Here is a 118,020-nt window from a genome sequence, read left to right on the forward strand (position 1 = left end):
CAGTGATTAGTGGGGACACCCCAGGAAAATGGCAAAGAGACCAGATGAGAATGGAAAATGGAAGATTTCCAATTTACTTTCAACTTAATCATTAATTGGCTTTCGATTCTTCCTCTCCTCTTCAGGAACAGGATGATTGAGCAGTATCATAATCACAGCGACCACTACTGCCTGAACCTGGATAGCGGGATGGTGATCGACAGTTACCGCATGGGGAATGAGGCCCGATTCATCAACCACAGCTGCGATCCCAACTGTGAGATGCAGAAATGGTAAGAGAGCAGGGGCTGGTGAAGCCAAGAGTCCAGCAGCGCGGAAGACACGAGGGTATCACTAGAGGGATCTTGCCGCAGCGTGGGTCAGCCGGCACGAGACCTCCGGCGATCCCGTTACACCGTCTCCTCGCGGCAGAGAGTAAGCTGCTGCTGTTCCCTCACTTCAACCTAACTGCCCCCAGGAAACCACAACAGTACATACGATGCTACAACGGTAATACCCGACACATACTGACTGCTCACTGTGTGCCGGGCGCTGTGTCACATGGTTCTCCTGTGAGTTTGCTCAGCATATTTATTACAAGCCCACTGGATTTGTCACAGTGAGAAACAAAAATTAGTAAAATAGACTAGAATCTAACTGAAAAGGAAAAAAATTACCTCTTAGATAATTACACGGGCAGAATATGTCTAACATAATAATTTTGGAACCCTGGAGCCTGTTGAAAGCTTGCAGCTACTAGGGGAAGGCTGAGATGGCAAGCTGTGGTTCCTTTTGGTCAGTTTCAACTTAGAACAGTAGCAACCACCCATCCTCTACCCCCAGCCACACGGCAGGCGGCTACGTAGGCATTGCTGGAACAGCTTGCTCACAGGTGGCAGAAGCCAGGCTGGGTAAAGAGGACCCTGTCGTCCAAACGCCGGGGATCCCTGTCCTCCACCATTGTCGTAAGCCCCTCTTCCTCCACCTGAAGTGACTACCAAGAGACTTGAAGGGCCCTATTTTCTTCCCCTTCATTTTTCACTTTTCTTCCGCTTGGGAGCTAGAAATTAAAGGTCAGGATATGTAAACACTGGGAAAGGAGGGAGAATCTTATTTCCAGATGTACCACATTATTACGTTCAAACTTGCAGTGTTCAAGGAAAAATCACAAGGAATACAAAGAAACAGAAAACCGTGGCCCATTCAAAGGAAAAAAAATAATTCAAAATAATTTTTCCCTAAAAAAGACTCAATTGAGAATACATTAGACGATGACCTCAAAACAAATGCCCAAAGATGCTCAAAGAACTAAGGGATGATGTGGACAAATTTGTGAAAATGATGTGTGAACAAAATGGAAATACCAAAGAGATAGAAAGCCTAAAGGACCATAATTGAAATGAAAAATCCACTAGAGGGATTCAAAGGCAGATTTGAGCAGACTAAAGAAAGAATCCGTGAACTTCAAGATATGACAATGGAAATTCTCCAAGCCTGAAGAACAGAAAGAGAAAAGATAGAAGGAAAGAGAACAGACCCTAGGCGACCTCTGGGACACCATCCAGCAGACCAGCCTGTGCATCGTGGGTGTCCCAGAAGTAGCAAAGAGAAAGAGGCGGAGAGAATATTTGAAAAAAATAATGCTTGTAAACTTCCTACATTTGATGGAGGGCGTGAACACAGACAACCACAAAGCTCACCGAGCTCCAAGTAAGAAGAACTTAAAAGAGACTCACAGCAAGAAACATAATCAGACTTTGAAAAGATAAAGAGCACATCATGAAAGCAGCATTAGACAAGCACATCATTGCATACAAGGGATCCTCAATAAGATGATAGGCAGGTTTCTTATCAGAAATTTTGGAGGCCTAGGGCCCCTGGTTGGTTCACCTGGTGGAGTATACAACTCTTCATTTCAGAGTTATGGGTTTGAGCCCCATGTTGGGTATAGAGATTACTTAAAACCTTAAAGAAAAAAAAAAAAAAGCGGATGGCTTACACTCTCCAATCAAGTGACAGAGTGGAATTCAACATCCATTTATGATTAAAACTTTAAACAAAGTGGGGATGAGGGGCACCTGGGTGGCCGTTGGTTAAGCATCTGACTTTGGCTCAGGTCATGATCTCACAGCTCATGAGTTCCAGCCCCACATCGGGCTCTGTGCTGACAGCTCAGAGCCTGGAGCCTGCTTTGGATTCTGTACCTCCCTCTTTGAACAAAGTGGGCATGAGAGAACATATGTCAACATAATAAAGGCTACATACAACAAGCCCACGGCTAATTTCATACTCAGTGGTGAAAGTCGGAAAGCTTTTACTCTTAAGATCAGAAAACACTCGGGGTGCTTGGGTGGCTCCGTTGGTTAAGCATCTGACTTTGGGTCAGGTCGTGATCTCACGGTTCATGAGTTTGAGCCCCACATCACTCTCTCTGCTGTCAGCTCAGAGCCCACTTCAGGTCCACTGTCTCCCTCTCTCTCTTTGCGCCCCCCCCCACCTCAAAAATAAACAAACATTAAACAAAAACAGATCAGAAAACACTCTTACCACCTTTATTCAACATAGTACTGGAAGTACTAGCCAGAGCAGTTAGGCAAGAAAAAGAAATAAAATACATACAAATTGGGAAGGAAGAAGTAGAACTGTCTCCATCTGTAGATGACATGACGTTGTATACAGAAAACCTGAAAAAAGTGTTAGAACTGATCGATGAAGTTTAAGTTGCAGAATTCAGAATCAAAATATGCAATTCAGTTGAATTTCCATACTCTAATAATGACCTATCAGAGAAATTAAGAAAACAATCCTCCCATTTTCAACAGTGGCATAAAAAATGAAATACCTAAGTAAATTTAATCAAGGAAGTAAAAAGCATGTACACTGAAACCCTTAATAATTCAGTAATGAAAAAATTGTAGAAGGCACAAATAAGTGGACGATATCATATGCTCATGGAATGGAAGAATTAATGTTAAAATGTCCACACTGCCAAAAGCAGTCTACAAACTCAGTGCAATAAAAATCAAAACTTCAGTGGCAAATTTCGGGGAAATAGAACAAAGAATCCCAATACCCCAAATAGTGAAACGAATCGAGAAAGAAGAATAAGGCTGGAGGCTTCCCACTTCATGATTCCCAACTGTTACAATGCTATAATAATCAAAAGAGTATGGTATTGGCATAAAACAGAAATGGATGTAGTACAACAGAGCGCTCAGAGATAAAGCTGCATTCATATGATCAATTTAAGGCAAAGGTAGGGAGCAGGCAGTCTGTTCAGTAAGTTGTGTGGGGAAAACCGGACAGCCACGTATGAAAGAATGAAACCGGATGCCTGTCTTACACCATACACAAAAGTCCAGTCGGGATGTCTTGAGAACTTAAAGGTAATACCTGAAACTATAAAATTCCCAGAAGTAATCAGGGGATGAGCTCCTCGACATCAGTCTCAGGGAGGACTTTTTGGGTTTGACACCAGAAGCAAAGGGCAACAAAAGCAGAAATGAGCAAGTGGGACCACGAGGAACTCTATACAAGGGAAACCATCAACAAAATAAAGCAAAATAAAGCACCCCACAGAGTGGGGGAAAGTAGCGCAATTCATATATCTGGCAGGTGGTTAATATCTAAAATACATACAGAGAACTCTTACGCCTCGGTAGCAACGAAGCAGTCCAGTTGAAAAAGGGCAAATGGTCTGAATGGACATCTTTCCAAAGAAGACATGCAGATGTCCAACAGGTGCATGAAAAAGGGGCTCAACATCCTTAATCGTCAGGGAAACGCAAATCAGAACCACAAGGAGATAGCACCTCATGCCTGTTAGAACAGCCATCGTGAAAAAGACAAGAAATAGCAAGTGTTGGTGAGGAGGAGGAGTAAAGTGACCCCCGTGCACTGTAGGTGGGAATGTGAGTTGGCCCAGCCACTGTGGAAAACAGTATGGTGGGCGCCTGGGTGGCTCAGGGTAAGTGTCCAGCTCTTGATCTCAGCTCAGGTCATGGTCTCACATTTTGTGGGCTCGAGCCCCACCTCATCGGGCCCTGTGTTGGCAGCATGGAGCCTTGCCTGGGACTCTCTCTCTTTCCCTCGCTCTCTGCCCCTCCCTCTCTCTCAAAATAAATAAAACCTTTAAAAAAAAAAAACAGTATAAACTTTTCTCAAAAAATTAAAAATCCGGCTGCCTGGCTGGTTCAGTTGGTACACAGCATGTGACTCTTGATCTCGGGACCATGAATTCTAGCCCCACGTTGGACGTGGAGCCTGCTTAAGAAAAAATAAATAAAAAATAGAACTACCATATGATCCCACATTCCACTTCTGGGTATTTATCCGAAGGAAACAAAAACACAGACTCAAAAAGATACTTGCACCCCCATGTTCATAGGAGCCTTATTTACATAGTAGAGACATTGAAATAACCCCAGTGTTCACTGATGGATTAATGGAAGCTTGCTAGCAGAATAGAGCTTGAGCACAAGAAAACACTTTGTAATTGAGTGTGGGGATGGATGTGAAATAGAATTACTGTGGTGATCAGTTTGCAATGTGGACCTTTATTGAATCGTGTTGTACACCTGAAACTAATATGTGTGTCAGGTTTTTCTCAATTGGTTTAAAAACGATCAGAATAGGTAACACATGATCCAGCTACATGCTGTCTACAGGAGACTCAACTTTAGATCCAAAAACAAACAGGCTGGACGTGAAAAGATCAAAAAAGGTATTTCATACAAATAGTAACCCAAACAGCGCAACAGCAGCTGCACAAAATGGACTTGAAACCGAAAATGGTTACAAGAGACAGAGAAACACATGGTGTACTAATAAAAGATTTTGTGCAACAAGAAGATAAAACCGTTACAAAGATTTACACACCTGGGACACCTGGGTGCCTTAATTGCTTAAGGGTCTTACTTGGTTTCAGCTCAGGTCATGATCTCAGGGGCGTAAGATCGAGCCCCTCCCTCTCCCGCCAGCTCTGCAGTGGGCGTGCAGACTGCTTAAGATTCTGTGTCTCCCTCTCTCTCTTCCTCTGCGTGGGTGTCTCCCCCCACCCTCTCTGTTAGAAAGATGGAAGGAAGGAAGGAAGGAAGTACAGTAAAACCTTGGATTGCAAATGTGCGAGTGGTCCACAGGATGAGCAGATTTTTTTTAATGTTTATTTTTGAGATCAAGAGGGGGACAGAGGATCTGAGGCGGGCTCTGTGCCGAGAGCAGAGAGCCCGACACTGGGCTTGAACCCACAAACTGAGATCGTGACCTGAGCCGAAGTTGGACACTTAACCAACCAAGCCACCCAGTCACCCTGATGAGCAAACGTGTCTAATGCATTTTATCTTGATAAACAAGCGACGTCTTGCAATACGAGTACTACGTGATGCCCAATGTCACATGATCACAACTGAGCCAGTGGTTCTGGAAATTCGCTTGATACATGAGTGCTTTGGATTACAAGCATGTTTCCAGAACAAATTATGCTTGCAAACCAAGGTTTTACTGTACTTGGAGATGAATTAAAATAACACGGCACACCTAAACTTACAGGGCACAGCAGAGGCAATGCTGAGTGGAAAGTTTGTAGGCATGAATGTTCACATTACAAATAAAAAAGATCTCACGTCAACAACCCAACTTTACCACTTAAGGAACGAGAAAAAGAACAAACTAAACCCAAAGCTAGCAGAAGGAAGGAAATCATGAACATCAGAGTAGAGAGAAATAGAGTATAGGAAAAACAGAAAGGAAAATCAGTAAAACCAAAAATTGGTTCTTCAAAAAGATAAAGTCAACAAGCGTTTGCTGGATGGACTCAGAATAAAAGAGGACTCACGAAATTCAGGAATGGAAGTGGGGTCACCACCAATTCTACAGAGATACTAAGGATTGTAAGAGAACACTATGAACAGTTGTATGCCAAAAAATTGGATTACCTCATTGAAATGGACAGATTTCTTGAAACACAAAACCTACCAAGACTAAAATCATGAAGAGACAAAAAAATCTGAACAAACCTGTAACTGGTAATCCGTAATGTTATGCGTAATCAAATCCGTAATCAAAAATCTCTCAACAAAGAAAAGCCCTAGAACTGATGGTTTCACTGATGAATGCTTCCAGACTAATGCCAATCCTCAAACTTTTCCAAAAAATTGAAGAGAAGGAAACACTTCCTGACTCACTCTGTGAGGCCAGCATAGTCCTGATACCAAAGCCAGACAAAGACCCCAAAAGAGAACTACAAACCAAGCCAGTATGCTTTGTGAACATTGATGCACGAGTCCTCAACAAAATGCTGGCAAGCAGGATTTAGCAGCATATTAAAAGGATTGTATGCCCTGACCAAGTGGGATCTATTCTTGGAATGCAAGAATGGTTCAACGTAAGAGAATCGTAAGAGTTCAATGTAAGAGAAAGTGTGATAGGCCACATCAATAAAATGAGAGGAGGAAAAAAAACCTTTCAATTGGTGCAAAAAAAGCATTTGACAGAATTCAACACCCTATAATAATAAAAGCACTAAAAGGGCGCCTGGACGGCTCAGTCAGTTAAGCCTCCGTCTCTTGATTTCAGCTCAGGTCATGATCTCACGGTTTGTGGCTTCAAACCCCACGTCAGGCTCTTCACTGACAGCATGGAGCCTGCACGGGATTCTCTCGCCACCTTGCTCTGTGCCCTTCCCCTGCTTGCACTCTCTCTCGAAATAAACATTGTTTAAAAAAACAAAATAGGCATAGAAGAAAGCTACCTGAACACAATACAGTAGTCCCTCCTTATCCGCAGTTTCACTTTGCTTAGTGTCAGTCACCGGTGGTCAGCCTTGGTCTAGATGCGGGTGACCCTCCCTCTGACATACGGCCAGAAGGTCAGGAGTAACCTAACACTATGTCACGACGCCTCCATCATCCACCTCACGTTATCTCATCACGTAAGCATTTCATCATCTCACATCATCACAAGGGAAGGAAGAATAAAATAAGATAGAGGGAGAAAGAGACCACATTCAGTTAACTTTCATTACAGTATATTGCTACAATTGTATTTTGTTATTACTTATTTGTTACTCATCTTTTACTGTGCTAATTTATAAGTTAAGTTTTATCATAGGTATATATGTTTAAGAAAAGACATAGTATATTTAGGGTTTGGGTTTTGTTTTTGTTTTTTTTTTAATATGAAATTTATTGTCAAATTGGTTTCCATACAACACCCAGTGCTCATCCCAACAGGTGCCCTCCTCCATGCCCATCACCCACTTTCCCCTCCCTCCCACCCCCCCACAGGGTTTGGTGCTGTCCACAGTTTGAGATATCCACTGGGGGTCTTGGAATGTATCCCTCATAAAGTCATGAGCCACATGAGGGTGCTTGGCTTCTGCGCTTCCGCTTCCGTTGAACACAGTTTTGAAGTTCTAGCCAGAACAATTAGACAAGAGAGAGAGAAAAGACATTCGAATCGGAAAGGAAGATGTAAATTTAACTTTATTTGCATATGCTATGATCTTATGTAGAAAATGCTAAAGGCTTCACAAAGAAGCTGTTAGATCTCATAAACAAATTCAGCAAAATAACAGTACAAAGTCAACACACAAAAATCAGGTGCATTTCCATACACAGTGAACCTGCAAAGGAAATTACAAAAGCAATTTCATTTACAATTGCACATAAAAAGAATAAAATACTTAGGAATTAATCAATGAGGTGAAAGAATTGTACCATGAAAAAACTGTAAAACATTGCTGAAAGAAAATTAAAGAAGACATAAATTGAGGCGCCTGGGTGGCTCAGTCGGTTAAGCATCCGACCTCAGCTCAGGTCATGATCTCACAGTTCATGGGTTCGAGCCCTGCGTCGGCTCTGTGCTGACACCTCAAAGCCTGGAGCCTGCTTCGGATTCTGTGTCTCCCTCTCTCTCTGTTCCTCCCTCCCCTTCCCCTCTCTCCAAAAAAGCTTTAAAAAAACCAACTTTTTTAAAAGACATAATTAATGGAAACACATAAGACTTAATATTGTTAAAATATCGGTATTGCCCAAAGCCATCTACAGATTCAGTACAACCCCATCAAAACCCCTATGACTTTTTTTTACAGAAATAGAAAAACCCATCCTAAAATTCACATGGAATCTTGAGACCTGAACAACCAAACCATTCTTTAAAAGGACAAAACTTGAAGGACTTCACACTTCCTGATTTCAAAACTTAACCTCAAAGTTACAGTCATCAAAGCAGCATTTTATTGGCCTAAGGACAGACCAATAGACCCATGAAAGAGAAAAGAGAACTCAGAAATAGTCTCTCGCATACACAGTCAAAAGAGTTTTGACAAGTGTGCCACAATCATTCAGTGGAAAAAGGATAGTCTTCAACAAATGTTGCTGGGAAAACTGGATATCCATATGCAAAAAAATGAAGCTGGACCCTTACCTAACACCATATACAAAAATTAAATACATCAAGGACCTAAACTAAGACCTAAGACAACCAAACTTCTAGAAGAAAACTTGAGGCATGGGGCGCCTGGGTGGCTCAGTCGGTAAGCCCCTGACTTCAGCTTGGGCCATGATCTCGCGGTTTGTGAGTTCGAGCCCCTCATCGGGCTCTGTGCTGACAGCTCAGAGCCTGGAGCCTGCTTTGGATTCTGGGTCTCCCTCTCTCTCTGCTCCTCCCCCACTCACACTGTCTCTCTCTCTCTCTCTCAAAAAATAAACCAAACATTAAACAAATATATTTAAAAACAGGATAGAAGCTCACACAGGTAACCAGTGAAAATAGACAAATTGGATTTCATGAAAATTTTTAAATTTGCGCATCAAAAGACACAGAGTAAAGCGGCAACCCACAAAATGGGAGAAGATAAACATCCTGATTCAAAAGTGGGCAGGGGCGCCTAGGTGGCTCAGTCGGTTAAGCGTCCACCCCTTGATTTCTGCTCAGGTCAGGCTCATGATTGTGAGTTTGAGCCCTGCACCAGGCTCCACGCTGACAGCACTGACAATATGGACCCTGCTTCGGATCGTCTCTCCGCCCTTCTCTCTGCCCCTCCGTTGCTCATGCCTGCTCGCAGGCGCTAGTGCGCGCTCTCTCTCTCTCTCTCTCAAAATGAGTAAACTAACTTAAAAACTAATAATTAAAAAAAAGGCAAAGGACTTGAAGAGACATTCCTCCAAAGAAAAGAAACAAACGGTCAATAACCATAGGAAAAGGTGTCCGAGAGCACTAATCCTTAAGAGCGCCACCTGACGCCTATCGTGTGGCTGCGTCAGAATAACAGAAAACAAGTGTTGATGAGGATGTAGATCAGTTGGTATCCTTTCGCAGCCTGTGGGGATAGAAGTGGTATTTCCACTTGGGGAAACTCAAACAATTAAAAACAGAATTACCCTATGGCCCAGCAGTTCCACCTCCGGCTGCCTCCGGCTGTTTACGCAGGATTGGAAGCCGTGTTTGGAAGATGTGTCTGCACCTTCGTATCCACAGCAGCATTGTTCATAGGAGCTAAACTGTGGAAGCAGCCCAAGTGTCCCTCGGGGGATGCTGGGCCGGCAAAATGTGGTGCATACGTGTGACGGAATTACCATTCAGCTTTACGAAGGAAGGAAAATGCACAATATCCTACATCGTGGATACGGACCTTGATGTCATTATGCCGAGTTAAAAAAGCCAGGCACAAGAGACAAACACTGTACAATTCCACCCGCATGAGGCGCTCAGAGTCGTCAGCATCGCAGATAGTGCGGTAGTGGTGAGCGGTGGGAGGGTAGCAGGTTGTCACACGTGGGGTGTTCAGTTTTACAAGATGAAAAGAGCCGTGAGCGTGGTTAGTGGTGATGGCTCTACAACAACGCGGATGTACGTAACACCACTTTTTATCTTATGTGTGTTTTAACACAACTTTTTAAAAGAGGAGAGTTTCAACAGCTTTCTATTTTTGTCAATTTTTTAAATTTACATATTACATAGAGACAGATTTTTTTTTTAGTATTTATTTTTGAGAGAGTGTGAGTGGGGTAGGGCCAGAGAGAGAGGGAGACACAGAATCTGACGCAGGCTCCAGGCTCTGAGCTGCCAGCACAGAACCTGACACGGGGCTCGACACCATGAGCCGTGAAATCATGATCTGGGCTGAAGTCTGACACTTAACCGACTGAGCCACCCAGGCGCCACCGAGACACAATCTTAAATGTAAATCACCACCCGTTTTTACAGACGTGGACACCCACACAAGCCACATCCTTACCGACATATAGAACATTTCCATTGTTTCAGAAAGTTCCTTTCTGCCTCCTTAGAATCTCGCCATCTCAGAGGCAAACAGTGATGTGGTTTCTGTCACCAGATTCATCTTGCCTAGAGCCTGTTGCGGAACTGCATATATACGTAGCCTGTGTCTGGCTTCTTTCAGTTAGAATAGTGTTTTTACAGGGTACCTGTGTTCGGTACATCAGTGTTCTGTTGATTTTTATTCTGGACTAATGTTCCTATATATAAGTATACCACAGTCAGTTTATCCATTTTCCCGAACAGTTTTTTTCTATTGGGAAAGTTAAATGAACAAATTCCTTGAAAAAGCACACCTTACCAAAAACGATACCAGGATAGATAAAAAGTCTGAATGTCTATGAGAAATTGGGTATATAATTAACAGTTGCTGACAAAAGAGCTTCAGGCTCAAATATCTTCATTGATGATTCTTATATATTCTTTTTTTTTTTTTTTAACATTTATTTATTTTTGAGAGCTAGAGACAGAGCACAAGTGGGGGAGGGGCAGAGAGAAAGAGGGAGACACAGAATCTGAAGCAGGCTCCAGGCTCAGGGCTGCCAACACAGAGCCTGACGCGGGGCTTGAACTCACGGACCATGAGATCATGACCTGGACCGAAGTCGGATGCTTAACCGACCGAGCCACCCAGGTGCCCCTGATTCTTATATATTCTTAAAGAAGAAATAATGTCTCTACTACCGATATCCTATAAACTCTTGTATTTCATAAGGCTAGTATAACCTTCATCCAAAACCTAACAACAATGTTAAAAGAGAAAAAATATAGGCCAGTATCTCCCATGAACACAGACACAAAAATCCTGATTTAAATGTTAGCAAAAAAAAATAAAATTTTAGCAAATCAGCTCTAGCAGTATATAAGAAGGTTAATACATCATGACTGTGTGAGGTTTACTCCAGGAATGAGAGGTTGATTGGCTGGTTGAACATTCACAATCAGTGTAACTTAACTACATTAACAGAATAAAGGCAAAAAATCACGTATCGTCCCAACAGGAGCAACAGAAAAAACATTTGATAAAATTCAGCAGTATTTATAGGGGCATCTGGCTGGCTCAGTCAGAAGAGCCACATGTGTGTGTTGATCTTGGGGTTGTGAGTTCAAGTCCCATGTCAGGTATAGAAATTACTTTTAAAAAAATTTTGGGGGTGCCTGGGTCGCTCAGTCAGTTAAGCATCCGATTTCAGCTCAGATTATAATCTCGAAGTTCATGAATTCGAGCCTCACATCGGACTCTGTGCTGACAGCTCAGAGCCTGGAGTCTGCTTCAGATTCTGTGTCTCTCTGTCCCTCCCCTGCTCACACTCTGTCCATCTGTCTCTCTCTCTCTCAAAAATAAACATTAAAAAAATTATTTTTGAAAATAATAAAAATTAAAAAATAAACTTTCGGGATACCTGGGTGGCCAATTGGTTAAGCATCCAACTTCAGCTCAGGTCAAGATCTCGAGGTTCGTGAGTTTGAGCCCCGCATCTGGCTCCACGTTGACAGTGCAGAGCCTGCTTGGGATTCTCTCTCTCCCTGTCTGTCTCTGCTCCTCCCCTGTTTGTGTTCCTCTCTCTAAATAAATAAATAACTTAAAAAAAAAAAAACAATTCAATTCCCTCGGTTATTAGCTGTGTGACTTCCGATAAGTTACTTAACCTCTCTGCCTCAGCTTCCTCATTTAGAAAATGGGGGCCATAATACTGTCTAATAATAGTATCTTTTAAAAAAAATTTTTTTTAATGTTTATTTAGTTTTGAGAGAGACAGAGACAGAGCGTGAGTGGGGAAGGGGCAGAGAGAGAGGGAGACACAGAATCGGAACCAGGCTCCAGGCTCTGCGTTGTCAGCACAGAGCCCGACGCAGGGCTCGAACTCACGAACCGTGAGACCATGACCTGAGCTGAAGTCGGACGCCCAACCGACCGAGCCACCCAGGCGCCCCTAATAATAGTGCGTTTTTAATACTGTTGTTGGGAGGATTAAATAAGTACAGCAAGATGTTGTAATTAATTTAACAATCACTCAAGTGATAGCTATAATTATTACACAAAGCATCTAGAATAGTGCATGGTAGATCATTAGTAAGTTACATAGAACGGAACCAAAGAGCGACTCCTGTACAGGTGAGAAAGCTGGAGACCAGTAGGAACTAGAAGTTTTACAGATTAACCATAAGAAATAATTTACTTAATAAGTAGACCTACACCATGTTTTAGAGGGACTTTGAATATCAAGCAGGAAACGTTAAGACCTATTCTCACTGACAGCATGGTCCGTGTTTTCCAGAAAGCTGATTGAGGACTGTTAATCTGGCAGTGTTACACAGGCTGGACAGAATGGAAGAGAGATACTATACTGCAGAGTCTGGCCAGGAAACCTGGGTAATTGGACACAGAAACAAAGGCACATTTGAAATCAGCATACCCGTTTTTCTAGGGTTTAGGCAAGGTATTAAGAATCTCTACCTTCATGGGCACCTGGGTGGCTCAGTCCGTTAAGTGTCCCAACTCTTGGTTCCGGCTCAGGTCACGATCTTGCAGCTTTGTGGGGTTCGAGCCCCCACGGTAGGCTCTGCGCTGACCCAGCAGAGCCCGCTTGGGCTTCTCTCTCTCTGCCACTCCCCCACTCCACTGTCTTTCTCTCGAAATAAAGAAATAAACTCTAAAAAAGAAAACAAAGGCTCTCTGCCTTTAACCCTGTCCTTTTCTCTAGGTCTGTCAATGGAGTGTACCGGATCGGACTGTATGCTCTTAAAGACATGCCAGCTGGTACCGAGCTCACCTACGATTACAACTTCCATTCCTTTAACGTTGAAAAGCAGGTGAGCATCACGAGTCCGTCAAGAGGGAGGTTGAGCGTCCTCACAGCGCCGTCCCCAGCACCGCCTTCTGTAGACGCGTTGACGTACGGCCGCTGTGAAGTGAATCGGAGACGGTGGTTCTCACCCCGCTCGCCGACCCCCTTGCCAGCTCTCCCTGGTCTCGGAACTAGAAAGAGACTGCCCGGTCGTGTTTGGTCCTCGGTCAGTTCTTAGCTTGCCTAGTGAAGAAGTTTTCCCGAATTTTAATCTTTCCTTTCCATGGAAACACATGAAGTTTCTCCTCAGTTATTTTCCTCTGTATGAAAATGTCCTGATTCACACTGTTGGGTGCCCAGGTGCTCGGGACTTCTGTTTGAACTTGTAAGTGAACTAGCAGCCGAGAGTTCTCTTCTCTTTCCTTTCAAAGCAACTGTGCAAGTGTGGCTTTGAGAAGTGTCGAGGGATCATCGGGGGCAAGAGTCAGCGCATGAACGGGCTCCCCAGCAGCAAAAGCAGCCAGCCTGTGGCCACTCACAAGAAGTCTGGACGGTCAAAGGAGAAGAGGAAGTCTAAGCACAAGCTGAAGAAAAGGGTGAGTCGTGATCTCCTGGCTCTTTCCCCGAACAACTGCTTAGAGGCGCTTACTGGCGGGAAGAGGGGACGGCAGAGGGGCAGCCTCTTGCGGCGGCTCTAACGTTCTGCGAGGGGATTTCTCATCGGTCCTTCCCTTCCCTTCCCGCATCTGATCCACTTTCAGAGAGGCCACCTCTCCGAAGAGCCCAGTGAAAACATCAACGCTCCCACAAGGTTGACCCCCCAGTTACAAATGAAGCCGATGTCTAATCGAGAAAGGTAAAAAGGAGCTTTTCTTACCTTGGTGTGATTTGCTCGTCGATTTAGAAAGTTAAGAAACATCTGTGTGGTTGAATCATTTCTCTTGTGCACGAGGTCTCCAGCCAGGAGTCAGGATATATAAGTTGGGGGGGGGGGGGGGATTGTCTCTGTTTTTCCTAATTTCTCACTGAAATTTAGCATTTCCGTCAAATACGATGGTAGGCAGACAGTGCGTGTAGTAGCTGCAGCTTCCACGACTTAACGTTCGCATTTTCATCGCTTGTAACACAGTTGTCACGGACATGGCAAAGTGTCGTTTACGTGCTCTCTCCCTCGAGGTTGCTGTGCCGGTGAAACCTACCACTGGATCTTGTCATGTGGGGAAAAAGGAACGTTTATTTCTGTATCACAATTTCAGGGTTTTTTTAATATTCTGCAAACTGAATATTTGGTTTCCGTTTAATCCTGTGTGTTACAAAGTAAAAACTGCTTATTAATTTAAAATGTTTAAATACTTTAAGACTTTGTTCAGAGAAGGGTCACATGGGCTTCACCAGCCTGCCAGAGGAACCACGGCACAGAAAAGGTCAAGGTTCCCTGCTTTGTTGATACAGTAATAGAGCAGTGAAAAGGGTCTTTAGGGTCATTTACGCTCTTCCTGTATTCAGGGGAGGTTTGTCCGTGTCAGAAGGAAGCGAAGGAAATATGTATGTCCTGGGTTTCAAATCGTCCTGGGACGTATTCTGCGTCTCCTGTGACCGTACGCTCCAGTATCTTAGAAAGTTCATCCTTGTTTATAACTTTACTGTAATTTTAGCCCCTTTCATCCTGTATCACTTTAAAGTCATAGAAATGTTAAACCTCAGTAAAACAGAGATGATCCAGTCAGGTGGTTTTCTGCTTTGGCCGCATATTAGCCCAGGGAGCTTTTGAGATTCGTGCCGCCCCGGCCACCGTCAGACCACTTAAACCGTAATTTTCAGACGTGGAACCCAGGCATCTACTGATGCCTTCACAAATCTCTTCAGGATACACCTGACTCGTCTAAACTTCGAGGTCTACGTGGAGGCACTTCACCTAACACAGTCTGCCCGGTGTGTCTGTTGTAAATGCCTGCCTTTACCTCCCAGTCCAGTTCTCCCTGTAACAGCGGATCCTGAGCCCATGCTGCATTTTGGCGGCTTCATTTAGAATTTGTGCACGCGCTTTGTAAATCACTGCCTTCCAGTCAGGCTGTCTCAATTGGTAGAAGTTTTGCAGCTCTTCAGTGGTATTTCGCGAGATACTTGTAAATAATACAGGGGAACGTTTTGGGACACCTGGGTGGTTCAGTCGGTTAAGCGTCCAACTCTTGATCTCAGCTCAGGTCTTGATCTCCGTGTCATGAGTTCAAGCCCCGTGTTGGGCACGCACTGGGCGTGAAGCCTACTTTAAAAATGTATATATTTTCTTATATGAATGTTTTATACGGGGAAAAAAAAAAGCCAGGATGCAAAACTGAATTATGTGTCCCCATATATAATTATTTTTATAATAGCTGAATTAGCTGATAATTATTCATTTATATCATCTTAATAGTGGCTCGTGTAGAGTAGACCTGTAATAAATGCTTATTAAATGAATAAAGGAACTTCCTTCCTTGCTTACAGGAATTTTGTGTTAAAGCATCATGTGTTCTTGGTCCGGAACTGGGAGAAGATCCGGCAGAAACAGGAGGAGGTAAAGCCCGCCAGCGAGGATGTTCACTCAGCATCGCTGTGTACGCGCTGGAACAGTGTGTGCCGAGATGACGGGAACATCAAGTCCGGTAAGGCCTGTTCATCCCGTGCCACGGTCGCAAAGGGATCCCTGCAGCTCCTTTCCGGCGTTGTATTCAAAGATTCTTTTCAGTCTACGCCAAAAACGTTAAGACCCCAACATACAAGCATCGGTCCACAATCAGTCGCCCGTCAATCGCAGACACGAGTCTGTGCCCTGGGGGATAGGAAGACTCCCCCTCACCAGCTTCCCAAACACTGCCCGCAGCCTGAGCGTTCCCAGACAAGTGACAGGCAGTGGGTCTTCTGTCTCCCTTCCTGCCCGGAGAATAACTTGCACACGGCACGTAGTGACGCCGAGCGCGGGAGACGGTGACAGCAGTGTGAACTCGGAGACTTTCCCCCACGTTCAGATGAGCGTTCTACACACAGACCTTGAGATTCCTTTATGCTTCTTGAGCGAATAACCTAACAGCACTCCTGAGTTCGGGTCTGTCGTCCAGAACAGACTGAAAACAGAGAAACTGGCCTCTCCAAGCACCCTTCCTAGGTAGAAATACTGTTCAAAAGCTCACGCTCCTCTTTGAGTCTTTCTTTCTGTCCCTCAAAAAGTAGACACATTGTGCATGGTGTGTGGGGGAACGAGACAGATTTAGAAATTTGCCTCCCATCCTGTCAGTAATTTGATTGGCATCAGTTCTCTGAACTTACGTCCCACTCAGGTCAGATCTCCTGATAATAGTAATTACTTCCTGAGTCTTTGTTACGGGTCAAGCCCTGAGCTAAACACACTAAGAGCGCTATCTGAGTCTGCACAGTTCTCTCACGAGGGAAGCCCTACCACTATTCCCACGTTGCAGTCAAGAAGCCGAGACACAGAGTGCGAGTCACTCGCCCAAAATCACACAGCTAGGAGGTAGGGCAGCCAGCGTTCAAACACAGACCCATTTTGAAGCACAGGGTTTGCAGCTGCTGTTCTGTACAGCATTTGGCCACTGAGATCAGGCCCCTCTAACTCGTGTTTCCTGACATTCTTGAAGAAGGGGACAAAGAACTTCGTGATCACTAATCTATCTGACCACTTCAAGGACAATAGAGCAAACAGCAAGAATCTGTGGGGGAACTGATTTTCACTTGACCCTTGCAGATGTCTTCATGACCCAGTTCTCCGCCCTGCAGACAGCACGATCTGTTCGAACGCGACGGCTGGCAGCAGCTGAGGAGAACATTGAGGTGGCGCGGGCAGCCCGCCTCGCCCAGATCTTCAAAGAGATCTGTGACGGCATCATCTCCTACAAAGGTGACCGCGTCCACCCCGAAGGCTTTCTCCTCCTCTTCCTGTACAAATCCTGTCTCTTACCCCCACCCGAGACACCCAAGATCAAGAACAACGGACGTTCAGGGCTAGGGGTTCAGGAGGTGACTTCACTCTTCCTGGTCAGAGTGTAGAATTCATAGGAGTGGCTTTCGTCTTTGGGGAGTGCTGACAGGGTCTCATTCCTTGATCGCCTCTGTCAGTCCTTGGTATTTATTGGAATTCTACCACAGCTAAGGACTACATTCAGGAATCACAGGTCTTAGCTGTAGAACAGAAAGGGCCAGTCTCTGTCTTGGCTGTAATATTCCTGAATGACACAGTGGATTAGCGATTCAAGGGGAAGGGTGTTGTGAACATACAACATTGGTGTTTCTTAACCTTGTTTTTTCAACTTTTTTTTTTTTTTTTAATTTTTTTTTTTTTCAACGTTTTTTTTTTTTTTTAATTTATTTTTGGGACAGAGAGAGACAGAGCATGAACGGGGAGGGGCAGAGAGAGGGAGACACAGAATCGGAAACAGGCTCCAGGCTCCGAGCCATCAGCCCAGAGCCTGACGCGGGGCTCGAACTCACGGACCGCGAGATCGTGACCTGGCTGAAGTCGGACGCTCAACCGACTGCGCCACCCAGGCGCCCCTTAAGTAATCTCTACTTGGGGCTTGAACTCACAGCCCTGAGATCGAGACGCGCAGCTCCACCAACTGAGCCTGCCAGGTGCCCCCTTAAGCTTTTTTGATTGACCAAAAGACCTGTGAGAGTCTAATAAAAGCTGTGGACTCTTTCCCCAGAAAAATGTATAACTTTGCATGTATTTTGGAGAGTTCACAGGCCCTGGCCCCCACATTAAGGAAAAGGACGTAAAGTTGCAAGAAAATTACTTTAAAAGCATTTTCAGGCAAACACTTCTACCACATCTTTCCTCTTTCGAGACCTCTTTTGAGTATGTGTTGGGGGTGACCGTGGGGAAGGAGAGTTAGCTTGGGGAAGGTAGTTTGGTAACATTCGTGACTTTTTCTGACCAGGAAATTTGGAGATGTTTAGAATGAAAGGTTTTAGGGACATCTGGGTGGCTGATTTGGTTAAGCGGCCAACTTGATTTTGGCTCGGGTCATGTTCTCACTGTCATTAGATCGAGCCCCTCGTTGGGCTCTGTGCTAGATGTGGAGCCTGCTTGGGATTCATTCTCTCTCCCTCCCTCCCTCCCTCTCTCTCTCCCTCTCTCTCTCCCTCTCTCCCTCTCTCTCTCCCTCTCTCTCTCCCTCTCTCCCTCTCTCCCTCCCTCCCTCTCTCCCTCCCTCCCTCTCTCTCTCCCTCCCTCCCTCTCTCCCTCCCTCTCTCCCTCCCTCTCTCCCTCTCCCTCTCCCCATCCTTCCCTGTCTCTCCCCTTCTCCCCCTCTCCCTCTCTCCTTCCCTCCCAACTCCCCCCCCGCCCTCCACTCTTGTGAGCAGTCTCCCTCAAAAAAATAAGTAAAAGGAGAGAGTTTGACAAATACTTGCAGCTTTTTGTTATCAGTTTGGGCCTATTTCTCCCTCTGTCTCGCTAGATTCTGAGAAACTTCGCTTTCCCTCTCTTTTCTCAGTCCATTCCTTAGCTCCATGTTTTAGTGGCTCTTTGCAGTTTTGTTAACCTAAGGATATAGAGAAGAAAGGGGGACCAATCTGTCCTAAGATTTAGTTTTGTGGCACCTCTTCTGTTTCCATCCCCAAAAAGTCACACCCCCGTTGCCAGCCAGCCCTGCCTGTTGGGACGTGAGTCTGCAGCCAGCGTGTCTGCATGTCCCCACCTTCTGGGCAGGAGACAACAGGCTTTTTCTCTTTAGTAGTTGCTAGAAAGAAAGGTGGTGAATGAAAGTCCCTCAAAAATTAAAGATGGAAATAGAAAAAGTAAATAGCTAGTAATACCATATGACCCAGTAATCACACTACTGGCATTTACTCCAAACGAAAATTCTAAGTAAAAAAGATAGGTGTGTCCCTGTGTTTTTTGTAGCATTATTTAGAAGGGCCAGGATGTGGGAGCAGCCCAAGCATCCATCCATGAATGAGTGGATAAGGATGATGTCGTAAATACACACGGTGGAATATCACTTGGCCATTAAAAAGAAGGAAATCTTGCTGTTTGTGACAACATAGATGGACTTAACAGGGCATTATGTTTAGTGACATAAGTCAGACAGAGATTTCACTTGTGTGTGGAATCTAAAAAGCAAAACGAGCAAATAAATAGATTCTTAAATACGGAGAACAAACTGGAGGTTGCTGGAGGGAGAGGGTGGGGGAGGATGGGTGAAATAGATAAAAGGGATTAAGATTTGCAGTCGTGAGATAAGTAAGTCCAGGGGCTAAAGACTGCGGCCCAGGGAGGGTCGCCCCCCAGGGAGGGTCGCCCGTAGTCCTGCAATGACGTGTGTGGCCACCTGTGAGCAACAGGTGGCGTGTGGCATCATCAGATCACATGTCGCAGGCCTGGAACCAAGACCTCATTCTGTGGTAACGAGTCTTCAGTAACAAAGTCGAATTTTTAAAAAGAAAGTAGGTGAGGTAGGTAGCAGCCCCACAGGTTGAATTCTGTTTTCATGATCTGGAGAAACCGTGTTATAAGGAAGCTGATTCCAGGAAATATTTACACTACCAAATTATTCACTATCTGGAATTTATTTGAATCCACACCAACAGAGTAATATTAACAGTGGGCCATTGACGGGAACTAGAAAATATTTGGGGGTAAGACGTTCTTTGCGTTAGTAAAACGTGGCGAGCGGGGAGTTGCCCTGAGCAGCTGGCTCTGCTGTGATAATTTCCCATCTCTCACTCCTCATAGAAGGTTGTTCTCCTTATCCAGCTAACAGGTGTGGCATTTCAGGCACATCTCCCTCATCTTCACATCCCAGGTAATCCCGAGGGGATCTTCCCTGCCTCGGTGCCCCCATTCCCGAAATGTCCATGGCCACCCTCAAAACACACTTGGATTTTTTCCCCCTAACTTTTAATTTTGGGGATCCTACGTTTTTGGCCCGCAGTTAGTACTGGCCTCTCTTGCATCATGTAGCCCTGAAACCTTGCCTTCTCTGCAGATCCTTCCCGACAAGTCCTGGCCGCGCCCCTTCTGAGCCTCCCCCCGAAGAAAAAGTAAGTTCACAAATTGGGGAATCATCTGAGTTGTAGACGGGTGCCGAGCGCAGCGGACTGATGCCCTGGCTTTGTGCCCCAGGAACGCTGATTATTACGAGAAGATCTCCGACCCCCTGGACCTGGCCACCGTAGAGAGGCGCATCCTCACCGGCCACTACAAGACCGTGGAGGCTTTTGACGCCGACATGCTCAAGGTCTTTCGGAATGCTGAGGTATTTTCCCGGACTTCAGACGTGCATTCACAGTTTTGAAGAGAACTTTTCCAGAAGTTAAAGATTTTTACCCTCTCTTATCAAACTATATTTCTGGCTACAAATGCAACAATTTTTTTTTTTTTTTTTTTTTTTTTTTTTGAGAGGGAGAGAGAGAGCGTGCACACTCCAGAGCAGGGGAGGGGCAGAGAGACAGAGAGAGAGAGAGAGAGAGAGAGAGAGAGAGAGAATCCCACGCAGGCCTGTCAGCACAGAGCCCAATTTGGGGCTGGATCCCACAACCCCGGGATCACGACCTGATCCAAAATCAAGAGTCGGATGCTCAACCGACTGAGCTACACAGGCGCCCCGAAAGGCAACAGTTTTTATTGAATACCCTCTGGGAAAGGGTTACAGCGTACTCAATATTGTAGAGTCTTGTGTAATAACGACACTGATGTGACCAGAATGGAAGGTTAAATTATATTCCCAAAAAAGAAATTTTTGTAAAAGCCTAATTTAGTATTGAATGTTTGTATCACATAATACGTATTACCTTACCACACTTAGGTTGTCTGTAGTTTCTTTCCTCAAGACACTAAGTGTATGTGAAATACACAGAAATATGTACAGTATATCAAACTAAATCTTACGGATGGGATTGAGGGGTGTTAGACCAATGGTTGTAGAATAGCCGATGCTCATTGAAGAGAAGGTGACCTCGACCTGATTTAAAGGAGAGGATGAAGTATTGTAGGGTACGTAGGGATGAGGAGGATTCTCGGTGATTTTAAAATACCTTGGAAAAAAAAAAAAAAAAAAAAAAAATACCTTGGGAAGGACCAGGAAGAACAAGGGGCTGCGAGGTAAGGGAAGAACCGAGGTGGAAGGCAGAAACGAGAGAAAGACGGGTAGGAGATAAGATAGCTCGGTCTGGAATTACAGCATGCTTTCTGCTGAAACCCATGCATATGCAGAGCTCACGGCTCCGTCCCCGGCACGTGCAGGTGCAGGACAGAGTACGGGCTCTGCCCGCTGCCCCCACGACAGCTGCCGTGTTTGCCCCCTGATGCGCAGTGAGGCCTGTGGCCGAGGCGGGTGGCGGCGGCAGCGTGAATGGGAAACCGTCTTGCAGATTCTGACTTGAGTTCATGTTAGTTGATATGTGATGGTATTGGAAATCTGTTACCCAGAGCGGGAGGATGAAACTCCTCCTGCCTCCTCAGGCTTGTCCGGAGGGAGCTCTTTGCCCACCACGGGGCTCCGCCTCCCGGCCCCGAGGAGAGGACTCGAAGCTGTGCCGACAGCCGGCCAGCCGCCCCCTCCAGGTACACGCTTGAGCCCTGCTGACAAGAGCACGCGCGTTTCTTTCCTCTGCCCCCTTCAGAAGTACTACGGGCGTAAATCCCCCATCGGGAGAGATGTCTGCCGCCTGCGGAAGACCTACTACAACGCCCGGCACGAGGCGTCGGCCCAGATCGACGAGATCGTGGGAGAGACGGCGAGCGAGGCAGACGGCAGCGAGGCCTCCGTCTCCGAGAAGGAGAATGTGCACGAGAAGGACGACGACGTCATCCGCTGTGTGTGCGGCCTGCACAAGGACGAAGGCCTCATGATCCAGTGTGACAAGTGCATGGTGAGCCTCGGGGGACACGGGCCGGGGCCTCGGCCCTCGCTGCTCCCAGATGACCTTTCTCCTGTCTTCTTCCTCTTTCCCGTTATCCTTCCCGCTTTCCCACCTCTCCCACCTCTCCATCCCCCTGCACGGTTCTTGGGGAGGCCGGACCCAGGGATTGTGTGGGAAGGAGCCGTGCAGAGCAGCACTGCCCTCTGTGGCCGACGCAGGCACAGCGAGGCTCCGCACTTGCCACCTTACCAGATGGGAAGGGGGCCACGAGTGACCCACAGGGTGGTCGGGAGCCCGGGATTAGGCCACAGCACGGAGAAACGCTGTGCGGGGCGCCTGGGGGGCTCGGTCCGTCAAACGCCTGACTCTTGACTTCGGCTCAGGTCATGATGTCACGGTCTGTGGGATCGAGCCCCGTGTCGGGCTCTGTGCTGACAGCATGGAGCCTGCTAGGGATATTCTCTCTCTCTCTTTCTCTCTCTCTCTCTCTCTCTCTCTCTCTCTCTCCCTCCCCCCCCCCCCTGCCCTTCTCTCTCTCTCTTTCTCACTCTCTCAAAAATAAATAAAAACTTTAAAAAAAGAAAAAGAAACATTGTGTGACTAAGGCCTCCGCAGCAGCCGGGTCACGGCTGTGTGCTACCCAGTAAGTAGTTTGTTTCTATAACCCTACGTCCCTCTGTTCTCTGTCCAGCTCCACATTTTATTTGCCCGGGTGTGTGTGTGTCCTAAAGCGATCGGTACATGTATGTTCACACACATTCACATCCCTTAGTTCCCGTTTGACCTCACCCTGTCCCACTGTTTCGTTTCGTTATTCTTTGCCCCCGGCCCTTCTCGGTAAGCGGAAGGCCCCCTCCCAACCGCACTTTGTCCCCACAGGTGTGGCAGCACTGCGACTGTATGGGGGTGAACTCAGACGTGGAGCACTACCTCTGTGAGCAGTGTGACCCGAGGCCCGTGGACAGAGTAAGCTGCCCTCTGGTGACAGTCTGATCGACAAGCGGGAGCGTCTGCGCGCGGCCTCCTACCTGCCCTGCTCCTGATGCACTGACTTTCCTTTGATAAGTTACCCAACCTCTCTGGGCCTCAGTTTCTTACAGTTTACCCTGAGGGTAACAGTTCCGCCCTTCCCTTTCTCAAGTGTGTGGTCAAAGGGGAAATAAAACACTTAGAAACCTGCGGAAGGAATGGTGCTCTATAAACACTGTCTGCTCTCCATGAAAAAAGTACTTGTGAAGTCCGAGCTCAGTACTCTAAATACCACTTAGGTTAAGTAGTGTTTAAGTGAAAAGAGCATTGAGTCCGAGTCCACAGGGTTAGTCTCAGTCCACTTTCCGGGGGAGGCGGTGGGTTGAGTGACCCTCCCACGTTACCAGGTGGGTGTTTGTCTTGTTCTGCTCTGTGTGTGCATGCGGTCTCGGGCAGGGCTCCTCTGTAAAGGGAAGTGTTGTGGGCAGAACGTCTTCGCGGCAGTGTCGTCATTTAGAGCGGCATTTCCGTGCTGCGAGGGACGCACTGCAGAATGTCTGGCTTCCCCGGCACGTGGGTTCTAAATGCCAGCAGCTTCCCTGCATCGCTGTGACACTGCGAGTGTCCCCCTCACGCGCTGTCCCGCTCCCGTGGGGCCCAGGGCAGCTGCACAAGCTGTGCTCCGTGCGGTCAGTCGGGAACGCACGGCCTTCGCTTTCCCGGTCCAGTAGGGTTAGGATGGAGACCAGTAGGCGGGACGTGGCGGTCACGGCCCTGACCCGTTGGCTTTTCGTCCTTACCAGGAGGTACCCATGACCCCTCGGCCCCACTACGCCCAGCCCGGCTGTGTCTACTTCATCTGTTTGCTCCGAGATGACCTGTTGCTTCGTCAAGGTGCGTACACGCGAGCTGGCCCCACCTTTCCTCGCAGCAGGACTGTCTGCCGTCCACACAGCACTGTCACCACACAGCCTTGCGTGGCCACAGAATACAGCTGACCCTGGAACACAGCAGGTTTAGGGGCACCAGCCTCCCCCCGCCCCATGCAGTCAAAAATCCACGTATGACCTTTTGTTTGCTTTTTTTTAAGTTACTTTATTTATTTTGAGAGAGAGCGCAAGCTGGGGAGGGGCAGAGTGGGGAGGGGGGGTGGGGAGAGAATCTCAAGCAGGCTCCACACCCAGCACAGAGCCCGACTCAGGGCTCAAACCCGTGAACGATGAGACTGTGACCTGAGCCAAAATCAAGAGTCGGACACTTCATTGACTGAGCCACCCAGGCGCCCCTAAAAAAGCCACATGTAACTTTTGACTCCCCAAGAACTCTACTAATCGCTTTTTGTTGACCAGAGCCTTCCTTACTGATAACATAGCCCACTAACCTATATTTTGTATGTTACATGTATTTATATACTTCGTGCTTACAATAAAGCTAGAGGAAAACAATGTTAAGAAAATCGTAAGGAAGGTTTTTACAGTACATCTACAGTCCTGGACCATATTTATCCAAAAAAAAAAAAAAAAAAAAATCTGCATTAAGTCAGCCCTGTGCCGTTCAAACCATGTTGTTTCAAGGGTCAACAGTATAGGTTTTATTTCCTTTAGTCCTTCAGCTTTATACATTTCCCCTCCACAAAATAAAGTGAATCTGGAGAGACAAGGCTGTCACAAAGCTAGTTTCAGGACTTGGGAAAAACACAACAGGATCCAAGAGCTGGGCACGCTCCCTCGTGGTGTCCTCACGGTCTAGCATGGACGGTCTTCACCGCGAGCCTGCGGCCGTGCTCTCTGTACCCGTTGATTAGATTTTACGTTCTCCTGGGTGGACCTGGGTGGGACCAGTGGACGCCTGACAGAGCTCATGCTGGCCTCGTCTAACTAACCTCTCCTGTGCCTTCCAGGTGACTGTGTGTATTTGATGCGGGACAGCCGGCGCACCCCTGACGGCCACCCGGTCCGCCAGTCCTACCGACTGTTGTCACACATTAATCGAGACAAACTTGACATCTTTCGCATTGAGAAGCTTTGGAAGAATGAAAAGTAGGTGTTGAGGTCTTCACTGTCTCCTTCCAGCAAAGAGCTGAATACTGGCCAGGGTCTTGCCAGTTGACTGACCCTGACCCTCTCTCTGCCCTAGAGAGGAGCGGTTCGCCTTTGGTCACCACTATTTCCGCCCCCACGAGACCCACCACTCCCCCTCTCGCCGCTTCTATCACAACGAGCTGTTTCGGGTGCCGCTGTACGAGATCATTCCCTTGGAGGCCGTGGTGGGGACCTGCTGTGTACTGGACCTTTACACGTATTGCAAAGGTGAGTGACCCGAGCTGCCGAAGAAATGACCTTCTGTCCCCTGTTCCTCGATGTGCAGCTGCCACTCCATTCTTCTTGTCTCCGTGTGATGAAAAGAGTCCTCAGGCTAGCTGTGAAGCTTGAGAGAGCTGAACGTTACATCGTTTCTTTCTTTTACCTAGTGCTTGGTATTCAGTGGCTCTTAATTCCTTGCCACCCCCCCCCCCCCCCCCCCCGCCTTTTACTTATTTAGTTAACATTTCTTCCTTAATATCACATGCTCAGCATCCCATTAGTACTGTCGGAAGGTACGTTCTTTCACCCGCCCACTCCAGAGTCCCCAAGGCCATCAGCAACTCTGGACATTCAACCAACCAACCAGAACAGTGCAACGGTTTTATGAGCTCCATGGCCAACAGTGTAGGCTGTGGAGTCAGTCCATTTTCAAATCCCAGCCCCACCGCTCGTTACTTGTGCGTCCTCGGGCAGTCACTTAGTCTCCCGGAAGTAGGGGCTAGCCCCTGTCACAGCATTCTGTGAAGATGAAGCGAAGTGACACTCTACGAGCACTTGGGCCAGTTGGGCTCCCGGTGTGAGCTCCCACGTGCTCACCTGTCTCTTCCAGGCGCTCGGCTGCCTCACCTTCTTGGTATCACAGCAGCGTTGGCTGCTTGGGGCCCATGGTTCTGGGGACTGTGTCCCCCGGTTGTGAAGTGTTTATTTCCAGGGGCACCCAGCGGGCTCAGTTGGGGTCATGAGTTTAAGCCCCGCATGGGGCATAGAGAGGACTTAACGTAAGTAAATATTTACTAAATAAAATGTTTGTTTCCAGATGTGCTCCCTTCCTTTACACCTTTATACCTGCCCTTCTTCTCTGCTAACGTCCCCACACTCTGCTCTGTCTTCTCCGTCATGCCGGTAGCCGTGCTCCCACATTCCTGCAGCACCTGAATAAGCTGCCCGTCTGGTACCTTCCCGCCCTGTCACACACCCACGCACGCACCCATCTGGGGACTCTCCTTCCTTCTGCAGTCATCAGAGGCCTCTCGGAATTGCCATAGCATCCCCTCTTCACGGTCCCGCTGCCCTCCCAGTGGTGTGGTGTCATCTCTGGGCAGCTCGGGGAGAAGGGAGGGAGACGGGAGGGTTCTTTAGCAGTATTTGAACTCCTAGGGAGACCCAAAGGGGTGAAGGAGCAGGACGTGTACATCTGTGACTATCGGCTCGACAAGTCCGCACACCTGTTTTACAAGATCCACCGGAACCGCTATCCCGTCTGCACCAAGCCCTATGCCTTTGACCACTTCCCCAAGAAGCTCACTCCCAAGAGAGATTTCTCGGTGAGTCTCCGTCCTTCCACCTGTCCGTGTCCAGGCCGCGCAGCTCACGCGTGCCGCTCCGTAGGGTGGGGAGCCTGCTTCCTCATCTTGTTCCTCTGTCCCGGACTGCGGGAACCGGGCAGTTGGGATTTCTAGACAGCATAAATACATTTCTACGTTTCTTCTGCATTTCCTGCCGTGGGCTGTTTCTCGGGAGTTGTCGTCTTCCGTGTCGCAGTCGGGTTTCCCTCTTTTTTCTTTCTCACCTCTTTACAGTCTTAGCCCTTGAGCCCCCATCGTAGTTTTTTGTTGGGTTTTTCACATCCATAATTTTAAGAAGTGGAATTAGCAAACCCAGAGAAAACGTCAGTGAAAACAATTCAGTGGTTTTTCCTTGTATCTTTGCATTGAAAATGTAAGACACCATCATTATATAAAATGTGAAAACTACAGAAGCATTAAGAAAAAGTTGTACATTATCCCACTGCCCAGAAAATAATGGAGTTATTAACATTTTCATTTTCTGCCTTTCTCCTGTGTTTTTTCTTTCACTGTCGTGAACATACTCCTCCATACGGTTATTTTGTGCCATTCATCTTCCCACAGAGGCTTTGGTTGTCCCCCCGTCTACCTACTAAAATGAGACCCAGGACTAAGCTGCTCATCCTTGACCCTGCTTTCTGTGGGCTTGTCCAAAACCGTGGCCATCCTCCTAGAATGGTTAGAAACCGTCTAGCCAGAAAGCAAGCATTCATGCCCCTGCTTTTCCTATTCTTGTTTTTGGATACCTCTGAACAGTATTTTATATTCTGCCCGCCTCTCATCTAGACTTCTTTGGTCTTGCTTGCTCGGGCAACAGCTCACAGGTTAGCTTTGAAGCCCCAACTTTCACTACTTAAACATCAGGATGGGGCAGACAGGACCGGAAGTCCGTCCCTCGTACTGTCGTCGCGGGCTCACGAGACCCCAAAACCACCGTAGCCTACAGACCGATGGAAGTACTGAACTTCAGACCTTACGACCCAGCCGCCCAGCCCTCACCCAGTGAGGGCCTCAGCCCTGTGTTTTCTTCCTGTTTCCTTAGCTGCCCCCCTCCCGCTCCTTGTCCTGAGTTGGCCCCCGGCCGCCTGGTCCAGCTTCGCCAGCCTCTGCCGTAGACTTACCACTTCCCTTTCTTTGCAGCCGCATTACGTCCCAGACAACTACAAGAGGAACGGAGGGCGGTGAGTCCCATGGGGACGTGAGGGGCCTGTAGGAGGCGGCCCACGGCTTGGGCAAGGGGACCGCCATCCACCCGCTCAGCCATACCTGAGGATAGGGACCCTCTGACAGGGTGACCCAGGGGAGGGCCTAGCTGACAGGAGGCACGGTCTCGTCACGGAGCTGGAGGCAGGGCAGGGAGGGAGGCTCACAAGGAACAGGAATAGAGAAGGAGAAGATTTGGGACAGAACTCTAGACAGATTCAGAAAAGTCCCTTTTCAAGGTTTCTGCGAGCTTTTCTCATTACCCGAGGTGTTCGGTTCCTGGGACCTCAGTCAAGGGCGTGCTGTCAAGCCTCTGCAAGTGCAGGGTTTTGCCGAGCACTGTGCGCATGTGGCTCTGATTTGTCCTGGTTTTGTGCACGAGATGCTTGTTCTGGGAGAAGGGGCACCAGAGGCCTTCCTTCAGTTTCCTTTTCTGTTGGATGGGGGCCTGCCGCCCGCTGTACCGACGTCATGGCTTCCCCTGAGGGGGACGTCCTAGACCGCACATGGGGGGGGGTGGGGTACAGGAAAGGAAATGCTCCGTATGAAGTCTTACTGGAGTCAGACTGTGGGCCTCACGGCGCTGGGCCAAACCTCGCTATGCTCACGACGCAGTCAGAACTAGCTAAGCAGTGTTACCAGCTCTGGTACAGTTTGTGGATTCCTTGGATTTCCTGAAAGAAGGAAATTGTATTTTATAAGCAGAAAACAGATTTCAGAGAAAGGTGGTGATTTGTGCAAATAATAATAAAGTCACAGCCAGCGCCAAGACTCCAAGAGCTAGACTCAGGGTCTGAAGCCACCTGAGGTGCCTCCCCACCGCCCCACCCCCGCCTCCCCTCTGCTCCCCTTCCCTCCCCAGTGCCCTCGTCAGCCTTAGTCTAAATTCCCACCTCTGCCTCACAGGTCCTCCTGGAAGTCTGAGCGCCCAAAGCCGCCCCTGAAAGACCTGGGCCAGGAGGACGATGCTCTGCCCTTGATTGAAGAGGTCCTGGCCAGCCAGGAGCAAGCCGCTGAGGAGATGCCCGGCCTGGAGGAGCCGGAGCGGGAGGGGGCCGCCGCAGAAGCGAGCGAGGGCGAGAAGAAGGCGGAGGAGAGCAGTCCGGAGCCGGCGCCTGCCTGTACCCCCGAGCAGCGACGGCACAGCCAGCGGGAACGACTCAACCAGATCTTGCTCAATCTCCTGGACAAAATCCCCGGAAAAAATGGTAAGAAGACTCCGGCTCATGTCTCGGGTTTAAGAGAAAGGGGAAATGAGTGCGGAAAGAATGGAAAAGAACAGCTTACGATTACTTGCCCGGAACGGAAAGTATCCTGTGCAAACCTCGCGGTTCTTTTGCGGGCCCGCATCCTGTTGCATGTCGGGAATGGATCTGCGGGTGCGGAGACGGTCCCCCGGAGAACTTCCCTCCCAGGCAAGGCCCGATGCGTTCACAGGCTGGAAAAGGAGTCCCCGGGCTCCAGTGCCCTCCCTCCAGCTCAGATGCGGAGGGAGGAGTGGGGGGCGGGGATTCGATGAGCCTCCTTGGTTCTGTTTTCAGCCATCGACGTGACCTACCTGCTGGAGGAAGGATCCGGCAGGAAGCTCCGAAGACGCACTTTGTTCATCCCAGAGAGCAGCTTCCGGAAGTGAGCCTCAGAGGAGGAGGTCAGGCATCCGCCGTCGGTGGAGCTAACAGTCCTGCCTCTTGTTCCGAGTGTAGACAGGGGTGGGAAGGGGCCGTGTCATTGGCATCAGGTACTTAATAAACCTTGGAGCTAGTGGAGGGGGAGAGGAAGGCGCCTGTATAAACACTCCCGTTTAACTTGTTTTCCTCTCCATTGCTTCGCCCTGAGGGTTCGAGATGGGAGGAGGACAGCGCACACTGGGGGCGGCCGTGGGGGTGGCCAGAGTCTTGGTACTTTTATAGCACTCGCCTCTCCCTCCAGCTTGGGTCTCTCTGTGTCACCCTCTGACCCCACAGGCACTGCTGCGAAGCTGCTTCCTTGTCCCCACGTGTAACTCCCCGTCGGCGGGAGGGGGTCCCTACCCGCCCCGGGCGTCCGTTCTCTGTGGGCTCCAGGAGCTACCCTAGAGACCTACAACAGAAACAGCTGCTGGGGCCTCTTTCCAGATGGATCCTTGACTGGGAAAGTTTCCTCGTCCAATCAGGTCCAAGTAAAACGTGAATTGACAGGTCAAAGCACTTGTATCTGCGGCCCTTTTCCCTCCCTCTCCCCCCCAGAATGTAACCACGGACTAGGGAAGGCCCCCATGGGGTCAGCAGGGCACAGAACTCATTGTAATGATTTTTGTTTTAACTTCATACCCTGCCCAACCTATCTTTTTCTAACGAGAAGGCCAGGCCCCCCGCCAGCGCCTCACCTGTGCCGTTCACGCGCTGTGGCTCTCGGGCGTCTGCTGTGCCGCGAGCGGACATTCGTCTCAGAATAGCCTCGTCGTAAAACCTCCGTACACGTGGACCCTAAACCGCCCCCCCAAAGTCACTACACAGACTGTTGAGCAGTGTTCGCCTAGCAGAGTATTTGTCGTGAGTGTACATTATCGATTGAAAACACTACTCCTGTTTTCCTCATTGTACAGTTTTCAGTGTCCACCTCTTAGAGACCGTGCTTGCCCACCCGCCGGCCTGGGTCCTCCGCCCTCCTGATGACCGCACAGGGGGGAGGGCACGGGCGTCTGCTTCCTTCCCAATCTCTTGGCCAGAACTTCCCAGACAATACTGTCTCTTTAAAAATGAAATTTAAAAAGCTTTGCTTTGTTATCTTCTCAGACATACATATGCATATACGTTTTAGATGTTCTTATAAGAGAAAAGATGGTTTTTAAATGTGCCAAGTTGTGTGTGTATATATATATGTATGTATGTATGTATATATATATATATATCTGCCGCGTGACTAGGAAGCAATACAGTAGTAACCCCATCCCATTACTTTTCTCCAGTCCCGGACCAACGCTGTCCTAGCTGCACATCTCCCCCGATGACGACGCTCTGACTTGTTTAGGTAGAAACATGGACACCTTCCATTCCATTCAATCTTTTTTTCTTTTTCTCCTTTCTGTGTCAATCTTGAGGAAAAAAAAAAAAACAAAAACAGAAAAAAAAAAAAAACAAAACAAAAGAGACAGGGGAAGCCAAAGATCCCCTTGAGCAGAGAAAAAGCAGAATAAATATTTTATTAAAGAAAACAGAGAATTAAGAAACTAGTTTGGAGTATTTTCTTACCGTAGAGAGGCGCTGTACGTTACGACAAGACCTGGGTGCGAGGTACTCACGTGTGGAGCTGGGAACGCCGCATGTCCAAGGCCCGGCTCAGTGGCTTCCTTTGGTTTTCGTTGCAGGGAGCTGGGTGGGAGGGAGGTGGGAAATAGGGGCACTTTGGGGTGGGGGGTCTCCTTTTAGTCAAAAGCAGGAAAATGACAAGAAAGAGATTAAAATTCAATATTTCCTTGACTAGTGTTAAACACTAAAATTTTAAAAAAGACGAAAAAAGAAAAAAACTTTGTAAAATGTGAGAACAGAAGCAAAAGACACTACGCTCTGTCATTTTATCTTTCTTTTGTTGAAAGACTAAAAACTGAAATGTTTTTTAGACAATCAAATGTTAGGTAAGTGCAAAAACTTGTTTTTTCTTACTGGTGTAGAAATTAATGCCTTTTTTTATTTTTCGGTTATTTTATAATAATGAAATAAAAAGAACCCCCTAGCTGCCAGGCGGGTTTTGGTGTTTGAAACGCGGGGCAACGCACTACATCGCTGCGAATAGATACAGAGTTAGTCTGCATGTCTGTAGGCCGTGTGATTGCGGAAAATATAAATGCTGCTAATATATTTCCTTTTTACAAAAGCATATCTAAATAGATGATTGTTTTGATGTTAATCTTTGTAAATTATGTATTACCAATTTTAACATTGGATGTAATTGCAGAAAAAGCTTGCATCTCAATCCTTGAAAGTCTAGTATTAAATGGAAAAAACTTTTCCTAACAACAGAGTGGTGAGCGTGCCATTCTTTCCCTCTTCCCTATCCTCATCTATCTTCCAGGATCTTCTCCTGCCTGTTTCCAAAGAGGTCTTTTTCACACCGCAGCACCAGCATCCTGGGCCCCCTAGGAGCGCACTCACCAGTGCCAACTCCTAGGTGAAGCCATTTCCTCAACATTGGGATCTTTTCGGTCTGAGCCCAGCCCAACCAATCAACAGAACGATCGTTTCCCCTTCTGTCCTTGCACACATGCACGCGCACACACATGGCCTCGTTTGATACCGCCTCCAAGGCTGGCGACAGTAACTTCAGGCCACCGTGCTAGACCGTGTCATCAGAAGCAGTCGACGTGTACACATTTATTAATCTTCACAATGGCCCTTTCAGGTCGGTACCAAAACCCAACGTCCCACATGAGGGACTTAAAGCAACAGGTTAGCGATAGTAACTTGCCCAGGGCCATCCGGCTAGTTAGACCAATGACCCTCGTGACAGCTCTGTAGTTCCTACTCCCATTTCGTAGACATGAAAACGGAGTCTCAGCAGCTTGCCAGAGATCACCTGGTACCTAGTGTTGGGCTCGGAATTCCAAAATCTTCATGTTTATCTCCAAATAGAAAGGTGTCCAATAGCCGAGTGTGACCCTACTAATGAGGAGGATAAATCCACTCCGGCCAACGACGGAAACACCTGACAAAATGTCATCCCAGACCTAGGTCACCACTGAGGCTCGAAGTCCAGAAGCATCAAGACCTTTGGCTGCATTCCCAGGATGCAAGGGTAGTTCAATATTTGCAAATCAATCAACGTGATACAGTACGTCCACAAGAGAACGTATAAGAACCACGTGATAATTTCCATAGACGCAGAAAAAGCATTTGACAAAGTACCATTTAATCCATTCATGATTAAAAACCCTTAACAAAGTAGGTTTAAAGGCAACATACCTCAACCTAATAAAGGCTGTATGTGAAAAACGCATAGTAGACATCCTACTCGATGGTGAAAAAGTGAGAGCCTTTCCTCTAAAGATCAGGAACAGGATAAGGATGTGCACTCTTTACCACTTTTAGTCAACATAGTACTGGAAGTCCTAGCCACAGCAATCAGACAAGAAAAAGCAATCAAGGCATCCAGGTTGATGAGAAAACAGGAACACACACTATTTGCAGATGACATTATACTATTATATAGAACACCTGAGAGACCACCAAAAAACCACTAGAACCGATAAATGATTTTGGTAAGGTTACAGGATACAAAATCAATGTGCAGAAATACATTGCATTTCTACACACTAATAATAAGGCAGCAGAAAGATTAATAATCCCCCCCCCCCCAAAAAAAAATCCCATCTACAATTGCACCAAAAACAAAAACAAAACCTAGGAATAAACAGAAGGAGATGAAAGACCTGTACTCTGAAAACTACAGAACACTGATGAAAGGAATTGCAGAGGACATGAACAAATGGAAAGATTCCACGCTCATGGGCAGGAAGAATAAATATGGTTGAACTGTCTGGACTACTCAAAGCAATCCATGGATTTACTGCAGTCCCTACCGAAACACCACCAGCATTTGGCACAAAACTAAAATAATCCCAAAATTTGTATGGAACCACAAAAGACTCTGAATGGCCAAAGTAACCTTGAAAAAGAAAAGCAAAACTGGAGGTACCCCAATTTTAGATTTCAAGATGTGCTACAAAGCTATAGGAAAACAATGTGCCCAAAGCAGACACAGATCAGCGGAACAGAGAGCCCAGAAATAAACCTACCATCATATGATCAATTTAATCTTCGACAAAGGAGGCAAGAATATACAATGGGGGGAAAAAGACAGCCTTGGGGCACCTGGGTGGCTCAGTCGTTTAAGCGTCCAACTTTGATTTCCACTCAGGTCATGATCTGTGAGTCTGAACCCCGCATCAGGTTCTGTTCTGACAGCGCAGATCATGCTTGGGATTTTTCTCTCTCTCTCTGCCTCTTCCTTGCTCATGCTCTCTCCCTCTCATTCTCTTTGTCTTTCTCTCAAAGTTAAAAAAAATTAGAGCCCCTTTAACAAAGACGTTGGGAAAGCTGGATAGCCACATGCAAAAAATGAAAACGACCACTTTCTTACAGCATATACAAAAATAAACTCAAAATGGATTAAGGACCTAAATGTGACACCTGAAACCATAAAAATCCTAGAAGAGAGTACAGGCAGTCATTTCTCTGACACTGGCCATAGGAAGGTCTCCTGAGGCAAGGGAGACAAAAGCAAAAGTAAACTATTAAGACTACATCAAAATAAAAAACCTTCTGCATATCAAAGGAAACAACAAAACTGGGGCTCCTGGCTGGCCCAGTTGGGAGAGCATGTGACTCTTGATCTCGGGGGTTCTGAGTCCCACATAGGGTGTAGAGATTACTTAAAATCTTTAGGGACGCCTGGGTGGCTCAGTCGGTTGAGCGTCGCACTTCAGCCTCCCCCCCCCCCCCCCCCCCCCCATGATCTCACGGTTTATAGGTTCGAGCACCATGTCTAGCTTTGCGCTGACAGTGTGGAGCCTGCTTTGGATCTTCTGTCCCCCTCTCTGCCCCTCCCTGACTTGCGCACGCACTTTCTTTCTTTCTCTCTCTTTCTCTCAAAAATAAACATTAAAAATAAATGATTAAAAAAATAAAACTAAGACATTCTCCTGAATGGGAGAAGATACTTGCAAATGATATATCCAATAAAGGGTTAGTATGCAAAATATATAATGAACTTCTACAACTCAACATAAAAAAAAATCAAAAATAGGCGTAAGACATGAATAGACATTTCTCCGAAGAAGACATCCAGATGCCCAACAGACACATGAAAAGACGCTCAACATCACTCATCAGGGAAATGCAAATCAAAACCCCAATGAGGTATCACCTCACACCTGTCAGAGTGGTTAAAATAAAAAACACAAGAAACCGCCATGGAGAAAAAGGAACCCTCATGTACTGTTGGTGGTAATGCAAACTGGTGCAGCCACTGTGGAAGATGGTGGGCACCTGGATGGCTCAGTTGGTTAAGTATCTGACTTCAGCTCAGGCCATAATCTCATGGTTTGTGAGTCTGAGCCCCAAGTCGGGCTCTACACTGTGTTAACGTCACAGAGCCTGCTTCAGAGTCTGGGTCTCCCTCTGCCCCTCCCCCGCTCACTCTCCCAAATATAAATGAATAGACATTAAAAAAAAAAAAAAATAGAATTACCATATGACCCAGTAATTCCTGTACTGGGTATTTACCCAAAGAATACAAACACACTTATTCGAAACGATACATGCACCCCTATGGTTTGGGGGAGCTTAAGATTTTTTTAGGTAATCTCTATATCCAACGTGGGGCTCAAACCCAGAGCTCCGAGATCAAGAGTCACATGCTCCACTGACCCAGCGGGCCAGGGCCCCCCACCCCTATGTTTATTGCAGCATTATTTACAGTAGCCATATTATGGAAGCAGCCCAAGTGTCCCTTGAGAGATGAATGGATAAAGAAGAAGTCGTATACACATACATTGGAACATTACTCAGCCACAAAAAAGAATGAAGTCTTGTCATCTACAACAACATGGATGGGTCTAGAGGGTATTATGCTAATCGAAATAAGCCAGAGAAAGGTAAATACCGTATGGTTTCACTCATATGTGGAATTTAAAAAACAAAGGAAAAGAAAAAAAAGACAAACCTGAAAACAGACTCTTAATTAGAGAGAACACACTGGTGGCCACCAGAAGGGAGGTGGGTGGGGGATGGGTAAATGGGTGACAGGGATTCAGAGTCCACTTAACATGATGAGCCCCGAGTAATGCACAGAATTACTGAATCACTATATTGTACATCTAAAACTAATATAGCAAAGTATGTTACCTGTGTTGGAATTATGACTTTCAACTCATTACTTTTTAAAAAAAAGAGATGATCGCGAAGAGCTCGGCGTCTGTCAGCTCCCAGGAGGACGAGAGGCTGTCCTGTTGTCAGGCAACAGGATGCAGTCTCATCACGATGCAAAGGCAGCACGTTGGCAGTTTTTCTTAAACTTTGTACCCTTCATTACTTTTTAGCCTTTGGTACCTACTACGGCTGTTCTAGGTAATATGGAATAGTGCAGGGGGCGCCTGGGTGGCTCAGTGGGTTAAGCGTCCGACTTCAGCTCAGGTCATGATCTCACGGACCGTGACTTCGAGCCCCGCGTCGGGCTCTGGGCTGATGGCTCAGAGCCTGGAGCCTGCTTCCGGTTCTGTGTCTCCCTCTCTCTCTGCCCCTCCCCCGTTCATGCTCTGTCGCTCTCTGTCTCAAAAATAAATAAACGTTAAAAAAAAAAAAATTTTTTTTTTTAAATGGAATAGTGCAAAGCTGATTCCGTATCAACATTTGGTCTGTTTCATGATGTCCTTCAAGGAGGTCTGTTACTCTTACTGCCTACACAAGCCTGAGACCCATTAGGCTGTGACCACAAATATCACCATATCTCAGCAATATCGTTTGAGGACACTTCCCAGTTGTTAGAGTTACGCACTGTAACACCTAGCACATGGGGACAGGAGTCAGAAGGACAGGGCAGGTGGGGTCCTGGAACATGACAGCTCCGTGGCATACCCAGGAACGGTGTTTCACTGGGCAGACCTCCCTGTGGGAAACACTGGTCACAAAGCCAAAGTCACAGTAGTCTTCCACAAGTACTGCTTAAGTTCAAACGCCAGAGGAGGAGAAAGCAGTTGGAGAGCCTCCGTGAAGGAGCGCTGCCCTAAGGCTGCAGCTGGCGGGTCCCAGCGGCTCTCAGAATCCGGTGTGAGTGAACGCCACGCTAGAGCACACCTGAAATGCAAACTTAGGCCTGAAATTGGGAGGGCAGCGACACTGGGAGGGCAGCCAGACACAAAACGAAATCAGAGCAAGATTAGTGACACAAGCCGGCCAGGAACGGGGAGCAGGAACGGGAGCAGGAAGTCAGGAATGGGAGCAGGAAGTCAGGAACGGGGAGCAGGAAATCAGGAACAGGGAGCAGGAAGTCAGGAATGGGAACAGGAAGTTAGGAATGGGGAGCAGGAACCAGAGCAGGAAGTCAGGAACGGGAGCAGGAAGTCAGGAACGGGGAGCAGGAAATCAGGAATGGGAAGCAGGAAGTCAGGAACGGGAGCAGGAAGTCAGGAACGGGCGCAGGAAGTCAGGAATGGGAACAGGAAGTTAGGAATGGGGAGCAGGAAGTTAGGAACGGGAGCAGGAAGTCAGGAAACAGCAAAAGTGTAAGGCGTCAGGCTCCACGCCACCCTCTCCCTGCGCCAGCCTGTCATCCCCTTGACCTTCCTGCCCCAAGGTAAAGGAAAACGTCAGCATCTTCTCCTCTCCTGGTTCTGTTTCCCCTAGGTGTCCTGTCCTCTGACTTCCTGGTGACGCTCCCCACGGAGTAACAGACGTCCCCTTATTGTGCTGTCTGAACCTCTGTCACCGCAGAGTGGGCACATTACCTGGAAGGGCGTCCCTCCCTGCAACCCGCTAATCCGGCCCAGCACGTCGGTCGGGGTCGTGGGAGCACAGTCGGGAAGCCCAGGCCTCCCCACCCGCCTTGGTCCCTTCGGGCTCCTAAGACACGCAGTCAGGCCTCCACCGAGGAGCACCTGTGAGGTTCTGCACCAATCGGCCGCTTCTCCACGGCGCGGGGAGCAGTGAGGACCCAGGGCCGGCAGGAGGGGGCCTCTCCCCGACCCGCAGCCTCTGCCCTGGAGCCAGTGACACACACACGTTCAGCGCCCACACTTTATTGGGACAAAGGAGGGGCGGGCGGACCGGCACCACGGGCCCACCCGGCAGGGGGGTCGGGAGCACAGAATAAATACAAGCAACGTGGGCGCTGCGGGGTGTCCATGCGCAGGAAGGAGACCAGGCCCTTCCAGTGTGGGGACGGTCCGCTCGCAGACGACGAAGGCAGAGGTGCGGCTGGGAAGGGAAACGGTTCCTTACGCAGGTGGGAAGAGGAGGGAGGTGGAGGGAAATTCCTTTCGTACTTAGAAGACGAGCAGGTTTCAGGGAGGATGGAGAGCGGATCTCACATCGGCAGACACGGACGCGGGGGGGTCGGGGGGGGGCGACAGGTCGTATTGCAGACAGGCCAATGCTTCTGCGGCGCCTGCACAGGTCACCGTTCCCGGGGGGGCGACGCAGCCGGAAAGGCCCTCGGCCTAGAGGACCAGAGACGTGTACCCCACGGGCACCAGCCCCTCGGCGCCATCGCGCCCACAGCGGAGCCAGTCCTCGTCCACGGTGCCCAGGACTCGCAGCACCTCCCCGCGCCGGAAGCTCAGCTGACCGGGTCCCGCGGCCGTGTGGTCACAGAGCGCGCGCACTGCCCTGCGGACCGGAGGGACAGGCCAGGTGAGGCTCCGGGAGAGGCGTGGGGACCGCCTGCCCGGCCTCCCCACCAGTCCCCCCCTCAGGACCAGTTCCTCCTCCTAGGCCCCCTCGGTTGCAAACACACCCCCTTGCTCTCCCCCACCCTGGGCGGGGGGGAGGGGGGGGGTCTCCTGCCAGAATGTGCAGCGTCCTGACCCCACATCCAATCGTCCCCACCCCCCGAAAAACTTGTTTGGCGCCTGTATCTCCTTCACTCCATCTGCCCTCCTCTTGGACGCCACTGCCGTCCTCACTCCTGGGCCCCAGGGCAGGGTCTGCTCACCTCTCCCTGCCCCCGTCCCCCCCAGGCTGCCTCCCAGGGCCTCAAGGATGGAGTCCGGGTTCCTCCCAGCCACTGAGGCCTCAGGCATCTCGCTGCTGCCGTCACCCTGGTACCCCCTACACAGCTGCGCCCCCAGACCTGGCCCCGAGGGACTCAGTCCTCCCCTCCCAGAGCATCCACCACTCGGGACTGCGCGTTCCTGCACCGGGGTCCTCCCTGGGCCACGAGCTCCGTGAGGGCACGGACTCCAGTGCCCGTGCCTTCGCGTTCCCTCCCAGAGCATAACGCCCGGCTCGTAAGAAGGACTTGAAAAGAATCGTTGAGCGAAGGAAAAGCCAAGAAACTGAATTCAGGGGCGCCTAGTGGCGCAGTCGGTAAAGCGGCTGACTCTGGATTTCCGCTTAAGTCACGATCTCACGATTCATGGGTTCAAGCCCCATATGGGGCTCTGTGCTGACGGTGCAGAGCCTGCTTGGGATTGATTCTCTCTCTCTCTCTGTCCCTCCCCTGCACTCGCGCTCGCTCTCCCTCAAAATAAATAAGCTTAAAAAAAGAAAAGAAAAGAAACCTAATTCGGTGCACTGAGACAACCAGGCTGAGGCCAGACTCCGGAGTAGAAGCAGGTCTGAACCTGAAAAACCCTCAGGGAAGCATGACCCCTCAGAGGACAGCAACAAGTGACCTGTCCCAGGCACCCGCGGGGCACCACAGGCCTCACACACTTAGGCTTAGTCTTCCTAAGACCATCGCCAACGGACGAGAGAGAAACGGGCTGAGAGGCAGCAGGGCACACTGGTCACCAGCTGACCTCGTGGCCCCAGGCCTCTGCGCCACGACCCCCGTGACCCCCACTCTCCCCAAGCAGAAGCCGCCCTCCTGACCTGTGGGTCTGCGAGGCGCTCGGGGCTGCGGCCTCAGGCTCCTCGGGGGAAGACAGAGTCTCGGGAGGTGGCGCCCGCCTCACCAGAGCCAACACGCTCACTGTCGGCGGCAGCCAGCTGGACGGTCTCCTGGACGAAGGACACAGGGTCACAGGGGTCACCGGGCATCCAGAAAAAGAACCCAAGAACCCGGGGTTTGGGAGGAGGGAAGACGTGGGGGGGGGGCGCCTGACTCAAAAGAGGTCAGGGACGGGTCACTGCTGGGAGCACGGAGGCAGCTGCGGGACACAGGCACCCTCACGGTGATTGGGGGGGGGGGGGGGGGGGTTGCCCACTAAGGTCACTGATGCCCCGGAAGGGGCCTCTGGGACCAGCGGGCTCAGGGAGGCCCCGAGGCTCACTGGACAGGCCGAGGCCACCGTGGCCAAACCCCAGGGCAAGAGCACGGAGGGCACCTGCGTGCAGGGCGGGCCTAACGGGAACCACCTGCCGCTCGGGCCCTAGGGAAACAAGCCGGCCAACCTCTGGCGCAAGCGGTCTCTATAGTTTCCAACTGGGATGGCTGGGGGCTCTGAGAAGGGGCCAGAGTCCTGGAGGGGCCCGGCTACCCCATTACCTGGACTTCAAGGCTCCACCGTCGGCTTCTGTGACGCCCCCCGGCACCCCAAACAGTCTCCCCAGCCACACGCCTCTGCCTGGTGCCGCTTCCTCCGCGGGCAGGGGCCCGTCCTGGGCGCCTTCGGCGGTGCCGGAGGGACGCCAGGACCTCCACCGGGGGAGAGGGAAGCCCTCGCCGCTCCCGGACGCGTAGACCCGGGAGGCCTGGGTCAGCTGCTCCCACCAGCCGCCGGGTGCGGGGGGGCTCGCGGGAGCTGAAGGGCCTGGAGGCGTCTCCCCGGAAGCCCCCCGAAGGCTCTGGGCCAGCCGCCCCCCCCAGTGCAGCACAGCCCGCACGGTGTGCTGCAGGGCCGGAGGCGAGCCCGGGGCGGGGGCGGCGGGAGGCGGGCCCAGGGGCAGGTGGTGGTGGTGTTCGAAGAGCAGGTCCAGGTGGAAAGTGAGCACGGACAGCGGCTGCAGCAGCAGGAGCAGCTCGGTGGTCAGCGCGGGGCAGCCGCCGCGGGCCAAGGAGAAGAAGCCGGTGGGCAGATACAGGAGGGACAGCAGGCCTGGGGACGTGCAGGCTGCCGTCGGGCCCCGGTCCGGCCTCCGTCCACGCTGGGGGCACAGAGCCCACGCGCCCCTGCCCCAGCGGAACCAGGGCCCACGGAACAAGGGTGGCACATAACTCGCACGAGGGAAAGGGGGCCTTGAAGGCCGAGGGAGCAACCCGGAGCCCCAGGGAAGGAGGACGCGAGGGATGAAGATGAACAGGCCTCCTGGGGTAAAGACGACCCAAGGAGGGCCGTGGGGCAGGAAGGATGGGGAAGAAGACTGCCCCGGGGCCTGGGGAGAGCCCCAGACCTGGAGGCCGGGCAAGAAGGCAGAGGCCTGCTAACCAAGCTTCTGGAGGTGTCGGTGAGGACTTGGGTCTCTCCTGTTATGGGCAACGGGAAGCACTGAAAGCCTGAAGCGGCAGGGTAATCAAAGTCGCGCCTGGGGCCAAAGTCACTCTGACGTCAGTGGGACCGACAGGAGAGGTGCCCGCCCCCCCCCCCCCCCCCCCCCCTGCGGCTCAGGGTCTGACCTGCGTCTTCCTGGAGGCTGGAAAACCACAGCTCCAACTGCTTCGTGCTGGGGGTGGCAGGAAAAACGGAGTTCGGGATGAGAGATGAGCTTCGCAGAGGCGACAGCCCTCTCTGGGAACCAGAGCACCGCTGCGTCCCACCAGTGCACCCGCGAGGTCCCCGCGGCTGGGAGGAGCGCCAGAAAACAGGGCCACTCACTTGAGGAGGCCCAGGATGAAGGCGTGGAAGCGGCTGCGGCTGCTGCTCAGCGGGGCCAGACGGCTGACCTGGCTGTACAGGGTCCCCAGCGAGCGGGTGCCGGAGCCTGCGGACGCCGCGTTATCAGCCGGGCCCAGGCCTGCGCGCGCCCCCGCCCCGCCCCGCCCCGCCCGGGCCCGCCCCACCTGGCTTCACCGACGCCTCCACCACGCTCCAGGGGCTGCTCCGGCGCTGCCCGGTGATGAGGTCCTTCCGGAAAGGCTTCAGCCCGTCGGCCACCAGGGCGTGGAGGGCCGGGCAGAGGGTGGTCAGCACCAGGTGCCCCACGTCTGGGCTCAGCCGGCTGTCCCCCAGCTGCGCCTGGGGGCGGGCACAACGCGGCACGTCGGCCTCCCTGCCAACCGCGCGTGCGGGCCCCAGGGGTCCCCTCTCGCCCCCGCTGCCTCCCCCACAGACACCTTCACCTTCTGAACCAAGTTCCGGGCGGCCCCAAAATGCGAGATGATCTTATCCACCGAGGCGCTGACGGCTATCAGGAGCCCTAAGAGGGCCGGGCAGGGAGGTCGGTGCCCGCGCTCACCCGAGGGCCCCGCAGACCCTCGGTTCGCGCACCGTGACCCCGGGGGCCGGGCGCCCACACCAGCCGCAGCCGACTCGGCAGCCGGGGTCAAGAGTCCGAGCGTCCTACCTTTCTTCTGCTCCTGCAGCTGGCCGGCCCCACCCTGGGTTTCTGCCATCCACCGTCGCTGGGCCCCGGGGGCGCCGGCGAACGACCAGGAGCTCCGGGCTGGGGTGAAGGAAGAACGCGGCGGCGTGACCCGAGGGTGACCCGAGGACGCCGGGCCGGCGCACAGGTCGCCCGCAGGCCGCAAGGGGGCAGGGCCGGGGGCAGGGCCAGGCGCAGCGCCCCCCCCCCCCACCCCGCCCCGTCCCGCGCGCGCCGCCCGCACCCGCGCCCACCTCCGCCCCGAAGGCCCCGGGCGGGACTGCGCGCTCCCCGCCGGCCGGACGCGTGTAGGGAGGGCAGCCCGGGGAGCACGTGGGGGGCCTGGGCCAATGGACGGACAGACAGACCGACCTCCGGGAGTGGGAGGAGACGCAGCGGGAGGGGCGGCCGAGGATCGGGAGGCTGGGAGGCGCGGGCGGGGCCCACCGGGTCCCGAGCCAGCCTCTCTCCCACCCCCCGAGCGAGGCGCGGCCAGCACACCCCCCCCCCCCGCCCCGGTGTGCAGGGGGCGTGACCCGAGGCCCGTCGCCCGGCGCTAGCTGGGACGCCCTCGGCCCGCGCCCCCCACGCCCGGACCTCGAGGCCCAGGGCCCAGCCCCGCGGCGGGCGCGGGGGGCGGGCGGGCCCGGGTCCGTCTTACGTAGCCTGGGCGGAGGCGGCGGGCTCCTGGTCCGGCCGGGGGCCTTCGGCGGGCGCGGCGGCGGTGGCAGCGGGGGGGCGGGCACCTGGCGGGGCGGGGGGGCCGCGGCGGGGAAGGTGCTGCTTCTGGGAAAGAGCGGGGACAGCAGCAGTGCCAGCTCGGGGCTGGCCAGGCAGGGTAGGGCCCCCCGGGCCGGGGGCGATTGCGCGCCCACCGGGGACAGGCGCACTGGCAGCAGCCGCAGTCCCGCGCGGGGCGGGCCGGCCCGAGGCGGGGTTCCCACCGCGCCCGCGCCTTCCAGCAGGGGGCGCGCGTCGGCCGCGGCCCGGGGGGCGGGCGGCGGCGGCGGCGGGGGGGCACCGGCTGCAGCGGGGGGCGGGGCGGGGCGGCGGGGGCGGGGCGGCAGCCAGGCGGGGCGGGCGGAGAAAGAGGGAGCAGAGAGTTAGTGCCGCGGCCCGGCGGCGCCCCCCAGGGTCCCCTCCCGGAGCGCTCGCCGCCGGCGGCCGGGGGGGGGGGGGGGGGGGGGGAGGCGGTCTGCGGGAGGGGGGCGGCGGGCGGCACCCACGGAGGGGGCGGGCCGGAGGCGGGGCCGGGGCCGCAGCCCGGCCCCCCCCCCACCCCGCCCCGCCTCCGCCCCGCGCTTCCCCGCGGCCGCTTACCCGCACGGCCGGCCTGCGCGCCCGGCTCCTCGGGCTCCCGGGCGGCCGGGGCCTGCTCTCCAGCCGCGGGGCTGCCCGGCCTGCCCTCCTCGGGCGGCCGCTCGGCGATGGGCTGCAGCCCGGGCCGGTTCTTCCTCCTCCGCGGCGGGACGGGCGGGGGCGGGGGCCGGGACGGCACTAGGGCCCAGCCAGCCGGGGGGTCGCGGGGCGGCAGCGGCGGGGGCGGGGCGCGGCTCCGGGACCGCAGCTCCTTGAAGGTGGTGACCTCCCGCGGCGGCGCCGGGGAGCCGCCCAGGGAGCCGCTGGGGGGCAGCTCGCTGTCGGGCGAGAAGACTATGAGCCAGTCGCTGCGGTCCTTCTTGACCTGCGGCGCGAGGGGCAGCCCCGGGCCCCGCTTGCGCTTCTGGGCCAGCTCGTGGAAAGACGTGACGGTCCGGCGAGCCGCCGGCTCCTCGCTGACGTCACGCCTGCACCCCGCCTCGGCTCTCCCCGCGTCTGCTTTCCAGCCGGGGTCGGCTACCCCCGAGGCGGTTTTGCGCCCGGAGTCGAGTTGTCCGGGTTCCGTTTTCCAGCTGGAGTTACTATGCCCACTGATTTTGCAGCTAGAGTTATTGTTCTCCGCGATTCTCCAGCCGGCTTCCGCTTTCTCCGTGTCAATTTTCCAGATAGGGTTGATTTTCCAGCTGGGTTCCGTCTTCCCAGCGTCGGTTTTCCCATCATCATCATCCGCCTCTGGGAGCTCGGAGGCAGGGAGGTCCTGCTCCCCACCCTCGTCGTCTTCCTCCAGCCCCGGGGAGGGGGGCTCCAGGCAGGCGGTCAGGGCGTTGCAGTTGGAGTCCAGGCCAGGGCCCGGAGGGGAGGACGCTCCGGAGCAGGAATCGGGCGAGCAGCAGAAGCTGTCCGGGGAGCAGGCGCCAGGGCCTGCGGAAGCCAGTGGGGAGCCCTGCTCCAGGGGGGTGATGCTGGGCCGAGGGCGGACATGCTCGTCGCCAGGGAGGCCCCGCGAGTACACGGAGACGGGGGTCTCGTCAGGGCTAAGATCTGAGCAGGAGCTGAGCGAGGAGGAGCAGCCCGGGTCCGAGGGGGAGGCAGCCCCCTCTTCCTCCTGGGCCGGGTCCTGCCGGTTTTCCAAGCCTGGCCCGTGCTCCTGGCAGCAGCGGCAGGGCACGGCTGGGCTGTTGGAATTGGCATCCACCAGGGCCCCGCTGCAGGGGCCCCGGCTCTCCTTGCCCCCGGTGTCCCCTGGGGGAGGGGACGTGCTCAAGGGCCCCTCCCGTAGCTCAGGACGGCGGGACAGGTGCAGGCCGAGAGAGACATGCTGGAGGTGGATGTGGTTGAGGTTGCAAAGTAAAGCCCTCTGAGGGGACAGCATTGTGCCGCCGGCGACGGGATGGCCTCTCGACAATCAGGAGGATCGGGCCTCTCACACCCGCCTACCTGGCAACCGCAGACGCAGACCTGGAAGACAGGGACGGTGAAACCCAGCCAGAGAGGGCGCGGGCCGCGGGAAGGACACCGAGGTGACTGACAGCTGCAGCAGGCATGAAAGGCGCCGGCCGCTTCGGACAATATTTAAATGAGATGCAAATGTCCACCGACTGACCATTAGTTTCCACTGCAGTATTTGCAGGTGGAGCCGAAGGGAGCCCCCCGGGAATGGGGCGGGGAGGGTCAGAGAATGCGGCTGCGCTCTGGATCTCCGTGGAGGTGCGGGGGCTTGAAAAAGGATGGGGCCCGGAATGGAGCCCCAGATCGTCTCTGCTGCGGTCTGGCCCTGTCCCCCCGCCCCACCCCACCCCACCGCCGCCCCTTCCCCAGCCTGCCCTTCACTCCCAGGGGAAGGGGCCGAGGGAGGCCCCGCCCAGATGCTCTGAAGCCGGGTGGGGGATGGCGCGTCTGGCCGCTCAATGCGCGAAAGGGGCAGCGTGTCGGGTCCGCGTGGCAGGTCGGCCGGCACGGAGCTCGGCGGCCTCGGTGCACCTGCGCTGGGACCCCGTGCTCGTCCATTCTCTCCGCGCTGGTCCCCATCACCCAGCCGCCGCCCCGCTCCTCCTCTATGCAGCTTCACTGCTCCCCTCTCCCGCCCCCCCTCTCTCGCGTCCCGAGGCCGAGCCCTCCTCACCAGGGGCCTCCTCCCGCAGCCGCTGCAGCGGGCTCCTCCTCGGCTCCCAAGGTCCCCGCCGGACCGCACAGACTGGAAGGTGGGGGGGGGGGGGGGGGCCGCTGGGACAACCCGCCGGCGCTGCGCAGCCGCGCCCCTTCACGCATGGGCGTGGCGTGGCTCAGACCCAGCCCCCAGCGCCTGACGTCGCGCCTGTGTCACCCACCGAGGCCCAGCGTGCAGCTTTCGAGGTCTTAGGTTTTCGGTCCTCAGGGGTTCCGAAGACAAGGCCCCCTGGTCCCCGCTTCCGTGCAGCCACCCCCACCCCTGCCCACCCTGGCCGGAGCCGCGCCCCCGACTAGCACAGCAGGAACAGGACCACGACAAGCTTCGACAATTTATTGAGCGCCTCGCGGCCCCGCCTCGCCCAACCCCTCCCGGTCCCCGGTCCCCGGGTCACTTTTTCCTCTTGTAGATCTTGTGCGCCAGCCCCAGGAAGATGGCCGGGGGCAGGGGCGCAGAGTGCTGCTCGATGAGGCCCATCAGGCGGCCGTAGCTGTCCTCTTGGTACTGCCCGAACACGGCCGGCAGCTCCAGCTCCTCGTAGAGCGCCTTCACCCGGGCCACCTTCTCGGCCTCCTTTTGCCCATAGTTCTCCTGGAAGGGTTTGGGGGCAGGAGAACGGGCTCAGCCTACCCCACCAGCGCCTCCGGGTGCCCGGCACGCCCCTCATGCACAGATTCCGGAACAGCTCTATCGCTGGTCACTACTTCCCGCCTCCGGTTTCCAGGGTCTTTGAGCGCCTCCGATCTTGAACTTCCGTCTCCCCACCCCAAATGCCCAGATACTGGCTCAGGACTCAGTTTCTTCTCCCCCGGGGCTTCTCAACCTGGGCACTACTCAAACTCAGGGCTGGAGACTCTCCCGCGGGGGGGGGGGGGGGGGGGGGGGGGGGGGAGCCGTTCTGTGCATTCTGTGCTTTTGGCGGCTTCCCGGCCTCTACCCAGGAGGCACCTGTAGCGCGTGCGCACACCAAGTTACAACAGAAAAACGTCTGCAAAAGCACCCCCACTTGAGAATCACTGCCCCGTCCCCCTCCTTACGAGCCCAGGTCCACAGCCCTCTCTCCGGCACCTGAAGGACCTTGCGCTGCTCGGGAGAGGCCCGCTGCAGACACTGAACCACCAGCCAGCTGCATTTGTTGTCCTGGATGTCCGTGCCGATCTTGCCTGTCACACTGGGGTCCCCAAAGAGATCAAGGTAATCATCCTGGCAGGAGCAGAAAAGGCAGAGTGGAGAGGATCCGGAGACAGGAAGCTGTGGCCTGCTCCCCCCGGCACCTTCCTACCTGCACCTGGAAGAACTCCCCCATCTCCAGCAGGATCTTCCTGGCGCTGGCGTGCTCCTTCTCGCCATCGATGCCCGCCTACGGCGGAAAGGGGAGCGGTGAGCCCAACTCCAGTGGGGCCTCCGCTTTCCCTGCTGCTGCTGCTCTGGGGGGGGGGGGGCTGGCCTCAGCACAGCCCCCAAATCGTCTCCCCTCTCCTTTCAGACATGCCTGGCCGCCCGGATGCAGGGCGTCTGGACCGTCCCAACCTCTACCCGCTTATGCCAGCGGGGCCTCCGGGTGAGGGCCAGCAGAGGCGGGTCAGCCCCAGAGGCCTGCGGACCCCAGGCAACACTCTTCTTCCTAACCCTTCACCATTTACCACTTCTGCGCGATGAAAAGGGAAATGGAGAAGCGGGGTCTGCGCAGGCAGTTAGCCCAGGGTCCTCCACATCACACCGTGTGACCTCCTCCCCACTCCCGTCCAGACTCGACGGGCTGACTGCTTTCACGTCCCTTGCCTTGGCTAATGGTCATAAAAATCCTGGGGAGGGAACTTTATCATCTTACAGCTGAGAGCAGGCTCAGACAGCTTAAGTGGCTTGGTCGAGGCCACACAGCCACGCAGTGGGGGCGCGAGACTGCCCGAAGATGTCTGCTTTGTGCCCTCTTGTCCAAAAGCCCCATCGGGGGCAGCAAGGGTGGGGAGGCTCACTCACCATGTACATGGCGGCAGCCACAGGAAGATAGAACGAGTAGAAAGCGGTCTTATACTTGACGATGGACTTGTACCTGGGCAGGGGAGAAGATACACCGCTCAGAAGGGCAGTGCCCAGCACAGCCCTCCCGGGCCGTCCAGATGCACTTCCCACCGTCCCTCACCTCTTTTCAGTGAATCTGCTGAGATCCACATTGCCCTGGGGGGCCGTGATGAGGTCCAGCGTCTGTCCGAGTTCAGTCTGATAGGAACTCTGAGGAGGAAGATGGCCCATAACCTTGCCTTTCTCCAGGGCTGGGAAACCCTGAAATCCTGGGACCCACATCCCATGCCACGGGCAGTCAGAGAGGCAGCAAGGACAGGGCCCTTGGGGTGCCCGGGGGGCACAGTTGGTTAAGCGTCTGACTCTTGATCTCGGCTCAGGTCATGATCTCACGGTTCGAGCCCTGTATCGGGCCCTGCGTGGTCAGTGGGGAGCCTGCTTGGGATTCTCTCTCCCCCTCTCTCTGCCCCTCCCCCACCCAGTGGCTCACTCGCTCACTCTCTCAAAATAAATTAAAAAAAAAAAAGAGGGAGAGGGCCCCAAGCCTCATGGCCCATACTGACCCGATCACGGAGACCAGGGAAGCCCTTCCTGCCACCACCCTGCCTGGCACCCTTGCCTGCTTTGCTCCCTTCCAGGCAGACCCAGCGCTCTCCCGCGCCCCGAGCGCAGCCAGATGAAAGTGGCCCAGGGAGGCCAGGCCTGCAGCACACCTGTAGGAAGAGCTCAATCAGGTTCAGGTAATAGGGCTGCTCCCGGCAGTAGAGCCTCAGCACGCGGTAGATACATGCTTCCAGAAGCAACGCGTCATTGATGGCATCCAGACCTATGCCTGGCTGTCAGGGACGCAGAAGAAACGTGCGGTCAATCTCTGGCCACCGTGGACACCTCGGCGGGCTCGAGGCCACCACCGCCCCAGGCCCTTTGCCACGCCCACCGCTGGCTTCTCGCCCAGTAGTATCGCACCTTCTGGTACCAGCAGACCTGCCCCCGCCGGGTGAGGGATGAATCCATGATGTCGTCCGACACCAGGAAGAAAGCCTGGAGCTACAGGAGAAGGAAGAGTGGGTAAGACCCTCGGTCTCCTCGGAGGCGCTCCTTCTGCCGGTGACGGAGCGGCCGGGACATCTGTGCTGTGCTGTGGGACTTCGGGAAATCCTAGGACTTCGTTGGATCTGGCGTTCCAGGTATAACGTGGGGTCACAGCTCTCGTTTCCAGAGCGAGAGACTCCCAACGGATCTCGGACATCCCCAAACACGCAGCCCTAGACGACCCCGGGGTCAGGGAGGTTAGATCTTCACAGACTGTTCCCTGGCCAAAAACTTCCTTGAATGCTGAAGGGAAGATTCCTTCATGCAGTCTGACTTTACCTGACTTCTGGAATAAAAGGCAGCTGTTCCCGTGTCGTCCCCGGGCACTCTGCTTACACACCCGTGTGCGGGACAAAGCCCCACCTCAGGGAGCTCATCTAAGGGTGCAGGTCTAATAGGGACAGAACCGAAGTCTGACCCCTGGTAACTTTCACCATGGGTCTTAACCATTTAACCACTCAAACAGCAGCCCAGGGCTTCTAAGTCCCAGCCTTCCTGAGGTCCCCAGGATACACGAGTTTTCCCAGCGGGCTGTGAGGTCCTCGGAGGCAAGGCCAACATCTGCCCCCCCCGGAGCTCCCAGAGGCTCAAACAGCCGGCCCCGGAGCCGATGTGTAACAAATGCATGTGTAACGGAGAGCGAAACGCCGCCGCGTACCCCAATACTTCTTGTAGTCAGGTTCCGAGACTTCGAACATGGCCTTCCAGAACACGGTTTAGATCTTCACTCCGCCCTGAACTCTGTGCACCAGCGGCCCTGCCTCGCTCGGAGCCCCCAGCGCCACCCGTCGGCTCTGCCGTGCCCCATACAGAAAGGACTAAGGTGGCCGCTGCTCTTTTCCCACGTGAATCCCCGGGGAAGGAGGCGTCCATCCACACCGCCATGTCTGCCCTCACCCTGGGGCAGGCTCTGGGCCCCCACATCGGAGGCACGTGTCCTACGTACATAGTGTTTACTCTGAGTGACATGCTTCCGCTGAAGCCCCCGGTCCACTCTCTTCCACCTGGTCCCAACCGTTCCCACTCAACCCACACGGTCTCCAGGGGCGTTCGTCCTGCGGCTTCCCTCAGTCTCCTCCGTCCCACTGCAGTTCGGAACCCAACTGCACTTCCTGTTTTGTAGGGGACTTAAAAAATACACAACAGTACCAGAGTGTCAACTAAATGAGAAACCTATCCACAGTATTAGTCAGTTATGCTGGAGGGACTATTCTAAAGATTAAAGATTAAAGGGGCACCTGGGTGGCTCGGTCGGTTAAGCGTCCGACTTCGGCTCAGGTCATGATCTCGAGGTCCGTGAGTTCGAGCCCCGCGTCGGACTCTATGCTGACCGCTCAGAGCCTGGAGCCTGTTTCAGATTCTGTGTCTCCCTCTCTCTCTGACCCTCCCCCGTCCATGCTCTGTCTCTCTCTGTCTCAAAAATAAATAAATGTTAAAAAAAAAAAAAATTAAAGATTAAAGATCGAAGAAGAACCCATTACTCTTGACTGGATCCTGAGTATTTAAAAAAAAAACAAACAACAACTTAGAATGGACTTTTTGTGGACAATGAGGAAATTTAACTATGAAATCTACATTATGGGAATGCAACCTGGTGCAGCCACCCTGGAAAACAGGATGGAGGTTCCTCAAAAAACTAAAACTAGAACTACCCTACGACCCAGCAATTGCACTGCCAGGCGTTTCTCCACGGGATACAGGTGGGCTGTTTCGAAGGGACACGTGCACCCCCACGTTTACTGCAGCGCTGTCGACAACAGCCAAAGGATGGAAAGAGCCCAAATGTCCCTCGATGGATGAGTGGATAAAGAAGATGTGGTCTATATATACAGTGGAGTATTAGTCGGCAATCAAAAAGAATGAAATCTTGCCATTTGCAGCTACGTGGATGGAACTGGAGACTATGATGCTAAGTGAAGTTAGTCAGAGAAAGACAAAAATTATATGACTTTCCTCATACAAGGACTTTAAGAGATAAAACAGATGAACATAAGGGAAGGGAAGCAAAAAGAATATAAAAACAGGGAGGGGGACAAAACAGAAGAGACCCATAAATATGGAGAACAAACTGAGGGTTACAGGAAGGGTTGGGGGAGGGGGGATGGGCTAACTGGGGGAGGGGCACTAAGGAATCTACTCCTGAAATCACTGTTGCACTCTATACTAACTAATTTGGATGTAAATTAAAAAAAAAAAAAAAAAATTCATCAGACTCTCCCAAGGCCAGAAGAGGGATGGATATTGGAAGAATTTTAAGGTCAAGGAGAAAGGAATATGACCTAAAGCCACCAGACAATATATTAAATTTGGCGTTTATGAAATAAAAAAAAAAGAAATATACATTAGATAATATCACTGTACCACGTTAAATAAATTACCCCGGAACGTTGCTATGGCCTGAATGTATCCTTGCAAATGTGTATGTTGAAATCCTAACCGTGGATGAGGAGGCGGGGCCTCCGGGAGGTGTGCGGGCACCCGGACAGGGCCCTCACGACAGGCCTCCAGAGGTCCCCGGCCCCTTTTGCCACAAGAGGGTGTAGCAGGAAGGTGCCCCCCGCCGCAGCCCCAGGACCAGGACGAGGGCCTCACCAACCACCCTAGTGCCGTGATCTCCCACCTCCAGCCCCCCGAACTCGGCGAAATAAACTTCTGTTCTTTATAAGCTACCCCAGTCCGTGTTATTTTGTCGTAGCAGCCCAAATGAACTGAGACACGAGTGATCACGGTACTGAGGATATACGGGCAAATGTCCTCGTGTCTAGGAGGTGAATCCTGAGATAGAAAAGTAAGAGATTGAAGGAAATGAGGCAGAGGTACAAAGATAAAAGCAGAGATTATAACAAGGGGCGCCTGGGGGGCTCAGTTGGTTGAGCGTCCGACTCTTGGTTTCGGCTCAGGTCATACCTCAGAGTTTCGGGAGTCCAAACATCGGGCTCTGTGCTGACAGCCTGGGGCCGGCCTGAGATTCTCTCTCTCTCTCTGCCCCTCCCCCCGCTCATGCTCTCTCGGTCTCTCTCAAGATACTTTTTTTTTTAATCACCCAAACAAAAACAATGGGGGACAGCTCAAAAGCACCTTGGGGAAGGGACAGCGCTACCGCCACGTTTAAAAACCGAAACGCTCACAGGTGCAGCTCTAATTCATGACAATTATCTCCAGCAGGTGAACCACTGGGCCCTCAAATCCTCCCCCGCCTGGTCCCCGAGCTCTGCGCCCCTGCTCTGCCCTGGGCCTCCTTGCCCATCACCCTCCCTCAGTGATGCCACTATCCCTTTACCTCCTTGGAGGCAAATCCCTCTTCTCCAGCCCCATCTCACTCACAAGCTACAGACTGGAATTTCCAGCAGCCACACGCCACAGTCCCGCCCGCGCTGCCCAAACCAAACCGAGAATGCGGCATGGCTGACCCCGAGCCCATCACGTCTTCCCCTGAGGCAGGCCACAAGCCTCAGCGTGTCCGTCATTCCTCATGTCCTAAGAGTCTTCCCTTCTGGGCTCACTGCCACCCTCCTCAGAGCCCGGCACCCCTCCTGGGACCCAGTCTCCTTGTCACTAGTGAAGGCGTTAGGCCAGGCCAGGAAACAATGCCCCTTCAAGGGCCAAATGAACCGGGCATAGGAGACGAGGGGATTGGAGCAAAGCAGAGCAGGACGGAGCCACACAAGAGAGCACGTGCCCTGTTGTGGGGTCAGCGGCTATGATTCAATGTCAGCCAGTTGTTGCTACGTGGGTATCTGGGCCCGGATCTAGCAATTTTCCAAGCAATGCCAGAAATCTGGGGTTTTATGTGACATCTCTTCTTAATTAAATTTAGGGCCCTTAATTTTTGAAAACTACCAGTGGGCTGAAAGTTTCCAGTCTCTGCTTTGGACTAACCTTCTGGAAGAACAACACCGTTTGCGTGGTTATCCTCTGTTCGGAGGAGAGAGTTGACTTTTTTTTTTTTTTTTTTTTTTTTTTAAGTAGGCTCCACACTCAGCATGGAACCCAGCTAGGGGCTAAACTCATGACCCTGAGATCAAGACCTGAGCTGAGATCAAGAGTTAGATGCTCGGGGCACCTGGGCGGCTCAGTTGGTTGAGCGTCTGATTTCAGCTCAGGTCATGATCTCACCATTCAAGAGTTTGAGCCCCGAGTCGGGACCTCTGCCGTCACGCTCCTCCACCTCGACCCGCTCTCTCTCTGTCTCTCAAAAATAAATCAACATTTCAAAAAAACAAACAAAGAGACACTCAACAGAATGAGCCGCCCAGGTGCCCCAGAGGTGACACCTTTATGTCCAGTTCCAAGGCCCTGGCCCACCGCTAGTTTGTGGACTAAATATGTACCCCCTGGCCACGAGGTTCTGCACATTTGTTAACCCTGGGGTAATTCGGTGTCCAAATTCGATTAGTGCCGCACAGAAACACGTGGAGAAACCAGTTTCCGGCTCATCCCTCCCCGCCCCCAGGATGCCCCCGCCCTGGTAAAACCTCCGCTCCCCCGCCCCATCCTCTCACCAGTTCCACACACCAGCCCACGGTCAGGGCCCGCCGGAGACTGTCGGCATCCTGCTTCCTGGGCTCCACCAGCTGCCGGTAGGCTATCAACACCGTCAGGCCCCGCTGGTACTTGCCTCCGACAGCGTTGTACTCCAGGACCTGGGCGCAGGGGGGAGGGCGGGGCGGCGCGTTCGCGGAGGGCCCACTCCGAGATTGCTCCCCACCCTCTCTCCCTTCCAACCACCACGGCTCCTCCTCCAGGGAGTCTCTGGAGTGGCTCCCCCGCCCCCAGCCCTCTCTGGGTGGTCTTCCTCGGTACACTTTTTTTCTTTTCCTTTTTTTTTTTTTAAGCAGGCTCCATGCCCAACATGGGGCTTGAACTCACAACCCTGAGATCAAGAGTCACACACTCTACTGACTGACCTAGCCAGGCACTGCATTCCTCAGTAAATTTAAAGCCTCCATACTGCACAGCAAAATCTGTCCCCGAGCCCAAAGCAGGGCTTGAACCCAGAGGCAAGGGTTCACGCCACGGAAATGGCTGACAAGTTCAGGTCTCTCTTTCCCAGGTTCCTGCCCCGTCCCCACCTCTCCTATGCTTCCCAGCCACCTCCTCCTATCCACAATTCAAACTGCCTGCAAGTGAAAAGCCTCTCTCACTGTATTAAAGACAAGGCCGGGGAACCTGGGTGGCTCAGTCAGTTAAGTGTCCAACTTCGGCTCAGGTCATGATCTCACAGTTCATGAGTTCAAGCCCCATGTCAGGCTCTGTGCGGACAGCTCAGAACCTGGAGCCTGCTTCCGATTCTGTGTCTCCTGCTCTCTCTGCCCCTCGCCCACTCGCATTCTGTCTCCTGTCTCTCTCTCAAAAATAAACATTAAAGAAAAAAAAAGACAAGGCCCCAAAGTAGGCCAGAAGAGAGCTCAGGAGGGGACCCACCCCCCAGCCTTCCAGGGGCGTCTCCTCCTGCCGGGAACTCCATTTTTGCCTTCTGCCTTCTGCCGTCCACAGGCTCTAATGCGTTGGGAGCACCTCCCCCTGTAGTCTCCATCCCAGGGTAGGCAAACCTTTTCCTAGCTTCAACAGTATTTATAAAAATTACTAAATAGGGGCGCCCGGGTGGCTCAGCCGGTTAAGCGTCCGACTTTGGCTCAAGTCATGATCTCCGGCTTTATGAGTTCGAGCCCCATGTCTGGCTCTGTGCTGACAGTGTGAAGCCTGCTTGGGATCCTCTGTCCCCCTCTATCTCTGCCCCTCCCCCCCCCCAAAATAAACATTAAAAAAAAAAGAATTACTAGATACCCCCCAAAAGAATAAAAGAATTAGGCAACTTAAGTATCCCAGCCAGGGGGCGCCTGGTGGCTCCGGAAGTTGAGCATCTCAATTTCAGCTCAGGTCGTGGTCATGATCCCAAGGTTGTAGGACTGAGCCCCGTGTCAGGCTCCACAAACCTGCTTGTGATTCTCTCTCCCTCTGCCCCTCTCCCCTGCTCAGACTCTCTCTTTTTCTAAAATTTAAAAAAAAAAAAAAAAAAAAAAGAATTCCCAGCCAGATTTCTCCTGGAGCAGGGGTTTCTGATGATGCCCTAGCTCCACCTGGCCCGCCTCAGGCTGCCTTCCTCCCGGGTCCCTGTCAAAATAGCATCTTGTGACCTCGGACACCTAATTCCCTTTCTCAACAAAATCAAAGACTTACCAGATTAAAGCCTTCACCCTCTTCGCCCTTCATGCAAAGCAGTCCTGAAGCACTAAGTATCCCTGCCCAGGCCCCGCCCCCTCCAGAGGAGACCCAGAGCCACTCAGGTAAAAGCCAGCTCCCCCCCTATAAGCCAGGACCCCCAGACGCTTATAGAATGAACCAAAGATTCCCTCTCTGAAGTCACAAATCCCTCACCTCCTTGAGCCGGGCAACGGCATCTCCTATCTCTGGGTGGTCCGTGCCATCCTCGGTCAGCACCTTGACAATCTGGGAGAAGTGCTGGATGAAATTCTGCTTTTCTTGGGCATAAGGGTCCAATTTCTGGTTTCCATTCATTCTGAGGGAGGAGTAAAGTGCTCTGAGGAGAGGAGGCACAAGTCAGAAACCTGAGCGCTGCTCCCCTCCCCAAAGCCTCTCACCCCACCACACTCACCGGGGCTCCTCTGTCCACGCTTGGCACCAGCAGCGGGCACCGTGCCAGGCCCCCGGGGCTGGGCACCCGTGCACCAGGGAGGGCCGCAGGAGGGAACCCAGCCACCTCTCCTGGGGCGCCCAGCAGGGAGCTGGCAGCCAGAAGACCCCCACAGATCTCAGCCAGCGGGACAGGGGCATCGCAGGGGTGGCATAGGGAGGGGGCACTGAGCACTCCCTGCAGGGGCAAGCACCACAGGCAGATGCTCGGCTGCGGCTCCCCAGGTCACCCCCACCACCCCCAGCCTTTCACCTCGGGGCCCAGAATGCCCCGCCCTCTCCCGAGCTAGGCTCCAGGGCATTTACAGGAAGAAGTTAATGCAAGGGGGGGGGGGGGGGGGGGAGTACGGCTGGCCGGCTGGCTGGAAGTCGACTGATGGCACTTAGGTACGCACTTAAAATAACTTAATGCCACCCAACTATATCCCCTCAACGTCAACCCTGCGGGGAACCTCTGGAATTGCTACTGCCTTGGCTTCTTCCCCCAAGTCCTGGAGCACAGCTGGAAGAGCCCAGACTGAAGGACCTGAGGACCAGGGGCTGGGAGGATCCTTAAAGCACCCTATTTCGCGAAGGCCAGACGGAATCTCGAAGAGGCAGGAAGATACGTGACCGGTGGCAGAGCCAAATCTAGAACCCAGGTCTCCCCTGGGAGGCGGGGAGGGGGTGCGCAGGCTCGGAGATACCCCAAGAGGACGCAGACTACGCCGCAACCCCGGGAACCACGGACACGAGGTCCGTGGTCCCAGGCAGCGCATGGCCAGCCTCGGAGCAGCCATCGGGCGGCCGGGGAGGCTCGGAGCGCGCACAACGCACATCCCGGCGGCTTCCGCCCACCCAGAGGGTCAGCCAGTCCGGCCCACGGGCTCCCAACACCGGGGCCTCCGACGCGAGAGATTGGCCCTCGTGCGCCTCCAAGTGCAGCCTCGGAGCTGGGGCCGAGCCTCCCACCGCGGCCTGAGCGCCGGCCGGAGACCTGTCTCACCTGCTCCCGGATGCCGGCTCCTGCTCCAGAGTGTTGGCGGGGTACTCCTGAAAGCCGCCGGGCTGCGCGCGCGGCATGCTGGGTCTAGTAGTTCCCGAGCTCCCTTAGCTCTAGGAGGAAAGGCCCCATCAGACTACAATTCCCGGCATGCGGCAGGAGGGACAGGACGACGCGATCTAGCGCGGGCTGGCTGGGCAGAGACGAGCCACGCTGATTGGCTGCATCCCCTCGTGCGAGCATGGGGCCCTGCATGGGACAACCAATGGAAGGGCTGCGTGCAGTGCCTGTAGGCCCTCTCTTCGCACCCTTGCAACTCGGGGTTACTCCACCCATCCAGAAAGGTTCTCGCAACTCGAAACCGCCGAGGACAGAAGTAGGTTTTGTTTTAAGGAGCGAAAGTCATTGTGGGAGAATACCCACTCTCACCACTGCTATTCAACTTTGCACTGGAAGTTGAAGTCAGAGCTATTAGATAAGAAAAAGAAATAAAAAACAGCCAAGTTGGAAAAGAACTGGTAAAAATATATGTATTTCAGAGACATGATCCTAACTATGGAAAAATCCACAAGACGGCTGCTAAAGCTACTAGAGCAGGGTACAAAAACAACATAGAAAAAAATCAGTTGTGCTTTGGCACACAGACAACGAACAATCCTTTTCTTTCTTTCTTCCTTTCTTTCTTATTTTAGTTTTTAAGTAATCTCCACACCGAACGTGGGCTCAAACTCAGGATTCTCCCCCCCCCCACCCCACCCCGAGATCAACAGTCCCTGTGCCCTAAAGGCTGAGCCAGCCAGGTGCCCCTGCAATAAACAATCTCAAAAAGGAAGAATGTAATTCTATTTTCAGTAGCGTCTACAATAATAAAATACCTAAGAATAAAATTTAACCAAGGAGGTAAAAGACTTGTACATAGAAAACTATAAAACATTGCTGAAAATTTTTAAAGAAAACCTAAATAAATGGGAAATGTTCTTAAGTAGAAAGATTAGTATTAAGATATTCCCCAAAACGATCGACAGATTCAACACAATCCCTGTCAAAATTCCAACAGATTTTTTTTTCCAGCTATGGAAAAGGCAATCTGCAAATGCATATGTAATTACAAGGGACTCTGGGTAGCTCAAATAATCTTTTTTTTTAATGCTTATTTTTGAGGGGGGGTGGTGGCAGAGAGAGAGGGAGACACAGAATCTGAAGCAGGCTGCAGGCTCCAGGCTCTGAGCTGCCAGCACAGAGCCCAACTCAGGCTCAAATTCTCACTACAGAGCTATAATAATCAAAACCATGTGGTACTAGCATAAGGATAGACATACTGGCCAATGAAACAGATTTGAGAGTCAAGAAATAAATTCATACATCTATGACCAGTAGGTTTTTTATAAAGGTACTAAGTCCACTAAATGGGGAAAAAACATTCTCTTCAACAAATGACACTAGATAAACTGAGTTGTCTTTCCTCATGCAAAAGAAGAATGAAGTTGGACCCTTACCTCACACCATATTCAAAAATTAACTCAAAATGGATTAAAACCTAAATATAAAAGCTAAAACCATAAAAAGTCTTAGAAGAAAACATAGGACTCAGCCTTCATACCTTGTATTTAGTGATGGACTCTTTCTTTTTTTTTAAATATTTTTTATTATTAAGTGATCCCTACACCCAATGTGGGGCTCGAACTCACAACCCCAAGATCAAGAGTCACATGCTCCACCGACTGAGCCAGCCAGGTGCCCCTAGTGATGGAATTTTAAATATGGCACCAAAAGTGTAAATGGCAAAAGAAAAGGTAAATTGAACTTCATCAAAATTAAAAACCTTTGTCCACCGGAGGACAGTCAACGGAGTGAAAAGAATGTGTACAGAATGGAAGAGAATGTTCCCAAATCCCGTATCTGATAAGGGTTTGATATCCAGAGTACATAAAGAACTCCTAAAACTCAACAACAAAAATACAAACAACCTCATTAGAAAATGGGCAAAGGACTTGAGACGACATTTCTTCAAAGAAAATCTACAAATGACCAATAAGCACATGAAAAGATGCTCATCATCATCAGTCATTGGGAAAAATGCAAATCAACCACAATGAGATACCACTTTACACTTATTAGTATGAATATAGCAAAAGCAAACAGATTTTTTTTTTTTTATTTTTTATTTTTTAAAATTTACATCCAAATTAGTTAGCATATGGTGCCAACAATGATTTCAGGAGTAGATTCCTTAGTGCCCCTCCCCCATCTAGCCCATCCCCCCTCCCACCACCTCTCCCATAACCCTCAGTTTGTTCTCCATATTTATGAGTCTCTTCTGTTTTGTCCCCCTCCCTGTTTTTATATTCTTTTTGCTTCCCTTCCCTTATGTTCACCTGTTTTGTCTCTTCAAGTCCTCATATAAGTAAAGTCATATAATATTTATCTTTCTCTGACTAATTTCACTTAGCTAATTTCACTAATAATACCCTCCAGTTCCATCCACGTAGTTGTAAATGACAAGATTTCATTCTTTTTGATTGCCGAGTAATACTCCATTGTATATATATATAATATATATATACAATATATTATATATATATACAGTATATTATATATATTATATATAATATAATACATATATAATATGTAATATTATATATAATAATGTATAATAATGTAATAATGTAATATACATTATATATATTATATTATATTATATTATATTATACCACATCTTCTTTATCCATTCATCCGTCGATGGACATTTGGGCTCTTTCCATCCTTTGGCTGTTGTCGATAGTGCTGCTGTAAACATGGGGGTGCATGTGACCCTTCGAAACAGCCCACCTGTATCCCGTGGAGAAACGCCTGGCAGTGCAATTGCTGGGTCGTAGGGTAGTTCTAGTTTTAGTTGTTTTGTTTTTTTTTTTTGAGGAACCTCCATCCTGTTTTCCAGAGTGGCTGCACCAGCTTGCATTTCCAACAGACAGATTTTTTTTTTTTTTAATGAAAATAACAGGGGCACCTGGGTGGCTCAGTTGGTTAAGCATCTGACTCTTGGTTTCGGCTCAGATCATGATCTCATGATTCGTAGGTTTGAGCCCCGCATCAGGCTCTGTGCTGACAGTTCAGAGCCTGCTTGGGATTCTCTCTGTCTCCATCCCTCTCTGCTCTCTCTCTGCTCGCTCTCTCGCTCTCTCTCTCCCTTTCTCTCTCTCTCAAATAAATTAAAAAACTTAGAAAAAAATTTTTAATGAAAATAATAAATGCTGCTGAGGATATGGAGAAGTTGGACCCCCAGACATCGCTGGTGAGAACACAAAATAGTGCACCTGCTGTGGGAAACAGTGGTCTGTTCCTCAAAATATAAGACATAGAATTGCCATATGACCTAGTAATTCTCCTGGTATATACCCCACAGAACCGCAAAGACCCACACAAATACTTGTATGCCAATGCTCACTGCAGTGGTATTCACAGCAGCCAAGAGGTGGAAACAACCCAAGGGTCCATTCACAGACAAAAGGATAAACAAAATATCGTATATACTTAAAATGGAATATTTTTCAGCCTTAAAATTAAGAAAGGAAATTCTGACACATGCTACCACGTGGATGGACCTTGAAGACATCATGCTCAGGGACTTAGGGCAGGCACCAAAAAACAAATATGCATGATTCTTACATGAGGTCCCTAGAGGAGTCAAATTCGTAGAGGCAAAAGTTGAATGATGGGTGCTAGGGGCTGGGGGAGGCAGGAATGAAGAGTTTGTGTTTAATGGGTATAGAGTTTCAGTTTCAGTTGAAAAGTTCTAGAAATGGATGGTGGAAATGGTTGCCCGGTGTGAACGCACTGACCTCCACTCCACTGGACACTTAGAGTGGTTAAAAATGGTAAATTTTGTGTTATGTATATTTTGCTACAATTAAAAACAACAACAACAGCTAGGGTGCCTGGGTGGCTCAGTCTGGTAAGCATCTGACTGTTGGTTTCAGCTCAGGTCATGATCTCACTCGCTGTTTGTGAGTTCGAGCCCCAAGTCAGGCTCTGTGCTGCCAGTATGGAGCCTGCTTGGGATTCTCTCTCTCTCTCTCTCTCTCTCTCTCTCTCTCTCTCAACAAATAAATGAACTTAAAAAAAAAAATCCTGGAAATCAGAAATCATGTGCTTTACCTGGAGAACTAGAGGGAGGCCCAGAAAAGGTCCCTTGTCATTACCCAGTAAACTACCACCCAGGTCACATGCAGACACTCCCAGAGTCCACCTCATCTGCCTGTGAATCTGCACACCTCACCACAGCTGCCTCTGAGGAGCCTGTGGATTCTGCCCCCAGACCCACCCCTTCCTCCCCTTGCCCTCTCTCTGCCAAGGCCCTGGGTCACTACTGCTGTCCCGCTCGCTCAGTGACTGCGGGCAGGTGGAAAATTAACGAAGGATATGGATACAGAGGAGAGACCGGCCCAGGAGTGGCAGGAATCCCCAAGAGGTCCAGAGAGCAAATGATACAGAGAGCAGGCTGGGGGAAGGCGCTTCAGGAAGGGGCACGGCCTCCTAGGTGGTGGGTAGAGGGGGAGGCGGAGGGCCAACTCTAGGAGAGCTTCTGGCTGATTCAATATCCACCTGGCTTGTCCTCTGTGGTCTGAAGAGAGTTGGGTGCGGCTCCCAGCTAGCTCGCCCCCAGGGAGAGGAGTGAGTGAAGCTCACGGGAAGAGAAACTGGTTCTAGGCGGGGTCCTTTCAGTTCCTAGCACAGCTGAAGGAGGATCCCTGGGCTTAAATGCTGCCTGGTGCAAGCCTTGGCCCCACCGTAAGCAGCTGGGTGAACTTCAGCAAGCCCCGTGACTTCTCAGAGTGGGCTCCGAAGTCCATCGAGGACACTGGCGTATTTTCGGAGGCCTAGGTGTACTCTTAATGAATCAAAGCACAAATGTCCTATGTAACTAGCTTATAGAGCGGAGTGGACCGTCAAAAGTGGCAAACTAGGGGGAAAGACTTTATAAATATTCAAGTCCACTGAAATCCAAGGAGTTATTAATTCATTGTCATTGCAAACTCCAGGTTAAGGAAATGGGAGAGAGGATTAACATGGGGAAGGCAGTGTCCCCCAGAACTAAAGAACCAAAGGAGAACTCTCATTCCCTCATCCCCAGCCTGGGACCTCCAGGAAGTGATCTTCCCTAGGGGGCTTGGGAGATGTCTGGAGACTCTAGATCAGTGTGGGTAGGATAAGAGCCCTGGGCTCTCCCGGGCCAGCCTAATCCTTGCGGGGAAACGCTGGGCAGGGCCATGGGGGAAGGCCTCCTAAACACACCTTCCCTGGGAAGAGAGAAGGTCCTGGGGCCAGCCCCTCCCCTAGCCCCCTGAGAAGCCTCCAGGGCTCAAGGGAAGAAATGGGCAGGAAGATGTGTTCCTGGGTTCAAACTCTACTTCATTTTTTAATTTTAGGTTTATTTATTTAATTTGAGAGATACAGGGAGAGACCACAAACAGGGGAGGGGCAGAGAGAGTGGGGGGAGACAGAGGATCCAAAGCAGGCTCTGTGCTGACAGCAGAGAGCCTGATGTGGGGCTCGAACTCATGAAACATGAGATAATGACCTGAGCCAAAGTCAGATGCTTAACCGACTGAGCCACCCAGGCACCCCTCAAACTCTACTTCAAATCCTTATTGGTTGTGTGAATAGGGTTAATTACCTAGCCTTTTTTTTTTTCATGTTTACTTATTTTGAGGGAGAGAGCATGAGCAGGGGAGGGGCAGAGGGAGAGGGAGAGAGAGAGAATCCCAAGCAGTCTCCGTGCTGTCAGCACAGAGCCCAACACAGGCCTTGAACTCACGAACCATGAGATCATGACTTGAGCCGAAATCAGAAGTGGGACACTCAACCCACTGAGCCACCCAGGCGCCCCATTGATTGATTTATTTATGTACTTAAGTAAGCTCTACACCCCTGTTGATAAGTATCTTAAATTTAACTGAAGAAGGAGGTAAGAAACCTATCTAATGATGACAGAAGGGAGGTGAAACTGGGGTGGTTGAACAGGAATTTTGTTTAACAGAGAAGATAAAGAAGGACACACAGGTGTAGGGAACAGTGTGTGCCAAGTCATGGCACTGAGAGAGAGCCAGTCACGGTTGGGGAGTGTGGGGAGGGGCGAGCCAGGGAATGCAGAAAGGGAGGGGTGCAGCTAGAGAAGTGAGCTGGGTCTTTGCCTGCCCTGACAAGCCAGTGAGGTCCTAGGTCAGGGCAGAGTAGTCAGACCTGATTCGTAGACAACTTTGACCCCGGTGGGAGGGCCCCTGGCGGGGTGGGGGTGGGGCCTTACCAGCAATGGTAGTGACCACTGCACAGGGTGAGAGGGAGGGTTTGGGAAATGTTTGGAACGTACAGGTTTTGTTGACCGAGCTTAGCTTTGGATAGTGGGAGGCTCTCAGGTTCACTAAGATACAGACACAGTGGAGAGGGGCAGGTCAGAGTGAGGGAAGGGAGTGAGGGAAGGCAGGGAAAAGAGGCTGACTTGGCTGCAGCAGAAGGTCCAGGAGGAAGTTGCCCCGCAGGGTGGGAGACGGGCCACTGGGCATGAGGGTCCACATCCCAGGGGAGAGGCTGGAACAGGTGAGCCACCCCGAGAGCTGGGCCCCTGGCCACGCGAAGTCACTTACTGAGCCCCTGCTGGGCGCTAGGAATAGACCAGGGAACCGCAGACACATTGTCCTGGACCGGGCTTTCTAGGTGGGGTGGGAACATGTCCGACAAGTCAAATGTGTCACAGCTGAGGAGGAGAGGACAGCAAAGCGTAGGGGAAGCCCGCAGTGGTCAATGGGTGCTTGGAGAAGGCCTCAGCGGTGCCTGGAAAGAAAAAATGGGCCAGAAGCAGCCAGCGGTTAGGCCAGCAGGGGGGAGGACAGGCCCCACAGACAGGGAGGGCACGTTGGGGCTGCCACCCTGCCTCGTGTGGGAAAGGTGGAGGCCACCGTGCCTGCGTTAAAGCGACTGAGCAGGGGAGGGGGGTGGGGGCGTACTGGGAAGGAGGAGGGCCTCATAAGGCCGTCAGCTGCACTCTGTGCGAGGGGGGTCATCGGTGGGCTGTGTTTGCTTCCTCTGCCCCTCCTCTCCAGACCCCGTCCCTCTTCTCGCCACAGGCAACACCAGAGTCCGGGGGAAATGAGTCAGGCCTTCACGTAAGGCTCCAGGCCATGTACCCGCGTCCACGGCAACACATTCACCCCAGCCGACAGGCGGGAACAACCCGAGGGGCCATTCACACATGAAGGGAGAAACACAGTGTGGGCTAGATTGACTGTGGAATATTATTCAGCCTTAAAAAGGAAGGAAATTTGACACCTGCTACAATATGGCGGAACCGTGGAAATGGCTAAGTGAAAGAAGCCGTCGACTAGAAGTGCGTGGTCCCACTTGCACGAGGTCCCTAGAGTAGACAAACCCATAGAGACACGAAGGAGAATAGAGGTGGGGGGGTGGGGGTGGGCACGGGGAGTTAGTGTTTCATGAGGACAGAAGTTTCTGTTTGAGTCGGTGAGAAAAATTTTGGAAATAGTGCTCAAAATTGAGAATGTACTCGATGCCGCTGAATGGTACACCTAAAAATGGTTAAATGGTAAATTTTATTTTATTTTTTTTTTTAATTTTTTTTTCAACGTTTTTTATTTATTTTTGGGACAGAGAGAGACAGAGCATGAACGGGGGAGGGGCAGAGAGAGAGGGAGACACAGAATCGGAAACAGGCTCCAGGCTCCGAGCCATCAGCCCAGAGCCTGACGCGGGGCTCGAACTCACAGACCGCGAGATCGTGACCTGGCTGAAGTCGGACGCTTAACCAACTGCGCCACCCAGGCGCCCCTAAATGGTAAATTTTAGAAGATTTTATTTTTAAGTAATCTCTATACCTAACATAGGGCTGGGATTTATGGCCCAAGATCAAGGGTCGCTCGCTCCACCGGCTGAGCCAACTGGGTGCCCTGGTAATTTCTAGCCTGTGTATATTTTACACAATTTTTGGAAAAACTCAAAGAGACTTGGGCCTGGACTGGCCTCAGCCTATAGCTGCTCTCTGGGCAGAGATCACGGAGGGATTTCCGAGAGGCCACTACAAACGTCGTGGGCAAAACTAAGGGCTCTCTCCATATGCACAGAGTCCAAGCTCTAGGGTAAGGTGGGGTACAGAATGGAGGGTACAGTGCCCTGCTACCACTTGCGTAAAAAAGGGACAGGTTGTGTTTGGCTGGCTCAGTCAGTGGAGGGAGTGACCCTTGATCTCAGGGTCGCGCGTTCGAGCCCCACACTGGGCAGAGATGGGTGAAAAAATCATAATAAAACAAAATGTTCTTATATCTAAAAGGGAGGGGAGGGATATATATTGTTTGTACCTGTATAGTCCATTTCTGAGAGAAGACCCAGAAACTCCAGAAATCTGGTAGAACGTCCTGGAGCGGGGGAAGGGCTGAGAGGCGGGGGCGGGGCTGGGGGCGGGAAGGGAGAAACTTCACCCACACGCTGGACCTCTGAGTTTTGTATATTGCACAAGTGTTTATGCAAATAAACGTAAATATGTTTGAACAAATTCAAATTCTGGAACGTTTGGAAATACAGCCGCAGGGCCCACCCCCCATATTCTGATTCCGGAGGTCGGAGACGGCGGCCAGGCGCACGTCCACAACAGCGGCAACGCGGCCGCCGGTTACCGCGCCCCGCGGGGAAGCTGGTCTGTCTCGACGGAAGAGAAAACCGCCGCTCCGAGTGTCCGGCCGGCGGGGGCGGGCCCCTGACGCCTCAAGGGCCCCGGGGCAGCTCTCAGGCGCCCCCCGCCGGCCGGCCGGGGTCGTGTTGCCGAGCGAGCGTCCTCAAGCTGGGGGGCAGAGGGGGGGACCTTGTGCGCGTGTGAGAGAGCGTGTGTGTGCGGGAGTGGAAGCGCCGGTTCGGGGGTAGGGTGCGCGTGCGCGTGGGCGGACTGGGAGTGTCTGTGTGCACGTGTACCGGCGCTGGGCACTCTCTGTCCTTGGCCTCTTGCAGCAACCCTGCGGCCTCCAGGGTGCAACCTCCTGACCCCCTCCCTCACACACAACATGCCACCCTTCCTGTCCCCTCTGTGTCCTGAACACCACACGGTCACCGGCCCGACACACTTTGTGAAACCTAACTGCCAACGTTCTTGTCTGTCCCCAGTCCCGCGGCGGGGGCCTGACTTTCAGGACCCAGCGTCGGGCAGCCTTGTGCGCGTCTCGGGGTGTGGGAGGGCTCTCATGGGACAGAGCCAGACAGTCCGGTCCCGCTGGGATGTGCAGGCCTGTGGGCCTGGTTTTGTCGCCTCCAGGCCTCCTGCGCAGAGCTGCCTGGCCCTGGATGAGGAGCAAAATACGTCTCACATGGTGCAGTCGCTTGTGGGCCGGGGGTCAGCCAGAATGCTTTTCCTCTTTGACCCGATTTCAGGCCAAAGCTTTGGTCCCTCTGTAGGACAGGGCCTGCTCTCGGGCATCAACCCCACCTCCTGTTAAGCTACTTGGGGTTTGGATCTCCCGGATTCTCCTCCCAGGTGGCCTTCCAGTCTGTCTGAAGTTGCCAGGCCAGCCTTAAATATCCCATGTCCCTCCCCAACCCCCGAGCACAAGTCCTAATCCCCCAGTCCCTAAAGTCTGTTACGTCCCTTCCCTCTGGTTACAGCTTTCAACCATCTTTATTTCTCCTGTCTTCTAGAAACAGAGCCTAGGGGGCGCCTGGGTGGCTCAGTCGACTTTGGCTCAGGTCGTGATCTCGTAATCCGTGAGTTCGAGCCCCACGTCAGGCTCTGTGCTGACAGCTCAGAGCTTGGAGCCTGTTTCAGATTCTGTGTCTCCCTCTCTCTGACCCTCCCCCGTTTATGCTCTGTCTCTCTCTGTCTCAAAAATAAATAAAGGTCAAAAAAATTTTTAAATAGAAACAGAGCCTTGGATCTGTGCTCATTCCCCTTGGTAAGTCCCTCCTGCTACCTGACCCCTTTCTTTTTCCAACTAGAGTCTCACGGGAGGGATGGTGCTTAGGGGCTACAGCTCAGCCTCTGCAACCACTCTGAGTCCGAATCCCAGCTCCACTGCCGACAAGATCTCTAGCCCCAGACAAAGCGTATCAGGCAGGGTTCCATCAGGAACTAAGGGTTCTCTCCAATCAGATAAATTGGGCAACGTCTCCTAGCAGGGTTATATCCAAAGGTGTGCACAGGGTGCTGCTGAACCACAGGGGACAGAGCATTACCCCAGATCTAGAAACAGTGGGCTTAGTGCCACTTTGGGGGCCCAGGGGATGGGGAGAGAAGAGCCCCTAGAATCTGGAGAGGGTCTCTGGTGGCAGCCGTGACCTACAGCATCCTGGCAGGGAGGCGGGGGGGGGTGTGTGGAATGCCCAGCCTCCCTCTCCTCCGTCTCATCTCCTGTTCTGTGGCCAAGCCCAACAGAAGCCATGGACAAGCCTTCAGCCTCCTGGCCCCCTGACAGAGCGGACAAGGGTAGAGGAAGGATCTGGAGTGGCGACGGAAGATGCTAGCACACCCCGCAAGCCTCAGTCTCCTCACCATCAAACAGGCTATCGATCCTCCCTTCCTTCTAGGCTGTCACGGTGATAAAGGAGAAGATACCCGTGAGGTGTCGACCACTGGCCCGGCACACCCACGGTGCTCAATGCACACATCCTAATGTCTGCTTGGGGATGTAACGATTAATTGGCACCTTGAACTTAGCCTGGCTAAAACTGAAAGCTTGAGGGGCGCCTGAGCGTTCAACTTTGACTCAGGTCATGGTCTCGCGGTTCGGTTTCTAAGTTCAAGCCCCCCATCGGACCCTACTGTCAGAGCAGAGCCGCTTTGGGTCCTCTGTCCCCCTTCCCCGCTCTCTCTGCCCCTCCCCCACTCGCGCTCTCTCTCTCTCTCTCAAAAAAAAAAATAATAATAAAACTAAAACCTTGAATGTTTCTCCCACAAACTGGTTACTGGTCTCAGTAAATGGCACTGCCATCTACCCGACTGGTCAAGCCAGACCCCGCCCCCCCCCCCCCCCCCCCCCCCGCCAGCGCCATCCTTCAGGGGATGGAAGTCTCCGTCTGCCTGTCCCCGCATCCTCCCCGCATCCATCATTCCACCCTGTGTGCTCTTGTCCAGACACATCGCACATCCGTCTCTCCACTGCCTCCCACCGGGCTTGCTCCTGACACTGGCCGCTGCTACTCTGTGATCCCCACCTGCCAGTGACAGGCATCTAGAGTATCCGCTGGGTCAGGCCACTCCACCGGTGCCCTCCAGGTCCCTGCTTGTGTCTCCAGCCTCACAGGGCCCATGCCCCTCCGCCGGGCACCCGGCCTCCTGACCCCTGCACATACGCCCCTCCGCCGGGCACACGGCGTCAGTGCCCCCCCCCCCGCCCCCAGCACTAGGCCTTTTCTTTCCTCAGAGCATCGACACATATTTCCAACCCCACAGAAAAACTCCTTTCTTCCAACTGTCCCCACTAGCTCCTTCTCATCCTTCAAATCTCAACTTAAATACGATCACACTTCAAAGAGGCCTTACCAAACCATCTCACCTAAAATACATTTCTCAGGACACCTGGATGGCTCAGTCGGTTGAGTGTCCAACTCTTGGTATCGGCTCAGGTCGTGATCTCCTTGTCATGGGATCAAGCCCCACATGGGGCTTGGAGCTGAGCATGGGGCCTGCTTGGGATTCTCTCTCTCCCTCTCCCTCTCTGCTCCTCCCCCTTCTCAAAATACATAAACAAACTTTAAAATTTATTTTTTTAAATATTTTTTAATGTTTATTTATTTTTGAAGGAAAGAGAGGCAGAGTGTGAGCAGGGGAGGGGCAGAGAGAGAGGGAGACACAGAATCCGAAGCAGGCTCCAGGCTCCGAGCTGTCAGCAAAGAGCCCGATGCGGGGCTCGAACCCACAAACCACGAGACCATGACCTGATCTGAAGTCGGACGCTTAACCGACTGAGCCACCCAGGAGCCCCTAAAATTTTGCTAATGTTTATTTTTGAGGAAGAGAGAGAGAGACAGAGCGCGAGCAGGGAAGGGGCAGAGAGAGAGGGAGACACAGAGTCCAAAGCAGGCTCCGGACTCTGTGCTGACAGCACAGAGCCAGACGCGGGGCTCCAACTCACGAGCTGTGAGATCATGACCTGAGCTGAAGTTGGACGCTTAACCGACTGAGCCACCCAGATGCCCCTAAATAAACTTTAAAATAAAATACATTTCTCTCTTTCCTCCCTGTTGACTTTGCTGCTCTGACACCCTGATCGGTTCTTTAACAGCACTTACAAACTTTGTGGTTCTATATTCATTTCTTTGGTGCTTGTTTATAGGCTGTCTCCCCACACTGCTAATTCCATAGAGGACAAAGGCCCTGTTTTGCCCACCGTTGTATCCTCAGGACCTGGCACGAAGTAGGTGGTGCATAAGTATTGGTCAATGAGCAAAAGGTAGCCAGCGTCCCGGTGACAGCGATGCCATCAGAGCCCGTCCAGAGACTGTCCCCACACCATCAAAGTGCTCCCCAGCCCCTTCCTTCAGGCTCCAGTCTCTACCATAAATCCTCCTGTTCCCGGATTCATCTAGGGCTCATTTCAGTAAAGGACAAAGGAAAAGGGGCCATATCACCAAAATCTCTATTCAGGTTGATGACAGCATGAGTGGATGGAAGACTTACCGGGAAAAATGGATGAGAGAGGGGGAATGCCAGGAGACGGGGCAGAGCACGTGCAAGCCTGGGGGAGGGAGAGCGTGTGGGGACCCGGGCAGCCAGCAGGGCGTGCCCCTCTTCTCTTCTCTGGTCCCTTAGATAAGACAGTAGTTTGCCCATGCTCCCACCCCACACATAGTCCCTTCCTTTGTAGCATGTCCCGCCAGGAGAATGTGCCACCCCAGGACTTTTGGTCAAGGATCTCTAATTCCCTAAGGGACTTCATAAATACCATCCTGATCGGGGCTCCAGGAGGTAAGGAGAGGCAACAGAAGCCACTGCATAGGAGGCAACGAGGGTGGAAATCAGGAGCGGAGGTAGAGATACAAATAATAGACATCTGCTGCCGGCCGAGAGGGCCTTGGCATTGGGGCGGGGGTGGGGGTGGGGGTCTGTGTTTATTGGAGTCTCCCCGGTGTTAAGTTTTGGGCCCTGGCCTGAGCCTCTTTCCCAGCGCCTGTAGGCAGAGCACACAGGAGCCTGCCGCACGGGAACCACGGGGTATGCCCGTGTTGCCTGGACTCTGGCCCCTGGTGGTGACACTTTAACCAGCACACACACAACTGCTCCCTAGCCCCGTGCCTCGTGCCTCGGCCACAGACAGTGTGGGGCAGACACCCAGAGACAGGAGGGCACCCGGGAGCATGGAGGGTGCGGCTGGACGTGGGGCTCCTCTGGGCTGGGCCGGGTCAAGCTCCGGGGACCCTGGGACCAGAGTAGCATTGAAGGAGCTGGGGAACTCAGAGGAGGGGCTCGGGAAGTCCACCAATTGGAAGGAAGAAAACGGGAACCTTAGGAAAGGGGACTGGGTGATTCTGGACAATGAGCAGCCAGTGTGGACCAGAGATGGTGATGGGCCGAGGCTGAGGGAAGTCAGCAGCTGAAGGGCGGGAGGTCGGGGTTGTGAGGGCAGGCCGGAGTGGGTCAGACCCGGACACGCATCCCATCTCTGTTACTTAGAAGTTCTATGATCTGGGGCAATTTATTTAATCTTCCTCAACCCCTGTCTCCTTCTCTGGAAAATGGGGACACTTGTAGAGCACGTAACGGTACTCGCTCCACAGGATCCTTGGAACTAGGTAGGATAATGCATGTAGAGTGCCCAGGCCCGAGGAAGGACCCCGGGAAACCTGGAGCGCTCAGGGCGGGAGCGCAGCGCTGGGATGAAGGGGGGGGGGGGTGAGGCGGGGGCCCACACAGCCCTCTTCTGCTGCAGGGCCAGCCGGGTACCTACGGCGGGTCAGCGGGGCCCACCTGGCCTGCGAGCTGGGCACCGCCTTCTTCGAGCGGCAGCAGCTGTCGGCCGCCATGGCGGACACCTTCCTGGAGCACCTGTGCCTGCTGGACATCGACTCAGAGCCCGTGGCCGCCCGCAGTACCTGCATCATCGCCACCATCGGTAAGCAACCCCCCCCCACCCCCAGCCTCCCGGACCTCAGGCCGGGTCATTCATTCAACAGATACTTGTTGAGGCTTGGTAGCCAAGGTGTCAGGCCCAGGCCCTGGGGGTAGATCAGCGAAGCAGACAAAGATCCCGACCCCTGGGGAGCTGACAACCCAGCTGGGTGAGACAATAAATACTAACTGTAGGGGCCCCGGGGTGACCCAGTCAGTTAAGCTAACCGTCCAACTCTTGACCTCGGCTCAGGTCACGATCTCCCAGCTTCTGGGTTCGAGCCCTACATGGGGCCCTGCGCTGTTGCAGAGCCTGCTTGGGATTCTGTCTCTCCTTCGCTCTGACCCTCTGCCACGGGTGCTCTTTTTCTCTCTCTCTCAAAATAATAAAAATGGAAAAAGGCTAAACATAATAACTTAAAAAGGAGTAAATATTTAGCACGTGAAAAAGTGATAAGAACAATGGAAAAAAGAAAAATGGAGTGGAGGAAGGGACCAAGGGCGGGGGGTGGGGGGGGGGCAGGCTGCCGTCCCAAGCGGGGAGAAGATCAGATCTGCGCAGAGACGGAAGGAGATGTGAGGAGGGCGGTGTCTGTGGCGGGTGGGGGAGAGTTCCAGACCAGGGGGCAGCCAGCACACAGGCCCTGAGTCAAAGAGGCTGGGACGGTTAGAAGACATCAAGGGGAGAGTGGCCGGATGAAGGTATTGTAGAGAGAAGAAGGCCATGTAGGGCCTGGTAGCCACTGTCACAGTCTGAGTGGGGTCCCCCCACCCAGAGAAGTGGGAAACGACGGCCCAGCAATGAGCAGGAGAATGACTGGTCTCCCACTGCACTAGGGCCGCCCTGGCTGTACTGGGGAGACTGGGGTGGCGGTGGGGCTGAAGAAGGAATCAGAGAGGAGTCAACTAGAAGGTCCCATTATCAACTGAGCAGGAAAGACGGTGGAGGAGAGGTTTTGAGGGGAGGAGATAGGAGCTCGCTGGGGGCGGGGGAGTTTGAGGGGCACAGAGTCAACCAGAAACACAGGTCTGGGTTTGGGGCAGGGTCCGAGTGGCAGATATAAATGTGGGAGGTGCCAGCATCTAGATGGCATTTGAAGCCACCAGACTACCGCCAAGGGAGCGAAGAGAATCAGGCATCTGATGTGAAGGGCGTGGGGGAGGGGGGAGCAAGAGAGGCAGAGAAGGAGCGGCCGCCCCGGGAGCAGGAAGCCAGGAGGGGCGCGTCCTGGAAGCCACGTGAGGACGCGTGTCAGGTGCTGCCGAGGGGTCAGTGGCCGCATTTAGCGACACCGAGGTTCCCGGTGACCCTGGCAGGAAGAGGTGCCGGCGAGGCGGGAGGCCAGCGCCGACTGGAGCCCGAACAAGGAAGAACAGGGGGCGGGGGGAGGACCAGAGGCAGCGAGCTCCGAGAACTCATGCGACGAGTTGTTCTTCAAAGGAGAGCAAGGAGACAGGGCTGGAGCCGGAGGGGAACTGGGACTCAGAGGGTCTTTGGTGATGAAACCGAGAACACAGGCTTCCATGCTGATGGGAACGCTCCAGTAGAGAGGAGAGCACGGATGGCTCGGGCTGGGGAGGTCGGCAGAGCGGGGAGGGGGGGGGGGGAGGGGGGCAGGGCAGCTCGCTCGGGCCTAGAAGGCCTCTCGGCTCCAAAGGCCCAGACGGACCCCAAATGCCCGACCCGGCAGCCGTCTCCTGCCGTGCCCCCTCCCGCGCCGGGGGACCCCCGCCCTGCAGCACCTACATCGCCGCCCGGCTGAGGACGCTCCCCTCCGAGCCCCCCACAGCGCCCCCACCCCCGGGAGGCAGGTGTTGGCTGCAGAGGGAAGCAGAGCTGCTGACGGGGGAGTAGAGGCTGCTCAGGGAATAAAGGTCGGGTCTCCGGCCTCCCGTGGCGCGGTGATGGGTTTGCTGCCCCCCCCCACCCCCCCACCCCCGGCTTTGGGAAGAAGGTCGCCTGAGCGGATCCCCGCTTCCAGGGCCGGCCTCGCAGTCGGTGGAGCGCCTCAAGGAGATGATCAAGGCCGGGATGAACATTGCGCGCCTCAACTTCTCGCACGGCTCCCATGAGGTGCGGGGCGGGGCGGGGCCGGGTGGGCGGGGCCAAGGCCTGCGCGGGACGGGGTTGGGGGGCGGGGGCGCCCTGGCGACCTTCCCCTGAAACGCCCGCTCGCTGGTCCGCAGTACCACGCTCAGTCCATCGCCAACATCCGGGAGGCCGTGCAGAGCTTTGCAACTTCTCCGCTCAGCTACCGACCCGTGGCCATCGCTCTGGACACCAAGGGACCCGAGATACGCACCGGGGTCCTGCAGGGGGTGAGAGGGGCGGGGCTTGGGGCGGGGCCGGGGGTGGGGGGGGCCCGGGGGCGGGTCTCACGGCCCCTCTGGCCCCGCCCCTAGGGCCCCGAGACCGAAGTGGAGCTAGTGAAGGGCTCCCGGGTGCTGGTGACCGTGGACCCGGCGTTCCGGACGCGGGGGGACGCGAACACCGTGTGGGTAGACTACCCCAATATCGTCAAGGTCGTGTCGGTGGGGAGCCGTATCTACATAGACGACGGGCTCATCTCCCTCCAGGTGCAGAAAATCGGTGCGGATGGGCCTCCGCCCCAGCCGCGGGGACGCGGGGTGCGCTCCTTCTCCCTGGCCCCCTCGCCTCGCCTCGTAGACCCGCCGCCCCCGCCCCTGGCCAGCGCCCTCCCCCACCCGTCCCCGGAGCCCCCGGGGTCCAGGCTTGAGGGCTCAACCCGGGTTGGGGCCGGACTGCCGGGTTCGTCGTCCCTCCCACGGACGCCCACCGGTGCCTGTTCCGTGCACGGCCCAGGCCCCAAGGTGGCCAGACAATAGGACACGGGTTCCTGATTTCCTGGGGGCCCACGCCCCGTGCCCCCCCTCCACGACTCTGCCCGCGGCTCGCCCCTGACCTACGCTGGCTCTTTCCATGCCTGCAGGCCCGGAGGGGCTGGAGACCCACGTGGAGAACGGCGGCGTCCTGGGCAGCCGCAAGGGCGTGAACCTGCCCGGAGCCCAGGTGGACCTGCCGGGGCTGTCCGAGCAGGATGCCCGGGACCTGCGCTTCGGGGTGGAGCATGAGGTAGACATCGTGTTTGCCTCCTTTGTGCGGAAAGCCAGTGACGTGGCTGCCATCCGGGAAGTTCTGGGGCCGGAAGGACAGAACATCAAGATCATTAGCAAAATCGAGAACCACGAAGGCGTGAAGAGGTGAGGCTTGGTCCCTGTCCCCACCAGGCCCCAGCCGTCCCCAAAGCCCTGCCTCTTCTCCAGCCTGCCTCTCCCTGGCGTCTCCTGGCCCTTCCTCAGCCCTGACACCCCAACCGCCCAGGTTTGATGAGATCCTGGAGGTGAGCGACGGCATCATGGTGGCTCGAGGAGACCTGGGCATCGAGATCCCACCTGAGAAGGTTTTCCTGGCTCAGAAGATGATGATCGGACGCTGCAACCTGGCGGGCAAGCCTGTTGTGTGTGCCACGCAGGTCTGGAGTGAGCCCTCGGGGGGCCCCGCGCGTTCTCCGGGCTGGGGGAGGGTGAACATCCTCACCTTCGGTCTCTAGCACATTTTGCCGTCCAGTGTTTGATCCTCAAGCGACCGAGCTGGGAAGAGACACTGTGAGCCCGCGTTTTGAGACGAGGAAACGGGACAGCCAGAGGCACACAGTTCGTGGCTGTGACCCTGGCTTTCAGGGCCCTCTGAGAGTGGCAGAGAAGTAGCTCGGGCAGGGACCCCAGGCAGAGTGTGACTGCTACAGCTCTGACGCCCAGATGTCCCCCAGATGCTGGAGAGCATGATCGCCAAGCCCCGGCCGACTCGGGCAGAGACGAGCGACGTGGCAAACGCCGTGCTGGACGGGGCGGACTGCATCATGCTGTCGGGGGAGACCGCCAAGGGCAAATTTCCCGTGGAGGCAGTAAAGATGCAGCACGCGGTAGGGGGCGCCCCGCCGAGACAGATGCGCCGGAAGCCCCGCCCCTTCCGGGCTCCAGCGGCTCGCCCCCGCCTGACCTCCAGGTGTTCGCAGATCGCCCGGGAGGCCGAGGCTGCCATCTACCACCGACAGCTGTTTGAGGAGCTGCGCCGGGTGGCGCCCCTGAGCCGGGATCCCACTGAGGTCACTGCCATCGGCGCGGTGGAGGCCTCCTTCAAGTGCTGTGCTGCTGCCATTGTCGTGCTGAGCAAGTCTGGCCGGTAAGGAGGACGCCGGCAGCACCGAGAGAGAGCTTTGGGTCAGGGGCACACTGGGACGGGCCCCGGGCCTGGGTTCGGCCTTGTCATCAGGGACGAAGGATAGAATTCTGGGGCCAGAGCAGAGGGAGCTCCAGGAGAGCGGGAGGCCAGCGGGGGCGGGCCTTGGGCACGGCAGGAACTGTGCTAGTGAGCTCCAGGGAGCTGGAAGGGCAGTGTGACATCACTGGGCACATTGGCTTCCAGGCCATCTGGGCATCTGGGGCCCCTGAGCAAGTCCTCTACATTCACCCCACAAAGCCTTACAGTGCTGAGTGTTCCAGAAGGTCCCAGAAGGTTTTAGTTCAAGTCTTTGCTCTCAAATCGGCCCTGAGACCTCGGGTAAGTCACCCAGGCTCTATAGACCACTTTTTCTCGTGGAGTCGTCAGGATTAACAAGAGACGTTTGTGAGTTAAGTACGATAGGGTTTCATGTTTCTCCAGAAGTTTCTTATTATCTGCCTTGACATGTCCTTCATTGCGTCTTATCTTCCTTATGTGGTAAGAAGGGCAGGCATTCTTATGCCCATTTTACAGGTGAGAAAAACAAGGCCCGGAGGTATATGATGACTTACCCAGGGCCACACAGCTTGTTTGTGACACCTGGGACCAGAACCCCAACTCTTGTTTCCTGGCTCACTACTGCCTCACTGTTCTGAGACCTTCTCCACCTCCTGCAGCTCAGCACAGCTGCTGTCTCGGTACCGACCTCGGGCAATGGTCATTGCCGTCACCCGCTCTGCCCAGGCTGCCCGGCAGGCCCACCTGTTCCGAGGGGTCTTCCCCGTGCTCTACAGTAAACCTCCAGAGGCCATCTGGGCAGACGATGTGGATCACCGGGTCCAATTTGGCATTGAGAGTGGTGAGCCACCTCGGTTTCCTCCCCACCCAGCCCTAGGTCTGTGTCATCAGGCCCCCGACCCCACTTTCCACACCCACTCGAAGGGCCTCGCCTCCCTCCTCTGGTCCCAGATTTTCCCTGAGAAGGTCACTAAGACACCGGGCTATTTGGGCCTCCGGGGGCCAGGGGACACACTGAGGAGGGCAGTGGGAGAGGGGTCGGCCCAGCCGCCGCTGCTGGAGCTGGATGGGACGTAAGGAGTAAGAGGTGAGAGTACAAGGGGGACCCCGTCCCCCCAGCTGTGTGGCTGTGAGCATACTCTGTCTCCTCCCGGGGGCGTGGCAGCACTGGCAGCAGGCCCAGTACTGAGCCGCCCGGCCCGCACACCCGCGGCGGCCACACTCTCTGTGGCGCCACCTATGGGACTCTGTGCACTGGAGGAGACGGAGGGTGGCGGCTGGTTCTCACTGTGGGGCTGGCCAGCGTCCCCCAACGGCTGATGGTCATCTTCCTCCCGCACCCCTGCTAGGAAAGCTCCATGGCTTCCTCCGCGTTGGGGACCTGGTGATTGTGGTGACAGGCTGGCGACCTGGCTCTGGCTACACCAACATCATGCGGGTGCTGAGCGTGTCCTGAGATGCCGTGCCCCGCTGACACAGCCCAACCCGGACCCCCACCCCCTCCACCCCACACCCCTACGGCCCCACGGCCGTCTTCTCTGCTCTCCTCCCTCCCTGCCTAGGCCACATCTGCCATCCAGCCCCATCCCAGGGTGCCCCTTCCCCGCTCCATTTCACGCAGGCCCCTTAAGTCTGTGTCCAATTAAGCACTGGCCATCTGGAAGCACCAGTCCTCCCGTCCCTGCACCCAATGCTCTCAGCCTAAGATGCTCTGAGCCTTTAATCCTAGCTTAACTGGTTAATTCTATTCCTCTGGGCTTCCCATACTGGGGGGGGGGGGGTTGCGGGGAGGAGGGGAACAGGGCCATCATGTCCACCGTCTCCACAAAGTCACCATTTAAAAAATGTTCCATATCCATGTAGTCTGATACCCTCAGTGTGGCCCTCATGCATCTCCTGGGGACAATGCCACCTCTTTCCTCACCGTGACACGGTGACGTCAAAGCACCACCGTTCTGGGGGAAACCGGGGTAGACCAGTGCCGGGGAGCACAGAGAGCCGCGTGGGCTCATCCCGTCACTGTCCTCACCAGTAGGCCGCTCCCTGGCTGTTCTCATGCCCACCTCGTGCCTTGCTGGGTCAGAGGCCCCGCTGCTTCCTCCTGCACCCAGACATTCCTTCCTGCCCACCTTGGTCCCCACACAAACCAGGAGCCAAGACAAGTATCTCTAGTTTCTTTCTAAACCCAGCTGTTTGGGAGTGATTCTAAAACCCAGGACTCTTCACCCAAGAGAAGGATGACTTAGGGTCCTGGCCCTGCATTCTCTGCTACTGTAGAGCAGATGTGGGGCCTGGGACGTGGGGTAAGGGGTTCCCCTTGTGCCTGCGAAGGCAAAGGTACCGAAGGGCCTGCCCTTCCCCAGGCTCGGATGTCTCGGGTCCTCCCCTTTCTCTCTCACCAATGGTAAACTCTAAACTCCGAACAAAACCCTTAAAAGTAGCAAGAGTCCACCCTTCTGCAGCTCCCTGTAGGGAGAGGGCTCAATATTGCTGCCTGCTGATAGAGCTGAGCGAGGACCCTATAAGGACAGGGAGGGAGGGAGGGATAACGGAATGGCTGAATAAAATGAATTAATGATAAATAAAACTAGCAAATGAATAAATACAATTATTACATGATTGAATAAATAAGAATAAACAAGGAAGGGAGGAAGGAAAGAAAAAAATGGCCACCTAAGGATTCAGCCGCTTGCCCCCCACCTGGGGGATCCAGGCTGGCACATTAAATAGGGACATGCCAACCGTCCCTTGGCCTCAAGGGGGACACCACTGGGGCAGGGAAGAGGCTGCTCCCAGTTTACAAAGACAGTTGTACCACAGGGACAGAAGGTGCAGCGAACTTGACAGGAGACAGGTGTTCCCACAGTAGTGTGGGGGGGGGGGGGGGGCAGGAGGTATGGAGGGGGAGGGGCCACACGCGGCAGTGATGGTGGGTGCCCACGCTGGGGAGCCAAGACATCTGTTGACAGAAGCGGAGGCACAGGTGACTGGCAGTGCCCGGCTGTGCCAGGGAGACAGAAGTCAACCCACAGCAGGTGGTTCCTGCGGGGTCAAGGGCAGGGAAACAGAGACATCTAGTTGCTTGGCAGTGATGGGGGGTGGGGGGGGGACAAGGACTTGTGCTTCGTGAGGCGGGGGCCTGGGGCTGAGCCTGCGCCTGGCAGGACTATCGCAGGAGAAACCCTGCTCGGAGGCCTCAGAGTCACTTCTACTTGGCAGTGAGGACATGTAGCGCCTGGCACAGTGTCTTGAATGTGGTAGGCGCTCAGTACATTTGATGAACGGGTGAGTGGATTAGGAGGATGTCAGACAGGCTGCAGGGTGCCCGAGCTGAGGACAGAGGCCATCTCCTGGGGAGATATTCCCACAGGGCCGTGTTTCGGGTCTCCCTGACCTTCCCCAAGAGGCATCTGCCCTCGGGTGCGCACTGGCGCACCCAAGAGCTTACCCAAGGGTTTCACATGTTGGCAGAGAGCTGGGGGCCCCGGGGGGCAGCTGGCTCAGGTGCTGATGGCCTGGGCGACTGAGCTGTCCCTGGCAGCTTGGCCAGGAGTCCTGAGGAGGACAGGCGTTCACTTCCCGAGCCCTTACGCCCAGGAGAGCCGTCACCAGCTGCCCGTTGAGGCAGAGAGGGTTGGGAGGCGGAGAGGGGACGGCCCCGAAGTCCTAGTCGCCGTCCACCTCCTCCTGGGGGGGGACCCAGCAAGGACACCTGGGAGCGCCCAGCCCGGGACAGGCTGGCATGAAGGGTTCGGGCAGGTGGGGCAGGCAGGCGGGAGGTGGATGCCCACGGGCCCCGGGCCAGCAGAGGGCCGGCTCGGACGGGCACTAGTGGGGAGGCCGGGGAGCCTGCTGAGCGTCGGGCAGAGCGAGCGAGGAGGGTAGCTGGAGAGTCAGGGGAGAGGGGCAGAGGGCCCCGCTGGTGAGTCAGGGCGATGGCCACACTGGAGGTCACGGCGGCCGCCTGCAGAGGCGCGTGCACCAGGGGCTCCCACAGCACTGGCTTTCCGCTGAGCCGAGCTCCTGTGCCCGGGGCTAGGCCCCGAACGCCCCGGGCCATGTCCCTGTCGTGCTGCACCAAGTGCTGCTCCATGGTGCCCCCGCTGCTGCCCGGACTTGGTTCGGAGCGTTTCCGCTGCAGGACAGAATTCTTCTTGCCTAGAAATGGTCCCGGGAGGGAGAGAGTGGAGATGGGGAAGGAGTCCAAGCTGGAGGTCGGGTATCAAAGAGCAGGGGCATGAGAAGATGAACTCGGAGGACGGCAGCGGGTGAGGGATGGGAAGGAGAGGACGGGGATGGGGGGAGGGGGTGGAGGTTGGGAGGCAGGGGTGGAGAAGGAGGGTCAGGGATGAGAGGATGTCTCTGAGAGGGCGAGAGGGAAGGAGGACTCGGCACAGAGACACGGGGCCATCTCTCCAGGGGCGGGGGACACTGTGCCGGAGGCCTCGCGGGGCATTTGCCGGGAATGGCGCGGGCCGGGGCGTGATGCCGAAGCGCCGGAGCCTGGGCCCTGGGAGGTTGGGGGCCCCTCGCAGGGGAGGCGGGGCGGGGACGCGGCCAGGACCCGGGGCAGACAGGCTGGACGAGGCTCACCGATGCGGCGCAGCCGGTCCATGGCTACCGTCTCGAAGGCCCGGCGCATCATGGGGAACTCTTCCAGCACGGCGTTGAAGTGGTCCACGCTGAGCGAGTACAGGCGGCAGTAGGTGTCGGCGCGCACGCTGGCCGTGCGCCGGCCCCGCGTCAGCAGACAGATCTCTGTCCAAGTCGGGAAGAGGCCCTCAGGACCGCGGTCCCCAGAACGCCCTCTCACCGGGCCCGCGGCAGCTGACCCGCCCCCTCCCTGCCCGGGGCCAAGGCCCTGAGACGCCCCAAGCATCGTCTCCCTCCATCCTTCTCACTCTCTCCAGATTAAAGCTGGCACACAGGTGGGCATTGCTGGCTCCGTTATGCCAGTCATTTCCATTCCCGGCCACCTCCTCTGCTCTGGTCCGAGGGGCAGGCCTGGGGCAGTGCCCTCTGTGTACCTGCCCCTCCCACCCCTTTGCGTGAAGTCCAAGGGCAACCCAGAAGGAGAAAAGCAGTGCCAAAGGGCAAAGGGCATCCAGGGATGCTAGCGAGCAGGGGTGGTTTGGGGCCTGAGAGAGGACATCTGGTGGGGTGGCCCCCACTGACGCAGCCTGGGTCCCGGGACCCTCCCCACAGGGCACCCCACCAGGGAACCGTCCAACTCAAGCCCCTGGAACAGTATGGCTCGATTCCTGTCTTTCCTTCGTCTCCTAGGGTCCCCAGACTTCACCGCTTGAGGGTCTTAGAAGGCCCAGTGGCCCAGGAACTTTCCCCACCCCCGCCCCGCTGCTACCAATCAGAATCTCTTAGGAAGCTATTTAAAGCCACAGAGCTCCAGGCCCCAGGCCCAGAGATTCTGACTCAGGAGGCCTAGGGAAGGGCTAGAAGTCTTGGACTCTGCACACAGCCAGGCAGGAACAGTGATCCAGGGGAGCAACTGCCCTCCGTCCCCTGCTCCAGTCCCCCCACCCTCCCTGAGGCCTGCTGACCCCCAAAGTAGGATCCATCGGTGAGGCGGGTGTCCCGGGCACCGCGCGCCAGCACGCTGAGCAGCCCGTGCTGTATGAAGTACATCTTCCTGCCCACGGAGCCCTCGCGCACCACGAGGTCCCCTGGCTGGAAGACCTCAAAGTGCAGCTTGGTGAGCACCGCTGTGACGAAGCTGGGGTCGGCGTGGGCGAACAGTGGCATGTGGGCCACCAGGCCGCGGCAGGTGAAGTTAATGATCTCCTGGGCAGGGGAGGGGCCTGTCAGGCAGGCTGCGCCCCCTCCCCCGAGGTGCCCCCATCGAGCTCATCTGTCTCCAGAGGCCCCACCCCTGGGGTCATGATCTGCCAAAGGATGGGGATGCTTCAGTGGGCCTGGGACCATCCCTGCACTCCTGCCTCCAGAGCTCTCCCCCGTAATCCCCCGCAGGACCGTGCCCCCCAAACAGAGATCCCTGCAGGCCCCGCGTATCCTTCACCCCCGTAAGACCTTCAAGAAAGACCCTAATCCCTAAAAGCACCCCCCCCAAGGCCTGGCCTCCCACGAGGCCCTCCGCAGGCCCCACTCCCTATAGGTGCACCTGCTGACCAGGAGCCCGTACCCCAGACGGCACCTCAGAAGCCCCGGTCCTTGCACAGCCCCCTCCGGGGCCCAGTCCCACCTCCCGAAGCGGCTCGCTCAGCTCGCCCAGGATGCTCTCTTCGTCGAACATCTTGCCCTGGTAGCGGTGCTCGTAGTACTCGTGGATGCGCTGCCGAGTGTCGGCGGGCAGCTTGTGGAAGGCCATGTACTGCTCCACCTGCTTGTACTGGGGGGCGGGCGACGGCAGTGGGTGAGAGGGTGCAGAGACACGCGTGGCGCAGGAGCAGTGGCGGGGTACGTGTGGAAGAAAGATCACAGACACAGGCCAGACCCGGAGGGGTGAGACATGGAGACAGAGGGGGTACACAGGGCCACAGAAGGACATGTGGGTAACAGTGGATACGGGGAGCACACACAGCACAGTGACAGGAAAGTCCAGACATGGGCAGGGGAGGGGCCCAGGGACAGGGACATAGGGCCAAACAAGGAAGAAGTTACACACAAACAGACACAGGGCAGGGAAGGACACGGAGACCCAACAGGAGCATGAGCACAGGCCTCAAGTTGAGCTACCCAGCCCCTAGCCCCCCTGCAGGCCCACCCCTTCCTTCTCCTGCCCCTGCTCACCTTCTCCTGGTACTGACGTCGGGAAGAGTCCAGGGACTGGATGAGGGCGGTGGCATGGCCGATGAACATGGCGTAGCACGTGGCGCCCACGATCATGCTGAGCATGGTGAGCCAGACGTCGGGCATGCCGACAGGTGCCTGCTGCCCGTAGCCAATGCACAGCATGTGGCTCATGGCCTTGAACAGGGCGTGGGAGTACTGGCGTCCCCACGAGTGGTTCTGGAGGGCAGAGTGTACTGCACAGCTGGGCACAGCCTCCTCAGAGCCTCCTTGTCCTCCTGCCCCCCCGCCTTCCCTCTCTGGCGGTCCTTCTGTGTGCCCCTTTCTGCTTCAGACTGGCCTCCCAGGAGGCACTTCAGTTTGGTTCTGGGGGCCTCTCCGCAGCCTGGGGCGGGGGGGTCCATTTTGCCTAGGTTTCCTGCCCTGCCTGCTCCCTCCAACACAAAAGCACTTCCTGTAGGTAGCCTCCCCCACCCTCAGCTCCCCACCTCCTCGCTCGGCAGCTCCCGTCTCCGGCCCCAGTGCTCGGCCCCGCTACTCAAGCACGAGAGCCCTTCGAGGGCCCGGAAGGCAGAGTCGTGGGAGTCCTCACCGCCATGTGGTTGATGGAGACCCAGCAGTCAGGGGGGAAGTCCTGCAGCATGGGGACCAGGAACTGCAGGCAGCCGTCCCAGTGACACAGCAGCAGCATCATCCCGATGAGGTTGAAGATGCGAACCACCGCGCTCGCCAGGTCGTAGGTCATGTGAAAGATCTGAGGATTCCGAGGAACGGCGGCTGTGGACGGGACCCCTCCCCGCCGGTCCTCCTCTATTCCTGGCCTTGCCAATTCTCTCCTTGAACTCCTCTCTAGCCCCAGCCCCCACGGATCTTTAAAATGCGCTATTATTCGTTTGCACAGAGCTCTACAGCACACACGTACAGCTAATACAGAGTCGGCTGTGTTACTACTCTCTGATCTTACGGAGAGGGAATCGATGCCAGTCACGTGCCCAGAATCACACACAGTGTCACAGCAGAAACTCAAAAAAATCTACTGCACAAGCTGCCCAGGCTGTGCCCACTGGAAAAGAGGAGAGAGGGCATGCCCGGTGTCGTGTCCTCGGGGCACGTGTGCGAGGATTCATGCCAACAGCCCCCTTCCCTCCAGTAACACTCACAGAAAACACGCTGACAACTTACTATGTCCCAGGCACTGTTCTAGGAGGTATTAAGTTACAGGTATTATTTCCTTTTATCCTTATGATACACCTCATCATGTGTAAGTGTATTTAACATTTTCATCTTCTAGAAGAGGAAACCGAGTCTCCTATAGCGTATAGTAAACTGGGATACGATCACAGGCAAAGAAACTGCACAGCCCACACTCTGCACCCCTAAATCCTGCTCCCCTGCCGCTGGAACTCCAATGTCTCCCACTCCCTCCTTCCAGAGTCCAGCTAACCTGCAAGCGCTCCTCCAGCCTCTGCGCTCCGCCCTCCTCACCTCGGGTGTGTGTGGGGGGGTACCCCCCGAACCCTCACTCTGCCCCTGCTACTGACCCACCCACTTTGGAGGCAGCCCACCCAGCCGCCTCACCCCGTAGCATCACCAGGAGCCCCACCCATAGCGCCGTCCCGGAGGGGCCTGCGAGCCCCCCTGCCCACCTCCCTGCCCCACCTCCTCCCACTGGTGTATGTAGCGGATGAGGCGGGAGAGGCGGAGCAGCCGCAGGAGGCTGAGGATCTTGGTGAAGCGCACGATGCGTAGGGCCCGCGCCGTTTTGTAGACCTCGGCGTCCAGTCGTGGCTCCAGCTCCACCACCAGGAAGATGTAATCCACGGGGATGGAGGAGATGAGGTCGACCAGGAACCAGGTGCGCAGGTAGCGAGACCGGATGGCGCGAGGGGCCAGCAGGATTTCAGCACCCTCCTCTACCACGATGCCTGTGCGGAAGTTGAGTACCAGATCCAACAGGAAGAAAGTGTCAGAGAGGACATTGAAGACGATCCAAGGTGGGGAGTTCTCCTCCTTGAAGAAGGTGATGCCCACAGGCAGCACAATGAGGTTCCCCACCATCAGCAGGAGCATGATCAGGTCCCAGTAAAACCTAAGGTGGGGGTGGGGTGGGGAGGAAGGCCAGGATGACACTTCACCAGCCACCAGACAAACGGCAGATAGTCTGATACAGCCAAGAGCGGGCAAGGATTACCGAATAACGGGATGGCCACTTACAGCTGGCGGGAATGTAAACTGGGACCACCATTTGGGAAGCCAGTTTGCTATTATCTAGTAAAGCTAAACATTTGCATTCCCTGCCACCCAGCAATTCCATTAGGAGCATACACACGCTCAAGGGAAATATGTGCTCCAGGAGATGTATACAGAAATGTTCATAGCAGCATTGGATCTGGAAATGACCCACACGTCCATCCGTAGAAAAATGCAGATAAATAAGATAAACACAGTAGGTGAATAGACTGTGGTATACTCACGCCCCAGAATAATAGACAACCCCGACACCACCCAACGGCAGCCTCATGCTGAATCTTGCAAATTCAATGTTGAACAAAACGAGAAATAAAAGGATACACAGTGGATGAGTTCACTTGTACAGAGTTCAAAAACAGGCAAGACTAAATTGCAGTGTTTAGCAATTCACAGAAAAGTGGTAAAACTATGAAGAAAAGTAAGAAAATGAGTGCCTCAGAAGTTAGAAAAGTAGGTTGCAGAAAGGACTGTGGGAGCAGTAAGGATGCTTTGGGGTGCCAGCAACCTAGCCTCTCCTGACCTGGATGGTCGTTACAGGGGGGGTGTGCCTTGGAATGACATATACACATGTGTGTGCACGTAGATGTATATATATGTATGTATACACACACGTGCGTTTTGAATATATATGCAACATGATGTATCATTATACACTATCCTACCCAGATGCCTGCTATACACACGCACCTACTATATGTATACATCCTCGCTGTATACATGTACATATGTACAGATACATATACCTGCTTAATACGTATAATATATACGTAATATCATGTACATGATTTATGTCACTATATTATATATCTTAAAGTAAAATAAAAAGATAAACTACCCTGTGCTAACCTCCCAGGAGTGTTGAAAACACACACACTGAGACAATGGATACGATAGTGCCATACAAGCACTGGTTGGTTTTATGACTCACCCACCTTTTGTTCCCAGATTTCTGAAGAGGTTGCTGCTGCTTCCATCTCAGCTCTCTGCCCATTCCTAGTCTAGGCTTTCACGCCCTCCCCGGCCCTCCCCACCCCACCCCTCCTTCCCTTCCCAACCCAGCTGGACCCATAGTTCCTGGTTCTCTGCTGGGATCTGCTCATCTGTGTCAGGGTATGGAACGGGGGGGGGGGGGGGGGGGGGAGTCTGTTCTGCCTCCCATCCGAACTGAGCTTTTTAGGGATGCCCCACCCCCCTCCCCAGCACCTCAGACAGGGTTGCACATAGAGAAGCTCCACAGGAGATCCTGAGGCAGCGCGGTGAAAAGCTCTGCACGCCTTTCCTTCCCTAATCTCCCTGTGCCTGCTGGCGCTCTGGCCAAGCCCAGACAAGGGCACTGGCAGGGGAGAGCCACACTGCTGTGGTGAAAGTGTGGAAAGGAGAGGTCAGGAGGAAGCTAGCGAAGCTTTCATGCGGAGAAGTCTGAAGTGGTTAAAAACAGCGTTAGCTAGAGTGGTTTAATTCCAGGACACACCTAATTGCAGTATCAAGTCAGGACTCAGCCCTTTCTGACTCTGACTACAAAATCAATCTCTTCAGCTTCTAAAAGAAGCACAGGGGTCCCCAAAGCCAGGTCTCCAGGAAGCCCCTCAGACCGTGTGCTTTCTATCAACAACAAATCCTTGACCCCCCCCCCCTTCCCCTCCCTCCTGGGCCACTGGAGAGTCCTGTACTGTGTGCTGAGAGCAGAGGGGAGGGGAGGGAGGGGAGGAGAAAGGAGGGGAGGGGAGGAGAAAGGAGGGGATGGGAGCGGAGAGGAGGGGGGGAGAGGGGAGGGGAGGGGAGGGGAGGGGTGGGGAGGGGAGGGGAGGGGAGAGGAGAGGGCTCGCCCAGCCATGGAGCATCTTCACAGCCTGACTCACAGGCAGTCACAAGCTTAGCGGGTGATGCAGTAGAGAAGACAGAGAAGCGGCATGATAATACACAGCTTCTGGGGACACATCTGCGGGTAAAATGGGGGGGGGGAGATCACAGGAGGCTAAAACAGGTGCACTGGTGGGGTAGGGATGAGGCAGTAAAGAATAGGGGAGAGAAAGGAACAATGGGAGAAAGAGGAACATTTAGGGAGTGTGTATGTCTGTGGGTTCAAAATGATGTCCAGGTCTCCAATTGTGTTTCCAGGCTCCTGATCCACACCTCATCTTTCCTGCTCATTTTGCTCCCCACCTGAGGTGCTTTGGACACACTGTTGCCTCATCCAAAAGCTGTCCTTCATTTCCCCCAAGGACAGAGCTGCTCTCCTCCCCTAGCGACCTTGATGTAGAGGTACAGCCTGACGGGGACTGTGAAATGGCCCCACCTCCACCCTCGGTCCCTCTGATAGGCACCTGGGAGGGTGCCCCTGCCGTTGCTTCCTCAATCGCTGGGAGTCCCGGCCCTGCCCCGCTACATCCCGCCTTCAGCACCAGGGACAGCGGCAAGAACCGCAGCCGGGACATCCCGCCCGCGCCCCGCCAGCGTCTCTATTTTTCCTGGTAGTCGGCCCTGTTGAACTAGGCAGGTGCTGGGGGTAGGAGACAGCAGAGCTCGGTTTCCCCCTCAGGCTGACCCCGAGCCTTGGAACATGGCATAATTTCCCAGATCCCCAGCCGGCAGGACTGCAGGAGGCAGTCGTCCCTAACTCCAGTAGTCTCTGTGGTCCAGGTGGAGTTCTGGATTCCTGAAACGGTAAACCCAGGTCTCTGGTGTCTCCTCTGGTGTCAAGTCACTGAAGACCTCCGGCTGGGGATCCCTCGCCCAAGAATTCCCAGGCTAGACTGGGGGAAGTGACTCTGTTGTCCCACCCAAGGACCCCCGGGCCGGAAACGAAGAGTCTGTAGAGGGTGAGGCGTGCCCTGCCTCCGTGTCGCGGCCCATGGGGGTGGGATCTGTGTCCCCCGCCCTCCTTGCTGGGGCCCCAGTACCGGAAGTCGCTGTAGGGGTGGATGATCCAGGCCCCCGCTGACTTGACCCTCTCCTGCTCGATTTCCACTGCCTTGTGGCTGCCGAACACGCGAAGGGAGAACTTGTTGACCGTGGGCTGGAGCAGCGTCCCGAGTTGCCTTCTCTTGGGCTCGGGCCCAGACCCGGGCAGCGGTCCCGAGGCCGCGGTCACAGGCGCCGGAGCAGCCAGAGGCGCCGCTTCCAGCCCAGGGGTCGCCCGTTCGCCAGCTCCCGTAGTCGGCCGCTGCTCTGCCTCCATGATGCCCGGTGGCTTACACGCTTGGCGTCCTAGACCCTGCCGCGGCCATCCGGGACGCCGACCCCTCCCGGAGCAGGAGCCGGCGCAGCCCGGCGGGCTCCGAGCTGCCGGCTTGCGGGGCGGAGGGGGTGTGTGCGCCAGACTCGCGGGCGGGAGGCAGGCGGCGGGTTGCGCGGCGCCCCCTGGCGGGAGCCTCCCCAGGAGGGGGCGGGGCCAAGGAAGCCCGCCTCCAGGGAAGACTCCGGCATGGGCGTGGCCTAGCAGATGGGGGCGGGCCCCCAAGTAAGGGAGGAAGAGGCAGGGAAACACAGCCGGAGTCACGAAGGGGGCGTGATCTGGTGTTGATGAGCTCTTAGCCAATGAGCTATAGGGAGGCGGAGCCGTCCGTGAATGGCGGGAAAAGCGGACGCTGGTTGTAGATCCCGGAGTCTCCGGAGGGCGAGGAATTGGGGACCAAAGAAGAGGTGGGGAACGGTCACTCCAATTCACGGACTTCCTGCATTTCACTGTCTTCCTCTCAGCACTCTCCTAGACATACTCCTTTCTTCTCGTCTTCTCCATATTCCTCCTAGTATTTCATTTGCAAATTCATACTGCTAACTTTCAGCAAGAGTGACTGCGGATACAAAGTTGAATACAAAAGTCCCGCTGTAAAGCCAAGCTCAGCTGTGCCCGTATGCAGACAGAACAAGGAGACTGCGGTGCTGTGTGATGTTCAGTGCTAGAAGTTCCCAAACATCTCAAATTCTTCCCCTCATCTCCGTTTCTTATTGCCACTGACTTATTTCAAGCCTTCAGCATTTTTTCACCTAGGTTATTTCAGAAGCCTCTATAAGGGGCCCTATACTCTCTCAGGCCAATTCTTTTCCCACAGTCTGCCAGAGTTACCTTCCTAAGATTCAAATGTAACATGTCCTTCAAACCTGTCCATCTTCTGTAGGGTTACCTGTAAGCTCCTTAAAATGACCTGCCAGGCCCTGCAAAATTTGGACCTAATTTCAATAGCCTCTCTTCTGATAGTCCCTCTCTTGAAAGCCAGGACTCTAATCATGCTGAAAGGCTTTATTCTACCTTGTCTCCAGCCCTCTGCAAATACTTTCTCTGCCCGGTATTCTTTTCCAATTCACTTTCCAAGTGTTGCCTCACATAGTATCTCCTCTAGGAAACCTAGAAACACACTTCCAAGTCTCCTTTCCCCAACTAGATCTAATCCAGGGCTTTCTTTCTTTTTTTTTTTAAGTTTATTTATTTATTTTGAGAGAGAGAGAGAGAGAGAGAGAGAGAGAACACAACTGGGGAAGGGGCAGAGAGGGAGAGACAGTATCCCAAGCAGGCTCCACATTCAGTGCAGAGCCTGACTTGGGGCTCAAACTCACCAACTGTGGGATCATGACCTCAGGTGAAGAGTCTGATACTTAACCAACTGAGCCACCCAGGCGCCTCTAGTCCAGAGCCTTCTTACAGTGTTCATGGCAGCTCTTGTCACAAGGCTGCCATTATTCGTTTACAGGTCTTTCTCTCCCATTAGACTCTGGGGTTCCAAAGAACAGGAGCCTTGCGCCTGGCACACACCGTGGATACTCAGCAAATGCTTGCTGAATGAACGCATGATCCGGAAAGGTGTTCGTGGAAGAGGAAGGGAATTTTCCCCTCTTTCCTTCCAACCCCTTCATTACCCTTACTCTTCTATTTTAGGGAACCTTTCCTAAACCATTTCTGGCTAACCGATCTAATCTCCATCTAACTACCTTCCATCCCAGCTCCCCTCTGATATGTCCTGAATTAATATACTCTCAGGTTATTTTTTCTTTTTCGTTTCTATGTCTCAGTTCCTTCCATCATGCCTCTAACTCGGTCCAGTTTGTCTCAAGGTCTCCTCCTTCCTCTTCTCCCCCCTCCCCCTCCCTTTTCCAACTCAGTTCATTTACACTTCCCATGTATTATGTGTGAGTTCGGAACATACAGTTCTCGAGTGTCTTCCCCTCTTTCAGCACCTGATTCTCCATCCCTCCTTTTCTCAAACCCTTCCTCCACGGCCTTACTTCCTGACCCACAGGTGCCTACCTTTCGCTCAGGACAAAAGGGGGCCGCCCCTCCTTGCGGCGGCCAGGTAACCGGGCTGTTTTAAGAACTGGATATTTACTGGCTGTGCCGGACAATCAGACCTCACCACCACGCCTCAAAAGCTGTGTGGAGGGGCGACACTCGTAAATGACAACTTCCAGGTCCCTTTTAAACCTCCAAACCTCACAAAGTAAGCCGCAGAAGTGTCATGAAGACGGCGCAAGACAGAGGAACGAGCCGAGCAGAAAGGCAGCGCGGCGGGACTGAGCGCGCCCGGCCGACCCCGCGCCCCGCCGCCGGCGCGCTGGAACCCCCGCGCCCCCGCACCCCCCGGCGCTCCTATCGCCGCGCCCGCCAGCTACGCGAGGACGCGGCGGCGTGCGCGCCCTGGGGGCGGGGCCCGGGGCAGCTGGGCGGGGGCGCGGGACGTGCGTACGTGCGTGCGTGCGTGCGCGCTCGCGGCGGCGGCGGCGGATCGGAGAGGCCAGAGCCGGAGACCGAGCTGGGATCGGGCCCCGGGCGGGGGCGGTGCGAGCGGCGCCGAGCGGACCCTGGGGGCGGGGACGGAGCCGGGGCGGGCGGGACTGGAGCGGAGCCCGGGAACGAGGCGGGAGGTCCCAGGGTCTCGGGTCGGGGGGGTGGAGCCGCACTTCGTCGCCGCGGGGGTGCCGGGACTCCGGCCGCAGTGCCGCCGCCATCACGGACTTCCTGTGGGACAAGCGCACGGGCCTCGCCGCCAGAACGGTGAGCGCGCGGGCTGGCGGGCCGCGGGGCCGCGCGGAAAGATGGCGACCGCGGGGCGGGCGGGGGTAGCCTTGGGCTGGGGGCACGGCGGCGGGCCGAGAGGAGAGGAGGAGGGTAGGGACCTGCAAAGCGGCGGAGGTGAGGGGTAGGGAGCAGAGGTGAGAGATGAGCGTGCCTCGGACGGACCCGGGCGGACCCGGGAGGACCTCCGGCAAACTTGGGAGGGGCCCGAGTAGGGGAAGGGGTGATGGAGCAGGGAGGGGAGCGGTTCCCGAGAGGAGAAAGAGCAGAATATCAAAGTTGGAGCAGGGCTGGAGATGAGGAGGACCCGCCGTGTCACTGGGAGGGCATGGAAGGAGTTTGACTCCAAGAGTTCGTTCTGGATTTCCTGAGCGAGAAAGGAGGGGGAAAGGTTTGTAAGTTGGGAGAGGTAAACTGCAGGTGCTTCTGGTGGGGAGGGGCGTGAGCAACTTTGGTGGCAGTGTGCCGTGTGCCGAGAGGATGTTTGTGTGGCTGTGCTGAACAAGCTTGGGTTACCCTGTGGCGGGGGGTGAAATCTGCAGCTTGCATCCTTGCCACAGGCCTTCTAGACCAGGACCGAGTCCGATATCACCCTCCTCAATTTGAGGAGGTTGGGAAGTAGAAAACTCCGAATGAGAGCCAGATGTTGGAATCATTAAGCCTTTCCACACCTAACCCGCACCCCCCCCCCCCCGCCCCCAAGACTTCAGTCCCTGGGCCTGTTTAATTTTATTTTGCTGTCATATTTTTATCTCTCTGGATTGTGACAGTGATTTCTCTCTCGATTTCTTTCCTTTAAGGAAGAAAAGCATTTGTGCACCATGCCATTCCGATTCCAATAACTAACTGGAAGGAGGCCAGCTTTTAGCCAAGCGGTGCTGATACTAATTAAAAACCAGTTATTCTCTATTTCCTAAGCAGGAGGGGAGGGGCAGATGGAAATCAGACTGCAGCTTGGGGCCTTCCGTGTTAAAAACTTTTGAGGGGAGTTTGGCCAGCGGTGATAGCCAGTGAGAGTTGATTAAGGCAGTTCAAGAGGTCAGACCCAAATCCCTGGAGCCTGCTTATATTTGGTGTATACCACCACATGTGGAAACCAGGTATGCCGGATTGCTGCCCACAGGACACAGAATGGTCTAGTTGGGGAGGTAAAGAACGTGTACTGTGATGGCATGTGCTAAAATGTTACCCTGGTGGGTTGTGAGGAACTCGCGAGGCGTCGATGGAGCTTAGACTCCGGCGAGGGGTGAACCGTGGCAGCGCCCGTCAATCACACAGTCTCACCTGGAATGAGCTGTGGCCCCGACCCGAAGACTTCACGGAGCCAAGTTTGAGGAGAGTCCATGGAGCAATGAGAGGAAAGGGCTGGGGGCGCGGGGCAGGCTCCTAGAGTTTCCTACCGGAGTCGTCAAGTGATACGTACTCCATCGAAGAGGAATCGTGAGCGCAAGGAAGTTGTGGGAGGCGGAAAGAGGGGGAAGTGGCAGCAGAAAGCGGCTTCGCGCCCCTGGGGCAGCCCGTCCTTGGAGGGGAGCTCCGAAAACTCCGAGCCTTTCTCCACTATTTGTCTTTCTCCTTTTCTTCCAGATGCCTCATCCCCGAAGGTACCATTCCTCAGAGCGAGGCAGCCGGGGGAGTTACCACGAACACTATCGGAGCCGGAAGCATAAGAGACGAAGAAGCCGCTCCTGGTCAAGTAGCAGTGACCGGACCCGGCGGCGCCGGCGGGAAGACAGCTACCACGTCCGTTCCCGGAGGTGAGGCTTCAGGGGGAAAAACCCCTCCTCGGGGCCGCTCACTCATTTATTTATTCAGCAGAGATCTATTGGTTAGATGCTGAGCGGTTGGGGTAAGGGGCCACTCAGGACTGTTACCAGAATGAGCCATTTGCACTGTGGTGTTAAGAGTGCTATCGTAGAGGAAGGGCGTGGTAAGGGGCCGAGGAAGCATCTGGCAGGTTTGGTTGGATTGGGGCAGGATGTGTAATTCAAGAACCAGGGTGAAGTGTCTAGGGCGAAGGGAGAGGAAGTGTGAAAGACTAGGGTCTAGAGACAGCTAACGATATAACAGACAAGACAAAGTGAGGTCTGCGTGTTCAGCGTGGGAGGGGTGGGTTAAGGATAGTTTGGAGCAAGATTGGATGTCGGTCAGGAACGACTCGGGAAAGAAATGGCTCTTTGTTCCATCTGTTATGTCACTAGTGGCAGGCGGGGGGCGGGGGAGGCCCCCAGAGGGAGTGCCTGTGTCCCTTCGGGGGTCTTGGTGGCCTGCAGGTGTGGGGATCCTCGTCTGCTCTTAATGATTTCACTCCTCTGGTCCTTGGTCCTCAGAATGACCCCATGAGTGTCTGAGAGCAGTTCTTCCGGCATCGTTCTTTGTCCTTGTTGAGGGAGGACCTCGTCCTGTCGTGGGGCAAGGAGTGTGGCCTGAACAGATGCACCTAACGGGTGTCTGTTGTCCAACAGCAGCTACGATGACCGTTCATCGGACCGGCGGGTGTACGACCGGCGATACTGTGGCAGCTACAGGCGCAACGATTACAGCCGGGACCGGGGAGAAGCGTGCTACGACCCGGACTACCGGCACTCCTATGAGTACCGTCGGGAGGACAGCAGTTACCGCAGCCAGCGCAGCAGCCGGAGGAAGCACAGGCGGCGGAGGCGGCGCAGCCGGACGTTCAGCCGCTCGTCTTCGGTGAGTGCTCGCCCGGGCCCTTCCTCTCCCCACTCCTCTCCGGGCCTCTAGGACCCTGGTAAGTGAGAAGTACCCTTGTTTTTAGCTGAGCACTGGGGCAGGAACACTGAGGCGGGCACTGAGTCTCTGCTCTCTCGGAAGCTCTCCAGCTCTCCAGCTCTCGGAGGGCCCTGGAATCTGCTTTGGAGGTGGACGGGCACGGAGCATTTGTACCCCGGTGCCTTCCTCGGCATGCTGGGCCTGTTGTGTTGGGGACAGCTCCTCTGTCCCAGACGCCTCCACTCTGTAGTGGAGACCTTGCCTGTGAATTGCCTTTCTCCCCCAAGCTCTGGGCTCCACGGCCCCTCAGTAGGTGGGCTCGGGTGGGGGCAAAGGGAGATCGGTGCCCGCCTGGAAGGGCGTTGTGTAGAGCATGGGGTTGCGGGTGACATTGGCAACGACACCACTTCTCTGCTCTGCCCGTTCCTCTCCCTGTTCCCGTTTTGGGTTTGGGGACTTGGGATTATGCGCCGCTCTCTCTTCTCACCCCGATCCGCCTTACTGCATCTGACGTGTTCCCTTCCACTGTCCCCCATCATCGTCTGTCCCCCCTGGCTGGGCGCCTGTGACCGGTGACCCCTCCACCACCCACCCCGCCTCCCTCCGGCCCCCGCTCCGACACCTGGCTTGCTCCGACCCCCCCCGCCCCCGACAGCAGCACAGCAGCCGGAGAGCCAAGAGTGTAGAGGACGACGCTGAGGGCCACCTCATCTACCACGTCGGGGACTGGCTACAAGAGCGATGTACAAGCCAAATCGTAACAATCCTATAGCCTGTAATGGTCCCATAGCCATCCTAACGTCCCGAGCCAACCCAAGTCACAGCCTCTTGCCTTTCCTCAGTGGTGTTGTTTATCTGGGTGGTTTGAGTTGCTGTTGAGAATTGACCTCTGCTGTCCACTCCCAGCTCTCATGGCCCCTGGGTTAAAGGTGGTGGGAATCACACAGGGGTGTTCTTCCCCTGTGACCATCTGTATCTGTTCCCCCTTCCTTCATCTCACCCCAGGTTGCCGTACCCTTTTTTCTTCCAACTCAGCTCATTCCCCACCTTCTCTCCCTCCCTCTCCCCGACCCTGCTCTGTTTCATTTCAGATGAAATTGTCAGCACGTTGGGAGAGGGGACCTTCGGCCGGGTTGTCCAGTGTGTCGACCATCGCAGGTAACTACAGCCCCTCCCTGCTCCGTACTCCTAGGCGTGGCGAGGTGCTGAGGGTCAGTCTGGGGGTGTTTTTGCTGATTGGCCAAAGGTAGGATTTCTTAATCCCTGGACAGCCCCGTTCATTTTGAGATGTTCTTGATGACCCAGCAAAAACCTCTTCTGGCCACCACAGGGGTGGGGCTCGAGTCGCCCTGAAGATCATTAAGAATGTGGAAAAGTATAAGGAAGCAGCTCGACTTGAAATCAACGTCCTGGAGAAGATCAACGAGAAGGACCCTGACAATAAGAAGTAAGCAGCAGAGGGGTGTGGGGGGGTCTGAGAGGCTCCACTCCTGTACAGGAGAACCAAAACCCTCCCGGCCTGGCTTAGGCAGGCAGGGGAGTCCTGGGCCTTCTCATCCATTCATCTTTTCGTCATCATCTTAGACTAGTAGGACATTAGGGCAGGAAGAGAGGGTGTGTGACATTGTCTAGTCTGTTCCCCTTGTTTTCAGGGCACTTAGATTGCTCTGCACTTTGGCTCCAGCCAGGGTGGCCTCTGTAGAGCTCTGCCCTGGAAATGGCCCTGAGACTGAGAATCAACATTTTCCGTGAAAAATCACTTGAGCTTTTTCGTATCTAGAACCGTGTTGCTGAGGCGACAGACATTCACGTGTAATGTTTGTGTCCACGCGCCTTTTGTAAGCCCACGTGGAAGAAGGGCATTAAGGAGACGGCCAGTATAAACACGGGGCCCACTGGCAGCTGGTGGTGAATGGATCTCAGGAGTGGGAGCCGGGGTCAGGGTTTAGGAATGACAGTTTGACAGTTCAGGGTCCACACCGGAGACCGGCACCAACAGCTCTTCAGCAGATGGAATCTTTTTTAACTATTTAAAATGATGCAGGAAAATGGTATGAACCTTGGGTCTGCCAGAAAGGCCGTTCGCTGGCCGAACTGAATTGTGTTGGTCATACTGCCTGCCAGGTTTTTACACGTGGATGTGGACTCAGCAGCCCTGCAGCCCCTCCTTGTTGGAAGGGTGGTGGGCAGATAGGAGCTCATCAGACCTCCCCCTTCCCTCATCTCTTCTCAGCCTCTGTGTCCAGATGTTTGACTGGTTTGACTACCATGGCCACATGTGTATCTCCTTTGAGCTCCTGGGCCTTAGCACCTTCGATTTCCTCAAAGACAACAACTACCTGCCCTACCCCATCCACCAAGTGCGCCACATGGCCTTCCAGCTGTGCCAGGCCGTCAAGTGTGAGTGGGGCGGGCCGAGATGGACTCTGGGGCAGCCCCTCCCTCTGTTGGGCCTCTTCTGTGTCAGGGAGCAGTGGTGAAGCCCCTAAACTGTCAGCTCTTTCATTCACTGTCATGTTGACAACTCCTTGACTCCTTGACGAGTGTTCTCACCGTCGTTGATTGGTCTTCCTCCGCATCCAGCCTAGCAGGAGCTGGGAGAGAAAGCCTTTGAAATCAAAGCAGTGATTGGCTTACCTCTTTTTTCCTTCATTTCCCTTTCTTGGGAAAGTAGAAGTCAGGTTGCAAGCACAAAGAGACAAAAAGTCTGCCCGAGCTAGAGGCTTACATTTGTCTGAGCTGAGATGCTGTTTCCACCAGAGCAGGTGCGGCCAGGGACTAAGGCAAACAAGGGGCCAGATGGGGGGTCCAGACACAAGTACATGGTTCCCCTTGGGCCTTCCTGACTATGCAGTTTCCCAGAGTTGAATGCACGGGACGTCAGATAGGCACGCACATCAAGGAACAGAACTGCAATGCGTAGCAAACTCTTTGTACGTCAGTTGAGAATCATGTTTGTTCTCTGATACTGATAAGCATTGTGCTTCTTAGACCAGGCATTTCATTTGGAAGTAGGGCAGAAAGCAGCCTAGTGATTCTGGATCTGCCTCCTCACCAGCTTTGAGCCAGGTGACCAAGCTTGGGGTCACTGGTGCCAGTTAGCCCTGGCCACCTGGAACAACCCTGACCTGGTCTTCTCCCCTGCAGTCCTCCATGATAACAAGCTGACACATACGGACCTCAAGCCTGAAAATATTCTGTTTGTGAATTCAGACTATGAACTCACCTACAACCTAGAGAAGGTAAGATGGACAGGCGGCCGGGCCTTAAAGCCCCTCTCTCCTCCCTGTTACTTTCTCCCATGTTCTCTCCCAGTATGGCTCTGACTAGGTAAGCCCGAATACCAAAATAGAGTGAAAGGGAGAGATTTAAGGGGCGCTTGGGGGGCTCAGTCAGTTAAGTATCCAACTTTGGCTCAGGTCGTGATCATGGTTCATGAGCTCGAGCCCCCGCGTCGGTCTGTGTGCTGACAGCTCGGAGCCTGGAGCCTGCTTTGGATTCTGTGTCTCCCTGTCTCTCTCTGTCAAACACAAATAAACATAAAACGAATTTTGTTTTAAAGATTTAAGAAGATATAATTTGGAAGAGAACTTGGAAGGAGGAGCTCAGAGAACTTTCCAATAGAGAGCAAATGCTTTCAAGATACTTGGTTGGGACTTTTTTTCTCTGTAGGAAAGCTCAGTTCTGGACCTATTTTCAGAAGCACCGTAGTACCAGTGCGTGGGAAATGTCCGCATACACAGGGACTTGTGTGCTCTCCCATGATCCCACTCCTAAGTTACCTGCAGGATACGGGGAAGCTGTAAAGCAGATTCTCCTTTGTGCATGGGAGCAAGCAGGGGGTGAAGTTGCTTTTTTTCAGGCTTGAAAGCACTCTAAAGAGTAGTGGTAGTATCTTGGTCTCAGGTGGCCGGGTCCATCCTCCTGCTCTGCTCCTAGAAACGAGACGAACGCAGCGTGAAGAGCACAGCTGTGCGGGTGGTGGACTTTGGTAGTGCCACCTTTGACCATGAACACCACAGTACCATCGTCTCCACTCGTCATTACCGAGCACCGGAGGTCATCCTCGGTAAGTGGGGGCGAGTAGGGGAATGAACTCGTCCAAGGGTGGGCGGTGGGGAGGGTGGGGCCCCCTAAGCACCGTCTAACACCTTGTTCCTCCCATTCCCGCTAGAGTTGGGCTGGTCACAGCCTTGTGATGTGTGGAGCATAGGCTGCATCATCTTCGAGTACTATGTTGGCTTCACCCTGTTCCAGGTAAGCGGTGGAGTGTCTTCTGTCCCCACCTGGCATTTTCCTGCCTGGGTTGCTTGTCTGCCAAGGACCTGTCTGCTCACCCCTCCCCTTTGCTAATCATCCCGGAAGCTGGTCCTCAGCAGCCCGTTTGCAGCACCGTGCTCAGTTCTGTCTTTGTTTCGCAGACGCACGACAACAGAGAGCATCTAGCCATGATGGAAAGGATCTTGGGTCCTATCCCTTCCCGGATGATCCGGAAGACAAGGTGAACCTTGAGTTGGGGGGAGCTTAACCCTTTTTCCTTTCTCTCCTCGAAATTGGTCGATTTCACATCATTTTCTTTTTTCTTTGACACCTTCCCTCCTCCCAGCTACTGTAAGATGGGGGAATAAGGGAAATGTCCCCCAACAAAAGGAACCTCCTGATTCCTCAACCTCCCCTTCCCCTCTAGGAAGCAGAAATACTTCTATCGGGGCCGCCTGGATTGGGATGAGAACACATCAGCAGGGCGCTACGTGCGAGAAAACTGCAAACCGCTGCGGGTGAGCCAGGCTGGGGATACCTTGCGCCCACTGGCCAGAGGGCATTTCCTTCTTCAGGTGGTTTGCCCCTGGAATGCACTTCACAAGAGAGGGTTAGGAAAGAAGGGGGAAGACTGAAATACCCCTTTGGGTATCGTAGAGATACGAGGCAGTGGTTTTGTGGAGGGAAGGAGGTTAGACAGCCATGGATTTCTTGAGCCAACCAGAGATCACAGTAATGTCCTGGGTTCTGTAGGTCAGACAGAAAAGAATAAACCACCTTTGAAGAGCTTACATTTTAACGAGGAGCTAAAGAAGATTCATGACGTTGACAAGGATATACAAGCAGAAAGAACCTTCAGAGAGTATGAAGGAGTAATTGTGCTAGTGGGAGGGAGTTGAGCAGTAGTAGCCGCAGCACTCGTGAGGTCGTGTTCCCGATAGCATTCATAACGGCAGAGGCTTGGTCCTCTGAGGTTGAAAGCTAGGGCCTTGAAGAAAAAGGGCAGGAACTGTAAGGCGTCGTGCCTCACCTTTTCCCTGCCCTCCACCACCAGCGGTATCTGACCTCCGAGGCAGAGGAACACCACCAGCTCTTCGATCTGATTGAAAGCATGCTAGAGTATGAACCTGCTAAGCGGCTGACCTTGGGTGAAGCCCTTCAGCATCCTTTCTTCGCCCGCCTTCGGGCTGAGCCGCCCAACACCAAGTTGTGGGACTCCAGTCGGGATATCAGTCGGTGACGATCAGGCCCTGGGCCCCCCTGCGTGTCCTGCAGCAGTGGGTGTCCAGTCCAGGACACTGGTGCTTTTTTATATAAGAGAACAGAGCCGGAGCCAGCTCCTTCCTCCTGGCTCCCTGTATACCTGTGAATATGTGAAATAGTGTAAATACGGAAGAACTTGTACCTACTGCTTCGTCCCCAGCCTTGTACAGAATGCTGTTCCTTCCCACACTCTTCCCGCCGTCACCTGCCCCCTCGCTGTTGAGCTGGACAGGGCAGGATGAGGGTGGCATCTATCCCGTGTTTTATAAGGAATTTTGTACAGTCTTTGTGAAATAAAAATGACGTGCTTCATGCGACCCCCACCCCTGGAGTTCGAGGTCTGGGACGCTGGGCTGGAGGGATGAGAAGACCGGCCACCCTTCTGAGTTTGTGGACCCAGGCGGTCCATCCTCCCCCCTGCACCGTCCTGAGCCCAGCCGCCGGCTGGTCCGGTGTGTCGCGAGAGGGTTGCGGTGGCCGCGGCCGGGGAGTTCCTGTGGGCCAGTCGGGGGCGCTCGTCTGAGTGCCGTGCCGGGGGACAGGGGCCCGGGCCAGCCGGACTCCGGGTGCGGAAGCGTGCGCAGGGCCTGCGGCGGCTCCAGCCGGTTAGCGGGCCCGCCCTCCGACGCGAGGCCCGCCGGGACGTGTAGTTCGTTGCGGGGCGGGGCCGCGGCGTCACGTGGGGCGCTTCCGTCCTCGCCCGTAGCGGAGGCGCAGGCGCAGCCGGCCGCCGCTGCGGGGATCCTCGGGACCCTTCCGGTCTCCGCGGCCAATCCGTGCACGGCGGAGCGGGCGGACCGACGGGAGCGGAGGGAGCTCCGGGAGCCGCCGCCGCCGCCGCCGCGCAGGGGCGTGGAGGGCAGGGGCGGCCCAGGCCGCAGTTGCAAACATGGCTCAGAGCAGAGACGGCGGAAACCCCTTCGCCGGGCCCGGCGAGCTTGACAACCCCTTTCAGGTGACGCCGGCCTTCTTTGGGTAGCTCGGCCGACTCCTCTGGCTTCTGGACGGGCTAACTTGTTGTATTCCCATTCCTGACATTTGTGCCGGGGGAGGGCCGCCACGTGGGGGTGACGGTGACTCCAGTCCAGTGAGCACGCGGGGGGCGGGCCGTGCCCCTGTAAGGAGCTGGTGCTAACAGAGCGCGGTGAAGGGTTTGGGGCAAATGTTGGGGCAACGGCGTGGCCTCCAACGAGCCACAGGCATTAGGAGAGGCCCCGGTCAGTTCCCCCAGAGGCGCCAGGTGCCCGCTGAGCCGCAGCTCTCTGCCCGCAGGACCCAGCTGTGATCCAGCACCGACCCAGCCCGCAGTATGCCACCCTTGACGTCTACAACCCTTTTGAGACCCGGGAGGTGAGGTTCTGGAGAGGATAGGATGACAAGGAAGGGGGGGGTGTGCCAGCAAGCTCACTCTGTCGGGATACAGGGGACTTTTCTGCATGCAAAGGAAGGGACACTGTGATCTTAACTCCCTGAGAGAGGCGGGTCCGCCCTGGCCTGCCTAATCCTTCTGGAGACACCAGGGTCAATGATCCCGTTTGAGCTCTCAGTGGTAGTCCTGGCCGGGGGTGGGGGCTGGCTGGAGACTGACAGGGCCTGAACCAAGGCTGTGTTTGGGGAGGCTTCTTTGAACAAAATAAATTACGGGACTGGTTGGAGTTGAGCAAACGAGTTACGCTTAGGTGTGCCTCCAGAAGGCAAGCAGTGAGGGCTGGACCTGTTGTTCCACTGGAGTAGAAAGTGTCGAGACTTAAAAAAAGAGAAAGAGGGGCGCCTGGGTGGCTCAGTCGGTTAAGCCTCCGGGTTTGGCTCAGGTCGTGATCTCGCGGTCAGTGAGTTCGAGCCCCGCGTTGGGCTCTGTGCTGACAGCACAGAACCTGGAGCCTGCTTTGGATTCTGTGTCTCCCTCTCTCTCTCTGCCCCTTCCCCACCCCCGCCACCCCTGCCCTCCACGCTGCTTTCTCTCTCAAAATGAATAAACATTAAAAAAAAATAAAATAAGAACCAAGAGCTTTAAAAAGTGGAGGGGGTGGGTTCGGTGGATGAGTGTCTTGAGTCCCGGCTAAGGAATTGGATGTGAGGGGTGGTGAGGGCTGACCGGTTTGGCTCTCTGTGGGGGAGGGGGCGGGGAAGGGGACCCAGATGCAGAGGTAGACAGTCTCTGGATACCTGCGTCGGGAGGGATTAGGTGATCCCTAAGGCCTTTTCCAAAACCAACAGCCCCCGCCAGCGTATGAGCCTCCGGCCGCGGCCCCGTTGCCTCCCGCCTCGGCTCCCTCGTTGCAGTCCTCCAGAAAGCTCAGCCCTACAGAACCCAAAAACTATGGTTCCTACGGCACCCAGGTAAACAGCAGGTGCGAGTGGGGGTGGGCTGTGGGGGCCAGACCTGGGCCCAGGGCTCACATCTCTCCCCCCTCCCCCCGCACACACTGGGCAGGCCTCAGCTGCAGCAGCCACAGCCGAGCTGCTAAAGAAGCAGGAGGAGCTGAACCGGAAGGCCGAGGAGTTGGATCGGAGGGAGCGGGAGTTGCAGCACGCCGCCCTGGGGGGCGCGGCCGGTAAGCGGTCCGTGGGCGGGGCGTGTTCCACACTTTCAAGGAGCAAAACGAATGTGAGCGAGTGGGCTCTGGAACCACCTTGCTGACTTTGAATTTGGGCACTAACTGAACTTGGGTACTCCCTGCCTGTGAGTGCTTAGGTAAGTTACTTAATCTTGAGCGCCTCAGTTTTCTTACCTTTTTTCCTAACATTTATTTATTATTGAGAGACAGAGACAGAGCGTGAGCAGGGGAGGGGCCGAGAGATGGGGAGACACAGAATGTGGAGCAGGCTTCAGGCCCTGAGCCGTCAGCACAGCGCCCGACGCGGGGCTTGAACCCACAAACTGTGAGATCACGACCTGAGCCGAAGTCGGACGCTCAACCGACTGAGCCACCCAAGTGCCCCTCAGTTTTCTTACTTTTTGAAAAAATACTTACTTATTTAAGTGATCTCTACACCCAGCATGGGGCTTGAGCTCACGACCCTGAGATCAAGAGTCACACGCTCTTACGACTGAGCCAGCGGGTGCCCCCGTTTCCTTGTTTGTAAAACGAAAGATAACATAACGTTTGTGCTTGTTGGACGGGACTGTTGTGAGAGGGAAACAAGGCCATCCGGGCAAAGTGCTTGACAGTGCTTCGAAGCCGCAAACAATAGAAAACAGTGTCAGCCTTGTTTTCGCCACTCTCTTCTGTCTCCTCGGACCCTGAACTGGAGATGGAAGAGAAGACCTGGGGTGCAGGAGAGGGTGGTGATTCCTCTGTTGGTCTCTGCCTCACGTCTGGGGTCTTCCCGCTCTCTCTGTGCCTTGCAGCTCGACAGAACAATTGGCCCCCTCTACCTTCTTTTTGCCCAGTCCAGCCCTGCTTTTTCCAGGACATCTCCATGGAGATCCCCCAAGAATTTCAGAAGACCGTATCCACCATGTACTACCTGTGGATGTGTGAGTAGTGACAAGCCTTTTCTGGAGGAAGAGTGCAGGTAGTACCTTTACATCTTTCCTGCCCCGGTGCCCACTCTCCGAGAACTCAGCATTTCATCTCTGCTCGACTTTTGAGGGTTTTTTTTTTTTTTTGATGTTTATTTTTGAGAGAGAGTGAGCAGGTGAGGGGCAGAGAGAGAGAGAGAGAGGGACACGGAATGCGAAGCAGCTCCAGGTTCTGAGCTGTCAGCACAGAGCCTGATGCAAGGCTCGAACCCATGAATGGTGAGATCATGACCTGAGCTGAAGTCAGACGCTCAGCCGACTGAGCCCCCCAAGCGCCTCTCAACTTCTGAGCTTAAGGCTAATTTCACCAGGAGTTTTCCTGGGTTACTCCTTTTGTAGTATCTAGAAGCTGTTCTCCAGCCTCCTAGCAAAAGTGCGTTCTTGTCTTCCCCCGCCTCTTCTTGTTCCGGTGCGTAAACATTTTCTGAGTCCTTTAAATGTCTTTGCAAAGAGACCTGTCTCCCCCGTTGAGTTGAGGATTTGGTGAAGGCAGGAGTCCTTTTCCTTACTCTGCCGTATTTGCCGAGGAGGGCGTGGGGGGCTCCTATGGGAAGGGGGGCTCTCGTTGCCACCCGGGCTCACCATCCTGCACCTCCGTCCCTCAGGCAGCACGCTGGCTCTTCTTCTGAATTTTCTCGCCTGCCTGGCCAGCTTCTGCGTGGAGACCAGCAATGGCTCGGGCTTTGGGCTCTCTATCCTCTGGGCCCTCCTTTTCACACCCTGCTCCTTTGTGTGCTGGTACCGGCCCATGTATAAGGCCTTCCGGTAAGCTGAGGCCAGGGGTGGTGGAGAACCTTAGATGGGCCCCACGTCTGCTGCTCCTGCCCTGACTCTCCTCCCACCCTCCCCATTTTTTCTGTCCCGCAGGAGCGACAGTTCATTCAATTTCTTCGTGTTCTTCTTCATTTTCTTCGTCCAGGATGTGCTTTTTGTCCTGCAGGCCATTGGCATCCCAGGTTGGGGGTTCAGGTCCGTGAAGCTGCCATCCACCCTCTCCCTTTCCCTCATTCCGCCAGACCAAGTCAGCCCTGGGTCCTGGGGTTGGGGTTGTTCAGGAGGAGGAGGTGTGGTGTTTTACGCTTGGGAGGTGCCAGCTTCACGAGAGAGATAGGACCTACTTCCAGGATAGGGAGCCCAGTCAGAATTCTAGACAGGCATGGGTCTGGGGGAGGAAAGGTGCATGTGGTCAACCTGAGACGGCTTCCTGGGGGAAGCATGCGTAAGCACTTTTGAAGAGGGGACAGAGACCCCTCTACAGAAAGGCCTGTTTGGAGCGAGGATGTCTGGAAAGGCTTGGAGAGCCCGCAGCCAGTCGTTCAGAAGCTGGAAGTGAACTTTGAAGAGAGTGGATGTAGTTTGGGATCCTGGTACTTGGAGAGCCGCCAGGCTGACAGGGGAGCGACCCCTGGTGGGATGGGTGGGAATAGGGCACGTTTGCTCCCTAACCAGCCAAGAAGCCGGGAAGACTGAGGCCCTGCCGGGAGTGGCCCCTCTTCACCGACGGCCCCTTCCCCTCCTGGCAGTGGCTGGATCTCCGCTCTGGTGGTGCTGAAGGCCAACCCGGCGGTGGCCGTGCTCATGCTGCTGGTCGCCCTGTTCTTCACTGGCATCGCTGTACTGGGGATTGTGATGCTGAAGCGGGTGAGAGGCTGTGTCCGAGGTGGGGAGGTGGGCGGGAAGAGTGAGATCATGGGCCCCGAGGGGCCTGGGGAGGGGCGGTCATTCTGGAGGAAGTCGGGAGGGCCTGGCTGACCGGAGGCTTCTCTACTAATGGACCTCTGGGGAAGTGTGTGTGTGTGTGTGTGTGTGTGTGTGTGTGTGTGTGTGTGTGTGTGTTTTGGGAGGGAGCCAAGGACGAATGGAGTGGCAGCGAGTGCTGGTGGTGCTGTCGGGTGGGGATAACGGTAGCAGAGCGCACGGTAATGACCGCGCCATGTACTTGCAGATCCACTCCTTGTACCGCCGCACAGGTGCCAGCTTTCAGAAGGCCCAGCAAGAGTTTGCCGCTGGGGTCTTCTCCAACCCTGCGGTGCGAACCGCAGCTGCCAACGCAGCCGCCGGGGCTGCCGAGAATGCCTTCCGAGCCCCCTGACGCCCGTCGGGGCTGCCCTGGCCCTGCCGCTCGGGGGAGCTCACTTAGCCCCCCTCCCTGAGGTCTCTGGGACTTGGTGAGGCGCGCTGCTCGAGGCCTTCTTTCTAGTGCCCCCCGCTCCCACGGCCGTGACTGCTGACCCTGACTTCGGGGTGCGGGGAGCCCACTGTGACCCAGTCTCCGCTTGCCCCGCCACCCCCCAATTAGGCCACACTACTGCCAGCTCTTACACACCCCAACCCAGCGTCCCTCTGCTGTGCCAAGGCTGTTGCTTCGGTTATTTAAATAAAAAGAAAGTGGAACTGGAACTCAAATCCCCGTTTCCGGCATCTTTATTGGGAACCAGGTCTTTGGAAGAGAAAGCGGAGTGCGGCGGCGGGGTCTGAGGCGGAAGCAAAGCGTGAGCTTCGAAGGGAAGGCCGGGCGCGGGCGGCTTCGCCCCCGACGGCCAAGGCGCCGCCGCCCCTGCCAGGAACGCCGCGGGCCCGGGGCCCGAGGGGCTGGGCGGGGCCGGCGCCGGCGCGGGCGCCCGTTCCCGGAGTGCCCCGCGCCGACCCCGCCCCCGCGGGGCTCCCCCTCCCCGCCCCTGCGCGGGGCCTGCGGGCGGACGCCGACTCCCGGGGTGCACCGCGCAGGCTCCGCCCCGCCCCCGCCCCCGCCCCCACCGCCCCCTCTGCGCGGGGCCTGCGGGCGGACGCCGACGCCCTGGTGGCACCGCGCAGCCCCGCCCCCGCCCCGCCCCGCCCCGCCCCGCCCCGCCGCGGGGCAGGACCTGCTGCCGCCCGGGACTGGGGAGCGCAGCGAGTCGCGCGGGGGGAGCGGGGCGGGCGGCCGGGCAGCCGGCGGCGCCCCGGCCTCTCCCCGCCAGGCGGTCTCAGGCCCCTGGGACCCCTCCCCGCTTCTTCCCACCCGCCCCGTCCTGCCCCGCGTTCCCGACCGCCGCCTCTCCTCACGCCTGGACCTGCCCTTCTCGGCGCCCCCGTTCTCCAGGGAGATGCGATGAGCCGGCGCCCCCGCGTCCTCATCGCCGTCCCGGGCACGGTGCCCGTCCGGTGCCCGTGGTGGGGAGGGAGTCCCCCTCGACCCCTTCGTGACGCCCCTCCCTTGGGCCCCCGCCCAGCTGGAGGCCCTGGGCCATGCCCCAGGGGACGCATCCGGGAGGTCGGCTCTAGAGCGAGGAGGGTGGAGAAGAGAGAGGACGGGGCCTTGGGCGCCTCTGAGATGCTCCCAAGCGCCGGTGGAGCCCGAGCGAGGCGCAGGCAACCGCGCGGCAGGCATGATGCCCTCGCCCAGTGACTCCAGCCGCTCGCTGACCAGTCGACCCAGCACCCGGGGCCTTACCCACCTCCGCCTCCACCGACCCTGGCTGCAGGCCCTGCTCACGCTGGGGCTGGCTCAGGTGCTCCTGGGCATCCTGGTGGTCACCTTCAGCATGGTGGCCTCCTCCGTCACCACCACCGAGAGCATCAAGAGGTCCTGCCCGTCTTGGGCTGGATTCTCGGTGAGTTGGGTGCACGGTGGTTGGGTGGGGTAGTTCCTGGGGCCCCACCCCTCCACACTAGCTGCCAGTCCAGGAGCTGGTCCCTCCTCCCTCCTCTGGGCTTCTGGTTTTCCTATAGAGGTGGGCACACCCTGTGGTGAGGGGTCACTCAGGTGCCTCCCCCTGCCAGGCTGAGCCTGTACCCACTCTGTCCCCAGCTGGCGTTCTCCGGGGTAGTTGGCGTTGTGTCTTGGAAGCGGCCATTCACTCTAGTGGTAGGTGTTTAGGGTCTGGTGCCCACCGGGAGGCAGGTGCCCAGCACCCGAGGGGAGGCCCACAGACGCCCGGGAGAAGCGAACTGGTTGTGCAGTTTGTGCCTGCCAGGCATGAATGTCTGTGAAGGAGGGGCCCACCCGTGGTAGAGGATACCCACCCGTGGTAGAGGGTGCCCACCCGTGGTAGAGGGCACCTGTGAGGGCCCCAGCCCTGAGTGTGCACCTGATTCCCCCCAGGTCTCCTTCTTCTCCTTGCTTTCGGTGCTCTGTGTCATGCTCAGCATGGCTGGCTCTGTTCTCTCCTGTAAGAACGCTCAGCTGGCCCGAGACTTCCAAGACTGCTCCATGGTGAGACTGAGAAGGGAGGGTCAGAAAGAACTGGTTGGGGGAGGTGTGCAGGACCCCTGGGTTTGTCCTGACTCAGGCTGCCTCACCCTCCCCACTCCTACTCAGGAAGGAAAGGTCTGTGTGTGCTGCCCCTCCATTCCCCTGCTTCGGCCCTGTCCAGAGTCGGGGCAGGAACTGAAAGTTGCCCCCAACTCCACCTGTGACGAAGCCCGAGGGGCCCTCAAGGTGAGCGTGCGCGCCCCACCTCAGCCATTCCTTTCTCCCCCACCATCCTGGTTTTCACCTTTGCCTCACGGGCCCAGAACTCGGGGGATTTACCCTTCCCCGGGCCCCTCTCCCATCCGTCTTCCTCTTTCCTCCAGAACCTGCTCTTCAGCGTCTGCGGGCTCACCGTCTGTGCCGCCATCATCTGTACCCTCTCAGCTATTGTCTGCTGCATCCAAATCTTCTCCCTGGACCTCGTGCACACGGTGAGGGGGAGCTGGGGTCAAAGCCAAGCAGGTACGATGGGGGCAGGGGTGAATGTGCTGGGACCGGGCTCGAGGGGATGGGGGCTACGGCACTGGCTTCTGCGCACCGGAGGCTGCAGGCCATTTATTAGGCATATCTAGCATCTAGCGTAGCGGTGTCGAGGGCGTCCAAGGGAGGACGAGGAGGAGAAGGACAGGGAGTGGGGAAGTATGTGACCCAACAGTGAGACCACAAGTTGGGCGGAGTCCAGAAGGAAGGTCCTACGTGGGGATGAGGATAAAGGGTCAGTGTTGGAGCAGGAGCAGAGGACGGGTGGCAATTCTGGACAGAGATGGGGCCATAAAGCCAGGACTTTCTAGACGTTAGAGGAAGAGCTGGTGCTGGCTGGGGGAGGGGCCGGAGCCCAGCTGCCTGAGGGGGCAGGGCCAGGACTCCCTGGAGGGGTGCAGGAGCCTAGGGGCTGTGTTCCCAGAAATCGGCCTTGCTGACCTGCCTGCTCCCCAGCAGCTGGCCCCAGAGCGCTCAGCCTCAGGCCCCTTGGGGTCTCTGGGCTGTACGTCCTCGCCGCCAGCCCCTCTGCTACACACCATGCTGGACTTGGAGGAATTTGTACCGCCGGTGCCCCCCCCACCTTACTACCCCCCGGAGTATACCTGCAGCTCGGAAACAGACGCCCAGAGGTGAGGCCTGGCAGAGTCCTGCGGGGGTGTGGGGGTGGGGGCCGTGCAGCCACCTGCGTTGGCGGGGAGGGAGCTTTGTGGAGTAGGAGTGCTCTGCCAGGCTCCTTCCTCTGCCTCCCCCTCCCAGCATCACCTACAATGGCTCCATGGACAGCCCGGTGCCCTTGTACCCTACTGATTGTCCCCCTTCTTATGAGGCCGTCATGGGGCTACGAGGAGACAGCCAGGTGAGAGCGGGTCCCGGTGTGGCCTGGGGAGCTGGGACAGAGCCTGAAAAGCTCAGTGAGCCGTTGTCCCTGGACAAAGAAAACAGTAGTGCTCATGGTCTTTGTCACCCCAGCACGTCCAGGGTCATCTTTGATCTCTCCGTGGTAAGGTCGGGAGGGAGCAGGAAGTACCATTTCTATTTTAAAGATGTGGAAACTGAGGCCCGCATAGCTGACCCGCACAAAGTGACAAAGCTGGACTGGAATCTGGGTGTCCAGAGCTCTGTCCCGCACACGGGGTGGCCAGGTCCGCGTGTAGGGCTGGCCCCTCGACACTCGTGTTTTCCGCAGGCCACTCTGTTTGATCCACAGTTTCACGACGGCTCCTGCATCTGTGAGCGCGTGGCCTCCATCGTAGACGGTGAGCAAAAAGGGGGGAGGCGGGCGCGGGCCGGGCGGCCTGGGACGGCCGAGCGAGCTGGGGCCGGCTGGGCGGCTCCGTGGAGCCCTGGCCTCGAGCTGCCTCCTCGGAGGCGGAACCGTGGGCAGAGTGGCCCCTGATGGGCCGGTACCGCCCCGCGCCCCCTGCCGCCCACAGTGTCCATGGACAGCGGGTCTCTGGCGCTGTCCGCCATCGGTGACCTCCCCGGGGGCTCGAGCCCGTCGGAGGACTCGTGCCTGCTGGAGCTGCAGGGCTCCGTGCGCTCCGTCGACTACGTGCTCTTCCGCTCCATTCAGCGCAGCCGCGCCGGCTACTGCCTCAGCCTGGACTGCGGCCTGCGCGGCCCCTTCGAGGACAGCCCCCTGCCGCGGAGGCCCCCCAGGGCCGCCCGCTCCTACTCCTGCTCCGCCCCCGAGGCCCCGCCCCCTCTGGGGGCCCCCACGGCCGCCCGCAGCTGCCACCGGCTGGAAGGCTGGCCTCCCTGGGTGGGACCCTGCTTCCCCGAGCTGAGGCGGCGGGTCCCACGGGGCGGCGGCCGGCCGGGGGCGGCAGCGGCCCCCCCTCCCCGCGCCCCCACCCGCCGCTTCAGCGACAGCTCAGGTTCCCTCACCCCCCCGGGGCACCGGCCTCCGAATCCGGCTCCCCCGCCACCGCTGCTGCTGCCACGGTCCCACAGTGACCCGGGCATCACCACCTCCAGCGACACCGGTGAGCATCCCCCCCCCGCCCCCGCCCCCCACCCAGGGTTCAGGAGCAGGCGGGCGGTCAGGGGAGTCTGGGGCCAGTGATCCCGCCAGGATCTGGGACACCGTTGAGGTGCCAGAGGCGGAAAAAAGGGTGAGTTCGCTCCTGCCCGGGGCACTTCTGGAGTGTTCGCTTCCTGAAAACGCACCATCATAACTGAGCGGCTAAAAGAGAGGATTTATGAAACCCCATTCCATGACTGGGCCCGAGTTAGTTACCCCCCCAGGCCTCAGCTCCCTACCCCCTCCCCTAGAGGTGTTGGGCAGCACAGCAGGTGCTCATCACTGCCCTCGGGGGCTCCGGGAACTGAGGGGGGTGCCGCCACCAGCGAGACCACCTTAGTTCCTGTCCGGTGGGCAGGCTGCTGAGGACGGGGCTTGGGGGCTGGAGCTCTCCCCCCGAGGGTGGTGCGATCAGTGGGTGTGTCCACTGGGCACTTGCACCGTCTCCATCTCCTCCCCAGCTGACTTCAGGGACCTTTATACCAAAGTGCTCGAGGAAGAAGCTGCTTCCGTTTCCTCTGCAGATACAGGTGAGGCTGTGGTTGGTGCCCAGGGGCCAGGCGGTAGGGGAGTGCTGCCTGGCCCTATCTGCACCTCCCTTCCCATCTTCTCTCTCCTTCCCTCTCTCTCTCTCTCTCTCTCTCTCTCTCTCTCTCTCTCTCTCCAGGGCTCTGCTCTGAAGCCTGCCTCTTCCGTCTAGCCCGCTGCCCTTCTCCCAAGTTGCTACGTGCCCGCTCAGCCGAGAAACGGCGCCCTGTGCCCACCTTTCGAAAGGTCCCCCTGCCCTCGGGCCCTGCACCTGCCCACTCCCTGGGAGACCTGAAGAGCAGCTGGCCAGGCCGGGGCTTGGTCACTCGTTTCTTCCAGATGTCCAAGAAGGCCCCAGACCCCAGTGGCAATGGGGCCCATGGGCTTAAGCAGGTAGGAGTTAGGGGAGTCTGGGAAGATAACCCAGGAAAGCCTGGGGCTTCAGGCTGAACCACACTGATGGCCTCTCCTGCGTCCCCCTCTAGGTGCCCCACAGCCCGTGGGGCCGGCCAGGCCGAGAGAGCCTCCACCTTCGAAGCTGTGGCGACCTGAGCTCCGGCTCTTCCCTGCGGCGCCTTCTGTCTGCTCGCAGGCTGGAGCGTGCCACCCGCCCCCACAGCCTCAGCCTCAACGGGGGCAGCCGGGAGACAGGGCTCTGACCTGGGCTTCTTGCCACTGTGAACAGATCCGGGTGAATGCTGGGGCCACAGGCACCAGCTGGTTGGGACCAACCCCCAGCGCCCCACGCACTGGCTGACACAAAAAGAAACCCGCTGAACACCCCCAGAAGTATCCCTTTGCCTCCTACCTCCGGGGGCTCCTGCTGCTTGGCTCTGCCCCTCTGGACCAGGGGAGCTGCTGTCCTGTGCTGCATGGGCATTCAGGCTGTGGGGGAGAGGCCCCCGCTTACAGCATTGGAAGAAGAAGATAAAGTCTTATCCCCCAGCATGAAAGAGCTCTCTCTGATTTGACAGGGACACTATGGCCAGGGCAAAGGCATGGCCCAGTGCTTAAGCACAGGGGGCTGTGTGCCTGGGTAATGGGGTGGTAAGGCATGAAGAGTCCAAAAAATCTGGGTGACTCTCAGCTCTGCCACCTCTAGCTGCATGACCTTGGGCGAGTTATTTAACCTCAATTGCCTGATCCATAAAACATTGTGAAGATGAATGTTTGTAAAGCTCTGAATACACTGAATAAGCCTTCAATAAATTTCAATTTTCCCCTTCTCTTCTGGATCATCTTGGTCACCGTTGAAATTTGTTCTGGCATCCTTCATAGTTAAGAAAATTGCCTCAAGACATTTATTTCCAGCTATCTGTGTTTCTCCTCCTTTTCATAGCAAAATGTTTTCTCTCTTCCTGCCCTCCACTTCTTGAACACTCCAGTCAGGTCCCATCCCCACCCCTCCCCAGGCACTGCTCTCGAAAAAGTGTTCGGTAGCCAAAAAGGTATCAGACCCAGTGGCCATTCCCCTGCCTGCATGTCTCTTGACCCCTGAGAAACGTTTAACCCAGATAATCAGCATCTTTCCCCTTGAATTTTGCCCTCTGAAGACCTCACGCTCTCCCATTTTTTCCCCTCTACCCTTTCGGTTTCCTTTACCAGTTCCGACGCCTCTGCTGAGCGGTTTAATGCTGGAGGACCCCAGGACTCTCCCCTTGACCCTCTTCAGTCTTCTGTCTGCAAGAGGCACTCCCAAAACCTGTGGCTTTAAATACTCTACGTGTCCACGGACAACTCTCCTTGGCTCCTCCACGAGCTCTAACCTCCAACTTGACATCTCTGCTTGGATGTGTAGGGGACCTTTCAGACTCAACGTGGCCACAGGTGAACCCTTACATCCCATCCCCGGCACCTGTTCCTCCACTGTTCCCATCTCGATCAACAGCACCACCGCTCAGCCGGCTGCACATTCCAGAAGCTTAGGAATCATTCTGATTTCCTCTTTTCCCTCATCCAACACACCCAATCCTATCTTGAATTCACGCGTGTTTCACCACCTATCTAGTTCAAGCCAACCCCCTCCCTCCCAGCCTCTGGTCTCTTTCCACTCTTGCTAAAATCCATTCTCCGCTCGGCAAAGTGATAAGAAATCATGTCACATCGAGTCCTGCCGAAGTCTGATGGCTTCCCGCTGTATTTACAATGGTCTCCAAACTCGCCAGCACACGATGGGGGCAGGCACGGCCTGTCTCGCTGCTCCGGAAAACTGCCTCACACGAGCGCTCCGCCCCTCCTTCCCCTGCACACCTGTGCCCTGTGGCCGTGCCCCCCCTCACCTTACTGGGCATCCCTGCTGCGTCAGTGCCACGTTGTTCTGCGCACTTGCCACTACCCAGCATCAGCTTGCTTTTGTTTTTGCTCACTGCGCTGGGTCTAATTGTCAAGTTACTGGAGCGGTGCTCGGGCGGCCACAGGGCGCGTACGAGGGCGGGGAGCAGGGCGGCGCGCTGCGCGCACGCGGCGTCAGGCGGCCAAGCTTCTGGAACAACTCCCCAGCACGACGAGCGGCCTCAGGGAGTGCTGGGGCGTGGCCGGACGGCCACGCGGTGGGAGGAACTGGGCACTGGGGTTCCCGCGGGACAGTTCCCGGGCGCTGACCGTTCCCTACCCCGAGGCTCCCAAAGGAGCCAGCTAAGGAACGCAGCCCAGCCCCGGCACGCTGGACTCGGCGGGGGACTCCGCCCCCCGTCGCCCGTTACAGTGCGCTGTCGCCGGGCGCCCGGAAGCATGCGCGCTTCTCGCCTTCCGCGCCCTCTTTCGCGTACACTCCCGAATACGCTTGCGCCCCATCGGGACTATGGCTGGCCAGCGAGAGCAGTCCGTCCCCGAGACGGCCAATAGGCGCGCGGAACGGGCCCGCGGCCGGCCTCCCGGCTATTCGAGGTCCCGCCCACGTACCGCCCCCCACATCCCGCGGCTGCGCGCAGAGGGGCTGCCGACGCCCTGCGCCCAGGCTCTTTGGGCCGCGCTTCCCGCGGTGCGAGCAGCGGAGGGGTTTCCCTTCGCCTCCGGTTGAGGTTTTCTTGAGAGGTGGAGTGGGAAGGAAGTCTGTAAAAGTTACCCATTCCTTAGTCATTCGACAAATGTACACTGCGCACGGGACCAGTGCCAGGCACTGTGCGGACACCGGTAATAAGGCACCCGGATAGGGCGCGGGGATAGGGTACAGGGATAGGGCGCCAGGGTAGACAGCGGGGATAGCGCGTAGGGACAGGGCGCCAGGGAGGCCGGGGATAGGGAGCAGGGATAGGGCGTGGGGATAGGTCTTTGGCGGTAGGGCACCAGGGATAGGGTGCGGGGATAGGGTGCAGATCGGGCACCGGGGATAGGGAGTGGGCATAGGGCCTCAGGACAGGGAGCTGCGATAAGGTACCAGGGCATCGGGCCCAGGGGATAGGGCGGGGCACCAGACACACCCTATTGTGCCTACCCTATTGTGCTTACCCTGGGACACAGCAATTACAGTGGGACACATTGGTACAGTTAAGTCCAACGGTGGTGAGCTACACAAAAGACGTAAAGGCTGTGATCTCGTGTTACAGGAGGGGTGTGGGAGCTTGCGTGGAGAGAGAATTTCTAAGAAAATGGCATATGAGCAGAGTTCTGAAAGAGATGAACAGGCATAAAGGAGGCCAACCGGAGAAGAGTGTTGCATGCTGAAGGAAGAGCCTGCAGGAGGGACTTAGAACAAAGGGAGGAGGCTGGTCTCTCTGCCTTGGCACCTGCCCCTTATAGTCTGATTTCTACACAGCAGCCAACGTGATCTTTTAAAAATATAAATCTAATCTTGTCACTTCCCTGCACCAAACTCTCCAGTGAATTTCCATCTTAGAACAAAAGTTGGACTCATTATTGTGGTCACTGAGGCCCTACAAAATCTGGAGCCAACCAGACTCACTGGGTCTCACTCTCCCCCTCACTGGTTCTGACCAGCCCACTCTAGCTTTTATTTTGCTTCGTAATTCTTATGGTCACCCGAAACCTTCTGGTTTTCTCCCTTCCACCCTCACTTGAATATGAGCTCCGTAGGGCCAGGGACTTCATCCTCCTCCTCGATGCCATATCCCCAGGCTCGAGAACAGTGTCTGGCACCTAGCAGATACTCGGTTATTTGTTGGGTGTGTGAATTGGGGAGCCCATGGCAAGGACGCCTAACCCGGGCAGAGGTGTCAGGAGGATGGTTCTGATGGCAGTGACGTTAATGCTCAGGCCTCAGGGATGAAAAAGAGTACTCATTTTTTTTTTTTCAAGAGAGGAGAAAAAGAAAGAATGCATGGCCAGAGGGAGAACAGGGGCCAGATGAAGTATGGCCGGTTAGAGGAAGTGTGGTTGGGGCATAAGGTGTAAGTGGAGAGGTGAGAAAGGAGGGGGAGCAAGGGCCAGGCCCCATAACCCCTCTTAAGGGCGGAGTGGAGCCATGGAAGGATCTAAGGAAGGAGAGAGAGTGGAAGCTTCAGAATTTGTGTTTTGGTTAGAACATCCAGTTCTCAGAGAATGGATTATAAGAGAAAAGTGGAGGTTAGGAGACCACGAGAGAGACGTTTCAGTAGTTTAGAGGAGAAATAATGGGGGTAAGGGTACAGAGAGAGAACAGTCAAAGATGAGCCCCAGGTTCTGGGAGGAAGGGGTTCCATTCCTGGGGAAAGAAAGCACAGGAGGAAGAGCAGAGTTGGCTGCAGGGCACAGTGACCTCGTGATTGTCCTGCTGATGGCGTCTGTGAGACACCCAGAGGGAAGGTCTGGAGGGCAGAGTCCCATCACAGAGTCAATCCCAGGAGAAAGACTGGGATCGGAGGTGGAGATTTTGGAACCAAAAGCAACTAGAAAGGAATCAAAGCCATGGGGTTGTCTCTTTGGAGACAGCATGACATATGAGGAGAGTAAGGCCTAGACCAGACCCCCGAAAGGGACACCTGGACAGAAAGAGGGGGTGCTGCCTACAAAAGAGAAGGAGCAGCCAAAGGAGTGGGGGGACATCCGAACGTGGAGTAGAGGCTGGAGTTGTGAAAACAGGAGCAGGCTTCCGGAAGGGGGGAAGTCCTGTGTCGACTGAGGTGAAGAGTCAAGTCAAAGAAGGGCCGAACGCTACCCATGGGACTTAGCAACAGAGAGACCATTAGTGACCTTGGCAGGAGCAGGTCTGGAGCAGAGAGAGGGTCCAGGGCAGGCCCGCGGAACGCAGGAAGTGTGAGAGGCGTGTAGCAACTCGTTCAGGAAGCCTGGCCACAAATAACCCCATCGCGTGCATTGCCCCGTGAAAGCCTCGTCACAGCCGCCAAGGCAACAGGAGATGAGCAAATTCGGCCTCTCAGAAGTCAGGTCGCTCCCCAGTGTCTCAGATCTGGTGAGTGACTGAGTGAGGCTTCCGGTCCTGAGCAGGCTCCCCGGGGGCCCGGCTCAAATGCCCTTCCATCTTGGCGCTCTTTAAGGGACAGGGGCACCCGGGGGGGCAGCGGAGGGAGACTTAAGGGTTTCGGACACAAGACGCCTCGGACTGTCCCTGGAGGGAAGACAGGCTGAGCAGCAATAAAGTAGTGATTCCGCCCTGAGGTTTCCATGGAACTTTCCAGTCCACAGACATTCTTACCTTCCGTGAGCCTCATCACAACCTTGCACGAGAGGCTCGGAACAGTAGGGAATGTGCGGGCGGGTTCGCTGGTGTTCGCTGTTTGAACCCCTCCTCCCTGCAGCCTTGACCGCATCTCCCTGTTGGGCCTTCCTCGAAGTCTGACCCCCGCGTTCAGTTAGTCCCCCTCGGCCTGCGCGGTGGGGTCAGCGCTGCGGTGCTGGCTCAGCCAGACTATTTTTGTCCTTCTGCTTGTCGCTTATATTTAGCTCCCAGTCACCTTCTCTGGTGCTCAGCTAAGTCTTTTAAAAGTGCTGTGCAAAGGGGACAGAGGGATGCGTCCGCGGCCACCTCGTGCGCCCCTCGTGGCCGCTGCCAGCAGGCCGGCGTGCGGGCGGGGACTCCCCGGGGCCGCGGTCCTCAGTCGCCCCCTAGGGGGCGTTCGCAAAATCTGTGTCTTTTGCGCGGTCCCGGTCGGGAGGCCGTCAGAGGTGTCGGCGGTGCGAGGGCAGGAAGGGCAGACGAGCCAGATGGCGCAGGGCCGCCCCGCGGCGGGAACAACTGCCGGTCATTCCGCGGGACGTTGGAATGTTCTGCTCCACAACACGTGCAGAGCAAAAATCAGATTTCAGCCTTGCAGGGGCGCGTGGGGGGGGGGGGCGGCTCTCCGTCGGTTAAGCGTCCCACTTCCGCTCAGGCCACGATCTCACGGTTCCTGGGTTCGAACTCCCCTGTGCTCTGTGCCGATTCCGTGTCTGCTTCAGATTCTGGGTCTCCCTGTCTCTCTGCCCCTCCCCCGCTTGCACTCTGTCTCTCTCTCTCTCTCTCTCAAAATTAAAGACAAAATTAAAAAAAAACTTTAAGCCTTTCCATTTAAGCAAGCCTTTATTATATAATAATGCAGAGAAGTTTTACGCGAAGTTTTGTTGTTGTTGTTGTTTGCGGGTTTTTTGGATAGAGCCCAACAATTTAGGAGAAGATCGTGGCGGAGAGGGAAGCGTGGAGACAGTACATCGTCCTGACGTGGCTGCAGCTGCCTTCTCGGTGACCGGGAGCGCATGCAGCTCGGTGACCGGGAGACGTGGTCGAACAACAGCCTTCTGCTGTGCCCTGTGCTCCTGCAGGTGCTTGCAAGGCCACCAGCCAGCTGCACATGCGACGCACTGTTTACTGGTTCAGTCCAGGTGTGACCTGCGGGGGGCCTGGGCCACTCGGTGGGTTAAGCGTCAGACCATCTGTGCTCAGGTCATGGTCTCTTGGTTTGTGAGACCGAGCCCTGCGCTGAGCTCTGGACTCTGCACTGACACTGTGGAACCTGCATGGGGCGCTCTCTCTCTCTCTCTCTCTCTGCCCCTCCCCTGCTCATTCTCTCTCTCTCTCTCTCTCTCTCAAATTAAATAAACATTTAAAAAAGTCTCTCCAGGGGCACCTGGTTGGCTCAATCGGTTAAGCGTTCAACTTCAGCTCAGGTCATGATCTCACAGTTCATGAGTTTGAGCCCCGCATCGGGCTCTGTGCTGACAGCTTAGAGCCTGGAGCCTGCCTTGAATTCTGTGTCTCCCTCTCTCTCTCTGTTCCTCCCCCGCTCATGCTCTGTCTCTCTCTCTCTCCTTCAAAAATAAATTAAAACATAAAGTTTTTTTTTTTTAAAGTCTCTCCAGAGGAACCTGGGTGGCTCAGTCGGTTGGGCATCTGACTTTGGCTCAGGTCATGATCTCGCAGTTCATGGGTTCAAGCCCTGTAATCAGGCTCTGTGCTGACAGCTCAGAGCCTGAAGCCTGTTTCCGATTCTGTGTCTCCCTCTCTCTCTGCCCCTCCCCTGCTCATGCTCTCTCTCTCTCCTTCCAAAATAAATAAACATTAAAAAATATAAAAAAGTGGATCCGTCACTGGAATCTACTCCTGAAATCATCATTGTACTATATGCTAACTTGGATGTAAATTAAAAAAAAAATCAAGTGTTTGTGTTTCAAAAGACGCCATCAGGAAGGTGACAAGATGGGGCGCCTGGGTGGCTCAGTTGGTTGAGCGTCCGACTTTGGCTCAGGTCATGATCTTATGGTTCGTGAGTTCAAGCCCCACATCGGGCTCTGTGCTGATGGCTCAGAGCCTGGAGCCTGTTTGGGATGCTGTGTCTCCCTCTCTCTGCCCCTCCCCTGCTCCCGCGCTCTCTCTGTCTCTCAAAAATAAATAAATGTTAAAACATTTTTTACAAAAAGGTGACAAGATGACCCACAGAATGGGAGAAAATATTTGCAAGTCATATATCTGACAAGGGCCAAGGATCCAAGATATATAAAGAGCTCCTACAGCTCAATCATAAACAGACAACCCAATTTAAACATGCGCAAAGGATTTGAACAGACATTTTCCCGAGGATAACGTACAAAGGGCAACAGGCACATGAAAAGATGCTCGACAGTATTTGTTATTAAGGGAATGCAAACCAAAACCATTGTGGGCCACCACTGCGCCTGCGCTAGGATGGCTACTGGCTACAATCAAAAAGACAGTGACAACCGTTGTCAGGGATGTGGAGGCACTGGAACACTCATGTGTCATCGAGGGGAATGTAAATGGTGCAGCCGCTTTGGAAAACTCCTCAAGAGAAACCCAAGTATCAGGGGCGCCTGGGGGGCTCAGTTAAGTATCCGGCTCTCGGTTTCAGCTCGGGTGGTGATCTCGTGGTTTGTGAGTTCAAGCCCCACATCAGGCTCCGCGCTGGAAGAGTGGTGCCTGCTTGGAATTCTCTCCCCTCTCTCTCTGCCACTCCCCCACGCGTGCTGTCTCTCTCTCAAAATAAATCAACTTAAAAACGTTTAAAAGGAGAGAGAGAGAAACGAAAGTATGTCCATACAACGGAATACTATTCGGCGACAAAAAGGAACAAACAGTGAAACAGGCCATGACATGAATGATCCTCAAAACATGATGCAAAGCGAAAGAAGTCAGACAGAAAAGATCACATATCACATGATTCCATGTATATGAAATTCTAGAATAGGCTATCTTTAGAGACAGAAAATAGATCAGTGGTTGCCTGGGGCTGGGGTGAGAATGGAGATTAACTGTAGCACGACTCAGTAAATTTACTAAAAACCATTAAACTATATACTTGAGAGGCTTTAAACATTTTCTTTAATGTTTATTTTTGAGAGAGAAAGAGCGAGAGAGACAGAGTGTGAGTGGGGGAGGGGCAGAGAGAGAGGCAGACACAGAATCCGAAGCAGGTTCGAGGCTCCGAGCTGTCAGCACAGAGCCCGACGTGGGGCTCGAACTTACGAACTGCAGGATCATGTCTTGAGCCGAAGTCGGACGCCCAACCGACTGAGCCGCCCAGGTGCCCTGCACAAACACTTTTTGTTTTGACGAGTCCGATTTCTCTTTTTTTCTTCTGTCGTTTGTGTTTTGGAATCATATATAAGAAACCATTGCCTAACGAGATTCTAGACTTTGGCTATAATAAGATGAGATTGTGGGGGAGCTTGGGGGGAGGTAAAATATTTACGTGTGGGAGGGACATGACTAGTGGGGACCAGAGGGTGGACTCTGCTAGGGAGCCTCCTAGATGGCCCCACCTGGTGTTCATACCTTTGTCAGTCCTTCAGCACCGCCCCCCGTATCACACAGGGGAGGCCTGTGTGACCAATAGGGTGTTGCAGAAATGACGATGTGTGGCTCCCGGGGCTCCCGCCTGGCCGTCTCCCTGAGACCTCTCACGCTGCCATGTTGTGGGGACGCGCAAACAGCCCCGTGGATAAGTCCACACGGAGAGGACCCGAGGCCTCCTGCCAACAGCCAGCCTTCGGTCCGCCCGGTTCGTGTTAGTTAGCGGCTCACCGTCAGGTCGTCTCCGAGCCTGCAGAGGGCCACAGCCCCGGCCAACATCTAGGCTACAGTCTCA

At 55.0% G+C, this 118,020-nt stretch overlaps 8 protein-coding genes and 3 long non-coding RNA genes across 30 annotated transcripts in view; 6 read left to right on the forward strand and 5 right to left on the reverse strand.

The window, feature by feature from the left end:
- The window catches only part of ASH1L (ASH1 like histone lysine methyltransferase), a 191,952-nt gene extending 160,228 nt beyond the window's left edge, over positions 1–31,724 (forward strand). For 5 of the 7 annotated variants that reach the window (XM_042926085.1, XM_042926084.1, XM_042926089.1 and 2 more), the window contains 17 exons: positions 126–272; positions 12,963–13,071; positions 13,478–13,642; positions 13,808–13,902; positions 15,534–15,691; positions 16,789–16,941; positions 20,033–20,087; positions 20,170–20,302; positions 21,669–21,917; positions 22,788–22,874; positions 23,681–23,771; positions 24,778–24,916; positions 25,014–25,186; positions 26,339–26,505; positions 27,667–27,707; positions 28,636–28,937; positions 29,271–31,724. In XM_042926085.1, the coding sequence (XP_042782019.1) occupies positions 126–272; positions 12,963–13,071; positions 13,478–13,642; positions 13,808–13,902; positions 15,534–15,691; positions 16,789–16,941; positions 20,033–20,087; positions 20,170–20,302; positions 21,669–21,917; positions 22,788–22,874; positions 23,681–23,771; positions 24,778–24,916; positions 25,014–25,186; positions 26,339–26,505; positions 27,667–27,707; positions 28,636–28,937; positions 29,271–29,362 (2,356 nt within the window). In that variant the 3' untranslated portion in view covers positions 29,363–31,724. The remainder of the gene's footprint in view (positions 1–125; positions 273–12,962; positions 13,072–13,477; positions 13,643–13,807; positions 13,903–15,533; positions 15,692–16,788; positions 16,942–20,032; positions 20,088–20,169; positions 20,303–21,668; positions 21,918–22,787; positions 22,875–23,680; positions 23,772–24,777; positions 24,917–25,013; positions 25,187–26,338; positions 26,506–27,666; positions 27,708–28,635; positions 28,938–29,270) is intronic. The other 2 variants (XR_006199097.1, XM_042926088.1) reach the window with 2 other exon arrangements.
- A 5,087-nt stretch (positions 31,725–36,811) lies between these two features.
- Positions 36,812–37,956, forward strand: LOC122212333. Its single transcript, XR_006199100.1, has 3 exons — positions 36,812–36,985; positions 37,107–37,670; positions 37,875–37,956. It is a non-coding gene; the product is annotated as an uncharacterized LOC122212333 (long non-coding RNA).
- RUSC1 (RUN and SH3 domain containing 1) lies at positions 37,483–45,416 on the reverse strand. 3 transcript variants are annotated; one of them, XM_042926110.1, is made up of 10 exons: positions 45,325–45,416; positions 43,203–44,660; positions 41,865–41,963; positions 41,641–41,717; positions 41,362–41,536; positions 41,177–41,282; positions 40,978–41,024; positions 39,910–40,459; positions 39,294–39,422; positions 37,483–38,087 (listed from the first exon to the last, which is right to left on the reverse strand). In XM_042926110.1, exons 2-10 carry the CDS (start codon positions 44,572–44,574, stop codon positions 37,919–37,921), a joined length of 2,724 nt encoding a protein of 907 aa, XP_042782044.1. In that variant the 5' UTR covers positions 44,575–44,660; positions 45,325–45,416; the 3' UTR covers positions 37,483–37,918. The 3 variants fall into 3 exon arrangements, with proteins under 3 accessions (XP_042782044.1, XP_042782046.1, XP_042782047.1); XM_042926112.1 differs by lacking the exons at positions 43,203–44,660; positions 45,325–45,416 and adding an exon at positions 42,544–42,585; XM_042926113.1 differs by lacking the exons at positions 43,203–44,660; positions 45,325–45,416 and adding an exon at positions 42,137–42,287.
- A 271-nt stretch (positions 45,417–45,687) lies between these two features.
- Positions 45,688–56,210, reverse strand: FDPS (farnesyl diphosphate synthase). Of its 3 annotated transcripts, XM_042926172.1 has the most exons (11): positions 56,123–56,164; positions 55,100–55,315; positions 54,862–55,024; positions 52,986–53,126; positions 48,358–48,438; positions 48,105–48,227; positions 47,513–47,601; positions 47,350–47,422; positions 46,652–46,729; positions 46,438–46,572; positions 45,688–45,960 (listed from the first exon to the last, which is right to left on the reverse strand). In XM_042926172.1, exons 2-11 carry the CDS (start codon positions 55,276–55,278, stop codon positions 45,760–45,762), a joined length of 1,263 nt encoding a protein of 420 aa, XP_042782106.1. In that variant the 5' UTR covers positions 55,279–55,315; positions 56,123–56,164; the 3' UTR covers positions 45,688–45,759. The 3 variants fall into 3 exon arrangements, with proteins under 3 accessions (XP_042782106.1, XP_042782108.1, XP_042782107.1); XM_042926174.1 differs by lacking the exon at positions 55,100–55,315 and having other exon boundaries at positions 54,862–55,003; positions 56,123–56,210; XM_042926173.1 differs by lacking the exon at positions 55,100–55,315 and having other exon boundaries at positions 56,123–56,210.
- Positions 56,211–68,898: 12,688 nt separating this feature from the next.
- On the forward strand, positions 68,899–76,256 carry PKLR (pyruvate kinase L/R). Of its 2 annotated transcripts, none has more exons than XM_042926197.1 (11): positions 68,899–69,074; positions 70,036–70,218; positions 72,197–72,288; positions 72,402–72,533; positions 72,618–72,804; positions 73,166–73,436; positions 73,558–73,708; positions 74,006–74,158; positions 74,252–74,418; positions 75,135–75,316; positions 75,825–76,256. In XM_042926197.1, the coding sequence occupies exons 1-11, from the start codon at positions 68,975–68,977 to the stop codon at positions 75,929–75,931; spliced, it is 1,725 nt and encodes a 574-aa protein (XP_042782131.1). In that variant the 5' UTR covers positions 68,899–68,974; the 3' UTR covers positions 75,932–76,256. The 2 variants fall into 2 exon arrangements, with proteins under 2 accessions (XP_042782131.1, XP_042782130.1); XM_042926196.1 differs by lacking the exon at positions 68,899–69,074 and adding an exon at positions 69,787–69,898.
- Positions 72,381–74,199, reverse strand: LOC122212335. The gene is made up of 3 exons (XR_006199102.1): positions 73,774–74,199; positions 73,143–73,371; positions 72,381–72,524 (listed from the first exon to the last, which is right to left on the reverse strand). It is a non-coding gene; the product is annotated as an uncharacterized LOC122212335 (long non-coding RNA).
- Positions 76,257–77,371: 1,115 nt separating the features above from the next.
- HCN3 (hyperpolarization activated cyclic nucleotide gated potassium channel 3) lies at positions 77,372–86,668 on the reverse strand. The gene is made up of 8 exons (XM_042926135.1): positions 86,391–86,668; positions 82,900–83,329; positions 81,833–81,994; positions 81,241–81,459; positions 80,693–80,839; positions 80,034–80,274; positions 79,069–79,233; positions 77,372–78,633 (listed from the first exon to the last, which is right to left on the reverse strand). Exons 1-8 carry the CDS (start codon positions 86,666–86,668, stop codon positions 77,933–77,935), a joined length of 2,343 nt encoding a protein of 780 aa, XP_042782069.1. The 3' UTR covers positions 77,372–77,932.
- Positions 86,669–89,214: 2,546 nt separating this feature from the next.
- CLK2 (CDC like kinase 2) lies at positions 89,215–98,076 on the forward strand. Of its 5 annotated transcripts, none has more exons than XM_042926168.1 (13): positions 89,215–89,476; positions 91,085–91,254; positions 91,966–92,191; positions 92,886–92,973; positions 93,322–93,388; positions 93,561–93,677; positions 94,464–94,630; positions 95,378–95,472; positions 96,170–96,299; positions 96,405–96,487; positions 96,652–96,731; positions 96,918–97,008; positions 97,545–98,076. In XM_042926168.1, the coding sequence occupies exons 2-13, from the start codon at positions 91,085–91,087 to the stop codon at positions 97,728–97,730; spliced, it is 1,500 nt and encodes a 499-aa protein (XP_042782102.1). In that variant the 5' UTR covers positions 89,215–89,476; the 3' UTR covers positions 97,731–98,076. The 5 variants fall into 5 exon arrangements, with proteins under 5 accessions (XP_042782102.1, XP_042782103.1, XP_042782100.1 ...); XM_042926169.1 differs by having other exon boundaries at positions 92,889–92,973; XM_042926166.1 differs by having other exon boundaries at positions 89,216–89,476; positions 91,963–92,191.
- Positions 98,077–98,464: 388 nt separating this feature from the next.
- SCAMP3 (secretory carrier membrane protein 3) lies at positions 98,465–103,685 on the forward strand. The gene is made up of 9 exons (XM_042926180.1): positions 98,465–98,708; positions 99,026–99,103; positions 99,971–100,093; positions 100,188–100,308; positions 101,106–101,234; positions 101,885–102,044; positions 102,147–102,248; positions 102,803–102,920; positions 103,225–103,685. The coding sequence occupies exons 1-9, from the start codon at positions 98,643–98,645 to the stop codon at positions 103,369–103,371; spliced, it is 1,044 nt and encodes a 347-aa protein (XP_042782114.1). The 5' UTR covers positions 98,465–98,642; the 3' UTR covers positions 103,372–103,685.
- Positions 103,686–104,169: 484 nt separating this feature from the next.
- Positions 104,170–109,782, forward strand: FAM189B (family with sequence similarity 189 member B). Of its 5 annotated transcripts, none has more exons than XM_042926146.1 (12): positions 104,170–104,872; positions 105,070–105,126; positions 105,364–105,474; positions 105,580–105,699; positions 105,837–105,944; positions 106,450–106,625; positions 106,753–106,852; positions 107,183–107,252; positions 107,430–107,981; positions 108,481–108,549; positions 108,720–108,940; positions 109,033–109,782. In XM_042926146.1, exons 1-12 carry the CDS (start codon positions 104,648–104,650, stop codon positions 109,204–109,206), a joined length of 1,983 nt encoding a protein of 660 aa, XP_042782080.1. In that variant the 5' UTR covers positions 104,170–104,647; the 3' UTR covers positions 109,207–109,782. The 5 variants fall into 5 exon arrangements, with proteins under 5 accessions (XP_042782080.1, XP_042782077.1, XP_042782079.1 ...); XM_042926143.1 differs by having other exon boundaries at positions 104,171–104,872; positions 108,687–108,940; XM_042926145.1 differs by having other exon boundaries at positions 104,171–104,872; positions 107,204–107,252; positions 108,687–108,940.
- On the reverse strand, positions 104,662–105,843 carry LOC122212332. The gene is made up of 3 exons (XR_006199099.1): positions 105,758–105,843; positions 105,350–105,480; positions 104,662–104,984 (listed from the first exon to the last, which is right to left on the reverse strand). It is a non-coding gene; the product is annotated as an uncharacterized LOC122212332 (long non-coding RNA).
- Positions 109,783–118,020: the final 8,238 nt, after the last annotated feature.

This window comes from Panthera leo, chromosome F3 (assembly GCF_018350215.1).
Source record: "Panthera leo isolate Ple1 chromosome F3, P.leo_Ple1_pat1.1, whole genome shotgun sequence".
Lineage (NCBI taxonomy): Eukaryota > Metazoa > Chordata > Mammalia > Carnivora > Felidae > Panthera > Panthera leo.

Bases quoted from the DNA above. Each gene is read 5' to 3' on its own strand.
- RUSC1 (XM_042926110.1), bottom strand. From the start codon at position 44,574: ATGCTGTCCCCTCAGAGGGCTTTACTTTGCAACCTCAACCACATCCAC. The intron at 41,964-43,202 runs GTAAGCGGCCGC...CCTTCACCCCAG, and splicing joins CGCGCAGGCCGGCCGTGCGG to CCCGGAGCTCCTGGTCGTTC. The intron at 41,025-41,176 runs GTGAGTGGCCCT...TGCCACCCCCAG, and splicing joins TTCATCCTGGGCCTCCTCAA to CACGAAGCAGTTGGAGCTGT.
- FDPS (XM_042926172.1), bottom strand. From the start codon at position 55,278: ATGCCCCTGTCCCGCTGGCTGAGATCTGTGGGGGTCTTCTGGCTGCCA. The intron at 53,127-54,861 runs GTGAGGGATTTG...CCCTGCGCCCAG, and splicing joins CCGTTGCCCGGCTCAAGGAG to GTCCTGGAGTACAACGCTGT. The intron at 48,439-52,985 runs GTGAGAGGATGG...CTTCTCCTGTAG, and splicing joins TGGGCTGGTGTGTGGAACTG to CTCCAGGCTTTCTTCCTGGT.
- PKLR (XM_042926196.1), top strand. From the start codon at position 69,787: ATGATCTGGGGCAATTTATTTAATCTTCCTCAACCCCTGTCTCCTTCT. The intron at 73,709-74,005 runs GTCTGGAGTGAG...GATGTCCCCCAG, and splicing joins CTGTTGTGTGTGCCACGCAG to ATGCTGGAGAGCATGATCGC. The intron at 75,317-75,824 runs GTGAGCCACCTC...CACCCCTGCTAG, and splicing joins CCAATTTGGCATTGAGAGTG to GAAAGCTCCATGGCTTCCTC.
- HCN3 (XM_042926135.1), bottom strand. From the start codon at position 86,668: ATGGAGGCAGAGCAGCGGCCGACTACGGGAGCTGGCGAACGGGCGACC. The intron at 81,460-81,832 runs GTGAGGACTCCC...TCTGCCCTCCAG, and splicing joins TCTCCATCAACCACATGGCG to AACCACTCGTGGGGACGCCA. The intron at 79,234-80,033 runs GTCAGCAGGCCT...CGACTTGGACAG, and splicing joins CGATGGATCCTACTTTGGGG to AGATCTGTCTGCTGACGCGG.
- CLK2 (XM_042926166.1), top strand. From the start codon at position 91,085: ATGCCTCATCCCCGAAGGTACCATTCCTCAGAGCGAGGCAGCCGGGGG. The intron at 95,473-96,169 runs GTAAGATGGACA...CTCTGCTCCTAG, and splicing joins TCACCTACAACCTAGAGAAG to AAACGAGACGAACGCAGCGT. The intron at 96,488-96,651 runs GTAAGCGGTGGA...TTTGTTTCGCAG, and splicing joins TTGGCTTCACCCTGTTCCAG to ACGCACGACAACAGAGAGCA.
- SCAMP3 (XM_042926180.1), top strand. From the start codon at position 98,643: ATGGCTCAGAGCAGAGACGGCGGAAACCCCTTCGCCGGGCCCGGCGAG. The intron at 100,309-101,105 runs GTAAGCGGTCCG...TGTGCCTTGCAG, and splicing joins CGCCCTGGGGGGCGCGGCCG to CTCGACAGAACAATTGGCCC. The intron at 101,235-101,884 runs GTGAGTAGTGAC...TCCGTCCCTCAG, and splicing joins CATGTACTACCTGTGGATGT to GCAGCACGCTGGCTCTTCTT.
- FAM189B (XM_042926143.1), top strand. From the start codon at position 104,648: ATGATGCCCTCGCCCAGTGACTCCAGCCGCTCGCTGACCAGTCGACCC. The intron at 105,700-105,836 runs GTGAGCGTGCGC...TCTTTCCTCCAG, and splicing joins AAGCCCGAGGGGCCCTCAAG to AACCTGCTCTTCAGCGTCTG. The intron at 107,253-107,429 runs GTGAGCAAAAAG...TGCCGCCCACAG, and splicing joins CGTGGCCTCCATCGTAGACG to TGTCCATGGACAGCGGGTCT.